The sequence below is a fragment of the Mytilus galloprovincialis genome, chromosome 5, assembly GCF_965363235.1.
Source record: "Mytilus galloprovincialis chromosome 5, xbMytGall1.hap1.1, whole genome shotgun sequence".
Classification (NCBI taxonomy): Eukaryota; Metazoa; Mollusca; class Bivalvia; order Mytilida; family Mytilidae; genus Mytilus; species Mytilus galloprovincialis.
In genome coordinates this window covers 61,500,771-61,644,949 of record NC_134842.1, presented here as the reverse complement: position 1 = coordinate 61,644,949, position 144,179 = coordinate 61,500,771, and the positions used below count along the sequence as shown (strand labels likewise).

Below are 144,179 nucleotides of genomic sequence, written 5' to 3'. Positions count from 1 at the left end.
TTGTTTATTAGAATATGCCTCATCGTAATTGTATTTCAAGACGTGTTCAAGTATAATTACCCGGTCAACATGTAGAGGCATTCAACTTTGCATCCTTTTAATATTTCCAATAATTGTCTGCATATGATATACCACGCTATTGCACGTTTAAATAGACCTTTCATAAAACAGATATATTCATAATTTGTTAATTAAGCTAGCAATAAGCATGAATAGAACATTTTCTAGTTTTCCCATAACTTGAGTCCTAAGGGAAAACTTATCATTAGCTCTTTATTAATAATAGAAGGCATCTGACGAGCGTGTTTCTGTTCTAATTATGTCAGTACCTTCCTCTAGGGCTTTCGTCGTACTGCAGTCAATAAATGTCTGCACTATGGTTCAAGTTATTGTGAAATTTGACACAATAAGCAAAGTTAACATTGTTTCTTGATGAAATTAATCCATTAAAAGTTTTCTTATTGTTTGGGTGTAATGTTTGTAAATTATTATTTCATTGTTGAAACGCTGTCATGTCTAATTTTCTACTTAAGTTGCACAATAAAATTATATTCTTAAATCCTTTTGATGCTTCATACGTTAAGCGGGTGATTAAGTTATATATAGATCCAGACACAAACATAATTTTTTTCTTAAATTTATAACTAAGGTATTCATATTGGTGCAACTGAACTAAGTCGTCAATTTCATTTGATTTTCTAACTAGACGTGCTTCTTGTTTAGTCGTATTCAACTTTCTTTACTCATATTGAATGTTTTTATGGATTGCTTCTGGCCCGGTTGCTTTCTTTGTTCCTACTAATTGATTTCCAGAATTATTCATTTAGACTGACACATTAGAGTAATTTTCATATTTTGTTGTATCAACCCTGAGAAAGTCTCACATTGTAGTCAGATTACTAATGTGCAGTGTTTCTATCTAAAAAAATGATGATGTACATTTACTTAAGGTATTCCACGTGTGCACATGATTTGACTTTGTATGTACTATTAGTTACACAGTGTTGAATTGTCCTCAGGGGCGTAGCTAGGTATTCATTCAACTGTAGGCACAAATCGGCGGGGGGTTTGGGGCCGCTCAAGGCCCCCAGCAGGTCCAGGGCAGAGCCCTGGTAGGGGGTTCAAGGGGGCGAAGCTTCGCCCCCGACGGAAAACGGATTTCAGCGTTTTGGCTGCAAAATTTTATGCACAAAAATATTAAATTTTCTGGTTATTTAATCATAATAATTATAATATACATGATGAAAAGTTCGAAGAATTATGAATGATTTACCATAACATCTGAATGGTGAATTAAATAACGCAGTACAATTGGAAAATCAAATATAAAAAAAAATATTTACAATATGTACTGCCCAGCATAGATCCGCATATCCCTTTAATTAAGCAGTACACCCTGTTTGGTATTTTCAAATCTGTTCCGTTATGATCGATATATACGTTTAACTTAATTGATAGTACATATTGACGATCCTTCATTAAAAAAAAAAATAGGCACGTGCACGTAAACACTGATATATATAATAACACTATCCTTTTAGCTAGAAAGACATCAACCATCAATTTTTTAATTCTAAACCTTCACCCTAGCCACACAAACACATACACACATAGTCGATGCATAATGCATAAGTCTGTTCTGTTCATACTAACATAACAAAATTCATGAAATTCGTATTTCTTTATATCCCGCTCTACTGTAAAATCCATACCTGCTTAGGAATTTGAATAATTGTGGTCATTACACGTAGATCTGAGAGTACTCAAAACTACTGGAAGTTAGTTGATAGATTGAATTTTAAACATCCAGTGTAAAATATTTATGCAACTTAAGAACAAAAAAAAAAACATTGATTATTTACAATAAACACAACAGAGGGCTTAGTCCTGTAATAAGTGTTGTACATGATGAAGGTCTGGAAATTTGAAAATGCCATGCATTGGAAAATTGCGGATAGGAGCAGACACTTTGCTTTTCAGTAGACCAACTACGAACTCCTCAAAGAGTGGAATTCTCTCTACAACTAGACATAAGATTAAATGTCCCCATTCTGACCAGACGTGACAGGGGCGGATGCAGGAATTTTCGAAAGGGGGGTGCTAACCCAGGGCACCCAGGGCAAAGGGGGGGGGGGTGCAAAACATATGTCCCGATACAAATGCATTGATCGGCAAAAATAAAGGGGGGTGCGCACCCCCGGAACCCCCCCCCCCTGGATCCGCCACTGCGTGACTACGTATTTATACATACTGCATAGCCAAACGGACGACCAACATTGGCAAATCGGGTGACGACAAAGTGGAAAGCAAGCTAGTTGAAAACTAACAACTAATTAAATATTCATGTGTCTAAGTTGAGGTTCATTCAAGTTTTTGTTGATAGAATTGAAAAGATCTGAACCAAAGTTCTAGTTTATAGTTTCTATATAAGGTACACACATAAAAAACATTCAATTCTATCCTAATTTCCATTCACTAAGGACGAGAGACTAGTGTACACCTGACTTTCAATAATTAGAGTTGTAACAACTTCACTGGAGTTCATCTACATATAACGTTGTTTATTATTTTTTTTAACTAAAAAAAATAAATATTTGTGAAACAATTATGTGTAGGCACGTGCCTAAAGTGCCTAACGGCAGCTACGCCCCTGGTCCTAATACGAGAATTTTATTGACCCGATAAATTCTGTATTAGGACAATTAAATATTGTGTATCGAATTTATCCTGATTTTGTTACATTACATAATATTATTTTCAAATTCAATATTAGGACAATATCAACAAAATATATGTTACATATTTAATAAAAAACTGTGAAAAATTATTAAAAATATAAGAACTATAAAGCAACTCAATTGTTTTAATAGGTTAATGGTATAAGGGGGATAATCTCAATTGACGTAATAAATAAGGGAGATAATACTAATTGATGTAATAAAAAATTGTACTGAAATTTATTTGGACAATATCAGCCAATCAAATTGCGAGCAGTTACTCTAAATCAGGATAATACAAATTACTGTTTTCAATGTATTCTGATATGCTCCATACATTTTCTCTTGTATTGCTTAAGGTGTCACTCATTGCAACATGATAGGTCATTCCTAACATCCTTACAATAACATATAGGGGTAAATTCAGTAAAAAATTTCCCATTGACTTTAATGCTAATCTATGTATGGAAATAAATTTATGCCTGATTTACCTTTAGAAATTAGAAACTTTCATATATCATTCATGAAAGTACAAATGTAGCCCTATCTTTTGCAACAATTAAAACATAGGGTCATGCGGCATTTTTGGCCATTCACATGGCCTTGTTTACAAACAATGTAGATTTGCACTGAATTCCTATACTGACCCCATTACCTTTCAACCATGTAGGAAAAAAATTAGTACATTCAGCATTTAATTTTTTTTTCAACTCTTGTTTTGATCCATCTACCTAAAAATATGTATTACAAACATTATCTACCAAACAGAAGAGCACACGACTTCAGTTTTGTACAAAAAACTCCTCCCCAAATGGGCGGTCCCTGATGACGTATATTTATTTACCGAATTTACCCCTATACCATAATAACAAATGCAATACATGTAGTTCGCTATGTTGTATGTGCTTAGTAAAAAATCAGAATGATGTGGGTCTTTTTGTATATGAAAATAATCATAATCCTTGTAATTACTTTTTCTACGCTTCATTAACAAAAAACGTTTTATCACAGAAATACAATTATCTTTTTTTCTGAATGATTTATCTAATCAAGAGTTCCGTATGTCGTAGGCGTTTTGCAACTAAGTTTATAGGTTTCATATAATACTATCGGCTTAAAGAACACCGGTGTTTTGTTTTATTCTGCTCTTATCGTGATTTGAACCCATGCATATATTTCATCTTGGCTACTTGTCCTTCTACCGTTAGGTCAAATAAAAAGTAAAACAACAAAAAGACGGAACTCCAAGGAAAATTCACAACGTAAAGTCTTTATAAAATGGTTAATTTAAAGCTCAATCTCATCTAACGAATGGAATACAATTGTCAAATTCTTGACTTGGTAACGGCATAGGAATTGGTCGTTTGAACCTGGTTTTATAGCTAGCTAAACCTCTCAATTGTTTTTGTGGGTCTATTGATATCTTTCATCTCACGTCGTATAACAGTACATGATAAATGAGGCATAAAAGTAGTCTACATTGCAGATCAATTGTTTTGTCTGACTTTAAGTCCTCACGAAAATGTCAAAGAATAATTACAATTCAGTAGTCGAAGAGACCTAGAAACACAGGGTTAAGTAGCGGCCTTAGCAGCAAACATATATCAAGGAAACCAGAAAATTTGATTACCCCAGATCGGGAGTATCTATTCAATTTGAAACATAAACTCCTTATGCACGGACTGTCGACATGATGCTACAAAAATGGACAATTTAACATTGGACAGTTGAATTCAGTTCTTTTATACTTTCAGTAAATGTTGTTCTCAAATATCGATGTAAAGGGTGATCTAAATACATACTATTTAGTCATATCAACATAATGTTTAATAAACATATAAATGCATGAAAACTTTACAATGCACAAATTCGATGCAGTAACATAATATGATCAGTGATCATATTCTACGGCTGGAATTTTGTTAAACAATTTTAGATCTGAAAAAATTGCAGCTACATATTTCTGTTCTTCTCACATCTGTATTTTAACCTATGCATATTTGTCTTTGTATCTATCTCAGGTGGTGTTTGTTTATGTAGCAGTTTCTGTTATTCCGTTGTTTTTCTCTACTTGTTGATGTGTTTCCACGATCTTGGTTTGTGACTCGAAATAGTTTTCGCATAATCGATTCTTGACAATTTGCCAGCAGTATACTAATGTTACCTTCATCTATTGTAAATGTGTTAGATTTCCAAAAAGTTGCATCACAGGGTATAAATTGTATATAATCATTTGTTAGTTTTGTTAGCATGCGTAATTAAAAAAAATATTTCTTATACATGTATATTGTACATTTAATAATAAGGTGTAATACACCTTGACTACAATTAATTTGGTTCATTTTATTTTTTAGCAAACGTTAATTTTGATCATTTGGGAGATTAATATTTTTTTAACAATAGAACGTGATCAAAACACTCAGCTGATTCATTCTAACATAAAAGAATAATGTTCTTACTAAAGGTATTAAATAAAATTGAGAATGGAAATGGGGAATGTGTCAAAGAGACAACAACCCGACCAAATAAAAAACAACAGCAGAGGGTCACCAACAGGTCTTCAATGTAGCGAGAAATTCCCGCACCCGAGGCGTCCTTCAGCTGGCCCCTGAACAAATATATACTAGTCCAGTGATAATGAACGCCATACTAATTTCCAAATTGTACACAAGAAACTAAAATTAAAATAATACAAGACTAACAAAGGCCAGAGGCTCCTGACTTGGGACAGGCGCAAAAATGCGGCGGGGTTAAACATGTTTGTGAGATCTCAACCCTCCCCCTATACCTCTAACCAATGTAGAAAAGTAAACGTATAACAATACGCACATTAAAATTCAGTTCAAGAGAAGTCCGAGTCTGATGTCAGAAGATGAAACCAAAGAAAATAAACAAAATGACAATAATACATAAATAACAACAGACTACAAGCAGTTTACTGACATGCCAGCTCCAGACTTCAATTAAACTGACTGAAAGATTATGATTTCATCATATGAACATCAGGCACAATCCTTCCCGTTAGGGGTTTAGTATCATACCATCATAACATATATGAGAAGAACATAACCCGTGTCATGCCAACAACTGTTTTTAGAATAAGTGTGTTTAGTTCCGATGCAAAGACCTTATCAGTGACTCAATATTAACGCCAAAATATGAAATCTTTAATGACTTGACAACAGTATCGTAATTATATCCATTCTTAATAAGTCTATTCAAAGGTTTTGTAAGTTTCTGAGGTGAATACTGACACCTTTGTGCTTTATAAAGAATATTTCCATAAAAAATTGGATGTGAAATACCTGAACGTATTAGAAGTCTGCATGTTGAACTATATTTACGAATGATGTCTTTATACCGATGATAAAATTTAGTAAATGTTTTGACTAGTTTGTGATATCGAAAACCCTGGTGTAATAATTTTTCAGTAATAGTAATACATAAATTTCTCTCGTTAAAATCTAAAACATTGTTACATACACGAGCGAATCGTACAAGTTGAGACATATAAACACCGTAAGATGGTGACAAGGGAACGTCACCATCTAAAAACGGATAATTAACGATAGGAAATGAAAAATCATCCCTTTTATCATAAATTTTAGTATTCAGCTTTCCATTAGTGATATAGATATCAAGATCGAGAAAAGGGCAGTGGTCATTGTTAGTATTAGCTTTATTTAAAGTAAGTTCAACAGGATAAATTTCATTAATATACATACTGAAGTCGTCATTATTGAGAGCCAAAATATCATCCAAATATCTAAAAGTATTATTAAATTTGTTTATCAGATGTTGTTTCGATGGGTCTTTGCTTATTTTTGTCATAAATTGTAACTCATAACAATACAAAAACAGGTCCACAATAAGTGGTGCACAGTTAGTCCCCATTGGAATTCCGATAATTTGACGATATACGGAATCCCCAAAGCGAACAAAAATGTTATCTAGTAAAAATTCAAGGGCATGTATAGTATCAAAGCATGTCCAATTAACATAGTTTTTTTTGTTTATTGCTACTAAAAAATGACCTAAAAGAGTTTGAACATATATATTCACATTCTGAAGTTTTGAACGCCCATTTAATTAGGTGTGTGAATTTTTTCTTAATGAGAATGTGAGGCAATGTGGTATACAGGGTAGAAAAATCAAAACTTTGAACAGATTCAAAATCACCAATATAAGCATGCAATTTATCAAGTACTTCCAACGAGTTCTTGACACTCCAAAAGTAATTACCATTTTAAAAAAACATAATTATGACAAGCTGAAACTTTTGCACTACACTACAGTCTTCTAGGTCAAGACAGTCAAAAAACACGTGCCACATTGGTATTAAAGCCGAAATCTATTAGAAAAACGTTGGAATAAACTGGGGAAAATAGTAGGACAAGGAAAATACCCATCAAATATGTACGAAGCCCAATAAACTAACAAAGGTCATAAAATTCTCCTAGTTTCTAAAAGCTAATACAAAATCCAGTTTTAACTTATAATTACGTCATGTTTTCACAGAATACAATATTCATCAGGACATCTCCAACGTATTTAGTATGGACACTTCATAGGGAGAACGAAAAAGCATGCCCTTGTGTTGTACATATAAAAGTATGATAGTAAATGACAAACACTGATTTTGCATGGATCATATTAATATTTTTTATATTGGAAAAATTATACACCATCAAATAGTTTTAAATAAAAAATACATTAAAATAAACAAGTGTTCATTGATGATTTTTAAAGATGTTTGATGATAACACATATTAAGAAAGTAGTGTGTCTTCAGTATTCTTAACATTGTACATCTTGTGCCAAGCTGCGCAAATTGTTTGGAAATAGAGTCGTAATGTTGTAGTACATTTATTGGAACTGTCTTGTTTCATATCTAACTAAATGATATAACTTTGAACTTGCATAAAAGCTTGAATCGATTGTTCATTTGACATTATCAATGTTGCTCCTAAAGGAATTCTTAATTGCAAACCTATAAATTTGGTAAAGAAATAATTGAAAACCATATGTGTTTCATACAAAAAATAAAATTTAGATATTAGATTGCAATCAACCGCTATTTATTATAACAAAGGCATTGTGGTTTCACATGTTGTCGTATAATTTTTTATATGCACGTCGTATAGAGTTGACTACTTTGATCTTCCACTAGTTCTTCTGCGTTTTCGTAATAAAATAAATGTATGCATTATAAATAAAGTAAAATACTCATGCTAACAACAAGTACGCTATGACATAGCTATATCTCACGTTTTGAACTTATTCTGGAACAAACATCCATAACAAGTCACATATCTACAAATATGTTAGTCATACAGTGTGATAGGGTAAATATCTACAATTTAAATAACATTAATTAAATCTTGCTAAAAACTACAATGCAGTATTTCCTATTCAACAAATTGATAAATCATTGTTTAAGATACTGCATTATATATAAAGTTTATTCGACCGAATTGTCTAAGTAGTTCATATACAGTATAACTAAAATTGAGAATGGAACTAGGGGATGTGCCAAAGAGACAAGAACCCGATTATAGAACAGACAACAGCAGAATATCACCAATAGGTCAATATGCAGCGAGAAACTCCCGCAACCAGAGGCGTCCTTCAGCTGGCCCCAAACAAATATCTATACTATTACAGTGATAATGGACACCATACTAAACTCCGAATTATACACAAGAAACTAAAATTGAAAATCATACAAGACTTACAAAGGCCAGAGGCTCCTGATTTGGGACAGGCGCAAAAATGTACGTCAACTTCCAGAATGTGGTTTTTTTTATGTAGAAAGCATAATATTTCACTGTCGATACATAGCATTTCTTTCATTTTAGAAAAAAAAATCTAGAATAGATTTCCAAATTATAATATGGGACAGTGTATGATTATTTTGGCAAAGTATGCCCAAAATATCAAAATGGTTGAGTTGCCTCAGTAGTTCATATACAGTATCACTCATAATTCAACACCAAGATTGTAGGATTGAATCCCGCTAGTGGCAGATGCATTCAACTCCGATTGTATTTGGCTGCTATTGCAAGATGTCCTGCAAGGGTCGTTTTTTCTCTCCACGTTATCCGGTTTTCTCAACAAAATAGAAAAATGATTGAACAATGAACGCCACGATATCGACAAGAGTGCGGAATGATGCCTTCAAGATAAACAATTTATCAACCAATAATGTAGTTGCAGTTTATTTTTGCAGCTTGGTATCACCTCACCTGTTTATAATTAGGAATATTTTGTTTTTCCGAAACTTGCTTTATATACGGAAATTAATTGTTAAATAAACTCATCATAGATACCAGGATTAACTTTTACATTAGACGCGCGTTTTGTCTACAAAAGACTCATCAGTGACGCTCGAATCCCAAAAGTTAAAAGGCCAAATAAAGTACGAAGTCGAAGAGCATTGAGAACCAAATGTCCTAAAATACGCCTAAATACACATTAAAGTAAATTCTACTTCTTTATTGTTAATAAAAGATCCCATCATATGTAGACTAAAAAGTAGATATTTTGTCATTTTATGTGTTTACTTTCATTGTTCGAAATTAAAACTTGTGGAGAAGATAAACTTTTAGCGCATAAACAAGAGGAGTATACACAAGACTTCATAATCCTGTCGGTTTGATGCTTAAGTGCCAATTTACAAACAGCGGAAGTAGTCTTGTCTGATATTGATATGATAAGATACTGTACCCAATAAATGTGCTAAAGTACTTCAAAATGCATAGTAATTATTTCCATTTTAGGAAACATGGTTAAAAGTCGTATACGTAAGATTGTTGACTTTGATCTATTTTAATTTTGTCTGACAAAAATTTGAAGAAGAAATATAAAAAAAATTAAAAACCAATCGTTCAGAGAACCATTGATGGTCTTTCCACCAGTTAAGACCTTTTTTTATATGACAATATTAAAATTTGGTTTTAAATGTCAATTTTAGCGTCAAATGACAGCTTATTGAACGCTTATTCCAAAAATATATGGTATATATATAAAAAAAAAATAGAAAAGGGAGATAATTTTTTACTTCCGGTTTAAAAAGTTTACTTCCGGTATTGTTTGATAGTTTACTTGACACTGATTCCAAAAATATATGGATCTATATACTTTTACATTGATTTAGTGCAAAAAATAGCTACTTCCGGTTTACAAAAGGTCACTTCCGGTTGTGCTTTTTAAGGTCATGTTGCTTACAACTTAATGCAAACAGTCCCATGGCTTTCTCATGTGTACATTTAAGGTAAAAGCAAAGGTCAAAATCTAGAACGTTTAATAAGCATATGACCTTGAGCTCAATTTCAAGGTCATAAACCAAGGACCTCAAATAAAAAGACTCTAGTCCTCTACTTTATATTGTTCATGAGTTATATTACCATACGTATGATATTAGATATAAAAAGGGGGAAAACTCGCGTCAAATGTCTACGTACCCTTTCGACTAAAATTTATGTGTTACTACATGTCATAACTAACAATTTTATGAAAATATTTTGTCAATATCTTATATGATTTCTGAAAATAAGAGATCACAAGCCAAAATCAAAATTTTAATCATGACCTTGACCCTTGACCTTGACCTCATTTTCATTTTATTGGACCAAGGACCTCAAAACAAAAGACCCCAGGCCTCTAACACTTATGGTTTTCCAGTTAAAATTGCATATCAGTTATATCAAATATAAAAGGGGAAATAACTCTCATATGGAGTCTCCGGATAGCTTCGGTCAAAATAAATCAAATCATCCTGAGGATATATCGAGCAATTTGGTAAAATAAATTTGTCGGTTTCTTTTACGGTTGCGAATATTAAGCGATCACAAGAAAAACAGTGTTCGTGGAGATAACTCTTACATTGAAAAGATATTGGTTACGCGGTGTCAGTTACAAAAGCGTAATAACTGTTCGATATAATGTACCATATGTCCAAGCGACATCTTGCGAAACAAAAAAACTGCGAAGGAAATGTTATGTTGTTAAAAATCAAGCTTTTTCAAATGTGTTTTTTAGAACGTTCACGAAGACGAAAATTTAAAAAAACATGCTTCGGACTAACGTAAGCAAATCAGACTATTATTATTTTCATTTAGCCATGATGAAGATTTTGACTTATGCTTTTTTTACATTTGTACTCCGTGGTCATGTTTTGGCTTTAATTTTCATTCAGTAGCTGTGAGTTTTCTAAGACATTTTCTGAGGTTTTTCTTTTCAAAGATTCTTTAATTGTGCTAGGTATTGGTATGAAAATTTATTTTTTATTTTAAGTAATTTATACAGTTTGACCCTAACGTGAGCTGTTTTACAACTGTGTCAGGTAAATTGAGGTTGGGTGCTTACAATCATGATGAACTCCCTTATATGTTTTACATACATGCCCTAGCCAGATGCCTTTAATCTCGTGGTTGACGTTAGTTATTTTCTGCCATAACTATTTAAAGTTTGTGTTAAGTTATCCACATAACTATAAACTACAAAATTTTATTAATGAATCATATTGGAACACACGTTATCTACTCCAATTATTTGTGTTCAACCTTTCCCGAAACTAGTAAATTGTGTCTGGTGTACGTGAATAGTAATGAATGAATAGGGATGTTGAAACGGAGACGACGTAGCTTCGTGTAAATAGTAATAACACCGAATACATGTCCATAGCATTTTTGAGAAAAACAATTTCATTACATTCAGAACACTCAAGTACACAGAAACAGTGAAAAGGTAATTGATATTTTGTCACCAATATGTGTTGGAAAATGTCGACGGATTGTCCGCACAATATCAAACTGGAAAATTAATATAAATCGAAGAGATAAAAATTGTGTAGTACAAAAGACCATCCTTATCACCATTCATGATTTTCGAAGTTGTTTTAAGCATATAACTAGTTCATCGCCCTTTATGTTTTAAAATATTTGAAATGTTGACTTTGAAATTATGGGAAAACACATATATGCTCTTCGATCCAAAATTTTATAAGAATTCCAAAAGCTCTAACAAACATCTTTTGAGAGAAAATGAAAACGCACACTAAAACGTTTTCCATTTCAAGAAACCAGTTCACAGAAAGAAAAAAAGTTTATGACACCTACATTCCTCCATGTTTCAATTTACAGAATGTACTGACTGATGACTCCCTTTCATCCTAATTTTTAATTGTATAATTAAAATTTCATATGTAGGTGGTGTATCAATTGACACTAAATATGTTACAGGTATAGAAGAAGAAACATTCAGTTATTGATTGAAGATGGAAAGATAAAAGGCCTAATAATTACATAGTCTATGGTTTAGATTAAGATTTCAATGATTATTTTTAAACTGAAACTTTTTGTATGAAATTATAAATATACGGTTAAGATATTATTGAAAGCAATATATTGATTAGTCATTCCTGATCGAAATTGAACACTGGAACAAACATGACAAATAGTACAGACGTTATAAACAAATCTGAACAACGAAATGCAAAACTTTTTATTAGAATTAAAAATTATACTAAAAATGTCTACATGTATTTGAAATGTATAAATATATATAATTCAAATGATAATCTAGAATATTAAAAAAACCTATGCAGTACAAATGAACTTCTAGGATGTTTTCCAGACGATTTTTAAAACAGGAAATTTGGTCCAATTTTATAATTTGTCACATTAGGTTACACCAACCAAGGTAGGACAAGGGAATACTGAACCCCTACCGAGGCAAACTGTTTTTGTAAGAGCATATCATAGTTTTGATGTACGCAAGGATTTATGAACTTTCATCGCATAATCGCCTATATTGCAATCCCATGTTTATTGTTATCAAATAGTTCGTTTCTATGTATGTTGCATAATCGTTTGTTTTGTTGAACTTCAGTGTTTCCCTTGTTTGTTTTCCTCTTATAGTTGATGTGTTTCCTTCGGTTTTAGTACTTTTGTAATAAAGTAACGAAAATCTGAATTTCTTCTTCCTAATTCTCAGCATATATGTAAGACTCAGATCGACGTCCGGTCTCTAATCGACGTCCGTTCCTCAAATCGACGTCCAAATCTGACGTCACAATAAAATATCATTCCAAGTCGACGACCAATTTTATGTTTATCAAATCGACGTCCATTTTTTGACTTCTCTAATCGACGGCCAATTTGTAGCTTCTCTAATCAACGTCCGTTTTGGACACAGAATACACAATTGACCAGAACCGACAGCAGCTGAAACTTTTAGACCTTTAAACATATTATCGGTGACAAAAAGGATCTATTTAAAAATAAAGTGTTTTTTTAAAGACTAACAATATACTAGACTAAATATGTAAACAGGTTGTGATATCATATTTTTTAATTTCAGAGATTACATGAAAATAAGATGTGTTATGATACGAATGATGCAAACATTTCAAATAAAATCCGAAAAACAAAAATGACAGACAAAATCCATCGAAAACTACTGTACTACAGGCCCATAAAGAATATATCTGGGTTAAATGTGTGTATGAGTATACAATCTAGAACAGTTGTGTAACAGCACAACATAAAAAAATGCCAATTTCTTGCGTATATGTTTCACTCCAGGTTTAAAAATCAAAGTATCTTACAGCGTCCGAATTATAATACAAAAAAAACATTGGCTGTACTTCTTTATTTTGTCTATTGTTGAAGATTACATATTGTCCTATAGATGTCGTTTGGTTTTATTTGTCGTTAGGTTGCTTTCTCTTGACATACACTTAGTATGTGCACGTCATTTATTAACATGAATAGGAATGACACACTACTATGTAGATCGCTTCGATTAACCATGTTAACTTTTTATCAAGATAAACTTTAATATGCATGATACTTATTTCGGGTTGAAAAAATCTATATGGAAAGTAGGTATAAATGTTTGAACCCTACAAAACATGTACATGTATAAGTTTTAACAAATAAGCCCAGGAATTTATTATTTATAGACATTGGACATCGATTAGAGAGGACTACAATCAATCATGCGTAGTTTTGTCAATACATTCCGTCACATTGGACAGCGATAAAGGTATCAAAATATTAGACGTCGATTTGAGAATGTATCGTCAGATTTAGACGTCGATTTGAAAAACGGACGTCAATTAGAGGCCAGACGTCGAACTGAGTCTAACATATATAAAGTGCGAATCCAGTCAGTTCATTTTCACTGTTGTATGCGAGTATGTCCATTGTAGAATAAAGGATCATGGAAAAACTGTATTTGTTTACGTTTTTAAAATACCAAAATAATTGATTAGAAACTAAATTTTAACATATTTTCATTGTGATGTGTCTTTTTAATGTACATAACAGTCTAAAAGTTCAAATATGTGTTATAAAAGCAACATAATATAGAATATCAATTATCAAAAGCGATCCATTTTTACTATAGATGCGATGAATTATCACTGTATGGCATTCTTTTCAAATGTAGAATTTTCGAAGATGCGATGAATTTTTATTGTAGATTAATGTGATAATTAGACTTGCAACACATGAAAAACTATTTGATTACTTTTATATTTATATCTTTTTATAACTCGTATGTGTCTATAAAAACTGGCTGGCCATTTATACGTTTTCCCACAGTATTGACATGTGTGAACTGTATTGGCATGTTCCCCTGCCTTGTTATTCGCTAGACCTTCTGAAGTTGCAAATTCCTGATTACACAAATCACACTGATACTTTTTGTTGTTTTCTTGGTGCATGTTGTTTCAAATCATGTTTGTAAAAAAATGACTTCTCGCATTTTTTCAATTTATAGGGCTTCTTGACATGGCCATCAAAGTGCTGTTTTTATACGACCGCAATTTTTTTTTTCCGGTTCGTATATTGATATGATGTCTTCCGAAGACACATTTGTTTTCCGGACAATAACTTGAATTTAAGTGAATGGATCTTTATAAATTTTAAAGAAGGTTCAATACCACAAAAGCAAGGTTGGAATGCTGGTTCCAACCGTTTACGAAAAGGGGCCTAAAAGAGCATTTTGTAGTTTCAGGATAATTACTTGTGTATAAGAATTTCGATTGATCTGAAATTGTACCACCGAGTTCAATACCACAAGTAGAAGGTTATGATTCATTTTGGGGGTTAGTTGTACTAACATTTTAGGAATGAAGGAACAAAAAGGGACAAAAACAAATCGTGCTTTTTTGGATATTTCTGGCTTTGTACGACAAGGAACAATATCACAAACAGAAGACTGGGAATGGGTTCGGGGGTAATTGCCCCAAACATGCAGAAATGAAGGGCAAAAGATATGACATAAAAAATGTATGTTTAAGTGTATGGATCTCTTTTAAATTGTACTACAAGGTTTGTTACCACAAAGAAAAGACTTGGATTTGGTTTCATGGTTATTGATCCTAGAAGGGATACAAAATGTTAGGGGTGGGTTCTAATTCTTTAAGGGATTCATATCTCTTTTAGTTTTTTTTTTTCAATTTCAAATTTTTGAAAAGTTTCAAGAAGAACCCTTCAGTTGGACATGCGATTTGTAAGATCTTCAACCAACTTTACCTTGTGTCAGAAATCTATTTTTTCGTCTGTTTATTTACCATTCTACATCAGAAATGCATGGCATATACAGTGAAAATGGAATTTTAGGATCCGAACTTTACATACACTGATACTTATTCAAAAGAACATACATGTACAATATAAAGAACATACATGTACAATATATGACTGTTCCCTGTGTAATCAGAAATAAAAATTAAGTTCCTATTTAATGCGAATTAAGAAACTTGTAAGTCTTATAACTCTTGGTGCGTACAGAAGAACTGATCGCTCATTTGTCATGTCCTTAAAAGCGTACGTCTCAATTAACTTGTGATTGGTTCAATGGCAAATTGCGTAACGTAATATTCATTTTAGTCTACTAACAAAGAGATTACTTATAGTCTTTAAGATTCCGGAACGACGAACTCGCACTTGAAATCAATTAGTTATTTTCTAAGTGCAAGTGGAGAAATGATTAGATCCTGTTAAATTGTGATAAAGTGATTACATATTCAAAACAAATTCAATTCGCTCTTTTGTAAGTGGTGGTATGAAAAGTGTTAATGAATTCTGTGATTATAAACAAATGTAGTCAGAGTGCGTTAATGTAAGACAATTCAAGACGTCGGGATCATCTTCAACTGCTTGGGCCTCGGTGGCCGAGTGGCCTACAGGGGCGTAGCTAGGTATTCATTCAACTGTAGGCACAAATCGGCGGGGGGTTTGGGGCCGCTCAAGGCCCCCAGCAGGTCCAGGGCAGAGCCCTGGTAGGGGGTTCAAGGGGGCGAAGCTTCGCCCCCGACGGAAAACGGATTTCAGCGTTTTGGCTGCAAAATTTTATGCACAAAAATATTAAATTTTCTGGTTATTTAATCATAATAATTATAATATACATGATGAAAAGTTCGAAGAATTATGAATGATTTACCATAACATCTGAATGGTGAATTAAATAACGCAGTACAATTGGAAAATCAAATATAAAAAAAAATATTTACAATATGTACTGCCCAGCATAGATCCGCATATCCCTTTAATTAAGCAGTACACCCTGTTTGGTATTTTCAAATCTGTTCCGTTATGATCGATATATACGTTTAACTTAATTGATAGTACATATTGACGATCCTTCATTAAAAAAAAAAATAGGCACGTGCACGTAAACACTGATATATATAATAACACTATCCTTTTAGCTAGAAAGACATCAACCATCAATTTTTTAATTCTAAACCTTCACCCTAGCCACACAAACACATACACACATAGTCGATGCATAATGCATAAGTCTGTTCTGTTCATACTAACATAACAAAATTCATGAAATTCGTATTTCTTTATATCCCGCTCTACTGTAAAATCCATACCTGCTTAGGAATTTGAATAATTGTGGTCATTACACGTAGATCTGAAAGTACTCAAAACTACTGGAAGTTAGTTGATAGATTGAATTTTAAACATCCAGTGTAAAATATTTATGCAACTTAAGAACAAAAAAAAAACATTGATTATTTACAATAAACACAACAGAGGGCTTAGTCCTGTAATAAGTGTTGTACATGATGAAGGTCTGGAAATTTGAAAATGCCATGCATTGGAAAATTGCGGATAGGAGCAGACACTTTGCTTTTCAGTAGACCAACTACGAACTCCTCAAAGAGTGGAATTCTCTCTACAACTAGACATAAGATTAAATGTCCCCATTCTGACCAGACGTGACAGGGGCGGATGCAGGAATTTTCGAAAGGGGGGTGCTAACCCAGGGCACCCAGGGCAAAGGGGGGGGGTGCAAAACATATGTCCCGATACAAATGCATTGATCGGCAAAAATAAAGGGGGGGTGCGCACCCCCGGAACCCCCCCCCCCTGGATCCGCCACTGCGTGACTACGTATTTATACATACTGCATAGCCAAACGGACGACCAACATTGGCAAATCGGGTGACGACAAAGTGGAAAGCAAGCTAGTTGAAAACTAACAACTAATTAAATATTCATGTGTCTAAGTTGAGGTTCATTCAAGTTTTTGTTGATAGAATTGAAAAGATCTGAACCAAAGTTCTAGTTTATAGTTTCTATATAAGGTACACACATAAAAAACATTCAATTCTATCCTAATTTCCATTCACTAAGGACGAGAGACTAGTGTACACCTGACTTTCAATAATTAGAGTTGTAACAACTTCACTGGAGTTCATCTACATATAACGTTGTTTATTATTTTTTTTAACTAAAAAAAATAAATATTTGTGAAACAATTATGTGTAGGCACGTGCCTAAAGTGCCTAACGGCAGCTACGCCCCTGGCCTAAGTAGTTACTACTGTAATCACTAGCCAGTCAACACTGCGGTTGTGAGTTCGAACCCCGCTCGTGTGGGTGCACTCGACTTTAATCTTAATTCACTAGGAATGTCAGTTTTCCTATTGAAGGTCGGTGGTTATCTCCAGGCACTCCGGCGTCCTCAACCAATAAAAACTGACCGCCACGAAATAGCCTAAATGCGGTGCTAAAAAGTGGCGTTAAAACACCAAAAATCAAATCAAATCTTGAACTGGTTCAGAATATCTAAGTTAAGAATCGATATGTGTATTTATTTTGTAATGAAAGTAAGAAGATGTGGTATGAGTGCCAATGGAACAACTCCATCCAAATCACAATGTTTAAAACATAAAAAAAATTATTGACTAAAGTACTGCCTTCAACACGGAGCCTCGGCTCACACTGAAAAGCAAGTTATCAAGCTATCAAGGGTCCAAATATGACTAGTGTAACACAGTTCAAACAGGAAAATCAACCGCTTTAGCTATATAAAAACAAGAAACAGTTATAAAAGGTCATAAAAGGTTCACCATATCATCAAACGACAACCACTGAACACTGAACGGGTTTAAACTAGTCATAATGCGCCATTCCCTTTACAAAGTTTTATTTCATTCAATTTCAAAGTTATATCTTAGCCATAATATCAAGCAAAATGTGTTTGTTTTATCTATGAATTTGTATGATATGAATCTAGATAGTTTTCAATAATACTTCATGCACCCTGTCAATATAATGATTATAATATTTCTAAAATAAAAGTTAAAATATGATATACTCTAATTTAAATCTATCATAATATACACTCAATGTTACTTTATACAATTTTCAAAAATACGTCATGTACCCTGTCAATACAATGTTCATATTATGCCTAAAATAAAAGTCAAACTAATGATATACTCTAATTTCAATCTATTATGATTTACACTCCATCTAACTTTTTTTTTCTAATACTAGTATCAGAACTACTACAACAGAGTATTAAGAATTAGAATATATAGTTTGTTCATCTTAATTTCTTTCTTTTTTTCTTTGCGCTTAATCACGAAAGAACAAAAAATACAAAAAAATACAGTAAGGCGCAAACGCTTAAACTCAATTTTATCTAAACACCTCTGTCGGCCTGTGCGTCTTTCTACTATTAAAGTCGAAGTGATTTAGACATAGAACTGTCATGATCAAGAATACTGTCGACCTTCAACAGAAGGGGGTGTAATGAAGCAACCTTAACAATTTCAATCAGAATAAACATCATTGCTGCAGTGACTGATTCTTGACAAAACTTAAGTTTTATTTTATTGTACTATCGCAAAGTTCATTGATCAAGTTAATTTTAAGCAATGTCACCTTGTGTGTTGTTTCATTGTCTGTTTCCATTTCATCACTCCAGGACCTGATGAAATGTACACGTCTTGTCCGTTTCTATTTGTTAATTTCACTTTTCTTCAGCTTTAAATAAATTAAAATGTCAAGTATAACGATTAGGTTTCACACTTTTGAGAAGTCGTTCTACAGCATTTTAAACCTGCTATTCAATCTGACAATAAAAAAGCATTTGATTATAAATTTGTTTTCACAATGTTTAGAAATCATGCTTTAAAAGCATGTCTGAAGAGTTTTTTCTGTGCAGAGTATTTTTTGTGATAAATTATCAAATTGTGATACACGAATTTGAAAAGATTTGTATTAATATGCAAATAAAACTGAAGTCGGTGCAAATAATATTTATAGTAACAAGTTAATATTAAAGAATGTTCTAGCGGAAATCATCTCTAGACTAGGACATTACTCACATTATTTTACTGAATCAGATATCTTTCGTCCCTCTTTTATAGTACAGATAGCCAAAATTAGATATTTAATACTTTAAAAATATTTTATGGCTAATTTTTGAAAAATATGTGAATTAAAATCAGATTTTGTTACTTAGCATACACCAATGAGACACCAATAACACAACAACAAAATACAAACAAAAAATACCTTAATGTCAACGCTTTTAGAAAAACGTCCATATTATTTGTCAGGCTATCTGAAAGTTTCAGGGGGTAACAATTGATGTTTTGAGGCTGGAATGTTTAAGTTCATTAAACAATTTTATAAGTCAGTATACTATTCAAATCGTTCTGACAGAAATAAATATGAGAACGCTCGCGTGAACTGTTCATGAACTTTTAAATAAACACCAGTAATAGCAACCTTAGCAACGTAATAGTCTTTCTTTCTTGGGATAATTAATACGATATATTTGTAGTTAAAATTTAAGAGACACAATACGTAACGTTTACTTTGTTACAATAGGGTATCGTTGTTTTAATTTCAATTTTGAAACACATTTCGTTTAGATAAATACACTATGTATCTGAATTGCTTTTTTAACTTATTATATTTATTATCATAGTCTTTATACTTTTCAATATAGCATTTAAGTGACTATTTTTTTTATTTTTTTTTTGTTGCAGTACAATGTTTCTGAAGTTCCGTTTGTTATTGGTGGTGTGTGTCTTTTCGGTTTTAGTTTGTGACCTGGATTTGTATTGAGTTAATCGATTTATTACTATTGAACAGCGGTATACTACTGTTGCCTTTATATACCACTTTCTTGCATTGATGAGAAAGGGAAGGCATACATGTTATTAAAATTTGGGTAACACAGTGTTCCTGTTGAAATCACACAAAAGAAATGGAAGTCTTTGTTTATAGAAAAAGGTAAAATAGCAAAATTGGTATATTTGAATGGTTTACATCTGTTTCTATTGGCTTTGAAAGATCAATGCAGATACAAAATTTAAGATTTTTTGCATCTTATATACGTTTTTATACTTAAATTATAGTATGGATCTTTGAGATATCTGTTAACTGTTATAGTGGAGACAAATGTTTACATTAAGCATGAATCTACCCGAAAACAAATCAACATAAAGACTAAAATTGATCTTTTTAACGCATTGATTCACATCGATGCCTCCGGTAATATTTTACCAAGTTACCAAATCTTTAATAGTACATTATATGATTCTTATTAATTGGTAGATACAGTTTTCGTTTGATTACAACTGTCATGTTAGAATCGTAGTGATGCTATGTTGTAAATTTATTAGTTTTTTAGTTGCTAATCTGAGTGCGTGTCACCCCACACTGGCTCCCTTTTTCACGATTGAAACATTCAGTTGGCGTTATGGGGCGATGATTTTGATGTGTTCCCCTGATTTTTATTCAATTTAAACGGTTAATCTGTTCTCCTCATAAATATACAACTAGTTCCTCTCAATTATACATTTTGTTCTCTCAAAACAAAATATAACGTTCCCCCATAACGATACATTTGGTCCAATAATAATGATACATGTTTTCCCCCTACTAACTATGCACTATTATAGCAGCCTTTGCGGTATGGGCTTTGTTCATTGTTGGTGTATAATGGAACCAGGTGACCTGTTGATTTCTATATCATTTTGTCTCTGGTTGAGAGTTGTTTCATTTGCAATCATACCACATCATCTGTTTTCGCCCAATTATAACGATACAATTTACGGTATTCCACTCATGACGATACAATATGCTACCCTACTAAAGATCGATACACTTTGTTCCCCTTATGACCATACAACTTATTCATTTAATAACGACACTCTTTGTTCTCCTCATAAAGGTACATGTTGTTCCTTTTTTAATGATATGATTTTCCCCTTACTGAAGTTTCACTTTGTTCTCATAACGATATAAATGTTTACCCTTAAGCTTCTTGGTGTCATTATAACGAAACATTCTTTGCTCCTAATACAGATAAATTTCGCCTTATAATGAAGCACTAATTTTCCCTCATAACGATACAATGTATTACCATCATAACTATACAACTTGTCTTAATCAGAACGAAACAATGTTTCAACTCACAACGGTACACTTTGTTCCCCTTATAACTATAATATATTGTATAGAATGGACAACAATTCAACACTTAAGTTTATGTATGGTCCTGAAAGTAATGACACACTATGAAACACCAACAACATGAGACAAAGATATTCATAAGAAGCAGTAATATCGTATCTGACTAGAAGGTTTATCTCAAGGGATTTATGTTTCTAATTAAAATATGAACTATTAATTGCTATACGTCAGGTTTATCCTTGGAAAGAACATCAAATCCGTAAATTATATTTCCAGAGAATGGTTTCATTATACATCACAAAAGACTAACAAATCAAGCTTACAAAATCATAATCTTTCTTTCTAGACTACTTTACTTACACTCTAGTTTAATAAGTGTAATTAGATTTACTCGATGATTACTGTAGAGTAACATTCGATCTATATTTTGCTAAGATTTGACATGTACACTGTTTAGATGTAAACACAAAATCTGGAATTTCAGGTTATTTGTTTAAACTTCAAAATTAATATTGCAGAATATGAACGGTATGGGTTTTAAGATATTGGAATTAATATAATCATTGGTTTATCTTGAACTAAAAGTCATGATTCAACAGAGGTTTTTTCGACCAAGCATAGATTTTATTTTGCTATTCTAAAAATAATGTTTGAAATGATTTTTTAAAAATGAAAATATTGGAACATTTATCAAAAGCATGTCAAATACGGTAAATAATGATAATAATACCCAACACGGATCATGGCATAAAAACGGTTTGTTTACTTCTTATTGTTTTGGTAACAAATTTTAGCTTAACTTATACTGTAACGTATGAGTGGCCGTTCGTGTCATTGGCGGTATGAACGTTGGTTTTTACTTTCAACGCGTTGGTTTTTACTTTCAACGCGTTGGTTTTTACTATCAACGCGTTGGTTTTCACTATCAACGCGTTGGTTTTCACTATCAACGCGTTGGTCATCACTTTCAACGCGTTGATTCGTAATTCATACGGTATGAAAAACCAACGCGTTGGTTTCCAATTCCATACCGCAAGTTTTTCATTCCATACCGTAAGTTTTGTACTTTTGTCGGCCAATCGAAATGTTTGTTACAATGTAATTTCTTACTATTCGGACAGCCTCCGGATTTTTCTTGATATTGACGGTAAAGTATAGATATGGCTGAATCGTCCGCAGCCCGTCTGCAAATGTTGATAAACAGGGCACAAAGATTAAAAACAAGAGCAACAAGACCACAAGTTGTCGAAAATCAAGATGACGATGATTTCTTGTCTGGGTAAGGTCCGGTTAAAGATTTTTGATGATCAAAATTTACGTCAAAACAATATTTCTTTTATTTTTATATATACACGTCCCTGTTATTATTTTATTGATGTGGTGTTGTAACATGTATCAAAAGGACTTGTCTAGTTGGTCAGACGAGTTTTAGATAACTATTTCCATACAATATTAAGTGTTTAGTTACAGCTTTTTTACACCTGTCAGTCATGTCAGTGTCATCATCTTGTGTTGTTATGGTATGTTATATACAAGTCAATTATGTCCTAAGTTTATATCCACATTTATTAAATCGAGAAAAGAATTATTGAGGTCTGTTAGACTTGATAATTTGGATTATCATTTTTATGAAGTTCGTTACTAATAATATTGTACTGAACTGAACTGATAATTTGCTATCATTTTAGTTATTTTTGGAAAAATATCTTTCAAACTTAAGCTAATGCAGTTATTTTGCCTACATTCTCATTCCCACACAGGTATTTTGCCAAGGGTCAGTTGCCCGCTTGAAATATAGGGTCATTTTTACAATATTGAATGATATTCCTTATTGGCTAAACAGTTATTCTGCTGGTATCAGGTCCGTTCGCGCCAAATACACTTTCGCACCCTACACGTTCGCACCTCGCACGTTCGCACCCAAGGTCCGTTCGCACTCTACACGTTCGCGCCTAAATTTTAATTCAAATTCCAGTTGAATAATTGGAAAATCATGATTGTTGTTTTAAATTGCTTTGGTGTAAATACTGAATGTATTTAGCTTGGTATGAGTAAAACATTGAAGATTTTAAATGAAAAACACAAAAGATAATTGTTTTTAACAGCTTGGTCCCTTTTATCTGAAACAATAAAATATAGCCATACACTATAATAACCAAAACATGATAAAATTTATTCAACACACACAAAAACAGTCAGAATCTAACTTTATTGAGAAACAAGTCAATGAAACAAAGTTATAGCAATACACTAACCAAAACATGATTTAAAAGAGTTATTCAAAACAAAATAATACGTTGACAAAATCCCAATTTATTTAGAAAGGATTATTATTTTTTAAACAATACAATATCCAAAACATGATTAAGATTTATTCAACACAAAAAAAAATCCTGTCTCACTCTATTTTGAGACAATGACAACAAATATACTCATAACAATACACTTGCCAAAACTTAATTACAAAGTTATTAAACACAAAACCAATTAAAATTGGGCGCGAACATGTAGGGTGCGAACGGACTTTGGGTGCGAACATGTAGGGTGTGAAAGTGAAAGGGGGCGAACATGAGTGGGTGCGAACGTGAATGGGCGCGAACGGACCCGGATTCTATTCTGCTTACGTGCAGTTACCCTCGAGAAAAAGCTGTAATTGTTTATGGTGTTTTACTATAATAGTAAAGTATATAATATTCATATTGACTGATGTTTTAAGTTTTTACCTAGTTAACGTTTAATTGCAATTGTGCTATAAAACTGCTAATTTTTATTTACAAATAGGGTGTATATGGTTTACTTAAAAAAAATATTGATGCACAGGCCTACAAAAGGGTTTATAAATCTGAATTTTAAAAAAGAAATAATATTTTATTCTTGCTTTATACATGTATATTATATTTTGTCAACTGTTATCTTCGGTATTCCAGTATTCTTGTAACAAGGTTCAAGTGATTCGTCTGACCCATTATTAGACAAGCCTCTGCGGTGGCATCTATAGGTTACATATTATGCAGTCATGAGTAGTGTACATTTACAATGTACACATGTAAGAAAGTCATGATTCATTGAATGTAGATACATGAATTTAGATACCAGTTCGTGTCGAACTGTTTCAGAGTTTGTCTGACCGAAATAGAAATTTGATCATTTGTACTATATTTGCAACTAAATCTAAAATTTTCTGTTTGACTGATTGATTTTATGTCAGACAGAGTTTGCAACTAAAATGAAAAAAAAAATAATGAAAAGATTTTACTTTTATTTTATCATAAATGATATTTCAGGTTTCAACACTTTAGAAGGATTCGTGATTCAAGAGCAGGGTCATCTAGGAAAAAGAAAAAAAACTATGTACTCCATCAAAGTGACGTGTTTGGACAGACACAATACCAAACAATTAATCCAACCATTGTGAAAGCAATGAATGGAAAGCTATTAGGTAAATAACTGTGTAATTATAAAAATAAACTTGACACAGTTGACTGTATACAACTTCGAAAGTTTAATGCAATTGTTTGAAAAAAAACAGCAACACATAACATGTAAACTATCGACATATTTGACTGACAATGTAGGGGTTGCTGCCAAATAAATTTTAAGGAAACAACATATCAAAATGCTTACACAACGTTAACTTAATACTAGATTTCACAACTTGATACTGAAAATGCTGTATGGTGATCTATAGTTGTTAATTTCTGTGTCATTTGGTCTCTTGTGGAGAGTTGTCTCATTGGCAATCATACTACCTCTTTTTTTTATAATTAATACAAAATTTCACAAATTAATATTAGATTTTAATGATTTAACATCATTGGTATTCTTTATGATAACCTAACCATAGACTTTAACAAATAAGACATGAAAAAATTTCAATGTCAATGACCCATGATTGGGTTACTGAGGGGTCTTGGTAAAAATATCTCCATGGAAACGGTATTTGGCAAATGCTAAAATAAAAATATGTGAAATGTCATTGACTTATATACCAGAATTTCCCTTAAATAATAGATTAAAAAAGATGGTTATGCAGTTCAAATTTTGTGAGTGATTTTGTTGACACCGTAGGGTCTTCATCAATAAGCAAGGCCAATACTGCATAGTCAGCTATAAAAAGCCCAGAAATGACAAATTTAAACAAGAAAATTAACGGCTTAATTAATGTACAAACAATGAAAGAAAAAAAGAGTAACACAACAACATACGACAACGACTGAAGTACAGCTTGTTTTTTGTATGCAAAATTAAAAAAAGATATACAGTTACTTTCTGAAGGCTTATTATTATCGAAATCACATTGTAAAAATTTAGTTCTAACCAAATAAAAAGTTTATGCCTGCTTTCACAAGATCAATATCTATTTCAGGTTATCGTCCTATTAAGATTGAAAGATCTGCAACAATAACGTGACGGTACCCAAATTGCACCTATTTTGACAGTTTTTTCAACTAAGTTTTTTTATGATCAAGACAAAAATTTCCATTTTGTGTTTATTTTGTAGCCGTATCCTTCTTTATTATAAAGGTACACCAATTTGATTTTCAATCCATAAGGAATCATAGAAAAATTGGTCTGAACTTACCTCCAAACCATCCCAGATTCTGTAATGAGGAGTACCCAAATTGCATCCATGCTTAAATTCGCATGGTCAAAAGTCGAATAACAGAGCTTTTCTTTATTTTTTTCAAATATTTTGAACAATTGGATATTTTTCCATGCTTACTCTTCATTTTTTAAGAAAAGGATACTTGAAACGTATTGTATTTGTTAATTTTAAAAAGATGACGTTTTGATGACGTCGCATGGCGACGTTTCAGTACATTTTGCTTTTTCAGTAAACACTTCATCTGTTGATAAAAATTTTAAACGTTTTGTGTATATCTAAATATTTTTAACTATGTTGAAAGACGTGCATAGTTTCAAATCATAAAAATACCATTTTTTTAGTCTCTAGGAAATCTTGTTAGATTTTCGCTGCTATTTTTGATAAATAGGTGCAATTTGGGTACTCGGTGCAATTTGGGTACCGTTACGTTAAATAGAATTACAGAAAAATTCATGTCCATCTTTAAGTTCTCATGTCCTTACATTCAATTTCAAGAATTCCGTTCCCCTGTTATTTCATTTTATTTTTCAAGTATTAATTTTTGGAATTCTTCGTGTTTACCAGGTAATTCATATTTAATATTTTAAAGCATACTTTTTATGAAAATTACATTTCACGTTTACTTTTTAATTAAGTTTTATTTATTTAGTTTTATTTATTTAAAACGAGCGTTTTTAGTTTATTACATTACGATTAATATAGATGACTTTTAGGTGAAAATATACAGTAAACATTAATTCCTTAAATGTTATTCATTTCATAAATATTTATTATTCCATGCGAAGGTGTATACAAGAGATTTGTGAATTTGAAGCATAATTTTTTTGTAGTAAAGTATAATTCTGTTATTTGCTTATATTTAATATTCAACGAAGTTTAGAGAAATCTTTGTTTGTCGCTTTGGTTTACCTTGACGAATTCTTCGTTTTTACCAGGCAAGCTAAAGTCCAGACAACATAGGCTGAAAGTCAAGTACGACATTATACCTTTGGAACGCAATTGTTTTAACTTTCACGGGTGCAGTTCGTTTCGTAATCTGGTCGTTTCGTAGAAAGACGATTCATTACAAATTAGGTCGTTTCGTAACTAAGACGTTTCGTAACCTTATCCCAATATATAATACTATGAACTGTAGGTTATGGGGAAAATGTTCAATAAATGTTTCTAAAAAACATTTGTTATTGCTTTTACGGAAAAAGTTTTCCACCTAATCAAATTTCGTTGTAGTGGGTACTGCTTGAATGTATGCTCTGACGAGAACACAGACTATCAAGAAATATATTTGGACTTAATATCATGTAGTTTTTGTTAACCATAAACATATATCAAACATGTGTACCTTCCTCGAACATTTTCTGATGTATCATCGTCCATTGTATCCGAAGTGCTAATCCTGCTGCAATAATTCACCATTTCCTAGCTTGAATCGATCTAAAAATATCTCCCGGTCTCCTCTACGTGTATCCATGTAGCAAGTCAATAGGTATCTTCAACAACGGAGAATATTTTCCCCGCCAAACTTAACAATAATCTGGAGTTCGTTCGAACGGTTGATCAGATTTTACTTTGTTACAAAGATGTTGATTGGTAGACATTAGTGGAAAACTTACGGTATCATTGAAAACCAACGCATTGGTTTTTCATACCGTATGAATTACGAACAAACCCGTTGAAAAGGAAGACCAACGCGTTGATAGTGAAAACCAACGCGTTGATAGTGAAAACCAACGCGTTGAAAGTGAAACCAACGCGTTGAAAGTAAAAACCAACGCGTTGAAAGTAAAAACCAACACGTTGATAATAAAAACCAGCGCGTTGATAATAAAAACCAACGCGTTGAAAGTAAAAACCAACGCGTTGAAAGTAAAAACCAACGCGTTGAAAATTCCATACGGTATGTTCATACCGCCAATGACACGAACGGCCACTCATAGTAACGGGTATTACTAAAATGCATATTGGATAAGTAAGTCTTTTTCTCCTTTTCATTGACCAAAACTTAGGAAGATTGTCTTTTCAATTATATCATAATATTGACGCTATTTTCCATCAACAACAAAATATGATTTTTGTTTGGTATCATTGTCACAATAACTATCTACTTCAATACATTTTTTGTTGGCGTATTGATTTGTATGTTTGTTTGGATTAAATAGTCAGTTGTGTTGCATGTCTATGGCACGCCGTTATTATATTTATTCAATTTCGAGATATCTTATTTAGTTTAATAAGATATCTTATAAAGATATCTTAATAACAAAATGAGATATCTTATATATTAATTGAGATATCTGATTTATTAAATAAGATATCTTATATATTAAATAAGATATCTTATTAAAATGTTTATAAAGATATCTTATTAAATATATAAGATATCTTATTTAAAATATAAGATATCTCTATTAATTTATAAGATATCTTATTAACTATATAAGATATCTTTTATATAGTTAATAATAGAGATATCTTATTTACTTAATAAGATATCTCCAGAAGTTAATAAGATATCTCTATTAGTTTATAATATATCTCTATTAATTAATAAGATATCTCTATTAGTTTATAAGATATCTCTATTAATTAATAAGATATCTTATAAAGTATTATTTAAAAGATATCTTTATAAAGAAGTAAGATATCTTATATACTTTATAAGATATCTTATTAATTAATAGAGATTCTTATTAACTTATAGAGATATCTTATTAACTAATAGAGATATCTTATAAACTTTAAGAGATATCTTATTAACTTATAGAGATATCTTATTAACTTATAGAGATATCTTATAAACTAATAGAGATATCTTATAAACTTTTAGAGATATCTTATTAACTTATAGAGATATCTTATTTAATTGGTTATAAAGTATGTATTTAGAGATATCTTATAAACTAATAGAGATATCTTATTTACTTTCAAATTAAATAAGATATCTTATAAAAATTAAAGATATCTTAATACTTAATAAGATATCTTGTTAAATAAATAAGATATCTTCAAATTTGAATAAATATAAAAACGGCGTGCCATACATGTCTGTTATGTATGTTTACAAAGGTTGCTGAATCCCAATAATTGTCACATTAAACTTTTATGTCAGTTGAAAATGTCATCATTCAGGCATTAAAAAGATTTTTTAAATTTTTCATGTACTGATGACTCATGCATTGGTAATGTTGTAAGGTAAAAAGTAAAAACACAAAAATACTGAACTCCGAGGAAAATTCAAAAAGGAAAATCAAAAATCAAAAGGCAAAATCAAAAGTCCAAACACATCAAACGAATGGATAACAACTGTCATATTCCTGACTTGGTACAGGCATTTTCTAATGTAGAAAATGGTGGATTGAAAGGTTTTATTTTATGATTCTCCCCTGTTGTAACAATCACGAAGGGCTGAGGTCAACCGCAGTATTTTTGGTGGCGTCGGTTGTTGTTTTTTTACTTTGTAGACTGTTGCTTGACTTTTGGTCTTTTATCGTTTGTTGTGTTGTTATCTCAGTTTCATTGATATCCGATCACTTATATATTATATCAAATAAATAGATTGTCAAATAAAGATAATTATCCATCGAAATTTTAAAATCAATTGTTTAATATTCACAACAATTGAGTTATAGTCTTTGAATGATAGATCAATACGGGATAGGATGTTGCCAACAGAAGTTTGAAATATCACAAAGACAACAAGAACAAAAGTGGAAAGAAATCGCCTAAATATAAGCATTTTTCAATTCAGGACGTTTCAGATTTTAGTTTGTGTGAATACTATCCATTGCTGTGTCATTTTGGTCTCTTGTGGACAGTTGTCTTATATTCAATCATACCACATCTTCTTTTTTTTTTATATCAAAGTGAAACACTACTTTTTACCTCATGTCGTTTAGTAGCATATCTATTCTTTTTCTATCTGCAGTTACATAAAACCCAATCAATAGCCGTATATCAGACACCACCTAACTAGTGTTTACGATTAATTTCGTTAACAAGTTTTTTAATTATATAATAGTTCTTGAAAAACTGGTCATTATCGTGATATATGGACTGCCCACAGGACAGTGGTATTGACTAAGATAGTGATAATGACTGAGCCAAAATGTCTAACGCGAACTCGAGTAATTGTACGATTTCTATGGCAAAGAGTGAAGACCAGTCGTAGTAATACTGCCATTTATTTTAGTGCAATTTTTCAGTATATATATACTTAATCAAGGTCTCTTTAATTTTATTATTAACGAAAACATATAATAAACAATTCAACAACTGAAATATAATATTAAAAACAGGAACATGTTTTAAAACAGATACATCTCTCTAAACAGAGAAACCACGCCCCATCGGTCATTAACAGATAAACCACGCCCCAACGGTCATTATCAGACGGAAAATACGCCCCTACAGTCATTATCAGACGGAAACCACGCCCCACCGGTCATTATCATGTTAAAGTTCGTTAACGACCGGTTTTCTGGTCCGTTTTGTTCTGCTAATGACCGATTGAATTTATTACTGAAGAATAATGAATGTCATGTGACCCCTTTTTATCCAATAAGAGAATATTATTCTCAACCGATATGAAATAATATTGGTTAGATCTAGGTTATTGAAACAGTTTGTTCGTGAAAGAATACTGTTACAGTAGTGACTATCAATAAAGACGCGATGTATTTGTTAACATAACAAAACGTTATAGATATCATTTATTAATAGTACATTATCATTTTATTCTTTTTTCAGAAATATTTTAAGGACACCTTAACTCGTTAACACTTTGCTGTCATCTGTATGTATTTCAATAATATCAATCACGTATGCAAATTATTGTACACTTCTATCAATAACGTTTTTTACATAAACGAGTAAAAGACATCTTTGTGAGTAATATGTTTGAAATAAAACAAATTCACTTTCAACATGTTCAGAACATATCGCAATTAATATGTCCGCAATATATTTCAGAATTGTTCACCACCAGGCTAGTTCGTTTCTTTGTCTTACGGTTTTAGTGTTTTCTTGATATCTCCTTTACTTTTGCATTCAATAACGTTACAACAATTTAAACCAATTTTTGTATTAAAGGGCCAAAGAATACTGCACTATTTTCACAAAAAAAGTTTCAAGAGTACAATTCATGACATTTCTTTATAACTTACAATTAATCTTAATCGTCAGACTTTTCGCTAGCTCGTATTATGTCTCATCTTTAATGACCAGTTTTAATATTTTAAAATCTACAAACTTCTTGTATTCTCGTTCTAGATACTCGTTCAAATTTTTTTTGTGACAAGACCTACATTAAACAGTTTCTTGTTTAATGATTTACTTGACATTTTTGGGGTTCGTGTTGTTTATTCTTTAGTTTTCTATGTTGTGTCATATGTACTATTGTTTTTCTGTTTGTCTTTTTCATTTTTAGCCATGGCGTTGTCAGTTTGTTTTAGATTTATGAGTTTGTTTGACTTCCCTTTGGTATCTTTCGTCCCTCTTTTATACAATGTTTCTGCAATCAAACCGTTACACGTCTTGTTTATATTTCATATAAATTACATAAAAGTTTACTATAGTGATGGTTGTATTCCAAAAGAGTTATTAATTTAAAAGAATTATTATGTATGTCTGTCGTTCGTAGACTAATCTTGTGGTGATTTTTAATTATTCATTTCAGAGCTGTTCAAATTATTTTGTTTCTCAGGGGATGTAATTCGGCGTTTGCATAAATTTGATGAATCACTTACCTTTGACTTTGTTCAGACTTGGGTAGAGACAAATGAAAATACAGTGATCGAAGTACGTATATCATGTGTTACGTCAAAAAATCTCCTTGCATATTTGCATGATTTTGACAATAGACCGCCTGCTTGACTACAAAAAATAAACATTGTTTTCTGGAAAGGAATATACAGCTGAATGGGTTAAAATTTAATTTTGCGCTTTTCCAGTAGCTTTAACGATGTTAGAAAAAATGACATTTGGCGTTTACCAAGACACAAAGTCCGTATTACCAATTACTAGAGCGATGAAAGGTTAAATTATTTCAATCACAATGTAACACAACGATAGTTTTTTTCCCAACTGGATCAAATATTAAAAAAGTTTCAAAACTTCTACAGTTATATGTATTTATTATTGTATGAAGTTTAATCATGTGTATTTGCGTTTGATCAATGTATATATAGTGGGTAAAGCAAGCAACATGTCAACCAATCTATTCTGAAACTAGGTATATCTGATAAAATATGCTTTTTGAAGATGAAAGCACTAATTAATATTTATAGAATTTTTGTTACATATTGAAGATGTGAAATTCAATGTGAAAAAACATACCAAATAGTCTCATTGCCATAGAAAAAACATTGTAATTGTTCTGTAGTTTTGGTTCCATGTAATGTTTCTAAGTATCAAACTAATGAATATATTATGAAGTGCATCGATATTTATGTCACAAAGTTCCGGTTTCTACCTTATTCTACCTGTCTAGGCGTGTTTTTAGTAGTTGTTAAATATTCTAGAATAATGTTTTTCTTATCAATAGATCTACTATATGTTGTTTATTTTCGATCGTTTCTACTTTGACATAAAAAGAAAAAGAAAAATACTGAACCCGGAGGAAAATCAAAACGTAAAGTTCCTAATCAAATGGCAAAATCAAATTCTCAAACACATCAAACGAATGGATAACCACTGTCATATTCCTGACTTGGTAGAATTATGTAGAAAATGTGAGTTGAACCTGGTTTAAGAGCTAGGTTAACCTCTCACTTGTATTAGATTTTATTTGGTTCAACGTAATTTGTACGATGTTTTGCGTTTGCAGTTAGATTAAAAATAAACCGGACATAGCTATATAATATAGTTAATTGCCTAATTGCTACCTCAGTTTGATATTAATAAGTATTGCAATTTTCATTGATATTAAATGTAATATCAGTATTCATTACGAATATAATCTTAAATCAATCCTAATTATATCTTATTTTTGTGAAAAGTTTAAGTCATTCAAAGGTGACGTACTTTTTGTGTGCTGTTTTAGAATTTCAAATGTGACGTCATTTTTTGTGCCTTTTTACCATTTCATATGTGACGTCACTTTTTTCACTTTTTGCATTGAGGCATTGACTTACTCGGGTGTGTCTATTTTTTGTGTTAGTTTATGTAATGTATCCGGGTTTTTTTTTCTGTAATTAGTTAACACTTCAGTTTTATCATGTATATCTTTTATATAGTCATTTTATAAAATTTACTGTTTGCTAAAGTATAAATTGTTCTAAATAATAATGATGTTCTTATCCCAAGCAGAAAACCCTAGCCGTATTTGGCACAACTTTTTGAACTTTGATCCCCAGTGCTGTACTACTTTGTACTTATTTTGGCTTTCGAACTTTTGTATCTTAGTTCGTTTCTATGTGTGTTACATTTTACTTTTGTGTCGTTGTTCTCCTCTTATATTTAATGCGTTTCCCTCAGTTTTAGTTTGTTACCCCGATTTCGTTTTTTTCCATCGATTTATGAGTTTTGAACAGCGGTATACTACTGTTGCCTTTATGTATGACAGTCGCATCAAATTCTTTATATTGGTAAAGATGCGTGAACAAAACAGACAGATGTAATAGGTAAAAATGTACAAAATACGGGTACAGCAGTCAACATTGTGTTATAATCCCAATCACTATAAACACAAACAAATATGTAACAAAGAGACACAAAAAGGCATATATTTGACAACCTCATACATTGCTTTTTGTTGTTTAATTATTAGGTGTATCAATTACCACTAATTAACTGCCACGTTTGTGTACTTTTCTTTCATGTCTTCCTTGCAATTGTGTTGTGTGGTAATAAAAGTTCTTATCAGAAGTCTCTTGGTTAAGATCACTGCATACAAAAGAGCTTTCAGCGAATTACAGTACAGAAAGACAATATTACAGGCTTTTCTGAAGATTTTGATGAGGCAAATAAATAAATCACCATATATACCAGGAATAAATTTTGTATTTACGCCAGACGCGCGTTTCGTCTACAGAAGACTCACCAGTGACGTTCGAATCCAAAAAAATCAAAAGGCCAAATAAAGTACAAAGTGGAGAGCATTGCGGACCAAAGTTCCTAAAAGTTTTGACAAATACAGCTAAGGTTATCTATTCCTGCGGTAGAATAGTCATAGTGATTCAAAAAATCGTTTTTTTTTTAACGTTTAATTTATAAATATGACCATATCAATGATAACTCAAAGGGTTTTCTTTACCATGATAAAACTAAGCCATTTGATCTCTCATGGAGAGTTGTCACATTGGCAATTATACCACACCTGTTTTTCATAAGCCATTATAGTACATAAAACATATTTAAATCGGGGCATACACAATTTATATCCTTAAAATAAGTATACAGAATACATGTTCCAATTTCGTAACCACGTTTTCGCGAATGTTACCTACTGAATTACACTTATTACATGGTTATTACTTTCATGAGCAACTCGACGGATGAAATATATAGCCACATGTCTAGCAGGATCTGATTACCCTTCCGATTCACCTCCAGTTTTTATATTCGTATTGCTCAGCATTTGGTTTTTTTGTACTACGTTTGTCTCTTGTTTTCTTTCTTTTTTTTTGCATGGTGTTTTTAGTTTATTTTCGCCTCCCTTTTATAAATGTGTTTTCACAAATCAGTATGAGACATCAACTTAAACAACCTAAGCGAATATGAACGTGACATTGTTTTGGGTATCCATCAAGCCACATGCATTTACCATAGACTGTTTATGTACTTTTAGGGTGTTGTATGTGCACTCCATATTTGTTTTTTTTTTTCTTTCAAAAAGTTTAGTCTCGTGCATACCTGATGAAAATAACTTCCGAACCAAATGAATAGAAATCGAATGAGGTCGCTGTTCTGAAGTTTAGGTTGCACATCACAAAGGCAAAAACTCTTTTAGGCAAATTGAACGGTAGTTACGACATAACTATTTAGACCCTCTTGAATTTTTTTTCTTCAAATTTTATATAAATAGAATTAAAAACTTATCTTAAACGTACCGCCTTAAAAGTTATTCTACATATCGTATGTGTTTTGCTCCGAACTCCTTCTTAAATTTTCAGGATTGATTAAACAGTTCTTCTGTTCAAAAAGATTAGGGAATTTAAGAATAACCACTTCTTGCTGCATCATAACAGTTCGGAATTATTCTTTTCCCGTTTACAATCAGGGTTTCGTATTGAGTGGGGTTTTTTTTTTTTGGTGTTTATTCGTTTCATCTTACTTTCAATGGGTTTTTTCGGTCGACTTTCTGTGTTAGCATTCCGTTCAATTTTCCACTTTTCGTTTGTTATTACTTTAACCACGGCATAATGATATTCTATTTTACATTAAAGTCGCTTACAATCATCGTATGCAATACTATATCCAATTTCCATCAAATACTATAATGCTGACATTATGCCACTATAATGCGAGTTGTAAAATTTGTTATTTTGATGTTTTATTTGACATCAAGAAGCCTATGATCGATCTTTGGACATAGAATCTATAATTGGTTTAGGTTGTTATCAATACTGAACCGATAAGCGATTCGGTTTCGCAATGATGCCGAAATTTATAGCCAAAAACCTCTTAAAATGGACGGTGTCATCTGTTATTATGTGTTTGTCACTGACTTAATCTTTTATAGATCTCATGTAGACAGTTTAATTTTCACTTTATGAGTTTGAGGACATTTTCGTAGTATAGTAAATCGGTAATCCGCAATGATTAATTATCTGGTCAATATATCGATAAAAATCCTTACGATGTCATCATCTTTGTGCAAATTAAAGAATATGAAAGATAATTATATCGATGGAACTATAAAAGATAATATTATGTTAGGTCAGTTGTTGATAGTGCTGTGTCGCTATGCCTCTCTTCTTTCAAACATACATCTTTATCCTTATTGTATTGATCACCAATTATAAATCTATCTTTATTTTCGTTTCATTAAAGGGCACTTCGAAAGATGTCAAAATGAAAATTAGGATAGATGAATATATAACGTGTTGTAACCTTTCCTATTCAGAGTATCAATATTTTAATATGATACTGATATCATTAATTTGATGTCGTATGTCATAACTCTAGGTTATGAAGTGAACTTAGTCTTCAATTTTCTCTGCTCCCTGATGTTATAAAACTTTATAGGTATATAGGTGCCACTGTGTACTCCAGTACACCGCATATTGTCAAAGAGATATTTAGATTGAAATATGTAAAGATTATCTGAGTGAGTGGTAAAAAAGCACCAGGATGTCTGAAACGGTTAAATGTTTACAAAATTATCTAACAATGATGTCAATATTGATATGAATTGTAAGTTGTTCTTTTATACATATGGATTGATTTCTTTGTGGAATTTCCATATAGGCATGAAATCGGAGCTTTGGAACTATTTCGGAAATAAAACATTGATAATTAACGTTTCTTTTTTAACTAAAAAATATTATTACTTATCTAACATTCACTTAATATATGTTTTCTTCAGAGTAACTGTTTTTTCTACAATATGTTGTATTAATTTCCCTCACTCGTGGCTGTTTCGAAATATGATAGATTAAAATATGCTTATTAAGGAGGCTCGCGGATATAAAATTAAACATTTATTTTTCATTACAAATTTTATTTATTACCTTTAGTAGTTGTTACTTTATCATATGGTACACAAATCTTTCCAAAAAATCAAATCGTGTTGGTCCCAGGTGACTTTTAAAATGTAGATATCATTGAAAAAGCTCCAAATTATCTCCCTTTGGTGCAAAAATGCCATTTTTGTTTGCATTAAAATTGAAATATATTTTTTTAACTCAGTGGTGACCTATTTTTTTATTGTTGTTTTCGAATAAGCTGTACATAAACTTAATAATTGTAAAATTTTAGTGATTTCTGTAATTTAGTTCTTTTTTTATTTCGATATTACCTTTATTTTTCCTATTAGTTCAACAGAAAAAAAAGGACATCAACAAAAATGTATGCTTCTTTCGATGGCAGATTGTGAGCGTAAATGAACGGTGACCCCATTTTTTTATTTCATTTTTCTATTTAGTGTAAGATAAAGTTCATTTATAGAAAAAGAGAGCAAAACCCTATATTAACTAAAAAAAGTTAAATTGGTTTTTGTAAAATGTCTTTATTTTTCATAGCGAGGATGTTAAAACAAGTAAATATGCCCCAGTAATTGTTTGTGCAATTCCAAAGATCTATATACATACATTTCCAATGTATAAATGTCCATCTATTGTAAGGGATTGGACGCATGACAGTTATATTGTTTACTCAGGGACGTGAAAACTGAATTATTTGACACCATTAACGCATTTGTCATGCCTTGACGTCAACCGAAAGTGTATTTTATTAACAATATTCGTTTCTATCACATCTTAACGCAATTATATAAATTGTTTCCTCTTAAATTTGTGTTACTCTAATATATTGGTGTCGTCTGCAAATATTAAGACAGTCCTACCATCACGTTAATTGTTTTAAACAGTGTGTTTTCCTCTTCCAAACATTACAGATTAGTAATTGCATTTATTCTTTTATTTCGTTTCTATCTGCACAAACGTTAAACACGTTGAAATCATACGTTACCTAAATTGCAAAAAATGTTGAAATCTTAATATGTCGAATTTAAAACATGTTTTAACGGTGAAGTAAATGAGAAATATGCTTGCATTTATTGATTTAGGTAATTGTTAACGAAAGTTCAGACAAAATTATTAAAAAAATATTTAGTCTGTGAAATAAATGGTTATTAATAAACGGTAAAAGCAACTTAACCAATTCGTGTATCGTTCATGTAAATTTATATGAATTTCGTGTAAACTTCATGAACTTATTGATTAAGGTTGCCACTTTAACATTGTAGCAGAATCTTTGAATATTGTTTTCATCGGTGTTAATACTGATAATAAATAAATCAATTAAAACAAAATTGAAGGAAAGGCTGCACCAAGACAGAAATATGATAGTTGTTTTGCCATTTGATAAAGTACTTTCAAATGAGAATTTTCCTTGAAGTCAAGTATTATTGTTACTTTATTTTTAACTATTATTGCTATACAGCTGTGAAAGTTTCCGGCCCTAAACTCAGTCGATACCTATATTTTGGTATAATACAAGATCGTTTTTTTCACTGTTTCTGACGTCTTTACCTAAAATCAACTGTAAGTGTACTAATTGATATTTTTGTCCTTGATTCATGATTTGTTAGTTAAGCCCCAGTCCCACTAGACCACGATCGCACCACGCTCACCGCGATCTAAAATAAATTTAGATCGTGATGAGGTCGCGGTATGAGCGGCATGAAAATGTAAATTTTCGTTGCTTTCACGATGCTACTACGTCCTCTCTACGCTTCTACAAAGATCCCGCTACGATTATACCACGTTCTCACCGCGCTTATTCTGCGACCTCACTACGCTTATCAAGATCTTTCTACGCTCTTCACGTTCTCACTACGACCATACCACGAGTTATCCGATTGCAACACGATCTTACTGCGATTATTACACGTTCTTACCACGATTATACTACGTTCATAGCGCGATCTTACTACGTTCTCAGCAATAACGTCAACATCGTGTTCCATATCAATACAGTTCAATTCCTTCTATTTCTGATTAAATCGTAGATTTCTCGGAAACAATACAGTCATGCCACCAAAATCTACCAGAACACGTGGGCATGGTGGTAGGAGTTGATGTAGAGGCAGAGGGAGCAAAGTAACGAATCCTGATCAAGCAGAGATGTCGGACCGACCAATCCAACCTAGATTACAACCTATTGCTGGTCCATGAAGCTCAATGACGATATTTTAGTGAACGATAGCAGAGATGACATAGATGTATCAATATATATAGGAAGATGTGGTATGAGTGTCAATGAGACAACTCTCCATCCAAGTAACAATTTATAAAAGTAAACCATTATAGGCCACGGTACGGCCTTCAACACGGAGCCTTGGCTCACATCAATCAGCACGTTATAAAGGACCCAAAATATTACTAGTGTTAAACCATTTAAACGGGAAAACCAACGGTCTAATCTATATAAGAACGAGAAGCATGGCTGAACCGTTAGAGCAAATGGATAATTACATTCAAACAAACAAAATCTAGGGAGCATTTTTTATATATTTTATGTGAAAATGACAATGAGAATGATGGTCGTAGTGTGAACGTAGTCAGGTCGTAAGAAGAGCGTGATGAGGGCGGCAAGGGCGTGCTAGAATCGTACTATGGTCGTGAACAGCGTGGTATAGTCGTAGTGGAAGCGTAGTTGGGTCGCAGTGAGAACGTGGATGGTCGTAGTGAGGTCGTGATAACGTCGCTGTGCGATCGTAGCGCAGTCTCTCCGAATAGAATCACGCTTTCGCTACGCTCTCGCTACGATTGTACAGCGACCTTTGCGATCTTACTACGATCTTAGTGCGCTCTCACTACGCTTCTACTACGACCTGATTTCGCCATGACCGCACCACGATTGTTTTGAACATGTTCAAAGTTGGCCACGCTCTTCACGACCTTACTGCGATCTACACGATCGCACTACGATCATCAAAATTTGCATTTTTTTCACAGATCGTAGTGCGATCGTGGCCTAGTGGGACTAGGGTATTATCCGCTTTAAAATAGCGTAAAGAAACTGTGAGTAATGTCTGATTTGTACTTTGTGTCTTTAGGGCTTTTGTAACTTCATTTTTAAGTTTTGTATCGATCTAATGAAAATATACACATAAAAGATGTTTAACGAGACACCAAATGACACAGTAAATAACAACAATAGGCCACCATACGGCCTTCAACAATGAGCAAAGCCATACCCATAGTCAACTATAAAAGGCCCCAATAAACAATTCAAGCGAGAAAACTAACGTCCTGATTTATGTAGAAAAAAAATGAACGAAAAACGAATATATATAACACAGAAAAAAGCGAAAACAACTGAATGATATTGTCTCGACAGGCACATCGTCCAGAATGTTAAACATGGGGTAAAACATGATAGGTGGATCGCAAAATTCCTTTTTATCTGTTTTTATAAGTGTTCCGTTAACCGTTCGAACGACCGAATACTGAATACCAAAAACGCTAACCGGACTTTTTTTTCAATTTTAATAGATTTGATTTAAATTTGTATTGAAAACATTAAATAGTTTTTCTTTAAAAATTGTCTTTAGGTAATTTATTTGATGGATCAATTGTCCAGTATATTGATTGGTATTGTTAATCCAAAAATATATAATTAATTACAACTAGTCTCTCAGCTCGGGGCAAGATCGTAAGGAAACATAATTAGTTTCATGTTTTTTAACAGTAATGTTTATTCAGTAATACGATTAAAATTTATGATTCACTTCATTATTTAATTTTTGATCTTATATTGTGTAGACCTACATCTGAATGTGCAATCTCCGGCGTGCAAGTCTCTGTCATACTTTAAACTAAATGCTAACTCAAAAACTGTAAAAAGCAAACCCACGTGAATGTAATCAATGTTTACTTGATGGTACGAATATAAGGATTATTCAATTTTAATTTAAACACCTCATATTATTTTCGAAGACAACTAGACGAAATGGAAGAATCATCGGTTTCAGACATTTTCAATTCTACAAGACGTTTTTTTTTTATTTTTCATTTTGAAGTTAGTACAAACGCCATAGTTGATACTGTGTATTTGATTATTGAAATTCAAACTTCAACAGGAATCTTCACAGACAAGCCTTATAAAACCAAAGGCCAAACTTCAATTCATCATATTATAAAAACGTAAATGTACGACTTGGATGGAAAGAAGTCACATTGACACTCATACCGCATCTTTTTTTTTATCAATATGTAGGGTACTATTGATAAGGCCTTCAAACATCAACTTAAACTACCTGTTAACCGGTTAATCGGTCGAACGATTATACTAACCGGTAAGGCAGAAGTGTATGATTTGACAACACTAGTTTTTATAGTTCGATCTTGTTTTTGCTTTACCATCACGTATCCTATTGAGAAAAGGGTTGGGCTTCCTAAACTTGTTCAACTCCACAAGGTCGTTATATTTGTCGTCAGGATTGGTTAATATTTGTCATGTTGGAACCTTTTATAGATTACATTGTTGTAAGCCGTACGATGACCTGTAGTTTGTATTGCTGAAGTCATGCAAGTCTCTGGTGAAGAGGGACCATATCATCTTACCTTTATAAGATAAACTACTTGTATATCTGTTGTTCCTAATATATTTAATAAGATTTAACATACTACTATGAATAAATAATGCATGAGAAGTTCTCATCCACCATTTTCTCTGTGTTTTATTTATATTTTTCCCCCACAAAACGAAAAATTATATGCTAAGGTATTTTTGTACTGTAATCACTGTTTTTACATGAACATGATGTGTACCTATTATTAACTAATTAATCAAGCAAGCATATTATTTATGTTTGTTCCTTCAAACCCATTCTTAAATATTGTATACATAAATAATCATTTAAAGGTTATTTCATGTACAGTATAGTTTATAAGTAACCCTAAGGAGATAAACTTTTCGTAAAATATGAATCTATAGAAACCTTATTACAAACTTGGTACTACACCATATTAATTAAAGTGATGTTGTGTATGAGCCTGTTAATCTGTACTTAAACTGTTCACTATTATAGCCTTTTAGACAATGCTAGATAAACTCATTCAAAGTTATCTTTTTACCACTGTTGTAAAAATTTTGAATATTACCTTTTTCGGAAAAAACATTACTTTAGTTTTTATAAATAAAAATACAAGAGTGCACACGCTGAAATGTCTCGCCTTCTATACTAATCATTGATATTATGTTGATAGTCCTAAGTATAAAGCTTAATTTTATTACAACTGTCTCATAAACTTAAAATTAACCAAGATAACTAAACAAAGACCAATGAACCTTGAAAATGAGGTCAAGGTCAGATGAACCATGCCAGGCAGACATGTACAGCTAACAATGCTTCTATACAACATATATAGTTGACCCATTACTTATAGTTTAAGAAAAATAGACCAAACGCAAAAACTTAACACTGCAATGAACTGTGAAAATGAGGTCACCGTCAAATAAAACCTGCGCGACGGACATAAAGATCATAAAATATTTCCATACACCAAATATAGTTGACCTATGGCATACAGTATTAGATAAAAAGACCAAAACTCAAAAACTTAACTTTGACCACTGAACCATGAAAATGAGGTCAAGGTCACATGACATCTGCCCCCTAGACATGTACACCTTACCATCATTCCATACAACAAATATAGTAGACCTATTGCATATAGTATGAGAAAAACAGACCAAAACACCAAAATTTAACTATAACCACTGAACCATGAAAATGAGGTCAAGGTCAGATGACACCTGCCAGTTGGACATGTACAACTTACAGTCCTTCCATACACCGAATATACTAGCCCTCTTGCTTATAGTATCTGAGATATGGACTTGACCACCAAAACTTAACCTTGATCACTGATCCATGAAATGAGGTCAAGGTCAAGTGAAAACTGTCTGACAGACATGAGGACCTTGCAAGGCACGCACATACCAAATATAGTTATCCTATTACTTATAATAAGAGAGAATTCAACATTACAAAAAATTTGAACTTTTTTTTCAAGTGGTCACTGAACCATGAAAATGAGGTCAAGGACATTGGACATGTGACTGATGGAAACTTCGTAACATGAAGCATCTATATACAAAGTATGAAGCATCCAGGTCTTCCACCTTCTGAAATATAAAGCTTTTAAGAAGTGAGCTAACACCGCCGCCGCCGGATCACTATCCCTATGTCGAGCTTTCTGCAACAAAGGTTGCAGGCTCGACAATAAACTAGATATAAGTACTTGTGTACATTTATCAAAACTAATGGTCATACATACATCTGTCGATAGTGTACTTTTACCACAAGGTCGTGTTTTTCTCATACTTTTTATGACATTTTACACATTTTATTTGATATTTCAGTCTGGGAAAACATGATTTATCAATAGTTTGAATTGGCTTTGATCTAGATTTTGAGAGTACTCTTCTATCTGGTTTTCGATTGTTGGGAATGTGTGTGCTTGATGCAGATCTGATTATTGATGCCCTTTCTTATTGATGTTGAGAATTCATTTTTCTGTTTTACTGACACACCACTGTTTCGTATGAGGGATGTTTGAGCGTTCACAGACAATCTGCCAATACCTAAATTTTGGCGTTGCACATGGTCATGTTTTTTCTCTTGACTGTTAATGGCGTCTTTTCAATAATTTTATAGGATGTTAGATGTGTATTGATATTTTAGTCTTGGATACAAAACAAGAATGTGTCCAAAGTACAGGGATGAACCACTCGACTAATATTTTCAGTGGACTGTGAAATTGGGGTCAAATCTTGAATTTAGCATTAAAATTAGAAAATTATCATAAGTAACATGTACATGTGTACTAAGTTTCAAGTTGATTGGACTTCATCAAAAACTACCTTGACCAAAAACTTTAACCTGAAGTGAAACAGGACAAACAGAACCACAGAGCAGAAAACACAATGCCTCATCTACTTTCGTAGGTGGGGAATAAAAATATCCACAAAGTTATTTTAGCACTTAATATGAACCATAGTTTCCGGTAATATGATGTAAATGTTTGATCAGAGTCACACAAATCATACCAATTTTTCTCATGAAGTTTATCATCTTCAGAAAATGTGAAATCAATATCCCAGTATTCAGCACCTTGTGTTAACATGCATTATAATAAGCTTGAATTACTGGATGCACTTAAGAATTTCTACAGGCCATACATACATGGCCTTAGCCATATTTGGTACAACCAGATCAGGGACATCTTATTCCAGTTCTTCAATAAAGCTTTACATAAACATGGACAACAATTTATCCAGTAATTTTGAATGTCATTAAATATAAAACAATTGTATCAAAAGAACTATAACTCATGTTTTAAATCCATCATCTGTCCATATCTAAACTTTGAAATTTTTCAGTATTCATAGATGTTGGCCACTTCTGAATGATACATGATTAAGGCCACAAGTTGAAAAGTGAAACTACAACCAATGTACTCAAATAACACATGAAAGGATACAAAATATAAGGTTATTTAGAAACTGGCCTTACCACAACACTTGATATTCAAAAGAAAAGAGGATGAAAATCAAAATATAAAGTTGTCAGCATATCACTACAACGCATTTTCCATGTATTTCTTTAAATTTCACAATACTAAAACGAGTAATTAAAAAAAGACATATGCATATTGAATTTGTTTTAAATATAAACTTAAATACTGAAATTGAACAGTTAAAATTCTAAATCTCTAGAAATTCATATTCAAAAATGTTCAAAATTTAAAGTAGGTTAACTTTTACCTATTGATACTAATAACAATGCAGTTTGAAGCAAATTGATCCCAGCATATATATCTAATGAGAAAATACAGCATGTGAATATTATCTCCAATCTGATGTTTAAATAACCATAACATTGGAGTGACAAATTGTTAAAAACTTTCTGAAATTTTTCAAAGTTGGCTTATTTTATAACTTGCAACATAATTTTCAAGTTTCAAGTCAACCAATCTGACTTTATTCTAGTGTGAAACATGTGCAAATTTGACTTAAATCTAATTATTGTCCTGTAATTTTGGAAAGAAAAGTGAAGATTTCTTTTCATGGCGTCAAATATTCCAATGTAAATCATGTGACATACCTAAATGTATCAAAGAAAACCAAAAATGTCAAACAGCACATCACAACATCATATGGTCCAAATAGAAAATAAACATAACAATATATAATGCATGATCTACTGCTCACTAATGTGTATACACCCAATCTTGCTTTTGATTGTAAGGAAATACCTTTACATCTACCAGATTATGATAGAAGCAGACAAAAGAAAACAGATAAGCACACAGGGTTAAGCTTGGAAATATCAAAATGTGTACTCAACATAAGGAGGCTTTAATTTGCATTTGCTAATAAGAATTAATGCAATAAGAATTTCTTGGCAAACAGTAGATAAGTGAAAGATCTAATAATGTGTAGATTACACATGTATGAAAATTGCTACAAAACATCAACATTGAAGATCTACTTTTTTTTATCTGCTGTTAGAGAAAAAATGCTATACAAATGTGTTATGGACAGACAGACAGAGAGGATGGTTTAATAAACAAATCCATATGCCCATGACTTTGTTTCGAAAAACTGTTATCGTAATCTATAACAATCTAATTGTGAGGACACTTTCCATTCAAACACATATTTTCACATGAAACAGCACAAACTACTACTTCTACATTTTAGTGAACACTCCTTCAATATAATCAATGGTGGCAATATCATTTTGTATTTCATTAAATGTCCATTCTCCATGACAAAAAAAATGTTACATCTTTCCATTGAATAGCACTATCTTCTTCAAGTTTGTCTTAAAACAAATATTTAATCTGACTCTTCACTTTCTATCAGATCTTTTATACGACTGAATTTGACAGGAGAAACATGTGGAGCAACAGGTTGTGGTTTTCTGTCATGTCTGTTGTATTTACTTCTTGCATTACGTTGACCTATCACTAAAAAGAATAAAATGCAATGTAAATTCAAGGTAACATACAATGCAAAAGCTATAATCAGAAAAAACTAGAGGCTCTCAAGAGCCTGTGTCGCTCACCTTGGTCTATGTGCATATTACATGTATTAAACAATGGACACAGATAAATTCATGACCAAATTGTGTTTTGGTGATCATGATGTGTTTGTAGGCCTTACTTTACTGGACATTCTTCTTGCTACAATTATCTCTATCTATAATGAACTTGGCCCAGTAATTACAGTGGAAAATATATTCTAAAAATTTACAAAAAATTACAAAAATTTATGAAAATTGTTAAAAAATGATAATAAAGGGCAATGACTCCTTAATGGGTCAACTGACCATTTCGGTCATGTTGACTTATTTGTAAATCTTACTTTGCCGAACATTATTGCTATTTACAGTTTATCTCTATCTATAATAATATTCAAGATAATAGCCAACCAGATGCTCCGCAGCTATATACGATCGCAGAGGTTGAACCCTGAACAGTTGGGGCAAGTATTGACACAACATTTAAGCTGGATTCAGCTCTAAATTTGGATTGTGATGAAATAGTTGACACAGCATAGGTTTCTGCTCTAAATCCTTTGGTTTTTGAGTTATAAGCCAAAATCTGCATTTTACCCCTATGTTCTAGTTTTAGTCATGGCGGCCATCTTAGTTGGTTGGCCGGGTCACCGGACACATCTTTTAAACTAGATACCCCAATGATGATTGTGGCCAAGTTTGGTTTAATTTGGCCTAGTAGTTTCAGTGGAGAAGATTTTTGTAAAAGTAAACGACGACGGACACTGGACGCAAAGTGATGGGAAAAGCTCACTTGGCCCCGAGCTAAAAATGAATGGGTCCCTAAAACATTTTTAATTTTAGAACAATCTGTGCAAGCTTGAGAGTTTTTTATTCAATTGATATGCAGGAAGTAATTTTGCGATTCATAAGATTTTATTCCAGCTACACACCCTTAGTGAGTCAACATTTAGCTTTATTCAATTTAACAGATTTGTTCCGAGTAGGGTATTTGGTCTTAAAAACATTTTCATAAAATTGACAAGTTTTTATAAAATGCAGTTTTGGATTCCCATTATCATGATTATGTATATCCACTGTAAAAGTGTGCTTTAAGTAAAGGACAGCATACAAAATTGTTGTCCTGCTAAAGTTTGTAAAGTGCCTGTTATGAATTTTCTTTAGAATTTGAACACATTTATCAGCCCCGCTGTACATGAAGATAACACTCAATAGAGTACAGTAAAAATCAATGAATAATAAGTATAGATTATAGCATGCCCTTTTCCATATTGGCCCTGGTATCATCCTGAGACTCCCATATCAGCCTGAAAGCTTTAGCAAAAGGGCTGATATGGTCAAGGGATGATACCAAGGCCAACATGGAAAAGACATGTTATAATCTATTTATCATATACTTAGACTAAATAACAAATGATTTTTACTGTATGATAATAACATCAAATTTACGTAAATTCCATATTTTTCGAATTGGTGCTTAGCGGGCTGATATGAAAAGTTTATCACATGCTTCGATTGTTATCACATGCCTTTCCGTAACGTTATCGCATGGCATTCCGGTGATACTCGGCATATTCCGGAAAATACACCTTGAACGCAACGTTTTTAATGAAAAACATTACAAAGTAGTGTACAAAACAATTATTTGGATACTGAAAATTATATTGTGTAAAATAATGATAAAAACATATAAACAACAAACAAATTATAAAATAAATACATTTTTTAAAAGTTTCAAACATAATTTAGAAAGTTATACTTTTCCCAAACAGTGTTCATTATGTATATTGTTGATTTTTTTGTCGATTAGTCCATATTAAAATGTTTTCTTCTCTGTTGAGGCATATGGTAGAAATATTTCATATCGAATGTACTAAATTTGGGGTTTGACGTCCTTGAAATTTCACTCTTTAAACTTCTATTTGGGAACCACGTAAAAGGATCAATAAACGAATCTGTTATTTTTCTCCATTGTTGAAGCATATGATAAAAAGATCATAACATGTCATTTTTCATATCGCATGTATTATCAGCCCTCGGTCAATATCAGCCCTTGAGCCATGCGGCTCTTGGGCTGATATTGAACCTAGGGCTGATAAGACATGCGATATGAAAAATGCCATGTAATAATCTGATACTATCACATATTTAAGTTCTGAGGAAAAGAGAAAACAAATTTCAATTATAACAATTTAATGAAACGTTACAGGCAAAAATCTTAAACATTTTATTACAAAAATGCCGTTAAGGATCTAATGATGTCACATCATTTGGAATCAGGGCACAATAACCAATAACCACTTTTTTGTCCCAGGCAATTTTGAGGTAATTACATATGCAACACCCGACTTATTTGTAACAAATATGTGATAAAGTTTAATATTTTTCACACTCTTTGTTATAGTTTATAAAACAAGACTTAGATTTGTATATATTTTTTTCAAATAAGAACACATTTTGACTTGATATGATAAAAAGGAGTTATATGGTATACATCAATGTGACAGTAACCAAACACAACCTAAACACATCTAGAAGTCAACTGTCTACAAAAACAGGTGTTTGTATAATATGTCAAGGTCCTAATAATATAATGTCTAAAAATTATATAGAAATGCTGACATATTGTATAAACACATTTTTTGGACACACTTGAAAATTATCATTGATATGTTCATAATTATAATAACTGTTAACAAAACTTTGAAGTTTTGAAATACTAAGGCTGATGTACCTCAGGAATAGATTACCTTAGCTGTATTTAGCAAAACTTTCAGGATTATATGGTCCTCAATGCTCTTCAACTTCGTACTTTATTTGGCCTTTGTAACATTTTTTTTTTATTTGAGTGTCACTGACAAGTCTTTTGTAGATGAAACATGCATCTGGTGTAACTATAAAATTTCAATCCTGGTATCTATAATGAGTTTATCTATATACAAATTAATATATTGTTTTAGACATATTAACTTTTGTCTATTACTGCCAGTTGATTGCAAGATGCCTTTCATTATTTTTCTTAGGTTCTAGACGTATTCACAGATGAAATACTTGTATGAAATGACAAGTGTGCATTTTTCAAAAATAAATGATAATCACCTTTTTCTTTACCGATAATATTGTCACAATCGAGTTCAGCTGCTTCCTTTCTCAATAAAACCATTGGAACCTGTTCCTTACTTGGTTTACCTACAATGTAAATTTAACCTACTCATATATTTATCTATCATTCATTTTAATGTATGCCTCAAGACCTATCTATTTTGGTCATGTTTAACTTTTATGTAGATCTTGTTTTGCTGAACATTTTTCATTTCTAAGTTTATGCTATTTATTACAGTTTTCAAAATAAAAAGCAAATATTTTTTTAAATGGTAAAATTAATTATTAAAGGGCAATAACTTCTGTAATAAGTCGTCTGATAGTTTGACTTAGATAGACAATAGAGCTCAACATTCTGAAGATTTCTGCTCTGTCAGTACATGTATTTCTTTATATACTGTGGATTCATTATTATTCGTTGGATACCAATTTTGTGGATTTTCGTGGGTACAGGTGAACCACAAGTTCAAATGTCCAACGTATACTAAATTTTGCTTGGGCTTTTATGTAGAATTTGGCAAAACCACTAATTCAAATATCCATGAACATGCAAATTTTGCTCAATCCATGAAAATTAGTACCCACGAAAATAAATGAATCTACAGTATTGTGGTTTTCAAAATAATGGGCAAATCTGGCATTTATTTTGGGCCATGTTGGCAATCTTGTTTGGCAGATAGGTAATTGGACACATTTTTTCAAACTCGATACCCTTAGGATGATTGTGGTCAAGTTTGGTAAAAATTTGCCCTATAGTTTCAGACAGATATTCATCTTTTAGGACAACAATGTCCTTCAAGAATTTGTCATGCAGTTTTGATGTAAACAGACAATGGGTAGATATATATCTAATATAAACAAGATGTGTCAAAGCGACACGAATGGCCCCTTCTCAAAAAGTTGAAAAATCTGCAATTTCAATAACACATGTGGACACAACCATGATGGCAGTCACATATATAAAAAATCAGCTTAAAATATGGATGCTTATAGAAAATAAGTCCATATAACTGTGATTTTCAACAATTTTCAAAGTTGTAAAGCCTAAATTTTGGCAAAAATTATCAGAGTGGAATGAAACTTAATCTTGATCTGTATCTCATCTTGGTTAACTCACATGCGAAAAATATCTGAAAGAGTTTAGAAAAAAAGTCCATATAACTGTGATTTTCAACAATTTATCAAAGTCCAAAGGCCGTAATTTCGGCAAAAATTAGCGGAGCAGAACGAAACTTAAACATGTTAAACTTGATCTGTAACTCATCATGGTTAACTCACATGCCAAAAAATCAGCCCAATATCTGAAGGCGTTTAGAAAAAACTCTGTATAATGTTTTGTGACGGAATTTTGGAATTACAGACAAGGGTAAAACTATACGGCACCGACAACTTCGTTGCGGGGCCATAAAAAGAAGATGTGGTATGGTTGCCCATGAGACAACTGTCCACAAGAGACCAATATAACATATACATTAACAACTATAGGTCACTGTACGGCCTTCAACAATGAGCAAAGCCCATGCCGCATAGTCAGCTATAAAAGGCCCAGATATGACAATGTATAACAATTCAAACAAGAAAACTAAAGGCCTTATTTATATAAAAAATGAACGAAAAACAAATATGTATCACATAAACAAACAACAATCACTGAATTACAGGCTTGACTTGAGACAGGCACATACATAAATAATGTGGCAGGGTTAAACATGTTAGTGGTATCCCAACCCTCCCCCTTACCTTGGACAGTGGTATAACAGTAAAACATCAGAACAACTATAAAAATCATTTGAAAAAGGCTTAACTCATCAGATGGACAAAAATACAATTGGACATGGCCGGGTACTTGTACATCCCGACAACAAAAAGACACTAGAAACAGATCTGAGAGTAATCACAGTTATCTGACAGCTAGTTCAAAGCCACTAACAACTAATAAACAAGAGTGCACACGATGAAATGTCTCGCCTTCTATACTAACCATTGATATTATGTTGATAGTCCTAAGTATAAAGTTAAGCTTTATAACAACTGTCACATAAACTTAACATTAACCAAGATAACTAAACAAAGACCAATGAACCTTGAAAATGAGGTCAAGGTCAGATGAACCATGCCAGGCAGACATGTACAGCTAACAATGCTTCTATACAACATATATAGTTGACCTATTACTTAGTTTAAGAAAAATAGACCAAAACACAAAAACTTAACACTGTGCAATGAACCATGAAAATGAGGTCAAGGTCACATGATATCTGCCCGCTAGACATGTACACCTTACAATCATTCCATACAACAAATATAGTAGACCTATTGCATATAGTATGAGAAAAACAGACCAAAACACAAAAAATTAACTATAACCACTGAACCATGAAAATGAGGTCAAGGTCAGATGACACCTGCCAGTTGGACATGTACACCTTACAGTCCTTCCATACACCGAATATACTAGCCCTATTGCTTATAGTATCTGAGATATGGACTTGACCACCAAAACTTAACCTTGTTCACTGATCCATGAAATGAGGTCGAGGTCAAGTGAAAACTGTCTGACAGACATGAGGACCTTGCAAGGTACGCACATATGAAATATAGTTATCCTATTACTTATAATAAGAGAGAATTCAACATTACAAAACAAGAATGTGTCCATAGTACACGGATGCCCCACTCGCACTATAATTTTCCATGTTCAGTGGACCGTGAAATTGGGGTCAAAACTTTAATTTGGAATTAAAATTAGAAAGATCCTATCATAGGGAACATGTGTATTAAGTTTCAAGTAGTTGTGACTTTATGGTGACTTGAATAAGACCGGTATCACTCAGATTACAATTCTACATTGACAGGTAAGTTTGTATTTAGCCTATGAAATACTTATTTAGCCTTGAGAATTGAAAGGTCAGTTTCCCTTTCATACAATAGAAGTTGATAAATTTGGCTTCATGCCATTTACCTTGTCCAAAATTAAGGTCACTTTATTGTTATTGTGATATTGTTAAAGTACAAAAGAACCCTATATTCTGACCAATACTTAAAACGTTGTGCATCTTGATTTAATTGTTAAAAGTCTGTCAATGTTGAGTTTTAGGGGTTATTTAAGGCCTTTAAATTGCATATTTCTTTACATGGTAGTTTTTTTTTCAGATATAAAAAAAACTATCTGCTTGACTGTTATAGAAATAGACTATGCGTTTACACCAAATCTGACAAATTATTATTTAGTTGCAAAATATTTTAAATGAGACCTGAAATTTTTCTATCTTTACAGCACATTTCAGTCAGTATGTAGCTAATGGTAATATCTTTGGTTAGCTTGCTTGTTAGCTGAACCGTGAAGTCATTGTTAGGTAAGGTAAACTTCCCTCATTTTAAAGTAGCTTAGTCCTACAGAGAGATAGATTTCTTATCTGTTTGGCTACTCTACTATTAAAGGAGGGAAGTTTACCTTACCTAACAATGACTTCACGGTTCAGCTAACAAGCAAGCTAACCAAAGATATTACCATTAGCTACATACTGACTGAAATGTGCTGTAAATGTGCATTGAACAATGTTGAAGGTTAGAATAATCATATAGACTAGAATGAAGAAAACATCTTGGTCCCAAAAAAAACATCATCAACCAGGATATAAAATTCCAAATATCAATTTATCATTGTTTATTATACTAATATCAGTTGAAATCTCAAGCCACTGTTTTTTATGTTAACAAAATGTAGGTCATGTCCCAACAGAAAATCAATAAATATGACATTACAATGTACTCTTAGCACAAACACATAAGGTCACTGTGAAATATACAACTAGGGCAAGAAACTATCAGTTATATCAAACCAGTTTGACCAGATGTTTAGTTTAAAACCAGTTTGACTAGATGTGTCCTATATATTGACAATGTAAATGACATGAGGACCTGCATGGGTTTTTTAATATCTGTATTCTTTAAATTTTGATGGCATTTTCCTTTTAACATGTTTAATAGCCTTAAAAATAACTCTCATTCTGTAAAATGTTTTTATATATAAAATATATATAGTCTTTCTGTTACAAGATTATTTATCAATTATGTACATTGATCATTATATTATCAGTATTGCATTACAGTTACTAAAGTTACCTTTTCAAGTTATTTTGCACATTTATTATTTATACTTTTGTACCGCAGTATTCTCTATATTTTATTTTATTGTTCATTTTCTCTTTTCTCTATTTTTTTGTTGCTATTACATGTATTCTCTATTCTGTAAACCCCATTCTGACCCTCATAGGTAAACTTCTATTGTATGAATGGGATAAACTGACCTTTCAATTCTCAAGGCTAAATAAGTATTTTATAGGTTAAATACAAACTTACCTGTCAAGGTAGAAATGTAATCTGAGTGGAACCGGTCTTATTCAAGTCACCATAATTTCATCAAAACCTACCTTGACCAAAAACTTTAACCTGAACTTTGCACTATCATTTTCTATGTTCAGTGGACCATGAAATTGGGGTCAAAACTATAATTTGGCATTAAAATTAGAAAGATCATATCATGGGGAACATGTGTACTAAGATTCAAGTGGATTGGACTTCAACTTCATCAAAAACTACCTTGACCAAAAACTTTAACCTGAAGTCGGACGAACGAACGGACGAACGAACGGAGGCACAGACCAGAAAACATAATGCCCCTCTACTATCGTAGGTGGGGCATAAAAACTGTACTTTTTTTTCAAGTGGTCACTGAACCATGAAAATGAGGTCAAGGACATTGGACATGTGCTTGACGGAAACTTCGTAACATCAGGCATCTATATACAAAGTATGAAGCATCCAGGTCTTCCACCTTCTAAAATATAAAGCTTTAAAGAAGTTAGCTAACACCGCCACCGCCACCGTAGCCGCCGCCGGATCACTATCCCTATGTCGAGCTTTCTGCAACAAAAGTTGCAGGCTCGACAAAAAATCATGCATCTAAAACTAACCTTTCATTGCAGTTTTCAACATAGTAGACTTAAATACAGCTTTTTCATTTACAGCTTCTACTAGGCCAATTGGATAAAATCGGGAAACCCTCATATATCACATGTATATGGCACTCTGCCTAGTTCTTATAAAGAGCTATACTTAACTTGCATTTTATTCATAGTAAATATATTTATTTCATCTTATCAGGGATCTTTGTCTATACCTTTCATTCCAAGATCTCGGAGGATTGATTTCAGCTTTTCAATTTTCTCTACATTCGTATTTAATCCCCTCAGATGAAATGCTGCATTTTTACCACACTGGGAACACAGACTTTTAAGTGTTTTCACATATTTATTTTCTTGTTCTGGACTTGTTTTATCAGTTGATTTCTATAATGAACAAATAACAAAATTAGAATAAACTCTATCTTATAACAAGAGTGCACACGCTGAAATGTCTTGCCTTCTATACTAATCATTGATATTATGTTGATAGTCCTAAGTATAAAGCTAAGCTTTATTACAACTGTCACATAAACTTAACATTAACCAAGAATTCTAAACAAAGACCAATGAACCTTGAAAAAGAGGTCCAGGTCAGATGAACCATGCCAGGCAGACAGGTACTGCTAACAATGCTTCTATACAACATATATAGTTGACACATTACTTATAGTTTAAGAAAAATAGACCAAAACACAAAAACTTAACACTGTGCAATGAACCGTGAAAATGAGGTCACGGTTAAATAAAACCTGCTCGACTGACATAAAGATCATAAAATATTTCCATACACCAAATATAGTTGACCTATGGCATATAGCATTAGATAAAAAGACCAAAACTCAAAAACTTAACTTTGATCACTGAACCATGAAAATGAGGTCAAGGTCACATGACATCTGCCCGCTAGACATGTACACTTAACAATCATTCCATACAACAAATATAGTAGACCTATTGCATATGGTATGAGAAAAACAGACCAAAACACAAAAATTTAACTATAACCACTGAACCATGAAAATGAGGTCAAGGTCAGATGACACCTGCCAGTTGGACATGTACACCTTACAGTCCTTCCATACACCGAATATACTAGCCCTATTGCTTATAGTATCTGAGATATGGACTTGACCACCAAAACTTAACCTTGTTCACTGATCCATGAAATGAGGTCGAGGTCAAGTGAAAACTGTCTGACAGACACGAGGACCTTGCAAGGTACGCATATATCAAATATAGTTATCCTATTACTTATAATAAGAGAGAATTCAACATTACAAAAAATTTGAACTTTTTTTTCAAGTGGTCACTGAACCATGAAAATGAGGTCAAGGACATTGGACATGTGACTGACGGAAACTTCGTAACATGAAGCATCTATATACAAAGTATGAAGCATCCAGGTCTTCCACCTTCTAAAATATAAAGCTTTTAAGAAGTGAGCTGCCGCCGGATCACTATCCCTATGTCGAGCTTTCTGCAACAAAAGTTGCAGGCTCGACAAAAATTAGATCTTATAGAAGTTAAATCATTTTTTGTGTAAACAGTTGTTTTTATACCCATCATTCTTTGCTCTACGGTGAAAAGTTATCTCATTGAATTAAGATCACATATTCCTACAAATGTTAGTTCAATGCCATCTGATAACAAATTTTGAATATTTCCACAGCCTCCATTAAAATATGGCTTTTGATTATTCTAGATACTTCGTCTAATTTGAACATACATGTATTAAATCCTTACATACAGTATAAATGCTGAAAGAATAAATGAGCAGTATTCCTGGCAATTTTCTCATTTATCTTCATTCTTATGACATTCTTTAACTATCATATACAGATGAATGAATGGATCTTTATCTAAACTCCAGAAGCAAATTAAATGCATTTCAGGACAAGAAGATGTTATTACTTATATTCTTTAGTTTTCTATATTGTGTCGTGTGTACTATTATTTGTCCGTTTGTCCTTTTATCTTTTAGCCATGGCATTGTCAGTTTAATTTCCATCTATGAGTTTGACTGTTCCTCTGGTATCTTTCGTACCTCTCTTAATGTGACTAGAATCCTGCTTTGTACTATACCTAAAGACATACGATTTTTAACATGAATGTTTACAAGGTAACAAGTCTGAAAGAAGATGTCTTGCCCATCCCAGACACAGTATTCCAACTCCAAGCAAATCTGTCTTTAATTTGCTCTTTCTCCTTAATAATGCAAAAGAGCAGCAAATGCCAATTTTCAAGCCTTTGATTTCACCAGGTTGGTATTTTACCCATAACATCCAGAAACATGCTACACAAAGAAGTTTTCAAGGTGCTTTGTAAGGGATCTGATAAATACCTTTTTAAGAATTCTTTGAGAAACAAGAAATCACAAATTGCTGACCCCTTCTGTGGCATGCAAACAGAAAATGTGTAACTTCAACAGAATAAAAAAAAAACTTAAGTTTTACACTTTAAAATAGTTAATTAAAACTTTAAAGGAACAAGCATTCTGAGAGTATTGCATGGCAATACATAGTCCCCTACCAGATAAAAATTCCTCATACTGGAACAAAATGCAAACTTGTTCAACTTGTCATGGTATAAACAAAAAGAAAATATCAAGTCAATATCTTCAAGCATGACTAAAAACAGTGTGGAAAACTGATTATATGAGTGATTTTCCCTAGGACCATAATTCTGAGCAAAAGTATCAGACCTAAACAAATATTTGAACTTGATCTGTAACTTGTCATGATAAAACTATATACTAATTACCAAACAATATCTTCAAGCATGATGGAAAAAAACTGTGGAAAACACTCTTACATTAGATATATGATTAATAGTTCTCTAAAATTAGATATGATGTAATACAATGCATATCTATTTCCAAATTATAATCAAATATAATTGATAGTTCCAAATTTTTGTTATTTCATTTGTCACATACTAATATAGATTTGTAACTTATAAAATGTCGACAACTTTTATCTACACAATGTACATGAATGTAATGTCATGAAATATACACATACCTTAATAAAAATAGATTATTTCCTAATTAATGGATTTCACGTCATACAAAAATTATATATATAGCATTCAGAAAATTAGTTTAAACAAAATAACAAACAAACCTGCATTAACTTCTTCAAACAATTTACCAAAGAATGTTTTTAAAAATGAGTTATCTCCCTTTGAACTGAAATATGACTGACAGAAGGACAGACAGACAGGCGGAGTCAAAACCTAAAGTCCCATTTTGACTTCGTTAACAATTAAACTGAAAAAAGCCAGAAAAAACTATAACTTGACTCTTTATGGAACTTAAGACACCTAATTCCAGAGAGGTAATTTTATATGAATAAGAAATTTGCTAAATCTACCAGCATATTTGAAGGATGAAAAATCCTTAAAAAGTTCTTTACTTTTACTGTAAATGGAGTTTTAAAATCCTTTACTTTAATCTTTTATCAAATATGTTGCTGTAACAAAATGTGTGTTTTTTTTTTAAACTGGCATATATTTACATGATTTATGGGCTGTTCCATTGCACCATACATGGTTTCTTGTTTTTAATAGATTATACCCTTGGTTTTTTCACTTGTCATTTTTTAGCCCTTTAAAGCTTGCTGTTTGGTGTGAGCCAAGGCTCCTTGTTGAAGGCCGTATCTTTGACCTATAATTGTTAACTTTTAATATATTGTGACTTACATGGAGAGTGTCTCATTGGTACTCATACCACAACTTTCTATTATATGATTCCCAGGTAAGGCACTTAAAAAATGTGATAACCTTCAATAGGAGAAATTTTAGAATTTCTTTTACATTTCTATCTAACAAAATAGTCTTGAACTTCCATCCATAACTAATATTTTATAGTGATCTCATTTGGTCTCATGTATATTTTTAACAGGTCAATATAAAAAAGATGTGGTATTATTGCCAATGAGACAACTCTCAACAAGAGACCAAATGACACAGAAATTAATAACTATAGGTCACTGTACAGCCTTCAACAATGAGCAAAGCCCATACCAACATATCAGCTATAAAAAGCCCTAAAATGACAAATGTAAAACGACAAAACAAGGCTTTCTTTATCTGATAATCTCTGACTATTAATAATGTGAACCTTAGATGTTTTCTTCTTTCCTGTACTTTTGACGGGTTTACTTTCCTCTTCTGAACTACTGTCACTATCCCCATCAGAGGTCACCTGTAATGTAAAATGTATTATTTGTATCAAAATCTAAAATGACAATGTTATAAAAGTTTACTCATATAATTCTCAATAAATATTTTCTTATTTTTCTTAATAAGAAATCTGAAATCATTTAATTAGCATTCTTACATAACTCTTCGTTTAATTTAATATCATTATGTCTTTTACCATTTTACAAAACAAGGGAAGTAACTACAAATTTCTATCAAGTGTTTCAAATACACAGATCATTTAAAACACAACAGTTGTCTGGTAGTAACCTCTATAGCCCTCAAGTTTTGCCATATAATTATCCAAGTTCTTTGATTTTAATAGTAACAATCAAAGAACTTCAATAATTATGTTGCTCACCTCCATCATTGACACCAAACTAACATGATAGTGAGAGATTGACATCGATGGTACAAACAGAAAATGGAGACTGTCAAATATTTCGAGTGAAATTTTTCAACAGGTTCTCAACATTCTTCTTTTTTTTCTCAGTATGGCTTGACATATTCTGAACATTTTGAACGGCAAAAGAAAGAAACTGTCAGGAATGTTTCTATACACAATGCAGGCAAAATTTATAGTGTTGAGATAGTGTCAAGACATCTTTTAAACTGTCAAGAATGTGTCAAGGCATATTCAGACATTATAAAGAATATGTCAAGAATATGTCAAGACTGATCTAGAAGAATTTAAGACAGTCATGAATTGGTCAAAACACTTATCAGATGATAAAGAAAGTTTCAAGAAGTTTTAGGCAATGTTTTTTGCTATCCAAAATTCGACCTACCTTATCTAATTTCAAAATAAAAGGCAAAAAAAATAAATAAGAAAATTGTCTAGAATATAGGAAAATATATGCCGTTACTAACTAAACAATAGCGCCTGATGATAATAAGCCTGACCGGTTTCGGTCCTTCAAGGACCTTCTTCAGAGATAAGAAAATTGTCCTTTAAGGGCAATAACTCCTACAACAAATCAACTGTTGATTATTAAAATATTGGCTTATTTATAGATCTTGTGTTTATGATCAATTTTGCTGTTCAAAGTTTCTATTAACTGCAGATTTATTCTTTTCATGGTGTATGAATTTTCATGGATTTCCATCTTTTTTGCAAATGTTAACAGATGATGGACAACAACAACAAAAAAACGCCAGTCCAGCTAAAACATAGTGAGCAATTATTCTAAAACTTTGTCGCAGGGTATACAGGAAATATAGAATTTTGTCTAAACAAGGCAAATACAGAAAATACGAGAAAAATATGAAATGATTGGAGACTGGAATGGCAATTCAAAATCTGAATTAAGGATTGGTGTTTAAAGATTATTTTTTTTGTTAAAATGCAAATAAAATTTTAAAAATTTTGCTTCAATTGATGGTTTCCCCATATTTACAAAATACCTTCTAGGGGTATCATGTATGTTTTAAAGAAACAGCACTATCAAACATGTTTATATAAAGTGGATAAGCTCTCCCTATCATTTAATCTTAACAATATTTTGACATTTAACCTTAGATGTTTTCTTCTTTCCTGTACTTTTGACTGGTTTACTTTCCTCTTCTGAACTACTGTCACTATCCTCATCAGAGGTCACCTGTAATGTAAGAAAAGACATGAAATTCTTTGACAAGAGTGCACACACTGAAATGTCTCGCCTTCTTTACTAATCATTGATATTACATTGATAGTCCTAAGTATAAAGCTTTATTACAACTGTCACATGAACTTAACATTAACCAAGATAACTAAACAAAGACCAATGAACCATGAAAATGAGGTCAAGGTCAGATGAACCATGCCAGGCAGACATGTACAGCTAACATTGCTTCCATACAACAAATATAGTTGACCTATTACTTATAGTTTAAGAAAAATAGACCAAAACACAAAAACTTAACACTGTGCAATGAACCGTCAAATTTGAGGTCACGGTCAAATAAAACCTGCACGACTGACATATAGATCATAAAATATTTTCATACACCAAATATAGTTGACCTATTGCATATAGTATTAAATAAAAAGACCAAAACTAAAAAAAATTAACTTTGACCACTGAACCATGAAAATGAGGTCAAGGTCAGATGACATCTGCCCGCTAGACATGTACACCTTACAATCATTCCATACAACAAATATAGTAGACCTATTGCATAAAGTATGAGATAAACAGACCAAAACACAAAAACTAAACTATAACCACTGAACCATGAAAATGAGGTCAAGGTCAGATGACACCTGCCAGTTGGACATGTACACCTTACAATCCTTCCATACACCGAATATACTAGCCCTATTGCTTATAGTATCAAGGATATGGACTTGACCACCAAAACTTAACCTTGTTCACTGATCCATGAAATGAGGTCCAGGTCAAGTGAAAACTGTCTGACCGGCATGAGGACCTTGCAAGGTACGCACATACCAAATATAGTTATCTTATTACTTATAATGAGAGAGAATTCAACATTACAAAAAATCTGAACTTTTTTTCAAGTGGTCACTGAACCATGAAAATGAGGTCAAGGACATTGGACATGTGACTGACTGAAACTTCGTAACATGAGGCATCTATATACAAAGTCAAAGTATGAAGCATCCAAGTCTTCCACCTTCTAAAATATAAAGCTTTTTAGAAGTTAGCTAACACCGCCGCCGCCGCCGGATCACTATCCCTATGTCGAGCTTTCTGCAACAAAAGTTGCAGGCTCGACAAAAATTAGGAGTTTCAGTATCTCAAGAATTATTCAGAATTTTTTTTATTCAGAAATGATGAATTATTCTCTGAATGAATAAACAGCTGCGCCATGAGCACATGATACGCCCGACGTCTTGTGTGGAAGTTTTATGAAATAATCATAAATAGTTTCTGAGAAAGTTTTAAGCAATAACCATTTATTGTTTTTGAGACACGGCGGGACATGTGAAACCCCCCCCCACCCTGTTCTTTTTTTACAAATATCACTAAAATAAAATTTTGAATCAAACCAAAAAGTATACAGATCTATAGATTAATATAACAAAGAAGTGTGTACAGTTTCAAGCAATAATCATAAATTGTTTTTGAGATATGGTGCGACATGTAAAAAAAAAACTCCCCTTTTTTACAAAATACTCAATAACTCAAGAGTCATCACCAAAAAGTGAACAGATCTTTAGATTAATATAACAAAGAAGTGTGTAAAGTTTTAAGCAATAATCATAAATCGTTTTTGAGATACGGCGCGACATGTAAAAACCCCTCCCCCTTTTTTACAAAATACTCAACAACTCAAAAATGAAATTTTGAATCATCACCAAAAAGTAAACAGATCTTTAGATTAATATAACAAAGAAGTGTGTAAAGTTTTAAGCAATAATCATAAATCGTTTTTGAGATACGGCGCGACATGTAAAAAACCCCTCCCCCTTTTTTACAAAATACTCAATAACTCAAAACTGAAATTTTGAATCATCACCAAAAAGTATACAGATATTAAGATAAATATAACTAAGAAGTGTGTAAAGTTTTAAGCAATAATCAAGAACTGTTTTTGAGATACGGTGCGACATCTGAAAAAAAACACACCCCTGTTTTAGTTACAAAGTGCTGTAACTCAAAAAGTTTAAATCTTATTTTCACCAAAAAGTATACAGATCATTTGACCATCATAAACTATATTAAGTTTCATGAAATTTAGATAAGTCGTTCTCAAGTTACGGTGCGACATGTTTACACGGGACAGACAGACGGACGGACACCGGACATTTGTATACCATAATACGTCCAATTTTGACGGGGGTATAAAAATGATATACATCTGTTCATGAATTGTGCTTTTCCAAAATTAAAATCAAAGCGCTGTAAGCACTGTAGGCAGTTAACCAAAAACCAAGGCAAACATAATTATGAAAACTGTGGCAATGTTGCTTCAATTTTTTTTTTTTAAGATTTAAAAGAACAAACATTAAACGTTCATATATAATTGTACAGTTATGTTCATTTAATGAATTAATCATTAAGGCAAATAATTTTATTTTATCAAGGTTTTCAATAGCAACGTATATATCAAGTATATTTTTTTTCATGGTCATGAGTCTCGAGTCAGCAGTGGTACAAATTTGCAATGATTGCAGTTCTTCTAGTTGATCGTAATTGTTCATATTAGTTGACTGTTAGTATTTCAAGTTGACTTTAGTACGAGCTTGTAAAAGTATGAATGGACTTGCTTCCCTGGAAAGAAAACTGAGTTTGTGTTCTACAGTACAAAAGTTATGAGACACAAATCAGACAAATGTTTACTACTGCAGGGATCAATAGTGAGGTCTGACTGACCTTTCCATAGTAAATGTAAATGACTCCCACCTTCAACCCAAGTCCATGATGTCTAAGTTTGGAATAAAATGACAGGTGTAAGGTCTAGCAAAGTGATATGCATATGTGACGCCTATGAGATTGACCTTGTATGTCATTCAATCTTTTTGAAATGACAAACAGGAATGAATATGGTTTAGGAGTTGGTATCTCAATCTTTTACAAGTTCTCAAAACACACACAAGAGGGTGTGAGTGACCCTAGGGACTACCCCTATGTTTCATTTGATTTTTTATATTGTCCCATACATGAATATATATGGTTTAGGGGTGGGGGACCCCAGTGACTTCCCCTATATTTCATTTGATTTGTTATATTGTCCAATACATGAATATATAATTATATATGGTTGAGGGGTGGGGATCTCATCTGTTTCCAAGTTATCAAACAGGATTGGGTAGGGTGACCCTTAGGACTCTCCCTATATTTCATTTGATTTGTTCTTTTGTCCAATACATGAAAATATATGGTTTAATTTAAGGTTAGGATCTCGACTGTTTCCAAGTTCTCAAACAACAGGAGGGGTGGGGTGACCGCAGGGACTTCCCCTATATTTTATTTGATTTGTTATTTAGTCCCATACATGAGTATATATGGTTACGTGGTGAGGATCTCAACTGTTTCCAAGTTCTCAAACATGAGGGTGCAGTGACCCTAGGGACTCCCCCTATAATTCATTTGATTTGTTATATTATCCAATACATGAATATATATGGTTTATGGAGGGGATCTCAACCGTTTTCAAATTCTCAAACAGGAAGGGGTAGAGTGGCCCCACAAACTCCACCTACATTTCATATGATTTGTTATATGGTCCCATACATGAATATATATGGTTTAGGGGTGGGGATCTCGACCGTTTCCAAGTTCTCAAACAGGAGGGGTGGGATGACCCACAGGGACTCCCCCTATATTTGATTTGATTTATTATATTGTTCCATACATGAATATATATGGTTTAGGGGTGGGGATCTCGACTGTTTCAAAGTTCCCGAACAGGAGTGGTGGGGTGACCCCAGGGACTCCCCCTGTATTTCATTTGATTGGTTATATTGTCCCATACATGAATAAATATGGTTGAGGGGTGAGGATCTCGACTGTTTCCAGGTTCTGAAGCAGGAGGTGGTGGGTGACCCTAGGGAATTCACCTATATTTCATTTGATTAGTTATATAGTCCCATACATGAATGTATATGGTTGAGAGGTGGGGATCTCATCCGTTTCAAAGTTATCAAACAGGAGGGGGTAGAGTGCCCCAAAGGACTCCACATACATATAATTTGCTTACATTCAGGTATCATATAATCTAGTTGCACTATATGCGTAAAATAAGAAACTTCCAGCTATTTTAACTGACCCATCAAAATTGAGAAAAAAAAATACCCATTTAGTAATATGTTTACACTTTAAAAGCATCTAACTTGCTTAACCAACATTTATTACTGATAAAGACAATTTATACTTTCACCAGGACCACATATATTGTTAGATATACTGTTCCCAGCTGTCACAAAGACTCACATTGTATTGGATTTTGACATTAAAATTTGTCAAAAAGTAATTTTGAGTTTCCTATGGATACCTATGGATCTTCAGAACGCTGGCACTGTTGCACCATTATATTCTGCCCTACTTCATCATCATTGTATTTAATTGTACGTTTCTCACATTTTCAGTACAAAATATTTTCTGTTTTTTTCATTCTTTTACATATATCTTTTGGTTTTCAATTCTAGTGTTTATATTTATTTACCATGCAAAGATGTATTTTGTCATCTGTCTGATTTTTTTTAAAGTTCAAAGATTGCCAAAAACCGGAATTACCCATATCCGCTTCCGGAATCGGATCCGATATTAGAATCTTCTTCTCATGTCAGCCATTTTTTTTTCAATGTTGTGTTTGTCAGATACGATTTTTCTCGAATTTATACATTATTTGTCGGCGATTTTCTGTATAAAGCAAGCGGTTGAACAAAATGAACATCGCTGTCATGAATAATAATGCTAAAAACAAGTTTTGAGATCGCTTATTAGGAGACTGGTAAAAAGGTTTGCAAACGGTTATTTTTTATTTCCTCTCAAGTCGTGCATGTCGAGCGTAGCTAGTAACCAAGTCGAAAGTCCGACTGCAAAAGTGGAAGTTCGCAGACCTCGGACAACCGCTAATTGAACCCCTGCCTCCAAATTGAAAAGATACAAAAATTTCGTCTTATAATTCAAAATTGCCGCCAACAGCATGAACAGTGGAACTTATTTTAAGACTACTGACGTAGTTGACTACGTATTGACGACAAACAATATTCCTATGACTTTTGCCATTTGGGAAATCTAAACTACTTGTCTTTAGAAATTTTCGGCGATTAAACATTTCATACATTTGTTCATTGACTGCTTAGCCAAAATCTCAGGGGATAATAAACTACATAAAGATTCCTAATGTGCCCTACTTCCTATGTGCAACTTCAAAACTTTTGGATAAATCAACGATCATTTAAGGTTTTTCTGATCATATTTTTTGTAATCAAGAATTAACAGTATGAAAAAACTGTCCAATTAGTTATGAATAACATAACATCCAGCTAGATAATAACAATGGCACATATTTCAGCATTTATTGGGTAGAACACAAATCTAGGGTGCTCGCATAAGGCAGCTTAACTGCCTAAAAAAAATTAAATAAATACATGCTCTCCTGCATGTTCACGCTAATACCTTTCAATGTTCAGTGAACTGAGAAAACTAGGTCAACATCTTAAATTGGCATAATCTTTTAAAATTTCACTTCTCTGTTTCTGAAAAATATTCTAGGTAGGATGACATATATGCCTACAAACTGCTAAAATGTGAAATATCATATTCAAAATGCACTCATCATGCAGGTATAATACAAAGCAGTGTTCATATTAATACACATATAACATTTATATATTCTCAACCTTTGTTGGTTTAGGCTTCGTTGTACTTTTGACTGGTTTATTTTCCTCTTCTGAACTACTGTTCCCATCCTCATCAGAAACCACCTGTAATGTAGAAAAATCTTTATTTGAGTCTTTAAGGTGGTACCTAACACTACAGGGAGATAACTCTGTAAAATCAGCTAAATGTTTTAATTACGTGGTGTTGTTAACGGAATATTAAGCTTCTCAATGATCAAAATTAGTGTTTGTCAAACTGCTATATAACCAGTGTAATTTTTCTGATAAAAAGGTTGGTTCAAATTTTTTGAAATCTAATTTTTTTTTCAAAGGGTCAAAGTAAAAACTTTCTAAAAAATTTATGAAAATTAAACAAGCCAAATCAATTTTCGTTAATTAAGGTGTTAGGTACCACCTTAACAATAATATTTGGAGCAAAAACATTGATATTCTATATTCAGGTAGGTACCACCTTAACAATAATATTTGGAGCAAAAACATTGATATTCTATATTCAGGAACATTTGATTTGAAAGACACTTTCTTTAATGAAGACAAACAATGGTTGTGTTGATAATAAATGTGGTATGAAATACATTCTCAGTTCTTTATAATTTGGCATGTTTTTTTTACAACTTATATCTTAATCTAAGATCCCCTCAGCTCAGGGTCAGGATGTCTTGACTGATTCTGTGTAAAATAACACATCTAAAACGCACTCAGCATGTCAGTCATCATGGTCATGTAAAAAGCAGGGTACATTTTCATTTTTTATCAACACCTTTTTAGCATGAATCTGTATATAATTTCTCACTGGATGTTTAACAGCTCTATCTTTACATGCATTATGGAAATGATCATAGTTCTGTCCAGTCAGTGTCCTTTTATATCAGAACTTCTCTTTCCAGCAGGTGAGGCCAACCTTAAAAATATGTTTGTTTGCAGTTTTCCGACTGTACCTTCAGACTAGAGGGTCGGTAGGTAGGAAAAATATTTTATTTTATCAGCCAAAAAGTTTAAACAAGCAGTTACACAAACCAAGTTTCTTAAGAAAAAAAAACCAAGAAACACTGAAAACCAACATAATGAATAGGCATTGTCAGATAAAAAAACCTTTTTAACCAAAACTGAAACTTTTACATAGTGTGATTATCCAATTTATCATGACATAAAATATGTTCTTATTATATACTGAAACACTAAAAAACAAGGAATGACTAGAACTGTTTTAAAGAAATATATTCACTGACATATATGCTTCTTGACTAGAATGTTTTCATGAGTAGAGTATTTTCATCAGAAAAAATGTAGACAATGTTTTTTAAAGAGTGTATTTTTAATAAAAAAAAAAATCAGCCATTGAATCTTCCTCAATTGAAAAGAAGGCAACTCAAAAAAGACTGTTTTCATATTTCTAACAATATTTAATTATATGTAATAAGGTTATATTTTGAAAGATATGTTGATGCCAGGCTTAAATGAAAACCAAAGAAAACTTGCTAGTTTGGGGTGAAATCCATAGCACCCCATTAAAGTAAATGGTCTGTACTGAAATGTTTTGACTGCATAAAAAAAATTGGCAGCATAGCTCCTAGGAACCTGTTTTAATTCAATTCACACAGGCCACAAAGTTTCGGTATATTTAATATTGCATAAAGAAAGAGAATAATTGCAATGAGTGGGGCAACTCCCCTTATCCTAAAGGAGCATACTCATTGCAATCCAAGATAGATTTAATATATAGTATATTTATTTTTCAAGCTAATCATTTATTTTCTAAGCTAATCATTTATTTTCTCTACATCTTTGTGTAGTTTGGGTTGATTTGGCATGGTCTCTATCCATTTACATTTCAAATGAGCTCTTTCTCCGTAAAGGCATGATAACATGTATCCATAAATTCATGAAGAAATGGTTTCATCTTTGTCTTCTTTACAACGATTTATAGAAAATAAGACATACTTCAAGCTGCTGTCGAATTGTTTAACCACTGAAATTGGTTTATAACTGAGTCCGGCTCAAAAGATTCTGTACCCGATTTGTTTGAGACAGAAAGTTGTTGAGAAAGATGAGTTATCATGTCAGTTCTTCATCTTCTTTAATGATATCATCATGGACATCATTTTATGTGCCTGAATCTGTATAAACAGTTTACTATTCAACTTGTTTGTTTGTTATTAGTCTTAAAATTGACAGAAGTCGACAGCGTAAAGTACTCCTCCATAACTTCATGGATAACTGTAAACAATTTCCATGTGCTTTATCATTAAACGGTCACATGAACGCTTGACGGGAAGGCGAGAAAAAAACAACTTAAAACGTGTAATTGACCTAGACTTAAACAACCAATTCCAGAAAGGACACGAATTTTCGGATCTCGTCTATAGAAGTATTAAAAATAATTTCTTCAAATTTAAAGCAATAAAATTTTCACAGTCGGGAGGATTTTCAAGGGTCGGTAGGTAAACTGCAAACAAACAATATTTTAATTTAAGCCCGAGCTTAAAATTGTACACAATTCTAATGACTTTATAAATCCCTCAACTTTTCAGAATATAATATTAATCGTGTCATTAGATTTAACGTATTAAGTTAGTTATAAAAATACAGCCAACCTTCAGCTTTGATGATTTGGACTTCATTGTACTTTTGACTGGTTTACTTTCCTCTTCTGAACTACTGTCCCTATCCTCATCAGAAGTCACCTGTAATGTAGAAAAATCTTTATCAAAGTGTGACACTTTAGGCACAAACATTGATATTTTGTATGCAGGAAAATTTCATTTGATTAACATGATTAATACTGTTTGTAAAAATTTATTTTGTTGAGTGGATTATTAAAGTGGTACCTGACAGAAAATATATTCTGAGTGCTGTTATTGGTTACCCATATTGTACCCTCATACGTCTGCATCCCGTCTGTAAGTATTTTGGGGTATGTGGTATATTTTAGTTGTGTCACAAAGCAAGTAGAGCTTACACTATGTACAAGGGGGTATAATTGCATGCTCTGACTTTTAAAAATTTAAGCCATTTTCTTCATAGCCTCTTTTGTCTGAGTGCTGTTATAGAAATTATTAATTTTATATACCTTATTACGTAAATTTTTGTTGGACTATTTTCTAACCTTTTATCGGGTTGTTGTCTCTTTGACAAATTTCCCATTTCTGTTCTAAATTTACTTAATTTATACACAAAAATTGAGAAATTTGTTAAACAGTGTTGTACTGAAATTTAAAAAAAAATGATTTTGTTTGCCTTTTAATCCCTTTTGAAAAGAGTAACTGTCAAAGCATTTTTGTTGGTTTCAAACACTTGACAGTGTGCTTTCCTCCTTTTTGAAGATGTTTTAAATATAGCTTTAAAAGAATTTAAGGATTCTTTGTACTTCTTCAATGCAGATGATTCAGTGTTATTTTTCTAACATTTTTCAGAGCTACAATTCTTTCCCATTGACAGATTTGTTTGTTACTTCAACCTTATCTTAATTATTGCACTCTCTTTTTGAAGAATGAAAGAAAATATCAATGTAGTTTGAAAAGATAGAAAGAAAAATATATAATAAAATCAATCAATAGTTGTCTCCCATAGACCAAGAACTATAAACAAATTAAGAAATGTAATTTCTCCACATCAGTGGCTTCCAAAATAACTTGATGTTTTGTCAATAACATGGTTTATAATTATGTTACTTTGTTTGAATGTGTATTAATGTTCTGAATTAATTAGACTTTAATCATTCTAATCATTCTAATCATTTACTGTGCTTTATTTTGTTATTCATTTGATTATATAGCTAAAATTTTGGGCACCATGATTGGTTAATTAAAATTCATAAGGGTTCCGTGGAACCTAGTGTCTCACCTTCTTCATAAATCTTAATAATTTTTTTTAAAACTTTAACTGCAGACTGTTAGTAATGTTAGGTGGAAGAAAAACTAACCCCATTTCTAAGTTATATACGGAAAAACAGGAAATAAGATTTTAGGAATATTCCTTCTAGATAATAGCTTTAGATCATTAACAAGCTTCTGTGTAAGTTTGGTACAAAGCCAGGATAGTTTAAGATAGTTATTTAAATTTTAAATACTTTAACCACAGAGTGAATGTAATGTTAACTGGCAGAAAAACTAAGTCCATTTAAAGGTAAAATGCGGAAAAACAGAATATTTATTTTACAAAATTTACTTGTGGATACTATCTTATGATTATAAACAAGCTTCAGTCCAAGTTCAATGAAGTTTGGCAGAAATCCAGGACAGTTTAAGAAAGTTATTAAAATTTAAAAAAACTTTAACCAGAGTGAATATTCGTGGACACCGCTGATGAGCACCATGACAATGCTAACGACAGAATATAGGATTGCTATGTCTCGCTTTAGCGATGAAAGTCGCAGGCTCCACAAAAATTATCTTATCTTACAATTGTCCTTTAACATGTTTAATTCTAGATCTGATTGACTAATTTCTAGACCAATGCCAAGCAGGTGCTTGATGTAAACACATTGGCTGAGAGGTAGTAACATAATAAAACTACACAGTTCAGTCAGTGTACATGTAGTTTCATTCAAAACTACCCTTATTCCAGGTAAGCAGAAAATTGTTTACTAATTTGACAACTTTCTACATCCCTTAATTTTTGAGAAATTAAATATATATATGCCTCATGAATCCTGTCATTAGCATTTTTAATATCAAGTATTTGTATGTATATACAATGTATGTATACATTCAAGTTATAAAAACACAGTGTACCTTTGCTGTACTTTTCTCTGGTTTAATTTCTTTGCCTGAACTACTGTCCTCATCAGAAGTCACCTGTAATCAATAAAAGTCAAATCATGTATAAAAGTGTTTAACAATGACATATAAGGCAATATCATAGCTATTTATATATATATTTTATCTGCATTCACGAATATTTAATTTGATAAATCATAAAATAATGACTAAATGTTGTTGAATTTTTGCTTTTTCTAAAGTTTATAATTTATCAGCAGTCACTACTTCAGTATTTGGTTGGTTCATAGAGGAATCAGTGTTTTTATAGAAGTGAGGAGGTATAGTATGATTGCCAATGAGACTACTATCCTAGCCTCAAGAATTCAAATTGAGTGGATGTAAGAAATTTTCAGTAATCGTATGGCCTTCAACAATGAGACCAACTCACATCATATAGTTGACTATAGTGATAAAGGGTCAGACAAGTAAAATATGAGATTATACAAAAAGAAAACCAACAGCATAATTTATAAAAAAAAAACAATTTATTATCATATAAATCCTCATCAGAAATCACCTGTAATGTAGACAATCTTTATTGAGATGTCAACCTAGACAAAAACATAGATATTAAGTATTCATCAAAATTTCCTTTTATTTAAACTTTTATAATTTATAACTTTTATCATCATGATTATCATGATCATGTTTAACATTGTTTATATAAATACCTTGTTAATGCTGGCTAAAGTTAGTTCCTCATCAGATGTTTCCTCATCAAAAACTGAAGTCTTAGACTGATTCTTAGATTTTGGAATGTCAGTGCTTGATTTTCTTTTCTTTGAATCTTTAAAAGAATCTCCTTTTACATTGTTCCTTTTTTCTCTTTTTTCTGCATCACTTGATATGCTTTTAGTTTTCTTATTACCGGTAGAAATATTGATCAACATTTCATCCTCTGAACTTGAAAGTACTTCATTCTTTATTTTGTCTTCATCCTGTGACTCACTCTTAGTTTTCTTATTAGAGATATTAATCAGCATTTCATCCCCTGAACTTGAAAGTCCTTCATTTTTAATTTTTCTTGCATCCCTTGACACGCTATCAGTTTTCTTATGAGCATGATTAGAGATATTAATCAACATTTCATCCTCTGAACTTGAAAGTTCTTCATTCTTTTCTTTATCTTCATCCTGTGACACGCTGTTAGTTTTCTTATTAGAAATATTAATTAACATTTCATCCTCTGAACTTGAATCCACTACAATCTTCTGTCTTTTCTTTTCTTGTTTAATTTTGACCTTTGACGATTCTTTGTTTTTAGAAACAGACTTCTTTTTATTTTGTTTTTTACTGTTGATCAAATTTGTTTTTTCTTTCCTTTTCTCCTGAAAACCATTGTCACTGTTGATATCTTCAGAACATTCACTATCTGAAATCATTTTTCTTTTATTTCCTTTTGTCTTATTCTGTTTTTCATTCCTTTGTTTATGTTTATGTTTAGGTTCCTCTACATTTCCTGTGTCATTCAAATCACTTTCTGACTCACTTTCATATTTTTTTATTGTTTTTCTCTTTTTCTTTTCTTTTAAACCTTTGTCCATGTCCTTCTCGTGTTGTTCAGACTCCGATCCACTATCTATATTAAAACTTTTTCTTTTTCTTGAAGTCCCTTTACTTTTTCCTGTATTTTTGATTTTTATAGGACTTTCTTCGTTATCAGATATTTGTTTTTTATTCATTTTTCTCCTTTTCTCTCTTGTGTCATTATTCTTTCTTTTAAGTTTTTCCATCTTCTCTTCTTCTTGGTCATCATCACTGTCATATGCCCTATCATTTATTACATTCTCATCAGCTTCATCATCAGAATCACTTTCAATGACATTTCTCCTCTTTTTTGACAGGGACTCGTCAGCAAATGGTTTCCAGTCCATTTCATCATCTGAATTGGTTACCATATGGCTAAACTTTTTTCCTCGTGAGGAGTGTAGTTCTGTTTCAGATTTACTACATTCCTCTTTACTTTCTGCATCACTGATTTCTTCTTCTTCCTCGCTACATTCATTAACATCCAAGTTTAGAACAGCATCAAGCACCTGATTAGCACTTAAACGTTTAGTTCCTCCTGGACTAATAGTCACATTTCCTTTTTCACAGCTTTTACTATCAGCAGAATTTTTTATAAGTGGTTTATCATCAATCCTTTTTTGGCTAGACTTGTTACCAGATACAGATTTTTCTATGCTTAAACCTGTTTTCATTTGGGGTGTTTTCTTCAGCAGACTATCATGATTATACTTAATTACTTTAGGTGGAGAACGTATTTTTTGGGAAGATTTCTTTTCTGATTTAAGTATTTTAGATGGAGTTCCTTCATTTTTTGTTTTCTTTGGTGTAATGACTTTACCACATGAAGATGTATTTTGTTCCTCTTTTTCCTGTTTCTTTTCATTTTCTTTGTTATCCAAGTTAACAGATGAATTCAAAGAGGTTCCATCTGAGAAAGAACTACTCTGAAAATATATGAACAAGAGAATCACACGCTGAAATGTCTTGCCTTCTTTACTCATCATTAATATTTACTTGATAGTACTAAATATAAAGCTTTATTACAACTGTCACATAAACTTAACATTAACCAAGAAAACTAAAAATTGACCAATGAACCATGAAAATTAGGTCAAGGTCAGATGAACCATGCCAGGCAGACATGTACAGCTAACAATTCTAACACACAACAAATATAGTTGATATATTGCTTATACACTGTAGTTTAAGAAAAACAGACCAAAACACCAAAAAACTTAACACTGAGCAATGAACCATAAAAATGAGGTCAAGGTCAAATAAAACTTGTGCGACTGACATAGAGATCATTTAATGTTTCCATACACAAAATAATGTTGACCTATTGCATATAGTATTAGAAAAAAAGACCAAAACTCGAAAAATTAACTTTGACCATAGAACCATGAAAATGAGGTCAAGGTCAGATGACATCTGACAGCTAGACATGTACACCTTACAATCAGTCCATACACCAAATATAGTAGACCTATTAATATTGCATACAGTATAAGAAAACAGACAAAAACTCAAAAACTTAACTATAACCACTAAACCATGAAAATGAGTTCAAGGTCAGATGACACCTGACAGTTGGATATGTACACCTTACAATCCTTTCATACACCAAATATACTAGACCTATTGCTTATAGTATCTGAGATATGGACTTGACCACCAGAACTTAACCTTGTTCACTGATCCATGAAATGAGGCCGAGGTCAAGCGAAAACTGTCTGATTGGTATGAGAACCTTGCAAGGTATGCACATACTAAATATAGTTATCCTATTACTTATAATAAGAGAGAACTTAACATTACAAAAAATCTTTTTTTTTCAAGTAGTCACTGAACCATGAAAATGAGGTCAAGGACATTGGACATGTGACTGACGGAAACTTCGTAACATGAGACATCTATATTCAAAGTATGAAGCATCCAGGTCTTCCACTTTCTAAAATATAAAGCTTTTAAGAAGTGAGCTAACACCACTGCCACCAGATCACTATCCCTATGTCAAGCTTTTTGCGACAAAAGTCGCAGGCTTGATCAAAACTATTTGAATCCTTTAAACTTGTACATGTATATGTATCTATAGGAAATATTACTGATTTAGTTAGGGGAGACCTAAAAATATCAATGAAGGATAAAAAAATTATTTCAAATAGTTTGGGGGTGGGGGTCAAAATTGCTGCAAGTTTTGTTAAATTGACATCAATTTTATATATATCCTTATTGGTCAATCAATTTTTCCCAAATAAAGTTAAGAGGGGGGTAGGGGGGATAGTGAAAAAACTATATGAACTTTTGATGTCGTCACTTACAAGTTATCGATTTATTTAAACAAACCTCTATCATATTCAGTTTCAATTCTTACGTGCCTAGAGTAATCATGGTAATATATAGTTTAGACTTGCCATAATGTTTTCTGGTATGTTGCGGCTTACATTTGTACTTGCCCATGCATCTATTTAAAATTATGTCAGTTCAGCAATTTATCTTTCCAATATTAGAAAAATTAGGTTAAAGCTTTTGGTCAACATACATTCAAAGAAGTTGAACATGCAGTTGAAGTCCTATCAACTTCAGAACTTTTCCCTTTAATACTTATTTTTTGCTGGAAAAGGCATTTTAATAATTTTGGCCAATCAGAGAAGTTTTTTTTTTAAATAGTTCTACATTTTATAGCAAATTGCACATTTGAATCATAAGACATTCAGTATAATAAAAAAAAAAAACATACTACTTTTGGATGAAGGTGTTCGGGTGATTTATACACTCAGTGACCATAGTGACAAATATTCACACTCAACTGTGTCTTGGATGATAATTTTTATCCTCATGTGGTAATCTACCCTTAGAGGCTAACACCTTCATCCAAGGGCGATATGTCTAACTACATTTTGAACAAGGAATAAACATAACAATTACTTTATTATGTCACCTGATCGACAATGTCGGGTGACATATTGCTTTTCCTCTGTTTCTTTTTCCCTATTCTTAATATTATTTTTCTTCCACCTACTTTTGTCCGGCAGTTTCTCAGAGCCAATGGAACCAATCTTAATGATAGTTCACTATAACAAGGACCACTGACTTTAGAGTTGCAGTGCAACTTTGGAACTATAAAATGGCTGCCGTTTCCATGGAAACATCAAAATTGCAAATCCATTCAATCTTTCATTATAAGACCCAACTTGATGAAACTTCATGGAAATGTTGCCTGGCATGCCAAGATGTGTTGACCATATTTATAAATTCCAAAATGGCCGCCATTACAAGGGAAACTGGATACACATTTACCATTAGACCCTATGGGAAATTCTTAAAACTAGCAATTACTCACTTATAATTGTACATGTAGGTCAAATCCATTGAAACTTTTATGGTATGTTCCCTCCCATGTACCAATGTGGCATCTGTCATTAAAATTTTAGAATGATCTCTGTTACCTGGTTACCATAGAAACCAGCCAAAATGTTAGAAATTTCAAAAATTTCAAAATGCTCAGAAATTGATAAAACTTTTAAAGAATGTTGACTGTCAAGTCTGCATGAGACTTTTGATGTTGGAATTTCCAAAATTGCCACCGTTGCAATGGAAACTGCAAAAATGTCAAATATTTTCAAAATGCTCCAAACTTAATGAAACTTAATAATATGGTTAACTGGCTTGTTTAGATGAGACTTTTGACTTTGGAATTTTCAAAATGGCTGCCGTTGCCATGGAAACAGCAAAAATGTGAATTGTTTTAAATGCTCTAAAAATTTACAGAAAGATATATATAGAATAACCATACATTGTCTCGAAATATCAATGTTATTTGTACAAGGCTTAGAAACAGGTAGAAAGCGAGGCTGTGCCGAGCATTTCTACCTGTTTCGAGCCGAGTACAAATAACAGATTGATATTTAGAGACAATATATGGTTATTCTTTATATACTGCAACTCTTACAACTGTTCAAAATGGAGTATTTAGGGTAAAAACCGTCATTCTTCAATTGTGAGCGGACAACGTATAATTGCCGCGAACCTGTATGTTTTATTGGCGTCATAAATAAAACTCTATGGAAACACATTGTCAACGTCACAAACAAGCTGATGTACGGTCAGTGACTGTATATCACATATAAATATACGGTCAAAGCAATTTGACTGCTCAAATAGCACAGCTGCAGTATATATAGCCGTGCATATATATATCATGCATTCACTGTTAAATTTTTTTGAAATGGCTCCCGCTTAGTGTCAATGGGGGTAAGGGTGACATCCGCTATTGCTTGCAATGGCAAATCTAGTTAATTTTCTGATTTAAAAATTTCACTGTTTACCTTGTTAAGTTCATCCAAGTATTGGTATACAAGTTTGTTGATGGTCAGTTTTTCTGTACTTTCCAGTTTCCTCCCAACATGCTGACTATAGGCATCTCTCACCTGACGCTTTGTCAACACACTGTTAATATAAATAATGCTTTCATTTGGAAATCAAAATTGTAATCTGGCCTGGCCTACTCACTTGAATCAATCAGGCAATATGCAAATATTTTACTAAACATGTTATAGAACGAGTACAAACATGACAAAGAAACAGCATGCCCAATATGTCCAATTCTAAACTAATATTTACTTACAGCACCTCATGCAACCTCATTCTGGAATACAATTATTGGCAGGCCCACGGATACAGGAAAGAAGCCTGAATTAGGCCAAAAAATATAATGTATTACATGTGTTTCTGCTAACCCTACTTCATGACCTTACTTCATTTTGAGTGCCTACCCTAACCATGCTAACACTTTTTATGCCATTTTTTAAGCACTGTTAAAGTTGGACTGATTCCCTAATAGTAACCAGCTTAAAAATGTTTGTAAAATAAAATGAAATTGCCTACTTACATGTACATTTTTGTACATGTACCTACCCTATTTTTTTTAACGCATTAGCGGAAACACGTATGTAAAAAAGATGTGGTATGATTGCCAATGAGACAACTGTCCTCAAAAGACCAAAATGACACAGACATTGGGGTCAAAACTCTAATTTGGCATTATAATTAGAAAGATCATACATGTATAGATAATAGGGAAAATAATCATGATAATTGTGTACTAAATTTCAAGTTGATTTGGACTTCAGCTTTATTAATCACCACCTTGACCAAAAACTTCCAACCTAAAGAGGGACAGACTAAAAACATATATAATGCCCCTACATGTAGGTGGGGCATAAAAATTATTTAGAGAAGCAGGTACATGCAGGTACATTTAATTAGTTCATAATACAATACAATACAAATATGTTTATTATTGTGACATACAAAAAAAATGTAGTGTATAACAAAATATGTTAATTAAATCCTGATAGACCTACAGTACCATTAAAAAAGGACCAGCTCTCCCAAACCCTACACCAAGGAAAATGTCGGAGTCACTCCGAAAAATCCGATATTCCTCCCAAAATGTTGGGAGGAATTTAGGAGTAATCTCTCCCAAAATCGTGTAAATGTTTATTGTGATAGCGACCTCACTCCCTACACTGAGGAATGAATTGCCCTTATCCTACTTTGATCTCTACCGGCACACCACTGATAGGATAATTGGATTACTTGACAGGTAAAGATTGATTTAATAGAAAATTGTATCTCCGGTCTACTGTACCAGTCTAAGTGTCAAACAGTTGTATAATTTTAATTGTCTTTTTATACTGGTTAAGTTTAATTTTTGTGGTAATAATAAGTTAAAATATTTTCGTATTTCTTGCTTGCCAATCTAAAAATATCTAAATACCTAAATGTACTTGTTTTTACATTATACATTATTGGCAGGAAAAAAAAGGATTATAAAAAATAGTGGGAAATTCAGTGTCTTCCCTAGAAAATTCTTCATGCATGGTGGGTCTAAGATGAATTTGCAATGCGATGCATGGCGTTGTTTTGTAGAATTGTTTTTATTACACTTATGAAATGAATTGTGCATGTCAGTTTAAAAACTTCACATAAATCTGCAATACAGTCAGGAACAATACTTAACATTTTCTCTCAAGGCCAGCCTGGATCCAAAAGTTTTTTCAAGGGCCCTGTAGAATTTTTTTAGGCTCTACCAGGTTTGTTTTTACTACAGGCACATACATATTAATAGTCTTGAATGTTCTTTATATAAAAGCCAAAAATATATGTTTGAAATACCTTATACATGTAGCTTGTTTCTGATTATGATGGAAATAATAAAGGAATTAAATAAACATGAGTTTTTCAGAATTAAAATCCATTTAACCATGTATTTTCAGACTGGTGAACTTTATATATATTTGTAATATTATTGAAAAAAAAACCCAAAAAAACAGCCCTCCTTTCCATACCCCTAGATGTAAATTATTTTAATAAAAAAAAGTATTATCAGTTTCACCCCAAGAAATTATTAATTTTTCATGAATAAATCTTAGCAGTTAATCAAAATGATTTCCAAAATGAAATTCCTACTGTCTATAAATAACAATGAAAATCAGAAATGTAACTGTTTCCTGTTATAAGGGGTTTCCCGAATTTTCCCGCCAAAAAGCACATGGCTTTCAACAATTGTAAACAAAGCATTCAATTTGTGATCATGGATTACAGTTTTAATTAATTTAATTTGGATATAGATATTCAACTTAAGGTACAGTCAAGCAATGTTTTTATTTTCTTCTGGATTAAAACTAGTTTGAAAGATCAGTTTCAAAAATAAAAACATCAAAACAAAAACGATCTGAATTGTGAATATTCAGTGACCCATAAATTTTTTGAACTCTGCTACGGAGGTCAAAGTTACATCATGTTTCAACCCAATGATGTGTATTCTCTGTTACAACTAATCAACTGCGTTTGATATAAATATTTCGATGTCAGACTTATGATTTCAAAACGTAAAATTTATACTGCAAAAGGTTTACTTTTTATTTTTTCACGGAAGGATATTTGGAAGCTGTATCAGGCTATAATATTTATCATTAAAACAATTTGAACTCCCGATTTCTATTATGCAATCGAAGTCTTCAATGTTGTTCTATCTAATCAACGTGGTTGTAAAATCAGAGCGTTGCATCTAATTACGATCAATTATCAGTCCAGTGAGTTTGAAACACCTGTAGAGTTTTGTCAATTGTCACTTCATATTATAAGATAATAAAATTTCACACATGTGGGATGCATAGCGGGTATGATAAATGCATGGCGGCCGAAATTTTATGCGTAGCGGTACCGCCATGCATGAATAGCCTAGGGAAAACACTGAAATTTGAAAAAACGCAATATTTTTTTCAAAATTAAGGTTTTTATTTGAAAATTATGTGTCTCAAAGTTTTGTATATGCAAGTAAAAAGGAAAATTTATTCACCATTCGTTAGCATTGGTTATTCATTAGAATTATGTAAGTCTACAGCATTTTCTTTTTACGATTATCTAATTGCTTGAATGAATAAAAGATTTAAAAGCATAATGTTGTTGTTAATTCTTTGAATTGCATTAAACATGTTAAATTTCTATAAATAATAAAAACTGTACTTAATTTTGACCTTGATGTCTTCACCATTAAATTATTATATTATTTATGAAATGGACATAGTTGTGTAAAATTTTCCATTTTCCTCCAAGTTAAGCATCATTTGATAGATAAACCTGATAAAATGTATGTTTTTTTCTTCAAGAGAATACTTTCAGCTATATCAAAATTAGGTTTTAATAATGCATTTCATTAAATATGAATACAATGTCTTGTCCGTAGACAAAATATATAAATTGTATTGCTAAGTTTGATTGTTTATTGTAAGAATATGCACAAGTTATTTTAATGTTCTATACACAAAAAGAAAGGTTTTTTTTGGAAGTTTGTTATTTATAGATAATTTTAAATACAGTTTTTTTTTATCAGATAAGATTAATGATCAAAGAAAGCTACTGTTGTTTGAAATAACTGTGAGGCCTAAAAAAAAAAGATATGTGTTTCCGGTAACATCATTTTGAAAAATAGGGTCGGTAGGTCGGAATTCTTTTTTTTTTTTTTTTTTTTTTTTTTTTTTTTGACATCGTAAATGAAATCCGGAAAATTATCATGTTTTTTCAAGTCCGGATCCGTAATTAGTTTCAAAAACCGGAAGTGTGCCATGTGCAATGTTTTTGAAGCACCTGCTGTGCAAATTTCTTGGATTTTAACCTATTTGGAATACCTTTTGACATTAATAAAATGTTTTACTGGCTTTCTATGCAAGAGGAAGCAAGAGAGAAAAAATATTATGTCATCTATCAGAAGCCTGTGTCAAAAACAGGGTCGGTTGATAAATTTTTTTTTTTTTTTTTTGGAAGATCCAATAAAAAAAGTTAGGGTCGGGGCTAAAAAACAGGGTCGGTCGGGTTACCGGAAACACGGATCTTTTTTTTCTCGGCCTGAGTTAAACATGTTCTTGTCATTTTTTTTTTTCAATTAAAATGTTTGATATTCAATAATTCTAAACATATTTTGTTGTCTTTGTCATTGACCAAAAATCGGACACTGGTGACCCATGTCTTGAAGCCAACCATTAAAGAAAATTATACAGTTTTTAAACACCATTTATTTAATAAAAATATTAAATATTTCTTCCAAAAACTGCATGTAATTATATAAATGCTTCCAGTGTTAGCCTAACGATGGCAATTTTTCATAATTTAAACCATTTTTTAACCAAAATATCAAAAGAGTTTTTCCCTGAGATGATACTTATTTTTGACTTCATGTGAAACACAAAATGCACATCTGATTGTGGCTAGGCCGTCATGCAATCTATGAAAAACATTCATTATCCTGGCCTGGGTAGGGAACTCCCCTTTTTAAAATGGTTCGATCCGCCTCTTAAACACTCATGCAATCTATTCAAAACATTGAAAGTAAATAGACAATGACTGAGGGACCATTTTTTATAACATAGTAGGCTACACTGACATAAGAATCCTTGAATTTATGATGTGTAATGTTCGGATATTTAATCAAATGAAAATTATAATTGTTGATATACTCTATACTATCTTATAATACCTCAAATCAGATGAACTTATGATACTTTTTACAAATTTCTTTAGATTTGTTTGCATTATGACTGTTTTGGTTTTTTGGCGCGTTTTTTTTAATACAACTTCCGGTTCACACGACGGGACTAATAACCATACATAATGTCATATGAAACAACACACTAAAATGTACGTATTACTAAATCGAATACATGTCGTGAAGGGGGTCTCATTGGGGGGTTCCGATCCCGGATCCCGCTTACTGTTTTGTCAGATTCCCGTATCCCGCTTACACTATGTACGTAAGCAATTCTCAATTTTTTGTCATTTCCCGGGTCCCGCAAGACCTCATTTACCTTTTTCACGCCACAATAATTTGGACTTTCACGTGTCACGCTAACAAAAATCGGCAATCCCGCGAGATATTCAGCTTAATTTGTACAAGTCTCAGTTTTATACTCCTTTTTTTTAGCTTGCAATATGGACGAAACTTGTTTTGGTTTTCACCGGATAAACATGAGAAAATCTGTTTTTCACTGATCTTTCTCTAGTGGTTCTTTTTTAACTGCCGCGAGAAATGAGTCTTGAGACTTCCTTCTAACATTGTTACTTTATTATACCAAACATGGTAAAACCCAACGAATTTTAAAAACTGAAAAATGTGTTTGTTAAAGGTACATGAAAAGCTACAGTAAACCTGGGACTATTATACTAACTATATTATACTCTGTATAGTATAATAGTCCCAGAGTAAACATGATCTTCCATATGCTTATTTTGAAAATTCAAAAGAGTCTTTAAACAAATATAAACAGTAAACAATTTTGTAGCCTTGATTTTAGTAATGACAACGCATGTGATCGGGTAGAAATATAATTGGCGCCAATATAATTTGTTGAGAACGCAGCAATATTTTAATGTTTCAAATGGAACACTATCGATTTTAGTGTTAAAAGCCATTTACTAGAATAAGTATTATTTATATATAATTTGTAGGATCCTTTAGTTGATCTGTAAGAATAACATTTTCATGCCTTATATATCATGTACTGTAGTACGACGCTAGATTAAACAGAAAACTGACGCGGAAAGGTAACACCCGTCCACCGAAAGCTTTCATTTTTAGGGATCCAAGAACTCTTTTTAATAAATTTGTAGTTGTTCTCGTCTTCTGAGATTTCTGAGTCCCTATCCGAGCTTATTATAAATATCAAAAAAAGCTTTCAGAAAGCGGAGTCAATTCCGAGGAGTGAACTTTTGGAATACAAAGTTAAAAATAAAAATAAAAGGACTCCATGTGTTCTTACTTACCACCCATCTCTCAAAAACAGCTTTGGTGTCATTCGTGAGCATTGGAAATCAGTTGAAAAGAATTCCAAACTATCCAAGATTTTTCCCGAGCCTCCAATGATAGCTTTTAGGCAACCTAGTAGTCTGCGGAACCTGCTGGTGCGGGCTGAAGTGTCTGATAATAGAAGTACTTCTGGAGAATGTCGTTCGTGTGAAGAAAAACGCTGCAAATGCTGCCTACAGATGCAGCATTCATCAACATTTCACAGTAAGGCAACCGAAAACAACTATAAGATATTTTGCAATGTTACCTGCAAAAGTATGAATGTTATTTACATACTAGAATGTTCGGTTTGTGGCCTCCAATATGTTGGTGAGTCAAAGCAGCCTTTCCACAAACGCCTCAATGGCCATAGGAGTGATATCTCTAAGAAGCCACTTCTCCCAGTTTCTCAGCACTTCAGACAGTCGGGTCACAAACCTGATGACTTTAACCGCATGCAAATTCTAGTGATTGAACAGAACATTCACTGGAGTGATGCCCAGCGACAGGTTCGGGAAAGCTTTTGGATAAAGGAACTTAATGTACATCATCCAAACGGCATCAATAAGAAATACTAACAGTTTTGTTTTTCACTCATTTTTATTGTTAATATACACAGTCACGTATATTGAATTAAAGTGTTTTGTTTATATTATGATATTCAGGATTTTGGATTAAAATCAATCGACCAAAACTTACCTGTATTATTACTGATCTATTTTTACACCTTATACATTATGTATCAGTATATCATAAGTGAGTCCCGCGAGATTTGACCAATACATTCAGTTTGGCCGCTGCTATCAAGCGTGACAGCACGGACTTTAACAGCTCTTGAGTAGAGCGTGGTTGTAGTGTCTAAAGTAAAGAAGTTTCTTACTGTGGAAGTAAGTTTTTTAAATCTAGTTAAATGTAGTTAATGCTTTCAATGTAATTTGTTGATAACAGCTAGTAGTTGTGGTTTAATGCTGTTTTTATAATTAATGTACTAAAATGGAGTTTGCGTCTGCATTGGTTGCAACGCGTATTGAGAACTGTCCTGTATGTCGGGAAGTGTTACAAGTATGATTTAAAGCTTTAAGTGGCGTTTGCATAGGTTGCAGCGTTCAATGAAGATATTGTCAGAGATTTTTGTTAAATATATCTAGGGAGAAGAAGGCTCCGAATTTTGCGTTATTGTCGAGGTATTGGAAATAATAACTTTGAAGGAGAATGTTTTTGGTTTAGTTCATTCTAGGAGTTTAAGAGCACATTTATTTTTTGAATGTTCATACGTTAATTTAGAAAAAGATATTTGTATCTTCAATTTATGACGAAGACAGTCCGCATTGAACGATTTTTAATGGCGGATTTGTAATGAGGTTACTAAATTTATTTTTATTAATTTCAGCTATGGCTCAGGTATTGAAGCCAAATTGCTCCCTGGCGGGTAAAAGTTTAATCCCGATCATTTTGAGGGTAAAAAACGCAGATGCAGAAGCGGTTTTAGAGCTGTCAAGACTGAAAAAAGATGAACCTTTAGAGAGTTTAACAAAAGTCGAATTAATTGCTCAGTTTGAGAAGCTGACAGGTAATTTATAATTTATTATAACGTTTTCTTAAGACTTTCAGAGAACCTTGTATTCAAAGTTAATATGGCTTTAATTTTTTGCTTTTGATAATTTAATTAGCTTCATTTGACCGATAATGCTCTTTTGAACAAACATTTTTGTTAGAAATGTAGATCTGTAGCTGGTGCGATAAATTTAGCCTTTGGTTTTTTATGTTAATTCTTGTTGTTTAGTGTCATCAAAAGTTATGATTTTATTGACGGTAACTTGGCAAGTTACCTCCGAGATTTTCGCTTTTCACGGTTCGTGATTTTTTACACATTATACATGAAATTGCATCTGTTCCGTTTGATTGATTAGTGCCTTATTTAATTCCAGGTGAATCCGTTAAAGATGTATTAATTGTTCTGTGTGGGAAGGATGACAATATTAATATAGAGAATGTGAGACTTCTAGTGCATGAAAGCATATTGTTAGCCAATTCTGTTGGTGCTAGAGGTCAGAAGTTAAGTACTAGTAATCCCAGTACAGATACACCAGCGGCGAAAGGTATGAATGTTTCTTTTTACCTTTTTTCTTTGGATAAGTTTGCTTGTCCGTCTGTTCTAATTTAGCCCTTTTTAAATGCTTATCGAAGATTATCTCTCCTTATTTGTAACTTGATGTTTATGGACCTTTATGTAGGCTTTTGTTTATTTAAGTGAGATATTATTCACGGCAACATTTCATTCACGGCAACACATATCGTTCACGGCAACAGATCTAGTCTTGTTTTGTTGCATTTTCAAGAAATCTGGATTTCTTTGCTAAGGACACTTAATTTTTTACAGAAAACAAGACTTGATAATTTTATATAGTTTTTCGTTATTTCGTTTTACACTTAATTTTGTTTTAATGTTGGCACTACTTTCATGGTTTCCTACATTTACAGCTTACGAATGTTATTTAGAGCAAGACATTATCCTGTATTTGTATTGCTAGTATGTTTTGATATTCTTGATTTTCCTTTTGATATATATTTAAAAACTGTTGCAAGGAAGTTTAGTTATTTTTCGTTTTGTTTGTTGTAGGAAGTGATGGCAAAGCGGCGTAGGGAGACCCATCCACAACAAACCAGCAGCTGCAAGCAATGAGACAAGACCTGGATGAGTTGAAGAAAAATTCAAAGGTTTTACAGGTAGATGAAGCACTATCTTACGTTAGAACTTTGGCAGCAAGACCAAAACTCACAACACCGGGAGTATTACTTGCGGCCATCGAAATGTTGGTTGATGCAGCTAACAAAGCGAATCATAAGGACTGTTCTTTATTTTCAAAATCTTTTTCAATGTGTAAAAAATACGAAGATAATGTTGATTTTTGTGGGCTCGTCTTAAAGTTATTTGGTTCCCAGGAGGACAAGAAGATTTCCTCCTTAATTTCAGACTGGGCAAAATCTAAAAAATACGAGGAACCATCAGGTTCTAAGGAGAGGCAGGATATATTAGATGCTCCACCTACTTCAGCTCCTGCATTTCCTTTTCCTGGATATGGATATCAGAATCCAGGTTTTGGTTTCCCGTATCCTAATTTTTATCCAGGGCCAAACTATAATTCAGGTGGTTTTAGGCCTCCAAGAATGCAAGGAGGGTGTCAAACGGTGTATGTTATTTTTGCAAGGAGTCGGGACATTTTATTGCAAATTGTCCAAAGATGAAAAAAGACAATTAATTAATATGTATTTTGTATATTTTTTAATTTTAATCTTTTAGATGCCTTTCCCTTTCCCAGGAGCTTCGATCTCCAGTGAAAATTTTTTCACGCGGGCAAGGGTTGAGTGTCTCTCTCCTTTATTTTATTTTATAAATCTCAAGCAATTTTTCAGAGTTGAAAAGATTTTCTTTTTGTTAATTTCAGAATATCAGGGATCATGAACCTTTGGCTAAGAAAGAAAAGTTTGAGCCAGAAATTCCAGATTGGGAGTTAAAATCGGGTTTCGATCCACTTAGCGTTAAATTAAGAAAGCAAAGTGACATACATTTTACTTTTAGTAAAATATAAAGGAGAGATCACCCAACCCTCTGATTGCTTACCAAGTGCTGAAGAGGTTGTAAATGGTAGCGACTATGATTTTGAGGATCTGTCTTTTTTAGATCCTAATTTTTTCAAAGCAGGAAATTTAATGTATTGTTCAGAACAATGGGAGAAAATAGGTTGTCCTGGTGAAATTTTGGACTGGATTAAACAGGGGGTAGATATTAGGCCCATGTTTAAACATTTTAAGGGAAATTTTAGGGGTCGTTGTTACGATTCAAGTCTTCCCAAACCTGCTTATTTTCACAATTCTGCTAGTTGCAAAGGATTTGAGAAATTTTTGTGTGACACTTTATTAGAAAGAATAGCCAATGGATCATTAACTGTAATTGGCAGAGTTGGGGAATGTGATCGGCCGTTACTTGTTTTACCTATCACTATTGAGCCATCAAAACCACGCATGTGCCATGATGAAAGATACTTGAATTTATGGATTAAGGATTTCCCTTTTTCGTTAGATACTCTTAAAGAGGTTCCTAGAATTATGTGTTCCCCCCTTTTTGTTTAATTTTTCCCGTTTTGAAGTTTTGTGCTCAGATTGGGGTTAAGAGTTGTACATTTGTGGTTCCTGAGTTGTTTCCAAGACCAGTGTGGTGGCCTTTTTTCTGGGAACATGTGTCAGTATGGAATGTTTTAGCTGAACGAAATGAACACAAAGCCCTGTTGTACCCATCTACTAAAGGGTTTAAGTTTTAAGTTGGACACTAATGGTTTACCATGGCGTTTAATTGTCGCACGACTTCGTTTTTAGTTTCACCTTTTTGTAGAATGGTGTACCACGAGTTTGGCTGCCAGCAGAACAGTGTTTAGTGTGTGGTTATGCAAATGATGTTGGGTATCAATTTTGCCAGTCATGTGGACAAAACCCCGTTTTGATTGAAAGTTCGGAAAGAATCACGAGTAATTGTTCAGTGGAAAGGCGTTTGAGATATTTAGACAGTTTAGTTGGAAGCACTAGTTATAATAAGAAAAAACTTTCGCTGGAAAAAGAGTTTGAGAATCTTTTATTTGGAGGTGAACCTGTTAAGTGTTTAAAAACCGCTTCCCCTTTAGATGTAAGGCGATTTATGGTCATGAAGGATTCAAGGGGGAAAACGCAAGTACATGACTTAACATGTGAATTTCTTGGTAAGTTGGGTATTCATTCATGTCAGTGTCCGTTAAGGTTAGCAGCGGGAACTGTTCAGTCTATGCTAGGACAATTAAAAGCTATATTTGAATCTAATGGTCGGGGTTCTGAGTGGAATGAAATAACTAAAATTGGTAATCCTGTGTGTAGTCCAGAGGTAGACAAATATTTGCATGCTATTCAATTTGAGCAGTCAAAATCCCATGTTGTACAAAAACAGGCAAAACCTATGTTTTTAGACAAACTCCGATCAATTATTGTTCATATTGATGATTTGTTGTTGGATCCTGTTTTGAAATCCTCTGAAAGATTCATATTCCTTAGAGATCAAGCTTTCTTCAAAGTTCAATACTTTTCAGGGGACAGAGCGAATGACTTGGGCTTGTGTATTTCACAAGAGGTTAAATTATTACCAAATGGTGACTGTTTTCTATTTTCACACACAGTAGGCAAAACACTTGGAAAAGGGAAAGTGAATGAATTTTCCATCTTAAGATTTGATGATACTTTAATTTGTTCAGTTAAAGCACTGGAAAGGTATGTTGAAGGTGCCAGGGCACTTGGAGTTGATTTACGGTTTGGTTATTTATTCCGTACTTTGAGTAAAAATCGAAAAGATGTTACTGACAATCCTGTATCTTCGAATGCTATGTATGATCGCTTGAGGAAATATTTAAAGAAACTCGATATTTACGACGGTGAGACCCCTCATGGAATTCGTGGAGCTTGTGCTATTACTTTAGCTTTGTCAGGGGGGTCTACAAGTGACGTCATGCAGCATATAGGTTGGTCTTCTTCGTCCTCTTACCAAAGATGGGGTTTCTGAATCTAATATTTGTAGATCTATATTCGAGTCGTATTGTGAGGTCAATAAACTTTCCAGTGCTTTTCAGTGACAATTTGAAGTGTTTAGAGTAAAAGTTTGTTACTTTTGATGCTTGTTATGGCACCCTCAACGGAGTTGGGGTGACGTATTGTTATTCTACGTTTCTTTTTTTTTTCTTATTATTATTATGTCACCCTGACGGAGGTCGGGTGACATATTGTTATTGTACGATTCTTTTTTTTTTTCTTTATTATTCCACACTTTTTTGTCCAGACTATTTCTCGGAATTGCATGGACCAATGATGATGGAAGTGTACCATAATGTTAACCCCCATGTGCAGATGTGCAATCGGGGGTTGGCATTTCCAAGATGGCTGTCGTTGTCATGGAAACAGAAATAATGTGAAAAATCGGAAAGTGTTCCAAAATGAATAAAACTTTGTGGAAATGTTACTTGGCATGCGAAGACTTGAAATCCATCTTTGGAATTTCCAAAATGGCGGCCGTTGCCATAGAAACAGTACAAACATCCAAATTTTCAAAATGCTTTTAAATTTTCGGAGAATTCGCAAAATGATGTATTGTAAAGTGAATTAAGTTAATTCAATGTTAAAAGTTTCGAAATGACTGCCACTTAGTGGCAATTGGCGGACCAGGGTGACATCCGCTATTGCTTGCAATGGCAATTCTAGTTTTTATTATTTTTCTTCCACACATTTTGTCCAGGAGATTTCTCGAAATCCAAAGGACCAAAGTTGATGGAACTCTATTATATTGAGGACCCTTAGGTGAAGAGTTGCAGGCACCATGGAATGGTTCAAGAAGGCTTCCGTTTCCATGGAAACTGCAAAAATGTGAAAAATTTTCAAAATTCTAAATTCTTCATTATAAGACCCAAGTGGATGAAACTTTGTGGAAGTGTTACCTGACATGCCTAGATGTGCATGCAATATCAAGAGGTTAAAAAATGGCCGCCATTGTCATGGAAACAGGGCAAACGTTTAACATTGACCGTATGGGAAAACACATAAAAGCTACATTTTCTTGAAGAATATAGCATCAATCCCAATGAAACTTTACAGATATGTAACATGGCATGTACCAATGTTGCACCTGTCTTTGGAATTTTGGAAATGGTAACTGTTACCATGGAAACAGCAAAAATTTCAAAAATTTCAAAATGCTCCAAACGAGATGAAATTTTACAACTATGTTGATAAACATTTGTTAATACGCTCTTTGACTTTGGAATTTTCAAAATGGCTGCCGCTCACCTGGCAATAGGGGAAGGGTGCCATCCGTTATTGTTAGCAATTACAAATCTAGTTTAATTATTTTTTGTATTTTTAGGGAATTATGTACTACTACTTTTATGTATATTGACTATGACTAACTTGTATTTTGAGGGATATTATGTATTTCTATAAGTATGAAGGTATGTAAAAATAGAAAATTTTTTAAATTGGATTTGCCTCTATTTTTCGAGGGATATTATGTATTACTATTTTGTACATGTATGTTAAAATTTAATTTTGTGAAGACGTACTGTATTGAATACACTTTTCTTTAATAAATATTACTTTTCATAATCTGTTTAACGTAATTTGTTTTGAAAACAAGTTTATTAAGTTTAGAGGGAGACTTGTGGTTTCTGTTCTATTTAGATATGCGAATTGCTTACATCAACAACATTTGATCTTGGCTGGTTTGTTGTCTCATTGGTAATTAAACAACATCTGATTTTACATGGATAAAAATGGACACATGTCATTCTCTACACATTCTTTTTATTTCATACATGTAGTGGATGTATTGAATATTCAAGAGTATTTCCCTGATTATGGGAAATAAGGGATAAAGGGCAAAGACACCAAACATTTCTTAGTCACCCGATGTAATACATAAAAACCATCTAGAGCTCATGCACCACTTGATCGTTCTTGACGTATGCAAAAACTACTGCATAACAGATAGTTCGCTCTGGGTGTCTACAAACATAAGAGCAGTTCAACTGAAAATATTAACACTTTAATTTAAGTCATAGGTTGCATACGTTTGTTAAAATTCATGATATGGAGAATGCACGTGAAAGTCTCAGAAACAACACAAGAAGTACACGGAATAGTTAGCAGTTGGCATAATTTGCTTTTACCAGTTTTCTGCATGGGATGTATTCATTTGAAATTTCTTAACTTTTTGATGTTTGCTTGGATGGCGATATTTCAAGTTTTGTCATGGACTCAAAACTCCCATTTGTTTAAGAATTTTGACTTCTTCATTTATACAAGACAATTTTTAAGTTTTGGGTGAGTATTGGGAATGTTAAAGGTTAGAATTGGGAATTATAAGTGTGTTGTCGTTATACTAGCTTATAGTATTGAGGTCTGCTGTGTAACCCAATTTTCACCCAATACTCCTATAAATTTGGTCATATCGAGTAAGGGCTCACCTATGATATTACTATATCATAAGTGAGTCCCGCGAGATTTGACCAATACATTCAGTTTGGCCGCTGCTATCAGAGCAAAGCGGGACTTGCACATGCTCTGCATGATGTCGATACAAAGGTGGACTTGCACATGCTCTGTGCATGCTGTCGATACAAAGGTGGACTTGCACACACTCTGTGCATGATGTCGATACAAAGGTGGATTTGCACATGCTCTGTGTATAATGGTGGTGCCGTACAGATGGAATGAACGTGTGACGTCGGTACAAAACTTAAAAAAACAAAAACAAAAACAAAAACAAAAAAAAACGAAAAAAAAAAACAACACGAAAGTACATGTATCTCGATATGGCTAAGTTCAAACCCAATTTTCACCCAATACTCATATAAATTTGGTCATATCGAGCAAGGGCTCACCTATGATATTACTATAGTTAAAACTTGTGACACTTGAAGAAGGCCATTTGTTGAGCCGAAATATTTGTCAACACGATTTAATAACAACATTTTCGTATAATAACATCTTATATCAGTACCGTTGTGCAAATCTTTAGACTGATGTATATATATAAACAAGTCTAAATTGAAAACTACGTTCAAACCTATGATCGTTGGATAAAAACCGCAATTTTTATACGTGTGCATGTAAAACAAATTTCGTTGTAACTTGTAGAAGTGTCTAAATACAGCACAAACAACATTTTCCAAAAGACCCAAAAAGTGAAAAAGTATATTTTAACAAAACGCATGTGACTAACAGGTCGAACAACTGATGTTCATAAACCCTGCTGACTGCCATTGGCGATTGCCAAATAAATTGATCACATGCAAGATGTAACAAAATGGATCCTAATATTAATTTAATATTAAACAGAAAACAATAAACTTGCGGCAAAGATGTTATACCACAAACATGAGGTGCAAAAAAATTGTACACCATATCCGGATTTCGACAACAAATGTCTCTTCAGTGATGTTAGGGATCGAAACGGTATTTGGAAGGCCATACAAGTTACCTCAATTTAGGATAGACTTGAATTTGAAGAGTCAAAATAGGATGAACGGATCATATAAACCGGAGGGAAAATATGATACAAGCCAAAATATATATATATCTGACAAGAAATGCATTTCACAAAATGACTACTAGGATCTCTATTATTCAGATGATTTACAATTTAGAATGAAAAAAAAAATCACTGATAGATTTGTATGCAAATGAATATACTTATATCAGACTAAATGGATGTGGTATGAATCAATCGAGTAAACCAACGACTGATTCATGACAAACTATTAAGGAATAGACATTGAACCAAAATATGAACATTCGAAAAAATTTTAAGTTCAACTGAATCTGTGAACTGAATAATGTATTAAATTTGAACCAAACCAATGTCTCATCCTTTGCTTGGTGGTATATCAATTTGATGTTTCTCTGTACTTATACATCCCGTTGTGTAATTGTTCTATGATAGTTATTGTATTCTTGTCTTTTATTTTTGCTGATATGATTTGTCTAATATACCTTTTGTGTTTTTTGTAACATAAGACGTGGATCTGTCCTAGCTTATACATCCCTTCATTGTCTCATTGGTAAATGTTTGTTTACATATATTTGTTTGTTTTTATAGTGATTAAGATGATAACACAATGTTGACTGCTGTTCCCCCATTTTTGACATTTTACCAATTATGTCTGTTTGCTTTGTTCACACAACGTTGTCAATTAAATGAAATTTTATGCGACTGTCATACAAGTGAGAGCTTTAGCTAGTTATAACACCAGGTTTATAATAATAGTCCATCATTTTCTATGTTAGAAAATGTCTGTACCTAGTCAGGAATATGACAGTTGTTGTCCACTCGTTTGATATTTTTTATCATTTGATTTTGCCAGTTTGATTGGGAACTTTTCGTTTGGCATTTTGCTCGGTGTTCTGTATTTTTGTGATTTTACTTTTTGTTTTCACATGTAACAGCCATCGTGTTACGCCTTTAATTTATGGTGATAAGATACAGTGACTGATTTAATGAGTCATTTTATTATCACGGCAATATCGGATTTGAACTTGACTGTTATCAAACGCAAAGAATAGACCAATTCGTTAACCATCAGGCAGGCAACTAATATTTACCAAAACTTGACTGATTCGGAAAATTTTAAACTGCAACGGGTTTTTAAGGAAAAAAAGGATGGATAAAATGTTTACCGTTGAAAGAATATAACACGGAAGAATAAAAAATTACCAACCTTACAACATGATCAAAACAAATCCCTTGAACAAAGCTTGGGGTTGTCTCAGACCCTAGATGGGTATGTAAATTCCGATGCACACATGACAGCCTTCGTGTTGCCCATAAAAAGTACATGTCTTTTAAACACATTTTATTTGTCACTACATATAACAAGCAGGATCAGACACCAGTTAGATAGTCCTCTCCTAAATATAATAAGTTTTAATATATAAAAATAAAAAGACATGAAACAACAAAATTAGATGATTATAGATTTGTACAATACTATAGAAAAAAGAAAGTACAAACACGGAAACAAGTTTCTCTCGTGATATCACAATGATGGCGTCCGATCAACATTCGAAGAGATGACTTCAGCTTCACCACATAATCAATTTGGTTCAAGAATAATAGCTTCCATTTGGCAAAGCTGAACTCGTCCCTTCGAAAAGTTGACGAACGCCAACACGAGCTGTTTGACCGTGATGGGATGTCTGTTTCACAGATGACGACGGATATGTTACAGTTTTTTTTATCATATTTTTCATATGTTAATATAAAAAAAAAAAAAATGGTATGATTGCCAATCAGACAACTTTTCATAAGAGACAAAATTACACAGAAGTTAACAACTATAGGTTACCGTACGGCCTTCGACAATGATCAAAGCCCATATCATATAGTCCGCTATAAAAAAGTTCCGAAATGACATAATAATGCAACAATTGAAACGAGAAAACTAAAGGCCTAATTTATGTACACAAAACAATGAATGAAAAACTAATATGTAACACAGCAACAAACGACAACCACCAAATTTAAGGACTTGGAACAGGCACATATATGCAGAATGTGTCAGCGTTAAACATGGTAGCATTGAAACAACAAAAGGAAACATCAGGAGAAGTCATCGTTGGTCTCATGGTCTCGTGTTTCACCTCGAGTGCGGGAGGTCATGGATTCGAACCCCGACCGAGTCATAAGAACAAAGACTTGAAAATTGATATTTGCTACTTCTTTCATAAGAACGTGGCATTAAGGAGTAACAGCAAATACTGGTCGGCTCTAAGACAGAATAATGAGTCCGTGTCGACCCAGTGGTTGTAACTATTATCCATATGGTATATATACACAATGACAACTAATTCGGGATACCGACATACAAAAACACTTAATGTAGAAAGAACAAACAAGCTGGTTAATCTTCATATTTTCCTTAAATTTCCACAAGATTTTAAAAGTTTCAGTGTACATGAATGTGAAACGAATTCCTATTACAAAACCTGTGAATAGAAAATGCTTTGCATCTGGAAAATTATGATTTTAATACTATTATGAGGATATCATTTGCAGTTTATATATATTGTATTTCAGCAATATCATTTATTATAAAATTTTACACACAATTTGTTTTCTTCAAAATAAAAATACAATCAAATTTTAGTATATATTGCTCCCTCTTTGATTCAAGAGACAACTTAAATCAATTAATTGAGTAAAGCTTAATGAATAACAAGCATAGTCAAAACAGTTCAAAGATGAATGTAGTTGTGACACAACAGTTATCATAAAATTCAATAAAAATGTTTAACTGTATCATTCGGTCAACATTTACAAATTCGTAGAATGTGGTCGTATCTTTATTGTCACTGCCTTCAATGCAGCAAGGTCCTGCCATTCTCTCCAGTAGATGCAATCAGTTCCGCTACTTTCGGTTGGCTTATAAAGTCCGTTTGGATTGACGCGTGCGCAGTCTCGGAACCACCATGCTCCCTTTCTGGTGCTGTCGGCGCAGTTTGATGAACTAAAATCATTGTCTTTATCCTTAGTTGTAAAAGGAAAACCATCCAGGCTGTAGATACCAACCATGGAGTCACCTGCAATTGATGACACAGTATTATACTTATTTATATACATTTGTTTCCTGACTAACCAAACAGGGTAAACAACATAACGGACATAACGGAATGTTTATTTTTAATTTGGTTCCATATGCGCGAGTTTGCAAAAAAAATCATATCTTAAATTGACAAAGAACTTCCTTTCCTTTTTTTGGCATGCATTTCTCATTTATTATTCTACATACTAATACTAGTTAGTTGATTAACTGTGGGTAATTGATTTAAATTGCCGTAATGCCAATCAACCTTGCAATGGTATTGTACAGTTTTTAATGTCCTGCAAACATTTATCAGGCTAAAAATATAATATATAAATATACGTAGGTTTGGTCATGGTGATATTAATACTAAATGCGTTTTAAAATCCGAAAGGTTCCTTATTTTCACAGCTGCATACCTTGAAGCTCCTCGGTCTTGAAATGCACATAGCTACTTATCATTAAAGGCTGTTCCCGAGCATCTATATAGAGAGGCATTTTTTTTTAAACTTAAAATAGATTAACAGATGTGTTGATTTTATCAACTTATATTGTGTATTTAAATTTACTATTAAAAACGTTCAACACCCATTTTTTATAACCCATCATATCCAGAACATGCATAAAATCCAGTAAAAGAGAGAAAATTTGGTGAAAAAAAAGTAACCTCGGACGTCAATGCAGAAAACAATGCTCCTACAGGTCACCCACCGTTTTTTGGTGAAGTGAACTTTAGTTTTCAATCATGTGTTTTGTGTACTGTTTTTTTGTATTTTTTTTAATTGTGCGTTGTCATTTCATTTCGACATATGCATTTGAATTTCCTTTTGGTAACCTTTGCCTCTGTTCTACAACAGGAGACTGAAACATCCAATTTTAAATAGAATCTCTATCAAAATTCATTCAAGTTCAAGTCTAAGAGATTGAAACCTATCGGGAAAAGGATCAAAATATCGTCCTCTATCTATAATAAATTGAAAACAGTGTCGTTGGTCTTTAAAAATCCCTTATATCCAATAGTTACGATTTGTGTTTGTGATAGGATGAGCACTGATGAGTCTTATGTAGACGAAACGCGCGTCTGGCGTACTAAATTAAAATACTGGTACCTTTGATAACTAATTAAGCTGTTCTTTTTCTGCAATTGACAACATCTATAAGCAGAATCGGCCAAGGAATAACCAAGTTTCAATACAATTGATGTGCTTAAAGGCATAAAACAATAACTCGTGAAAGTTTACCGGTACCCTTGTTAAAACTTTTCATTCATTTGATAGTAATCTTGTGTTGACGGCAGTATGGGTTTAACACTTTTCATCTTTAAATATTTAAAAAATGTTTTAGGCAGAAACAATTCTTTCCTTCGTTTGTTAACTGAAATAACAGACAAAACTTCGTAAACACAAGTTTTATCTGGATTTTTTTTTAATCCCAGAAAAAGGAAACACAATAATCCGGAATAATTTGGATAAATTATTTGTGGACCAACAAAAAAGAGCAAAACTCCAGAAAAGACACTAACTCTCTATAAAAGAAACGATAGCAAAAGCATATTTAGACTCTAAGTCGAAAAGAAACTGACAATGCAAATCATGAGAAACGAGAACAGTTTACTTTACAAAACACAACATAGCAAACTAAAGACAACATAAGTCCTACAAAAACAGGATTGATTTCAGGTGCTCTGGTAAAGTAAGCAAATCTGTCTCTACATGTGTCACTCGTCGTGTTGTTCATGTAACTATAAACCAATAATTCTAATTCGTTCATTTTTAAGGAAATGAAAACGGGATGGTGATTATAACAAATACAACCTATTCGACGTCACCTGGTAAATAGATATTTTATAATGGTAAACAATTTGGTGATGGCGTCCGAAATTGTATTTTTAAAGAAATGATTTCTTATTCACCACTTGGAACTCTTGGTTGTATAGTTTACTTGTAAACAGCAATCGCTCTACTAATGAAATCTCTTGAATATCATATCAACTGGACGATATATATTCCATATGCAGGCGCTTTCGGAATTTTGATCAGTTGAAAAGGCAAGTTTACAATTTGGAAACTAGATTTGAGGGAGACTTAAATGTATTTGTTGTGTCCTTTAATTGAAGTTAGATGGATTCAATATAGTTTCCATTCTTTGAATAATATAAAGAAATTAGAACGTAAGTCTAAAGGAAAATGTTGGCTTATTTTCATTTCTCTTTAGAAGCTCATGCATAAAGCCAGCCTCATGTGATTACAGGAACAAGTTGGAAGGATTAGGAGCTCATTTGGTACCCAAGTGAGTGCCAGTTATACAAATACTTATGTTGTCAGTCAAGAAATCAACCACCTTAATAATGTGAGATTCAGAAAAAGGCTTTTTGAATTTTATAGAGTTTTCCCTTCTTAAGAAAAGATAAGGGCATCTACGTTGTCCATTCTTGTCAATAAACTTTGAGCACATAATTTACATGCAAAAAATAATAAAGCAGTCAATATAATTTATTATTACTTTGATATCTCGTAATATAAACTCAGAATCCGAAGACTAAATCTTGTAAAAAAAAAACCGAAAAAAAAACCTACGGCGAGACAAACACCAGTCTATAGAACACTACAGAAATAACTAAAGATGATTTTTCAATTTCAGTTTTCAATGGCGAGGGACAAATCATAACTTTATAACAGATAAAGTATTGATATAGTTTAGGGTCGAGGTTAAAATTAATTACCAGCAGTGCCACTGTATCCACCAATGGATAGTATATATCTAGATGCCTCATTTCCTATTCTAAAGGTTGAGTACTCAGCATATGTTGTATCGCCATCAAAATCCTCCAGATCGAATCTCAGCAGGTAATCATTTGAAGACGATATAACGTGAAGGTTGTCGTTTCCTTGATGAATACACAACAATAACAATATAAACATAAAATTCCAATTTAAATCTCTATATTGTACGAAACACATATGTCTTCATTACGAGACAGAAATTTTAAAACAAAGAGTCAAAATTTAGGAAAAGTTCTCATTTTCACATTTTCATGTTTCCAGTGTTTAAATTTCAACCTAAGAAATTGGATATTAAAGGGCTTTTGATGCAGTTTCATGTGAATTGTCATTGAGTTGTAAAAAATAACAACATAAGTCACCATGCTCGTATTCAAGAACTTGAGGGCTAACATTTTTCTTATAAAAAGTTAAGAAATGTTATACGAGTTTTGAGGAAGTATTCTCATCATAAATTAATAAGATTGGATTCATTTTGAAGCCGTAATTAATGAGGATAAGGGGGAAATAAATACACAGAAGAATAATTAGTACATTAGCCAAAGTTGAAGCTCAAATTACGATTTTTTAAACGTTGAAATGCTATGAATGGAGCGGTTTTTAAAATGTGGTTTTTCTCATTTTTTCTAATGTAGTTGCCTTTTGTCATGCTTTCGTAAAGACGCAAATGAGAAGAATGTATTTCACCGTGCTGTATTCGAAGATAGATAGAAATAAATCCCCAAATTAAGTCCCCCTTTTGGTAACCCTCACCATTAGCGAGAAAAAGCATGACGTCACTGCCTAACAATTTCGACATTTTCTTATTTTCCCTGTTAGGTTATGTCCTCAGTTTTCTGTTGTATAAATATATTGGTTATTTCGAGCTACCTTAAAATAATAATACTATATTCGGAAATGCAGGAAATATATCCTGCATGAATTTATAAAATGTTCAATGAGGAAATCTACTGATTTTTAAGTGAAGTGTGGTTGTTTTTATACAAAAGAATAACAATAATTAAAACTGCATACTCCTTCGATATGAGATTCTAAAGTTCATTGACACAAATTCGATTGTGTCTTTTGTTTTCTTGTTAATAACATTCTCTGTTCAGCTATTTTCTATGTGCTGTGAGACGAACATTTCAGGAAATTGATTCCAAATCAAAATTATATCTTACTGACATGAATGATAATAGAAATGATAATGGCATGCAATCTATTAACTACAATTGGATGAGTCGTTATGAAATTTCTGTAATAGTGTCACTGATACATATATATTTTTATATATGGGGATAGGTGTCTGGATAAGAAACCTCGAAGGCCGGAGTACAACTCACTTACACCCAATGCCTACCCCTTATATTTGATAACATTACATATTAAATGAAACAGAACGAATAGCATTTTTATTCACAATATCAACCAATGATTAATAAAAAAAAAAAATTGTTTTTATAAATGTAACTCGATTGGTAGTCTTACTTTGACGATTTTCATTCAAACTTTGACAAGTGGGTATAGTTTACAATTGTCAATGTTGCCGTTTTGTATATTCTCGTTAAATCCATGTGCTAACATGGAGCAGCAGGTCAAGGTAAGACACATCGAGGATTCGTATTATTGGGTATCTCAGCTGGTGGACATTTTGTCCCTGAGGCGTTAATCCGCTCAGTTGCTAAACATAATACGGACTCGGACGCCAGTATAAAAAGACCCGAAACGACGTCACCATGGACATGGTGTCGTCTGATACGGCAGGTGTACCTTCATCAACAGACATTACAAATATCCAAAATTGACTCATTTAGATCATCATACTACTGACAATAACAGTTCGCATTATTCAAAAAAATATACCACAGGACTAACAATCCCCATCTAGCAACGTCTCTCCGTAGACAAAAAGAGGACTGCTGGATTCGACAATTGGGAACTGTGACACCATATGGTTGCAATGACAAAATCGATGGTATTGGTATTCTACCTAGTCCTTCCTGTAGTTCGGTGTATTAGAAATATTTTCAACTCTATTCCTCGACGTAGACGCAGTCATGGTCATCGTCATTATACATCACCTACTCTGCATGATGTCTCTATTAATGACTTGCTGCCATTTATACAACAACCGTTAGGTATTCATTACATCCGCAAGAAACTTTATTCATTACCCCTTTCAAAACTTCATTCTCTGTTCAATTTATGTTTGAAAACGACTGTTACAAACCCTCATTAGAACCAATACAAACTTACAAATCTTTTCTTAAACTTCTTCAACAAAGGTCTCGATGACGTCAAGTTGGGAAATATTCTTCATCATTAATTAGTTCAATAAAAAATATTTCCTTATTTTAAAGATCAGTCTGTGCCAATCATATCTTATACATATACCAAATCAATTGCAACTAATTTTTTTTTATTACAAACACGTTTTGGATGATCTCAGAATTGATGATTTCAAGTCTCAACCTCTTGATTGCACCTGTGCTACCCAATTCACATATAATCTAGATGGTCACCTTATTACCGGTGACATCAACATTATCCATAACACATCTCTGCGAAATGTGTTATCCAAAGGTCCGAAATATCGTGAGCCTAAATCCATCAATTGGAAATACAATCTCAAAATGAATTACTGGTGAATTCAGTCGAGGATTATGTCAGTCGTATTTACTCTTTCTGAATGGATTATGGCTGTGAGGTCTTTGATACAAATCAGAATTAAGAAACTGAATGGGTCTATCAATACCCATACAACGTCAATCATTAAAGACTGTAAAGTTGCAAAACAATTGTCCTACTTCCATGACAAATATGTTGTTGTCCCCGCAGATAAAGCCTCAATTAACATCGTTTTTGTGAGTAAATCTCAATACATAAACTGCTTGATAAATGAATTAGGTACTGATATTCTAGTATTGACAATTCACTTGGAAACTCCACATATACCCTCACGTACGGGGCGCTGAATGGGACTCTTGTGGTTTTGTACAAAATTCAATTATGTCATAACAAAATCATTTTTGTCTTACAAAACTATGTGATACAGACTTGTTTTATGAGAACTTCAATTTTGTGATGACAAAATTCATTTTTGTAGACAAAATACATTTTTTGTAGACAAAATTCATTTTTTGTAGACAAAATTCATTTTTTGTAGACAAAATTCATTTTTGTAGACAACATTCATTTTTGTCATGACAAAAGTCAATTTTGTCAAAAAGGTATGCAAATATAAACTTATTTGCATACAAAATTGACTTTTGTTACCTGATATGAAAAACACAAAAGTCAATTGTGTGAGACAAAATTGTCTTTTGTGAGACAAAACTCAACTTTGTGAGACAAAATGTCGCCCAATTTTCAAATTAAGTAACTAAAGTAAAGTCTGTGTTACAAAAATGAATTTTGTCATGACAAAAGTAACTTTTGTCCACTGAAAGATAATTTTGTATGACAAAATTTTAAATTTGTATTATGCTACAAATTTTGTTAAACTGAACTCATTTTTGTTGAACAAAACTCACTTTTGTCCGTACAAAATTGAATTTCGTGTACAAAACCACAAGAGTCCCATTCGGCGCCCCGTATCACGACATCAAAGAGGAAATCCTGGATAATCATAGGTCTGTTCTATGTTCCTTTGAAATTTCAACCAAAGATGAAGAACTGTATCTTCCATAACTGTATTGCATACCTTAACTACATAAGTGTCCTTACAAACAACAGTATATTGCTGGGTTTTCCACGTGCTCCACGAAACCTCTTTCTAAATTATTAACATCTTTTTATGATAAGCAATCAAAGCCGCGATACAAAGTTATTATGAAACTGCCTATTCCTGAGGTGGTGTCAATCAGATGTGGATACTCAAAAATTCCAACGTTCTTTTAGATTACATACAATCTAAGACTCTTTCATCTTGCAATAGTATTAACACATTTGTCTTTTCTACACTTTACACAAGTATTCTCCATTCCAAACTAAAAGACAAATTGCTTTGTTTCATAAAACAGAATGACCAACGTAGATACAAGTATCTTGTCGTAGGGAGGGATAAATCCTATTTTGAAAAGAATCACTTTCAGGGGTTGAAACCCACTTTTTAATGATTATTGCTTTTGAAATGGGATATGGCTGGACCCCCCTTTCTGTCCTGGGTTGGCACCCCTTTCAAAATGGTTGAATCCACCTCTGGGTTTCATCAGTAGGCTTCAGCAATCTAAACATTAATATTGTTTTATGATTAAGACTTAGTCCGAATGAAAACTGTATGTTTTTAATGTATAATCCAAATGAAAATTCTTTATATGTTAGTTCTTAAAGACATTGCCATATGTGATTAACGTCAAGCAGAGGAATTTTTACATGATTTTTTTTATAGAAATAGGTGATAAATGTTTTTTTCGCTATTGAAATTTCCTGATACATAACTTTTTTTAATATGTTTCGACACAGCTTGTAGTGAACGCTTTTGGTAATCTCTCATGTTCGTGCTATTAAAAACAATTTAACAGAAGATGTGTGAATCAATAGCACTCGATGAATTTAAGAAATATAAAAACTAAAATAGCAAAAATACCGATCTTCAAGGTTTTACTAAAGATCATTCAAGCCTTTTTAATACTGATAAAACACACCATGTCACGCTGAAAGCGACGTTTTCTTGTGGATTTTTAATCCAACGTCGCGTCAGGAGTTAACACTTTTGAAAATGTTAAAAGGAATGGTGCCATATTCCTGCTTTACCCACAGCTAAGATTAAATGAAACTGTTGGGAGCAGATTTTTTTATGCAAATAAAAGAAATGAAAAAAGGTGTTAGTAACAGAAAAATATCATTAATTGTAAAAATAAATAAAATTAGCTAGTTCTATAAATAGAGGCGTTAGATACAAAATAACGTGACATATGGGGGAAAAGGGAACGGATTGTAAATACAACAATTGAAACATATCCGTCGTAATCTGTCAAACAGATATTCCATAACGATTAACCAACTCGTTATGGCGTCCATAAAATTTACGAAGTGGTGATTTAAACTTTACCACTTTGTTCCTTCCGACGGTTAGCCGTTGTCAACACCACTATATTGCTATTTTTTGTTTTTGCAATCCGGATAAGATTCCCGCAACTTGACGACTGAAGTCTATTTTGATTATACTTTTTTATAACAAATTAATTGCAATCTTAGGTCGAAAAAGCATTAAAATGATATCAAAGTCCTAAAAATCTATTGGATTTTTTTTTTTTTTTTCATGGAAGAGTACTTAATACATGCTTGGTTTCTATCATACTTTATATCTTTTCAAGCAAGTCGACCGAGTGAATTTAGATGACTGATCAGTATTACAGGGAATAGACCTTCGTTATGCTTTTTCATATTATATATCATACTTTTGCCCAAAACTGACGTGGAGTATCGACCCGTGTGTCCATTCCTTTTAAATATACATTTACAGATTTACGACACAATTGTCTTCATAAGAACATGCCTTTAACCAGTCAGGAATATGAAAAATGTTTGAGAGTTTGATTTTGCCATTTGATTAAGGACTTTCCGTTTTAAATTTTCCTCGGAGTTCGGTATTTTTGTGATTTAACTTTTTCTTTGTTCAAACTCACCTATCCAGTATTCCCTGTTGAGATCACCAAATCCTGCCTTGTAATTTGCCCATCCAACATTAAAGTCTGTGCTTCCATCAAGTCGTCGTTGAACAACCTAGCACACATATATTGGCATTAATAAAAGTTGTCCATTATAGTGCCTTACAAGATTTTGTGAGGTAGTCAAAATTGATAGTAAAACGATCTGATTGAATTTGATGCCAAAGGCAGATCGGACATTTTTTGATTTTTGTTTGTTTAGGATTAATTGTAATTATAATATTATAATGATCTTGAAAAATGTTTTTTTAATGAAAATATATCGAGATGCATTTCTTACCTTTCATGCCTTTAGTTTCATTGATAGAAAATAGTATAGACTCGTCCAGTGTCAGTTTGATGTTCACTTAAGTTACTGTACACATGTATACATGTTCTGATTTAATCAATGCCTTTGTATGAAAAAACTAAAGAGTTTGAAGGTAAACTAATAGTAACTTAATTCAATCAAATTTCAAAAGATTCAATAACAATGACTTCATCTTTATAACATTATAATAAGTAACAGGGGTAAACTGGGTAGGGAGAAAATGACAGATATTTCAAATTTTGTTTTGCAATAACCATGATAACGAAGAAGAATTTGTCAACCCAAGGTTTTGCTATTATTCTAAAATCATGTCGCTCTGTATTGGTATAGTTTTTCGAAACTTATTTGCGGCAATAAATGTTTGGCCGTCAAAAGTCGACATAATTATTGACTTTATACAGAAAATACGACATTTAAACCATTCGATGTTTCACAAATAATACATGGATACAAAGTCAAATCATTTCTTAAAACACTGCAAAAAATCATGCTGATTGGTATAATGGTATTGCCATAAAATGGCAGAATGCGTTGAAATAAACCGTACTACAGAAAAAATATAATTCTCTCACATAACATTATCACGCACTATAGAGCCGTGTTTTTTTCAAGCCGGTTTCTGTTTTATTTAGAGCATTCGAAATCACCCACGTTATAGTCGAGGTTTCAACTCAGTCGATCATGGTCATTCTTTGCTATATTAAATGTGATTTGGAAGCAAACCTATTTTCTGTTTTTGAATTTAATTTCAGTTTGAACATAGAATAATAAGTGTGAGAGAGAGAGAGAGAGAGAGAGAGAGAGAGAGAGAGAGAGAGAGAGAGAGAGAGAGAGAGAGAGAGAGAAATCTGAAATCATATATATTTGCTGCAAGTCATTTAAAGCCCTCTTCTCTTAAATTAGAAAGGTAAATAGGCTAAATATACTTTCTGGATATGTGATATGATTGAAGCTGTTAATTGTCTCATTGATAATATCTATGTACGTTTCGGCAACAAAATATGTCGACATATTGTAGTTACTTCTATGAAAACTTATTGCGCCCCTTTGATAGCAGACTTGCATGTTTTTGTACTGTTGTGAAAAACAGTTTATGATCAAACTCAGTAAATACCAGTCTGAATTGCAAAATAACTTGCCTTGATGATATTTTTCCGTAAAACAATCATGAATTTTCTAAATAAATTGCCGAAATTTACACAAAGGAACTTACTATTAATAATATAATTCAGGAGCCTGTAATTCATTGATTGTCGTTTATTACTTTGTTACATATTTGTTTTTCTTTAAAAAAAAAATGTACATTAATACGGCCGTTAGTTTTATCGTTTGAATGGTGTTACATATGTGATTTCAGGGCCTTATATAGCTGACTATACGGTATGGGCCTTGTGCATTGTTGAAGGCCGTACGGTGAGCTATAGCTGTTAATTTTGGTCTCTTGGATTTTTAGATACCAGAAAAGGAGTCTGATTTGTATTTTTAACGTCTAATAAATTCATCAAAATCATTAATATTAAAGATGCAAAATAAGTTTACTGTGTCAGCGGATATCTGATGGATTATAAGGTAGAAAGCAGTAAATTATAAAATATTTAGATCATGAATCAGCTGGAGTAGACTTTTCATTGACACTTATGCCATCGTTTCAAGGAAAAAGCAGCACTGCACATTCAACTACAATATATTCATATGTCACCATACAGTCTTTGGTAATAGAAAGGTCTTTAAATCGCAATGAGTCTTTATAAAAAATGTGTTGAAATATATAATTTCTTATCTAGAAATATCTCATTTTTTCTTTTTTTTTTTTTTTTTTTTAACTTTAACGAGTGGTTAAACAAAAGATTCATACAAAAGTAAAATCTCAAAAATACCGAACTCCGAGACTTCAATTTACAAGATATATAATGTATATTACGAGAACACAAAATCAAATCTGCTATTATAATATCTACAAAATTGAGAAAAAATGTATTCAAGTCGCATGTTTAGCCCTTTTTGTGCTTCTTTGAATTTTTTTTTTTTTTATTAAGATTGTTGACTGCTGTACCCCTAATTTTTACCCATTATGTCTGTTTGTTTTGTTCACGCATCGTTTTCAATATAATGGAATTTGATTCGACTGTCGCATAAGTGAGAGGTTAGCACTATAAAACCATGTTCAACCCACCATTTTCTACATAAGAAAATGTCTGTACCAAGTCAGGAATATGTGAGTTGCTACATGTATCCATTCGTTTGCTGTGTTTGTGCTATTGTTTTTTCCCCCATTTAATTGGGGACTTTCCGTTTTGAATTTTCCTCGGAGTTCGGTACTTTTGTGATTTTACTTTTTATGATCCACGGCTATCACTGTTACATGTATTTGCATTTTTGCAAATCGACTATTTATTCCACACTTGACTCTCTGTGTAATGCATGGCCTACTACCAGGATTTTATACGATTCTATTAACGGAATTGATATAAAAAAGGAGAGATCTGATATCATTGTCAAGGAACCTCCAAATAAGGATGATGTAAGCAACTATTGGTCACCGAACGGCTTCAAAAATGAGCAAAACCAATATTAAATGATACGCTATAAAAGGCCGGACATGACAAAACGTGTAACAAAAAACGAAAAAACAAACAGACTGATTTAAGACAACCAATAAACGAAAACCAAATATTACAAACAGCACCAACGACAGCCACTGAAAGTAAGGATGTTGGCTTGAAGCAGGCAAATGTAGATTGTAGCTAGCCAGGTTAAACTCGAAACTTAAGCTTCACGAAATTACTTAACCAATAAATTGGAAGAAATCGCTAAAATTCGTTGCGAAAGAACAGTCATGTAGCAAATTTAAACGAAAGAGACTTCTTTGTTTAGGAAAGAGATCTCACTAACGTACATCGACTCACTATTTATTCCGTCTACCATTGTATGTTGGAATAATAAATCTGAATATATCATAAATGAAACTCAAATATTGCTGTGCAAAATGTCCGAAATACTTTAATTAATTTTTGTAGACGTATTTGGCATTCTTATCAAACACATATCTTCTGTTATTGAATAATTAAAAATGAAACAGCAACTTTGAATGTTTCACGCAGCTAAAAAAAACAACATTTTATTCATCAACATATTTTTTTTTGACGTAATAAGAAAGTAATTAAGTTTTATGCCTTTATGTAATTCTTTTGACGCATTTTTGTAATTATTTAGTTCTACAGTTATATTCAGACGTTCCTTGTTATAATGCCTTGAAACATTTGTTTCATACAGAACATATATGTGACCAGCCACGACATATCCAGGCTTATGGAGATAGAACGTCATTGTGAGAAAATCGCCGTTAACTATATGTGACTAGACATTTCCAGGCTTAGGAGGGTACATTGTCTAAAATTTGATTTTTGTATATTTATCTAGAATATTCCGCAACAAAACTCTCTGTCATGTTATTATGACATATTTGTTGTAATATCAATGAAACGAGTCATTTAGAATACCGGTATGAAAATGAGACTGTTCTATGACAACTTTTATTTATTGAAGCCACTAATTTATAAAACACAAAATTATTGTATTTATTGGCTTTTAGTGATGTTCAATAGCGTATTTGAATAAAATTGCAAAGATTTAAATTTACTACAATGCAACTTGAAACAATTCTTAGCTCTATTTTAGAACATGTAATTTAAACTTGTTGAAATGAAGTTAGTTTGAAATTTGTCAAAGTAAGCTTTATGAATTCCTTTTTTTTAATTTAGATTTATTATGCCTGTCTCTAAACATAGTATGCGACGCGTAACAGTTTATAAGTAGGTGTTCTCATATATTAATTTGATACGGTGCATTTATTATGGATATTTCAGACGTCATTATGAAAAAAAAACTTTAGAGCAGAGCATTATTTGTTTGTTTGTAGCTCTATTTTAGAACATTTAATTTAAACTTGTTGAAATGAAGTTAGTTTAAAATTTATCAAAGTAATTCCTTTCTTTAATTTAGATTTATCATGCATGTATCTATAACATAGTAAGCGACGCGTAACAGTTTATAAGCATTTGATACGGTGCATTTATTATGGATATATTTCAGACTTCATTTATGAAAGGAAATCTATAAAGCAGAAATTTGATTTTTTTTTTGTATCAATTTAAAATGTAGATTCAAATATTTTTCACTTCAAACGATAAAGTAAAACTTCTTCAAAACTTATATATGATGTATAGTTCGGCGTCCGCAAAAAAGAAGCCAACGAAAGTGTTTATCTCTTCTTTACGTATTTCATTGAATCTCGATATTTATAATGTTTATAATTTTTCTAACAATGACGTTCTACCTCCATAAGCCTGCAAATGTCATGGCGGGTCACATATGTAATCACCTATTGTATTATATAAAACAATTTTTTTCAGTCATTTTGATATCATTGGTAGTGCCACATAATAGAAAATAAGCTAAGTATTTCAGTTTATTTTGAGGTTTTCAATATTTTTTGATACACATTACATTTATATAGGGAATTTTAAAATAAGTTCCATTGTAGTGCACTTGTGTTGTCCATTTTGTGGCATTACATCATTTATTAATTCCTCCAAACAAATTAATATGATGACTGTTGTCAGTAAGATTTTTTGGATTATTGCATTATCGTCTTCTCTATGCCTTATCTACATGTTCTAGCATATTAGTATTGAATGTGAAAGAGCCTTCAAATAATAAATATAAATAACGAATGGAAATTAATTTTTTTTTCAAATAATGGTTAAATTTTGAAATTGTTAGAGAAAATATGGCGGAGCAAAATTGAAAATTAATGCGAGAAAGCAGCAAGCAAAGGATTAGAAAGGACCATATCAAGTACGCAGTTGAATATTAAAAGGCGTTTTAAAGTCTAGATCAGACATTTAAGAAAATCAAGCTCCAAACTTACCGTCCATCCATGGCAGTCAGATTCCATCTCACAATATACGTTCATTTCTAATCCATAGACAGGATAGATTATATATACTCCGTTGGTACTTCCAACTGGCAATTCACTGCAGTCTTTTGGTAAAGTTGGAAGTGATACTTGTAAAGTAAAAATAAGATAAATCAAAGCCAAATTATTTATTCTATTGCTTATCATATGCTGATGATTTACTTCTACTATCTGAAAGCAAAGAAGGTCTTCAATCCTGTTTAAATTCTCTAAAAACATACTGTGACAGATGGAAGCTGAGTTCTATTTTTATTAAATAAAACAAAATTATGATCTTCAGCAAAGGTAGAAAAGATTTCAAATTTTTTTTAGTTTGTTGAGAAAGATAAATATCTGGGTACTAGTATTATCATTTACCTTCATGGAAATTTTAAACATGCCGCAGAACACTTAATATACAAACAAAGCTTAAAAGCACCTTTTTCTCTGCATTGTAAGACGTGTATTCAATACGGTAGATCTTAAACTAAAATTAAAACTATTCGATATTCTTGTAAGACCCATAAGTACTGATGGATTTGAAATATGTATTAAGGATTACAATAATATTGATAAATTACCTTTTGAAAAAAAGAATCATAATTAATTCTGTAAAAATATTGTAGGAGTTCACAAGAGAAGTTCAAATATGTTAGTGAAGTGTAAATTAGGAAGACAACCTCCTTTGAATCATATACTAATCTTAGCCCTTATATATTATGATCGACTTAAACAGATTTCATTTGACTGATTGCTTAGTGAAATATATACCGGCAAATTTTTAAAAGTTGTTATAATAGACACAATATTACATGTGATAAAAAGTTGTTTTTCTTTAAAAAAACAAAAACAAAAAACAAATCAAAGATACCGGGCTATTTCTAAATGACGTTCCCTCTTCTAGTCTTCTGGTCTTTCACACTGTGTGTCATTTCAGCTGATAATTAAATGATGAAAAATCGTAAATACGAAATATCTTATGTTGTGTATATTATTTGATTTCAAAGACTCTCCTTTTTATTTAGAGTGGATCTCACTGTGTTAAGGGGTAATATCGTGATCTCATTAATATATGCAAATGTTTATGTTCATAGAGAGGTGATATTTTACAAATTAATGTAATATATCTTTCAACATGTTCAAATTGTAATCTTGGATTTTAAAAATGATTCTAATTATCGTCCAATTTACATAATGTTATTTTTGTATGGTGTTTGTCACTGGAGAAAAACAAATAGTATTGAAATATGTCGAGTTAAGTCTAGATGGACTGAAATAACATACCGAACACAAATTCTGTATGAATAGGTATTTTTTTTAATTTTCGAGCTAGTTCATTATGAATTTAATTAGTTCTTTTAATATTTTAAGGGGATTTGAATATTATGTGAAGTTAATATATTTGTGAATAATCAGTAATTCAAAAGATTGTATTAAAACCTATATGGCTTTAATTTTTTATTAAACATACAAAAATAACAGATATTAAAGGGACACTAGCTACGAGATACATAACAAAAATCAAATTCTGATTTGGTTTCTGATTTATGAAAGTGAAAAGTAAAATCACAAAAATACTGACCTCCGAGGAAAATTCAAAACGGAAAGTCCATAATTAAATGGCAAAATCAAAAGCACATCAAACAACTGTATTATTCCTGACTTGATACAGGCAAAGTGAAATAGTAAAATAATAATTCGCATTTAGCAGCTAGTATGGATCAATTGTGTCAAAATAAGCCAAGAAACATCGATGATGAATTATTAACTTGCAAGTGAATTGCAAGCGAATAATTCGACCTCATTGAATCCGTAATCATGTGAACTTCAACTTAACCCCTTAGCTAAAAATTGATTACACATGATTGATGCGTGCTCGGTTATCAAAAGAAGAAAAAATCAACAATGGAAGTGAAACACAGGTAAATCATTTGATTGATTGATTCGATCCACAATTTTTTTTTTATTCTTATACACGTCAAATCTTAAATTATCTTTTAACCTATAACATGAAATAAAACCGACATAGAAAAAACCATTTGCACATGGTCCATATATCTTTTTATATCTATGAGTATGTTTTTGTTTATATCGTGTTATGTGACCGTCGGTAGTTTTTGGTGTTTTCTCCATAGTTAATTGTATTGCGTCTAGACTAACGACACAAGCAATTCTAATATATATTATTTAATATAGGCACTGTTAACTGTTTATTTAAGACTTATTATAATTTGGTTATTTGTTTTAGTATGTTAGAATTTGAGTCAAATCGGTGAATATGATTTCGACAGTTAGTGCACCTTTAAGGACCATATTTATATTACAGATGTATACCATAGTATTGAAGATAATATATAGAGAATAATACATGGCAAAATCCGTATCATATGTCGTATCATCCCGAGACACCAATATCAGCCCAAGAGCCTTTAGGCCCAAGGGATGATATTGGTCGAGGGTGATACGGCATGTGATACGGATTTTGCCATGTTTTATACGCTTTATCATATATTTCAACAGGAGAGTATTATATTATATGAACTGTTTTCTTATCCATAGCACTAGGTTACCTTCAGTTCTACTTTTGTCTTGTTTCAAGCCTAAAAAGAACTTCTCAATTACTTATCCGAAGCACCTGGGTTTACATTACAATTTGTGTGCTGTTGTTTTAAAAATATTTTGTTTATTATTGTATTTTTTGTGTGTTTTGTATTTTTTATAATTGCATTTAGTGTGCCAAAAAATATGAAAACTTGACGTTCGTGACGTCACATACCAAACAATGACTTCCTTCAATAAATTACATCACTCTCGAATGACCGTTCTATTGGACCTATTTTGAGGAAAATTTTTCTTACGCTTACATGAATAAAAACTGACTTCATGTTAAAAAAAAAAAAAAAAAAAAAAAGTAGGGATGTGATAAAGGGTATGCGATAAAGGGTGCGCATAAACATTGCGCGATATGGATTAAACAGCAGGCTATTTATCACATATGTAAAACTACTGTATTTACTACTAAACATATGATAAATATAGGTATGCTTTCATCAATCACGTTCATGTATGCATATGAAGAAAGCGCAATTGTAAACTATTAAAATAGAGGTTCACATAGCAAATACATTTTAATGGACATTTAAAAAAAAATGTTAACGCTATATGTAAAAGTGATGTCTAATGTTTATAAATATATTTTTGTTAGTTATTCGAAGAGACCTTTCGGTCTGGTTAAAATTCCCTATTTGATAAGAATATTGTTATGGTTCAAATTTCATTAGATCCACTCAAGTCATACCTGTTTTAACGAAAACAAGTTGATACTGTCATGTGATTTCTTGGCTGTTAAATAGTGGTTATTTGATTATCTTGTTAAAAAAACGATCACATGACTTTATTGACAAAAATTTGTGACTGTGTGATTGATTGGACATCCCCATGGGGGGGCCCATTAACTTCTTTGTAAAAGTTACCCTCTATCAAGGGCATAATGATGAGAAACGCAACCTCTAGAACATTGTATCAAATTAAAGATGTCAAGTTCATATATAAGGAGGCGCTACTAAAATGTTGCTACATATAAATGGACATCTCACAATTAGGAAACTGAGTTCAAAACTTTGGCGTAAAGTTTTATTCTGAACCGACAATCCTTGTAAAGCTTTATATGCAGACTTAAATGTATCCGAGCTGGCGTTTACACGGGTGTCATTCGGTTTATCGAGAGAAATGATCGTGAAAGAATATCTAACGGCGGTCAAGTATTGAGAGACGATCGTGAAAGTTCTGGTAACGGATCGTGAAAGACATTTAATGTACATTCTAGTTCAGAATTTTTGAAAAAATCGCTTAATTTTCAAAACGCGGAACAAATCCGAACAAAGAAATATTTCTGTCAAAATGGTTTAACTTCCTCAACATAACTGTGAAATAAGATAGAGAAAATATGCAGTACTTTATGAAAAAACACAAAAGGCGCAATGTATGTTTATGAAATTAATTACAAATAACACGCTTTTTGTACCTATAATGGTCATATTTCAGTTTATCGTGATATATTTGAAATTTAATCTTTGGTGTATCTGATAGTACAGTAAAATTAAGGTATGGTCTTCTCTTAAAAGCATTAATTTGTATATGAAAACCTTGAATTTGTTGAATATCCATCAAACTTGATCGTGAAAGTTCAGGCAACGCATTATTTTGATCGTGAAAGATAATGCGTGACCAGACTTATTACTAGTTTACCATTTGATAAACCTGCAACTGGTGGAAGCCTGTGACTATTTTGATAAGGATGAACATTAAAGCTAATTTTTTTTATTCAACACTTTACCTCGAAAGTTAAAAAAAAAACAACTAAAAACGTCTCTAAATAAGTTTGAAAGATTAAGGTCTGAGAATTGGTCAAGTGCAATTCAGGCAGACCGACACTATTTAGCCAATAATATGGATATGCAACATTTAAACCAAAATGATATCTATCAAACAAAAAATTACAGCAAAACAGTATCTTTCATGAGTAATTTGAGATTGAACGATAACAACATTTTGTGCAACAGTACTTTCTTAAGTTCTGTATATGCAACGCAGATGTGGATTGATTTAACTATATACTGCAGACTATAGAATACCAGAGGGCAATTCTGTAATGTCTCGTCTGCTTTACTTATGATAGTTAATTTTTGGAACGTCTATAATATCAAGGGTTTTACTAGAAGTGTCAAATGCGCTTAATGTGCTTAATATATTTGTGTTCATCTGACGAGTTAAGCCTTTTCAATTGATTTTTATAGTTCGTTCTTATGTTGTACTGTTATACCACGGTCTCAGGTTAGGGAGAGGGTTGGGATCCCGCTAACATGTCTAACCCCGCCACATTATTTATGTATGTGCCTGTCCAAAGTCAGGAGCCTGTAATTCAGTGGTTGTCGTTTGTTTATGTGTTACATATTTGTTTTTCGTTCATTTCTTTTATACAAATAAGGCCGTTAGTTTTCTCGTTTGAATTGTGTTACATTGTCATATCGGGACCTTTTATAGCTGACTATGCGGTATGGGCTTTGCTCATCGTTGAAGGCCGTACGGTGACCTATAGTTGTTAATGTCTGTGTCATTTTGGTCTCTTTGGCAATCATACCACATCTTCTTTTTTTTAAATCACGATTGTCAATGGTTCATAAAAGGAGTGCAAGGTCAGATGAACCATGACGTACAGATCTCTACAAACATACTGTAGACCAAATAAATGTGTTCCGATCCTTACAGTGCCTTAGAAACTGACAAATGTGAAAGTTATGCTTGGCCAATTAATTCGAAACATAAGGTCAAAAGTATATGAACCCTGACCGACAGCCAGACATAGACATCTTACTATCATTCAATATATCAAATACAATTGACGTCATCATGTTCATATATGAAACATGCAGACAGACATGTACACCATACACGAAATACCATGGCCCTATAGCATACAGGTATATATCCAAAAGGCTAGACAACATAAAACGAGCATTGCCGAATGATGCATGATAATGAGTTCGATGTTATTTGAAACCTTGCAGAAGTCGAAAATGTACACCTCACAATCATAACAACAGTTATCCTAAAGCTTAACGAATCCGCGGTACGAACTTGACCACACAAATGAATCTTCATCCATGAAATAAGGCAAATTCGGGGTCAGGTGAATCCTGTCTGACGGACATGTAGTTTATAGGATCCAATATACAAAATGTGGGTATCCTATAACTCGTGATAAGTGAGTACTTCACAGGACAATAAAAAGCTTCATCCTACAATCATCCAACTATTTTACATTTCATTTTCTGAAAATATTAATACTTTGAAAAGCTTAAGCCTATTGAGGATGTTGACCTATATAGCTTTTCTCAATACCAATAACAAATATTAATTATGATATAATTGAAGAATAATTTGAACGTCTTCGTAGCATCAGATCTTTCACGATCCTTTTCACGATCTTCAAAAATGCGGTACGTGATCTTTCACGATCCGAAAAATCATTTTTTGTGTAAATAGTTTTTTATTTACCAAGTTTCAGATTATGTTTATACAAAATAACCATGAGAACCATTTGATTAATTCAAATAGAATGCCCTTATTCGTATTAAAGTAGTTTTTCTAGTCGAATTTGTGAAAAAATCATGTTTGTTTACATATTTTATGCCAGTGAAATGTCGAGAAGCAATCTGCCTTTTGTTGTTTTGTAATAACTATGTACTTTTAAAACCGGATATTCTCACATACTGATCATAATGTTGAACCATTTTGACAGACAGTTTTATTTTGTCGTAAATTTGTCTGTGTAATTAATCAAATTAGAATATGTATTGACCTTTCATATGTCTTCTCGATTAAATATCTTTCACGATCCGTTACCAGAAATTTCACGATCGTCTCTCAATACTTGACCGCCGTTAGATATTCTTTCACGATCATTTCTCTCGATAAACCGAATGACACCCGTGGTTTAATCCAAGTTCAATAGAATGGATTCGTTCAACATTTGAATCATTTGTCAACGTTAAGATAGAGGATAATGATAGCTTCTTTTTGTTTTTCCTGTGAAGCTCATGTACGACGGTTGTCTCGCATGAAAAACGTCAAGAAGATGAGCATAGTTGGTTTTAGCAAATATGCCGATAACACCGATCAAATATAAAGAAATATACAAGCGGAACACTTAATAGCATAAGTCTACTTAACTGTTTAAAATGCTCAGTCTTTAGTTTTCTATGTTGTGGGTTGTGTGGTGTTGTTTTTCTTTTGGTCTTTTACCTTATTTTACTATTCCGTTCAAAGTTTATTTTCGACTAATGAGTTTGAATGTCCCTTTGGTAACTTTCGCCTCAATTCTTAACAGTTGGAATCATCGGTTATTTATATATAAAATACATCAAAAGAAGAGAAACTATACATGTTTTTACATGATATGTTTCATTACTATTTACAAGTCGATTTTCATTTCGCCGACAATCAACTTATAATTTACGAATATCTTCCAAAGCCAAAAACAATTTTAAAGAAGTTTTTTATGAAAACTGGATCTTTAATATGTAACAGTTTGCTACTTTGAAGTTCCCCATAAGACACATGATCAAAACGACGGCCTCTGCAAACAGTACTATGTACGAGATAACAGGAAATAGATTCAACCAGCATCCACAGTTTGATGCCAAATTTGAGGCTTTTTGACGGTATATAGTGTGTCATTACAGAGCGTGCACGTGGTCCAACTAACTGGTAAATCAATCGATAGTTTCTTTCAGGTGTATACAGGTATTTAGATCGCATTTTCAACGAATCAAGAATCGGCTTAAACTTTGCCGATGGGTTAAAGAAAGATCGTTTCTGCCTGAAACTTTACATTTTGTAATACCGTGCTGTATATACTTCAATATATATAATAAGAAATCAATCAATAGTTGAGTTAATCGATAAGTTCGCGAAAAATATCTTAGACATTCAGAGGAAATAATTCTGCTAGCCGCATCATATTTTTCAATAGTCTGTTAACATTACGGTTTGTTAATTTTATGTTCATGAAATTAAAAACATTTTGCCAAGATTTTTTAGAACTTTTTGGTAATGTTTTTTGTTTGTGTTTTTTATTCTACTTGGAGCGAGATTCGTGGGTATCCATAGATAGTACATATCTAATGTTTTGAAATATAAAGAGAGTTTCTCACTTTTCCAATAAGCAATGATAAGAGAAATGAAATAGAAACGCAAAATTGTTTTGAAATTTAGATAAATGAATTGTTTATTCAAAAAGGAATATGAAATTTCTGAGATGTTTATGGGTATTACATTATTTTCGTCAGTAAACAAAAATTTGACGGCAACGATTCTTAATTCTGTTCAGTCGCAAACAAAAAGTAGCAACACACAAGCATCATCATACACTAACAGTTTTCATTCACGATACGCGCACACTAACACACTGGCACACTCTTCAATAATGCCTTTGGTTATAGTTACTATAATAGTTTCTCTAGACTTTTCACTCCTTTTCTTCTAACAGTTTTTTTGAACATCGGGAAATTGGGCTTATATTCTTTTGAGTGGGGATTGGTTATAGGGGAGGTGAAATAATCATTAGATACTATTTTAGGAAATTTACATGCAGACGGAAAGTGTTTATGTTAAATTTATACTTTTATCTACAGATATATTTAGGATAATCAAAGCCATTAGCCAACTCAGTTACCTCCACGTTAAAGTATGAAAATAATATATACTCTATCAATAACAGTTTTATTGTCAGTTTCATGAAAACAGAACTACTAGAATAGCGAACAGTTTTACTTGTTTGTTTCAAGAACTATATCTTCTTCGTAAGATTAGTTGTAAACAACCCTTTCGCAAATGAATTTGGGGTCTTCAGCAATTTTTCTAAGCGGAAAAATACGGAAACAAGGAGTTGCAATATTTTCCATATTTGCCGTATTATGCAAAATTCCATTTGAAGTCTTTAATTCTTAATCAACTTTCATATTCGTGCATTTTTTCGTAGTTTTCCTATTTCACAATGTAAATGGTATTTGGTGAAAATGTCAATTTTGCAATACACAGACAAAGCTTATAGAAGAACTTGTAAAATTTTAATGCCGGTCAGATATTTTTTTTAAACTATCAATAAACATTTCAATTTACAAAAAAACAACAACATTTGTTTTATAAATCATATCAGTGTAATTATGTTTAGTCTTGAAATTGTATTTTACATGAAACGAGTGTATTGCACTAACAAGGTAATAAAAGTTATTGAACTTATGTACAGTATGCATACATGTTTATACTGAAAAAAAATCATGTATGCACATTAATTACGAATCTATAACGTATTACCGACAAATGATATTTCGTTCAGTGCTTGTTGATTGTTGATTGGAAGTTTATAAACTTTCGATTGTTTTTGTTATGCCGAAGTTTACTGGATTGTGGCATTGATTAAAATTAAACATAGCACGTGTAGCATATGAAAAATAAATGAATTGACAGTCATGATATTTTTTTATTTTTTTCATTTTCCATGTGTTAATTCAAACTCTTTTCCTTTTAGCATATTGTTAAATGATGAGATGTATATATAATTTATTCCTTCAAAATCTTGTATTACTATTTGTACGTTTGTTTACATTCGTTCGTCACGGGTTTCTCCTTGCACTTGCAATGTGCGTAGACCACGGTTCTAACTAAGAGGTAGTTCGCTATATACACTCGTTTTTACAATTTTGGCCCGATAATCCCTACTTTTCTTTTCATGATTTTATTACATGCATATATTGTAAAGATAATAATTTGATAAAAGAACGCGTATCAAGATTTCGATTGTATGAAGAATTTTCTAACACGTTTAACAGTAAAACTTATGTATTCAAGTCTATAAGAAATAATATATATATATATATTTTAATTTGAAGTTTCATATATGGCTACAATTGTCAAGATTTTGCAGTATTCGAACGTTTTGTTTGTTTCAGCGCGGGTACCTGTTGTTGTTGTGAAAGTGACGTAATAGACGTCAACGTATACAAAATCATTGAAAACCGTTAAATTATTTTAATTAATTAAACTGTCGTAGTTATCAAACCAACTTATTTTCAACATTTTCAAAAGACATAAAGCCCTATTTGTTCAGAAAATATGAAAAATATTTTTACCAATTAAGGGCCAAAATATTGGCCTTGTGGCATTTTTCAGATGTTGCTGAGGCCAATAAATTGGCCCTATGGCACAGAACTCGTTAAACATAATATAAGTTATATGGTTCGCTACTGACCACCTACGGATCCATAGAGGGTTAGTAAAATCCATAGGGGGTGAGGCCGGAGGCCGAATCCCCTATGGATTTTATTCACCCTCTATGGATCCGTAGGGGTCAGTAGTTAACCTAGTTAACCGTATAACGAATTTATCGCACGCTGTACTTTTTCTGCTGCGTTTGTTGAAAAATAAACAATGAAACACAACAACATCAATAGATGACGTCACCATTAACGCGTCATGAACCCCCTACGGTCTCATAGGAGGTCACCACGTGACGTTTTTAAACCAATCACAACGTGATAATTTACCCGCGGTGCGATAAATAATGGTATGTCATTGCTAAAGACTATATCAGCGATTCTTGGAATTTTTTATTTAACACAATGGGAACTTTTACCATAAGATATGTAGAGTTAATAATTTTATCGTTCGATAACAATTCTCGTTATCTAATGCAAAAAGTAATATTACAAAATCGTTTATTGTTATGTTGAAATTAGATCAACTTGAGTTGATATATAACGATACTCTTATTCATACTCGATATAAACCTATAAATATTAAATATTGTATTTGATGACATGTAAATATAATAATTTATATACTTGGTTGATTGACACTTATTCCTTCAGGACCGTCATGATGAATAACTATGAGGTTTATTAAATTTGAAGATAAGTTGTATAACACTTGGATTATTTTATTAAATCAATTATGTCCAATTCGATCCATTATTGTATTACTAAGTAATATTACATGTGTCGGAAGGACATGAATGGTCCCGTTCGCTTAAAACGTTTGAAGCCATTTTTAAGAGAGAGCACATTTTCAGTCCAGAGTCTGTAATGGCGGCAAAAAGAAGTGAAGCGGTTCTTAACGTTAACTCGATTTGTAGCTCATTAAAATTGACTAACATATTCAAATGCAGTCGAATATGTGAAGGCGTTGAGAAAAGAAAGTCCATATAACTGTTCGTTGCGGAATGCCAGGGCGACGGAATGCCGAAAATACGAGTAAAGAGTAATGATAACACTGTGTGGTCCCGGCCTCAGTCGGCAGGACCATAAAAATATATAAACGTGTAATGGTTTATAATATAATGTAATTTAGGGATTTTCTTTTTGTTTTGTTTTTGTTTTTCGTTTATTGTTTCAGTTTGTATCAAGATTTTGGTCTTCTCGTCATAACTACTCTCGTCATAACTACTACACATCTTTTGTAAAGACCATGAATTCTATTAGATATAGTAACCTTCATCATTAAACACAAATTACAAGAGAGGTAAAATATTCTTTAAAAAAAACAGTAACCAAACGACAAAAAAAAGGATGTAGATGACAACGCCCTAAAACTATCTGTTTATTCAAAATAGCAATCATTTAAAGGTTATTATATTCCAGGAATTTACAACATTAAGTGTTTAAATTTTAAATATTACCAATTGAATTTTGGAAGAAACGTGTGCTATGATATTAATCTCGTGACTTATGTCAGGAAACCTCTGGTGAATGGTATTTCAGGATCTTGTAATATTTTTGTTCTAATTAATGGTATCGATACAATATAGAACATACAATTTCTCCAATATACCAAGGTTTATAAGTTTATAATCGTGTACGCCAGTCGTACTTTACATTTACAAAAGATGCATCACTGTCGCTGAAATCAAACACGGTTTGAAATTAAATTAACAGTGAACGCGAATGTGAGATACATATTTTTTTTTTTAATCAAGTACAGCCAATATTTTGGACAATTAAAATAGATAAACAATATAAAATGTGCTTCAGAACAATACACAATTTAATAGCTCATTGTAGCTCATGATACTTTTTGTTGTGTATATAGTTGCTAGCTTTAAATAAATTTACTTACTTACTAGCTTACTTGCTTATTTACTTACATTATTTATTTATTTACTTAACAACTTTTATAATCCCTCTTACCATTCATTGTTCTTTTTCTAATGAATGTCCTCACCACCGATAATTCCTTGGTTGGATAGCAACACGAATCTAAATAACATATTCCGGATGTTCGATCGTAACTTGCAGTGCAGCAAGATCCTTCAATCGTACACAAACTTGCACAGCCTACAACTGAAGACACATATTCGAACCGAAATGTTGTTATGCTTATTACAAAACTAGAGTTTCCAATAACGCTGAAAGACTGTTTATCAAAATTGGACAACGCACAAACATGTAAGTATCTGAGCATTATAAAATGGAACAGTTTTAGTGCCATGACGTTTTTGAACATCATTAAATTGCTTTTGTGATTTTCAAAATATATATGCAATCGCGTGAACCAATCAGCTGGAGGACTTGAACAATCGATTTGTTGGTAATTAAATTTACACGGCTTAGAGAGGAACAAATGAATGATACAAATATTCATTGTTGATCTATTGGGCTCTCAATCAGCGAGTTTATTTTGAAAACAATATTGTGTCAGTGGGTGTTGGTTGGGCAAGTGTCGTGTATGAGGTAAACCATTGTAATTTGTTAATCAGATTATTTTTCTTTTTTTCAGGCAATAAATTTCCAATAAATCAGTAATTCAACTGATGCATTTAACAAGATCATAATTCTTCACATTGTTAACCTGTTAACGTCTAGGTATTGTGCTAGTCGTCGATTTAGCAGATTACCGATATATACTGAGATGTAAATATAATCAAGCTAAACAAGAGCATGCAACTGATTAGTACGTAGCTTACGTTCAGATAAAGCGCAAACTGTTAATTACAGTATATACCCTACGACACTTAGTAAAAAAACTCAACATTTCCAACATAGTAAATTAAGGCTTTCTTTACCACCAACAATCATTATAAATAGTTTATAGAATTTACCGACAAATTGCTGCCATGTTCCCCCTGGTTTTATGTTATTACCTTCAGGTAAAATTTCTGATTGAAATATCAGTTGTCAATCATCTACACTATTTTTTATTTGAGCGGTGACAGAACGTAATGATGGCCTATTGAAGTACATTGTATCGTAAATATTGGTATGGGGGGGGATTATTAGTATCTTACGAACCACACGATTTATCGATCTGGCCGATATAGACTTGTCAGTTTACTTTTCCAAATAAATAACCTATAAATTGCGGAGTTCTTGGGGTTACATACAGATCTCAGAAAATGAACTGAAATACTTTTTGTATGAATTGCTTGAAAGTTTTTGACTCACGATTTTCTTTGGTATAATGAACATGTTTCTGAGGTCCTATTTTTCCGTTTCGGGTAATGTTTCGTGAGATACATGCAGTATTACTAAGTCTTGTGCTGATAACACCGGCCTTACCGTTGTTGTGTGATGTTATTTATGCCTTATCTAAGAAAATATTGTTAAATAACTACATGCCGTCCGGACTGCGACGTCGACTGCATGAGTCATTACCTCACGTATGTACGCCTAAGCGATCTACTCGACATTAAATCACCTGTGGTGGCATAGATGAATTAATTATGATCACTAAACAGAATCACATTTCAAACTACAAATTCCGTTCGAGCAGATATTACTTAATTATATGTTTGTGATGCATGGTTACCATGGTTACTGTTTCAAAATTCTAACGGGTTTCTGTTTCATTTTCTAAATCAAATATTTTCATGATTATAGTTTTGCATTTTAAAATCATTGATTTGTTGCTATAATTAATAGTCTTCAGGCTTTTTATTTTTACTATATGCCGAACGCACATTTTAAGTGGTATTTGAGTTCCAGCTTGCTAGATTAATTACTTAAATTTCACACTTTTAAGTTCAATTTTAGCATAGGCTAAGCTCTCATTTATTAGTTATAGCTTGTAGTGCTAGAGCTTTTTTGTATGATATTTACATGTTATATTCGTTCCTTTGCTTATTTAACTCATTTAAGTCGTCCACTAAGAATTGACGAGTGAAAGGTTAAGTGCTGTAGGGTCAGGTTTGGTCCGCCATTTTCTACATTTGAGGGTGCCTATGCCGGATTGGGAATGTGACAGTTGTTGTCCATTCGTTTGATGTGTTTTGTCATTTGAATTTGCCATGTGATTAGGGACTTTCCTATTGAACTTTCCTCGGAGTTCAGTATTTTTGTGAATTGACTTTTTTTCATTTGTGTGATAAGGAGTACCTAAATTGCAAGCATGCTTAAAAATCCTTAACTGATGTTTTGATCTACTCCTTCAGATTTTGAAAACTATTTGATAATAGGCAATACTTGTTACCCTTTATAAAATAAATTTTACTTTTACTTGGTGAGGGGGTGGGTAGGAACTGTTATATTCAATACTATATTTCCTACGTCAGATTCCCCTTTGTGTATATGAAACGGCATTCAATAAGGGGAACCAAGGAGGTTTTATGAGATAAACATGGGAATTTAACTATTATATGGCTAAAAGCGTTGATTTTTCATCTTTTTCGCTGCTTTTTGTGACCATGTCTTCTATGTATCTCCATCTTGCCTTGCGTATATATCTGTTTTTGTGCTTCGTGATTAATTTGTTTCATGATCTGTCTTTCTCCAATCTAATTAAAATATTGATCTCTGATTACGTTATACTACTCATATGTAGTATAACGTAATCAGAGATCAATATTTTAATTAGATTGGTCTTTCTCGTTAATGGGTCGACGTATATCTGTGGTAATCTATGCGCAAAAATTTTAGTGGGCACTGTTTTCTGTAAACTTTTTCTTCTTGATCTGTCTTCAGTTGTTTTACTGGTACTAGAAGAGTTCCCATATGACTTCAGCGATAGCATTTTCCTTAAGGTGGTACCACACACCTTGAGTGACTAAAATTGGTTTGTCTTGTTCGATTTTTATTACATTTTGACAAAATATTTGCTTTGACTCTTTGACAAAAGTATAAAATTTTAAAAACTTTAATCACACAATTTATCGGAAAATATAGCAGTAAGAATTTGATTCCACCAGTCACAGCCAGATAAGTTGATACCTCCTGCTGTTACTATGAATATTTTTTTCAGACTGGTAACTCTGTCAGCACTTTTTGTGCTAACTTGAATTATCATTGATATTGTTATATTTATATTTTACAAAATTTTGATTTTTTTGAAATAATAAGGCTTTTCTACCTCAGGCATAGATTACCTTAGCTGTATTTAGCAACCCTTTCAGGAATTTTGGATCTCAATGCTCTTCAACTTTGTACTTTATTTGGCATAATTTTTTTGGATTCGAGCGTCACTGATGAGTCTTTTGTAGACGAAACGCGCGTCTGGCGTATATACAAAATTTAGTCCTGGTATCTATGATGAGTTTATCTATACTGCGTTCAAAATGTCTATATCCTCCCGTGTTAGATGTTTTAGGATTGTAATTATATTATTAGCTAGCTTTTTTATTATGTGGTGTCAGTTTACACTATACTATTTTCCAATCAAGCTGTAATTCAGATATGGAGGTTATGATCGGAAATTGTCCCGCAATGCAATAAGGAAGCCTCGTCCATTCAAAGTTCGGTCGCATCTAAAGATGTGATATGGAAGATTTGGAGTAGTGAAGACCAGTATTAAACAAAAAAGAAGAATAATTTCGAAACCTGCACATAAAGCAGTCTTAGTCAATAGCCGAATGATTGACATGTTCTTTATGTTGCATTTGTTTTCTAACGACTGACAATAGGCATGATACCACTGATTACATGTGTGACAGACTATCTCTACATGTCATTCCAATTAACAGGTTGGTCACATGTCTCATATAGGTATACGGCGGTGTTTGAGGTTGAGCCACTGATGATTCATAACAAAAAGATCTAAACATTTGAGGAATTTGGCATGAGTGTTGTCATGTTTTACTTGCATGTCCAGTGCATAGAATTCAAAAATTCTTTATTGTGTTTTGAATCAGTTTTGACAAGACGCGAATATTGTTTTCAATTGACATCAAACATATTGAAATGTAATGAAGAGTAAAATCACTGTGCAATATATTTAAAGCAGTTATACTACCATTAACCCACCTTAACACCTAACTAAACTTCTATTTGAGGAGAGTTCTATTCTGAAAAAGCTGCCATTTTGCTTTTTGTTTACATTAGCGATCGGATTTTCAACATCTGTAAAGAAGGAATTCTGTGCAGATTGGAAATCTATTTTGTCCTGTCCTTACAATGTGGAGTTAACAACGTTATCCTTTTGGAGATGATATAAGTTAATTATATCAAGGAAAAAACGACTTTTGAAGAGGAAAAATTGGAGCAAAAAATGACATTTCTGAAATCAGCACTGGTGTTCACTCTGTGCAGAAACTTGTTTTTCTGTTAAATTACCATATGTATATAAGGAAGTTTGATTCAAAATTTTGTTGGTTTTATAGAATAATACTGGTTTTTTTTTCAACTGTAACTGTACTGTTTTTCCACCTTGCCATTGAACTATTCACATCACTTATCGTCCATTGTAAACTTTAAAAGATATTCGTCTCTGAAACTATCAAACGTGCAGTGAATGATTCTAAGTGTATCTTGCATAAAGTGTGTTTTTTTTTTTTTAATTCCAGTCATTAAACAAACATTGTCATCGTAAAGGCATATATGGGATAAAAGGCTTTAATAGTCTATCTTGTAAACCAGGACATCAAAATTTAGATTTTTTTTTAATCTTATGTATTTATATACTGTTTTGCTATTGAACATGTTGGAATTGCATCATTAAAAAAAACTGCATATAGACATTAATAATTGAAAAAAAATGTAAAATCATATTTTATAGGACTAGTTTTATAAGACAAAAATTTTAAGATAAATACAACAAAAAACCGAATTCACTACAGGCTTGTTGTCTACGTAAAATGAAAACTGCCGTTGGAGAGTTCGTAAACACAGACAGTGTGAATAAAGGTGTACATAAGGTATTGCAGGTTGACGACAGCAAACTACTGCTACTAATTATATAAGCAACAACAAAAAACTGCAAAAAAATCATAAAAGTGGAACAATGACGTTTATGGTTACAGGTTACAAGAACGCAATAATTTGTTAATATAAGTGCCATTATGTGTTAGATGGCACTCAGTATAGAATGTTGCATGGCTTATGGATTGAAATTACTTATCAACTTAGGTTTAAATAATACCGAAAATTAAATTCCCACCTTACAAAGTATAGAAAATAGTTATCAAAGGTACCAGGTTTATAATTTTAATACGCCAGACGCGCGTTTGCTTCCATAAGACTCATCAATGACGCTCAGATCAAAATAGTTATAAAGCAAAACAAGTACAAAGTTGAAGAGCATTGAGGACCCAAAATTCCAAAAAAGTTGTGCCAAATACAGCTAAGGTAATCTATTCCTGGGATAAGAAAATCCCTAGTTTTACGAAAAATTTAAAGTTTTGTAAACAGAACTAAAAATGACCATATAATTGATATTCATGTCAACACCGAAGTGTTGACTTCTAGGATGGTGATACCCTCGAGGACGAAACGTCCACCAGCAGTGGCATCGACCCAGAGTGTTAATAGTTATCAAAGGTACCAGAAATCCCTTCCATTTCTGCACGTTTGAGCGATTAAAAATACACCTTTTCATTAAGCAAAACACATAGAAAGTGTTTTTCAACTTCATTTTAGGTCAATTTATGTCGCATGACTTTGTTTATATTTTTTTTGGTTGTTATGCAACAATGGCATTTCAAGTAACAGGAACTGCTCCCTTTTTTTCAAGTTTGTGTAGTCTTTTAGAAATAAAATACGGAACACTAATGTCCCAGTATCGTATGGAAAACGCATTACGAATAATTGCTCTCTTGTAACTTACTATTATCCTTTAATTCCTGAATCTGGGACCGTTAAATATTGACATCAGATAGTCTATATATATAGAGAGAGAGACTCTCTGGTTAGTCCAAATAATGAAGACGACTTAACGCCAAAAATGTTTTTTAAAGACTTTGACAGAGAATTTTCCTCCAAATTTTAAGTTCCAATTTTGACAAGAAATCAATCTCCACTGACGGCTATAAATGTATGGAAAACAAAAATTCTTATCTTTTGTGTGCTTGCTGGTGCAAAAAAAGTAAAATCATAAAAATACTCCGAGGAAAATTCAAAACAGAAGGTCCCTAATCAAATTGCAACATTAAAAGCTAGCTCATACACATCAAACGAACGGATAACAACTGTCATATTCCTGACTTGGTACAGGCATTTTCTTGTGTAGGAAATAATGATCAAACCTGGTTTTATAGCTGGCTTAACCTCTCACTTGTATGACAGTCGCATAAAAGTCTATTATATTGACAACAATGTGTGAACAAAACAAACAGACATACACAATAGGTAACAAATGACAAAATAGGGATACAGCAGTCAACATTGTGTTATTATCTTAGTCACTACAAAACAAACTATATTTAATAAGGAAGTCCAAAAGGCATATAGACAAAGCACGTTAGCAAAAATTAAGGACAAAATACAAAAAAAATAATATAGCACAACAACGAAATGACGGGATGGTTAAGTACAGAGCCACGTCATATGTAACAAAGAAACACAAAAAGGCATATATAGACAAATCACATAAGCAAAAATGAAAAACAATAATAGAAAACTTTTACAATAGAACAATTACAACACTATGACATACGGGATGTACAAGTACAGAGCCAAATAACGTCAATACCCAGACTCTGTAAGTACCGATTATCAGGTTATCTACATGTTGATATCGTAAAATATCAGCTGCGAGACATAATATAAAGCTTTTTGTCAGTGAGCGTAGCGAACGAGATCAAAAAGCCTTCATATAATGTCAAGCAGCTGATATTTTACAATATCAATATGCAGATAATCTGATAATCGATTTATCGGGTTATATTTGCGTGTTTCGGAAGTGTTTTCTTTGCTTCACCAGCACACAAAAGATGACTTGATAAGTTCGGGTCAAAGTTATTAACGTCGGTTCAAACATTATGACGTCGCTGATATGTCCGGGTCAAAGTTATTAAGGCCGGGTCAACGTATTTGACGTCACAAAGACATGATACGGAATAATATTAAGAGCTGAACAGAGTGATATAGACAGTAGGACGACCGATAAGTCAAGACATTCGTGAAGTTGATACAAAATATTTATCAACAAGGTATTGGTTCCTTCCGATGAACTTTTTTAGAAAAAGGACGAGAAGTTCTTTGACAAAGTAAAACCCCTGGTTCATCAACTTTCTGCTCAGACACTGGTGACGTTTTACAAAGTTTAAGTAGGAGCTGCAAGCTCTCGAATACCGAATAAGTTAGGAAATGTATCCCATATGCAAACGACATTTTAAATGCAGTAAAAAGCATTGATTTTTTTTTAAATTGTCAATTTAGTATCTTATATATATTGATAAACATTTGAAATGTGTTTTTTTACGTATAGTAACCCCCCCCCCCCCCCCCAAAAAAAAAATCATGATAGCATTATATATATATATATAGTAGACGTATCAAAATGAGTCCTTAGAGAAGACCTGGAAAGAAACTAAAAAATTCTTCTTCAACACACTCTCATCATTAGTCGAAAAAAAAATAAGTTCAGCAATAAATTTTCCATAATTGTCTTCAGATTTCAAGCTCAAGAAGACAATGCCATATGTACCCTTCACATTGTCAAGAATTAGTCCGGTCGGTAATGCGTATGCGTCACTGGCCATAGATTTTATCTTTGAATTCGGTATATACAAGTCAACGTGAAATATATTTCAATTGACGATTGAAACATTTCCTTATAAAATATTGGTTTGACCTTGTTTCCATTATGTTCTTCAATATTTTAGCAAACAGGTAGTATTTTTATTTATTTTTTTCGGATTTTTCTTTCTTGATACCAATTTAACTTTAGTAACAGTCATTGTTATATATACTTACATGGTAAAAAGTAATTGATAACCAATAAGGGCACATCTTTAAAAAAAATATTTTAAAATACTAAATCAAAGAACATTTATTTTACCTTGTTGTCATTTAAAAGTAGAAAGATAGCAGAATCTTTTGATATAAGTTTCAACATTTAAAAACATATTACTTTTGATGTCATCCTCATGCAAACATGAACATTTTACCAATATTAAATGAAGAAATTCACGATTAGTGTAAAATGAATGATACACATGAGAACTAAGATGTCATGCAGCTCTATATATATCATTATCACAAAATAGATTTGTCGTATTTAACTTTAGTAATTTCTTAATGTTTTAACTGGTATATTTTTATGAATTTTATTGTACACGTTATCTGCGTTACAACTTTAAAAATCATATACACATGCATAAATATGATAAAAAGGTGATTTGAAAAGTAAAATGATTAAAAATGATAAAAAAAAGTATGGTGCACTATAATATTCAAATTTAAAAAAAACCAAAACACATTAAAATACATTGTAGTCAATGTGTTTAAAATTTATTTACATAAACATTTTATTTGTATTAGCAGCTTACTATACAAATCCTTGATTTGTCTTATTCAAAATTAGGCAATTATAGTCATGATAATCTCTATGATAAGATCACACATAAAACCAATAAACAGTCTATGGAAGAAGCGTATCGATAAAAACTTTTCTTATATCACATAGCGATATTGTCTAATATCAATTGTAAATATGCAGGCATTCCATGCGGAAAATGTTGTTTTCGGCAACGAAAAATTAAGAAAATATTTACTTTAAATTTTATTGTTCAAATATAAACAACAATTGAGTCTAAAGATACATTCAGAAGTTAGTAAGAAGCTAAAGTTTATGTCCGTGTAAAATTTGAAGTTCTGTGTTTTTCTTATATATACATAAATAAACAATGCGATACTTTTAAAATATCATAGCGGTGTTTTTGTTATATCAATATTAGTACCGATTAGTATTAATATTAGACTGTTGTACCCATATTTTGACAATTTTACCTATTATGTCTGTTTTGTTCACGCATCGTTTTAAATATGACAGAATTTGACGAGACTGTCATACACGTGAGAGGTTAAGCGCTATAAAACCAGGTTCAATCCACCATTTTCAAAACTTGAAAATGCCAGTACTGAGTCAGAAATATGACAGTTGTTATCTATTCGTTTGGTGTGCTTTATCATTTGATTTTCTTATTTAATAAGGGACTTTCTGTTTTGAATTTTCCTCGGAGTTCAGTATTTTTGTGATTTTACTTCTTAGTATAGTATTGTATGTAAATAAGCAGTTTTAAGACCATTGTTTAAATTCAAATTGATTTGGGTCAAATCTTACAAACTTCTCAATTAGTGTTGGAAGCAAAACTAATCAAATAAGGGTTTAATAAACAATGCCGTAATCAAATAGCTAAGTATCAAAATGATTGTTCACATATATAACATTTAGCAAATTTCATAATGAACGCACCGAAATAATATATATCCGATATGCTCGCAACGCACGCATGGAAGACTTTCATTGGATAACAATGAAAATAACTTGTGACAAAGATAAATCATACTGTTCTCGTACTGATTGATTTGACAAAATCTGACAGGTACTTTTGAATCTCCTTTTTTTTTACAAATTAGACCGTTGGCTTTCCTGTTTGAATGGTTTAACACTAGCAATGTTCTTGTTCCTATATAGCGTGGTGTTCGCTGTGAGCCAATGCTCCGTGTTTAAGGACCTACTTTGGTCTATATTATAATGGTTTACTTTAAACAAATTATTACTTTGATGGAAAGTTGTCTCATTTGAACTCATGCACCATCTTCTTATATCTATAAATCTTTAAAATTTCCCCTTATAAATAACTGCTTTTCAGTCCTCCAACTGAACGATCTAAATTTATCAATATAGAAAAGATATATACACATTTCTAACGTCAACAGACATTTACATCTTTTTTAGTTGTGTTCTAAACATTTTTTTTAGTACTCATTGAAGAAATGAATTTATAAAAAGCGATACGGATTGTTATTTTGCACAAAGAAAAGTTCGCGTATTTATACGGTCGGTTACTAGCCAAAAACGAAAGTCAAATCTCTGTGGCAACAATACATCGGAATACCCTCACGGTCATAGCGATGTAAAAGAGCGTCCACGCGGCGAGCTGAATATGTTCATAGACATATCGATTTACCAACGGGAAAAGTCTTTGATATACAAAAAGAACTGGTTTCCTTCTCAATATCTTTTTCTATGTTAATAATAAATACATTTTCTGTTTGACAAGATTTTTGATTTTCATTGTATCTGAAGTTGTCCAATTAATAGTCTGAGGCTACTCAGTTGATATCTTCAAAGTTCGGGACATCAGCATTTGTACATTTTAGTTTGTTTGGATTATTGATTTTACCATTTGACTATTTATTGTAATTTGGAGCTGTATTGTTTTGGATTGTTAAATGAATGTTTCTTTTAAGTAATGATATTTTTTTACTATTTCGATATTACCAAGGTGGATAGGCTATAGCAGTGTGGCCAGTATATTATAATCTAATAGGTCGGTAGACGTATGTGCAACCGCATTTAAATTCCGCCATTGCATCATCACTTCAAATAGAATTATAAAAAATAAGATGTGGTATGATTGCCAATGAGACAACTGTCCACAAGAGACCAAAATAACACAGACATTAACAACTATAGGTCACCGAAAGGCCTTCAACAATAAGCAAAGCCCATACCGCATAGTCAGCTATAAAAGGCCCCCATAAGACAATGTAAAACAATTCAAACGAGAAAACTAACGGCCTTATTTATATCAAAAAATGAACGAAAAACAATATGTAACACATAAACAAACGAATTACAGGCTCCTGACTTCGGACAGGCACATACATAAATAATGTGGCGGGGTTAAACATGTTAGTTAGTCGGTTAAACCATGTGATTGAAAACAATAGACTGAACAGATTATTAACACTTTCAACTATCAATAAGCGTTAATTTTGTTACAGTTACGAAATTTTAGTGATATTGACCCTAAAACATTAAACCGGTCATGATCTAAGTTTGTGAATTATGTTTGCAGTTTTCTTGACATGCATTGTGACGTGTCATCGTATTCATTTTATATTAGAAAACTATAGCAGTTATATTAGAAAAGTATCGCATTCATAAATTTTTGATATTAAAAAATCATCGCTATGATATAAGACAAATATCGCATTGATATTTTAAAATATAGCAGTATCTTTGACTTATGGGTGATTTTGCCTTAGCAAACAATCGAATTCATCTCAATTGCATTCCACTGAATTTACTACATGATATTTATAGAATGTGTACATCTACAAATGATAAATCATGCATTTTTGTTTCATTTATTCAACAATTCAATTTTCTCGTTTAAATACATTTTGCTTGTTATTACATAAAATAATTCATGGAAATTACACACCATACGTATGTCGTGTTAAATGTCACCCTGTTTTAAGAAACGAGTCATTACTTTATACCGAGAAATCTGCCTTTCTTCGTACAAATGCTAACATTCGTCTGAAATTTCCCACAATGCAACTCGTTGATATAAGACAATATCGCTCGTTCATATAAGAAAAGTTTTTATCGAATCGCTTCTTCCATAGACTGATAAAGTTAAGATTGGTTAAATAAAAAGATGCAAAAGAGAACTGTAGGCACATGAACAAGACGATAGATGGTCGAACACTAAGCTCCTTTATATGTCATGATCTATAGAAGTAGTTGAAAACGTATTGTTCCATCTTCTCTTGTATCCCACTACCCTTTTGAGTAGATTTTGCGTACTAGTATTCACAACTTAAGTTCATAGGCTTACGCGTTATTAAAAGTGGAAAATTGTATTGCACTTTTATGGTTATAGGACTTGAAAAACTTTGGTTTGCGTTCAAGTCAGAAAAAACGAAAATATAGCCTACCGTCCTCTGGTTCCTTCGTTAACATATAGTATTGGATTGGGTAAAAAAAATTGTCGCAGAAAAAAACACTTATTTCCTTAAATGCAACTTATGTTTATGTGCGAATAATATGACCGAATAATAAGACTGAGTATTGCCATCTATAGACGTTGTTTGGTTATTTCTGTCTTTGGGTTGCTGTCTTATTGCCGGTTAACATCATCTTTTATCATAACTCAAAACACATTTGTGTTATGCTTGTGACGTGACTACTTTGATGAATGTTGCTCGCGTAGACGATTGCCGATTTATTGAATGAGCAAAAGAATGGACAGCTATAACTATTTAACTGGCAAACTTATATATCAAAGACTTAATTGCGAAAAGAAAAAAAAGGTCCAAAACCGATCATCAAATTTTACAAGCGAAATGTTTTAAAGTGGTATTAACAAACACACATATATGTTAACCCATCTCCATCATTCCTCGAAAAAAAGAATGATAATAAAAAATCTAATTAAAAAAATTAATATAAAATTTAAAACAAAAGATACGTTGTAAATTTTATCAAAACTTAAATAAGTTCTGTTATGATATTGTAATTATTATGTTTATTTATGTTGGCCTAATTTGTGTTGTATGGCCTGATAGTTGTTTACCAAATAATCTTATAACTGTGCAGTTTAGGAATCACTGGAACAATCACAGAATGATTGGAACTTTCTAGAATGATCCTTATAAAAGATGCGTAATTTAAACTTCTACGTTATTCCAGAAACTTCCGTTGTAACTTTCCAGGATTTTCCACAATGTTCCATTATAGAATGTTCTAGAATTTTCCATGACAACACTATATATACAGACACTAAAGTTAAACTCTCATAATTAAACTTGGACATAGACATTGATAGACATTAGTATTCACAGCATTTGGATTGACACTTTTATTCTACAAACAACATCATACTGGATTGTGACATTAGTAGTGAACGTAATATTCAAATTGGATTCCGAAAGATTTCCGGATACAATTTAAAGGCGATTTCTGGCCGTAACAGAAATTGGGGGCTCGTCCGGGAGCTTAAAAATATTTTATTCAAAATTTGTTTAGTATTTGTATTATAACTAGCCAACAAAATTCTACAAAATGGCATTTGATGCTGGTAAATTTTTGAAAACGCCAGACCTGGAGAGTTTTGATAATTTAAAGAAAGAGGAATTAGTGTTGCTTGCTAAACAACTGAAATTAGTTTTTAAAGTATCTATGAGAAAACAAGTTATAAAAAATTTGGTTATAGACAAATTAGTTGAATCAGAAATTTTAGGTGAAGAGGCTCTTGATCTTAAGGTCGAAAACGTTGACGCCTTTAAATTAAAACAGCTTGAATTAGAACATGAACTCAAAGTAAAAGAATTGGAAATGAAGGAGACAGAGAAAATAAAAGAACTTGAAATGAAGGAAAGGTTGGAAATGGATAAAAAAGAAAAAGAAGATAAATTTAAATTAAAAGAACTTGAATTAAAATTAAAAGAACTTGAAATGAGGGAAAGGCTGGAGATGGAAAAAATGAAAATTGAAATTGGCAAAGAGGAAAATAACACTAACGTCCAGTCGAAATCAGATTATTTTGATGCAGCAAAAAATATACGTTTGGTTCCGAAATTTTGTGAAAAAAACAGTTGATAAATATTTTCCACAGTTTGAGAAAATTGCAAATAATTTGAAATGGCCGAAACCATATTGGACTACGATGCTGCAAAGTGTTTTTGAGGGTAAGGCCGCTGAAATTTATTCCGCACTTCCATCAGAAAAAAGTTCTGATTATGATATGGTAAAACAGGAAGTTTTGAAAGCTTATGAACTAGTACCAGAAGCATATAGACAGAAATTTAGATCTTATAAAAAGTTTGATTCACAAACATATGTGGAATTTGCTCGGGAAAAAGAAGATCTATTTGATAAATGGCTTACGTCAAAGAAAACAGATAACAATTTTGATAACCTAAGACAATTGATGTTATTAGAAGAGTTCAAACAATGTGTTCATTTAGACTTAAAAACACATTTAGACGACAAAACTGTTGAGTCAATACATGATGCAGCTGTTATTTCAGATAATTATACTCTTTCACATAAAAGAAGTTTCAAGGGTCAAAATGTTAATACTTCCAGTGGAAATTACAAAAATCAAAGCACTGAGCATACTGATAGTAAGCCTGTTTCACAGAATAAAAGTCAGTCCAGTTATAATATGTCTAGTCCAAAATTTGATACTTTTGAGAAGAAGTCACTGACTTGTGCTTATTGTAAGAAGATTGGTCACTTGATGGCTGATTGTTTTAGACTCCAGAAGAAGAATGAACGAGATAATAAGCCGAAGTCCAGTGCTTGTACGACACCTTATATTACCAGTACGTTGGAATGTCCTGCGAGTCAGGCTTTTAAGTCCAGTTTTTGTGATTACATGGAGGAATATAAACCCTTTATGTCTGATGGGTTTATTTCTATTGTTGATGATACCACTCTTCAGCCTATTAAGATTTTACGGGACACTGGAGCTTCTCAGTCTTTATTGTTAGAAGGTGTGTTGCCTTTGTCCGAGAAGACTTCTGTTGGTGCCTCCGTTTTGTTACAAGGTGTAGAGTTGGGTTGTATAGATGTTCCTCTCCATCGTATTTATCTGAAGTCAGATTTGATAACTGGACCAGTTATTGTAGGTGTTCGTCCTAATCTCCCTGTAGAGGGTGTTACATTATTGCTAGGAAATGATCTAGCTAGGAACAAAGTGGTTGCTGAACCAATTGTTACCAGTGAACCAGTGGTGGATGTTAAATCACCTGAAGATGATGCTGAATTGTATCCAGCTTGTGTTGTTACTAGGGCGATGGCTAGAAAACAACAAGATGAGAATTTGCAAGAAGACCAGTTTGATTACATGGACCTTTCTGACACTTTTATAGCTGATATTGAAGATCCTGGTAACTCAGAAAAGGCTATTATAAAACCACCTAGTGTTCACAAAAATGTTATTATGCCATGGCCAGATGTGAACAGCCATTCATTAGACCGAAATAATTTACTCGAAGAACAACATAAAGACCCTGAGGTTCTTCAGCTCAGCCAGAGGGCTCAACCACAGGAGGAAGCAGACAAAGTGGCCGAATGCTATTACCATCAGGACAGTATTTTAATGAGGAAGTGGAGGCCTCCTGATGCTACCCCAGAGGAGGAATGGAGAGTGCTATACCAAGTGGTGGTGCCTAAAGTTTATAGACAAGAAATTATTGGTCTTGCCCATGACACCCCCTTGGCTGGACACTTAGGTATAAGGAAGACTTGCCTTAAGATCTTGCAGCATTTTTACTGGCCTAAACTTAGAAATGATGTTGCAGAATACTGCAAATCATGTCATATATGCCAGGTTGTTGGTAAACCTAACCAGAAAATACCACCAGCACCACTTCTGCCTATTCCAGCCTTTGACGAACCTTTCAGCAGAGTTCTAATTGACTGTGTTGGACCTTTACCAAAGACCAAGACTGGAAATGCATATTTATTGACAATCATGTGTACATCTACCCGCTTTCCTGAAGCTATTCCGCTCAGAAATATCAAGACACCTACTATCGTCAAAGCTTTGATCAAATTTTTCACATTAGTAGGACTTCCTAAGTCTATACAGTCCGACCAGGGATCAAATTTCATGTCAGGTTTATTTCAGCAAGTCGTATACCAGTTAGGGATTGCTCAGTACAGATCAAGTGCTTATCATCCAGAATCTCAAGGTGCCTTAGAACGTTTTCATCAAACATTGAAGAACATGATTAGAACTTTTTGTCTTCAATTTGACAGAGACTGGGATGATGGAGTTCACTTTCTACTTTTTGCGGTTCGAGAGGCTGTTCAAGAATCCCTTGGATTTAGTCCCTTTGAGTTGGTATTTGGTCATACTGTAAGGGGACCGTTAAAATTGATTAAGGAAAAGTGGCTTACTGAACATACTGACTTGAATCTTTTAGACTATGTATCTAGATTTAAAGAAAAATTGTATACTGCTTGTCAAATTGCTCAGAAAAACTTAAAAAATGTACAGAACAAGATGAAAATATGGTATGATAAAGATGCCAGGGACAGAGTTTTTGAGCCTGGTGATAGCGTACTTGTATTTCTGCCTGTCCCTGGACATCCTTTACAGGCTAAATATTGTGGTCCTTATACAATAGAGAGTAAAATTAATGATTTGAATTATATTGTAAAAACTCCAGGTCGGCGCAAACAAAATAGAGTGTGTCATATTAATATGTTAAAACCATATTTTGAGCGTACTAATGTTCTATGTGATAGTAAACCAGTTGCCGCTTTAGGCATGGTTAAATTTGAGAACAATCATGACAAACCAGATGTAATTGAACCAATTTTTAGTTGTAAAACTATGGAAGAGACAGTTAGATTGAAAAATTCAGAAATTTTGTCAAATTTAGATTCAAAACTTGCACATCTGTCTTTTGATCGTAGAGAAGAAATAAAAACTTTGGTATTTTCTTATAAAAATCTTTTTCCAGATGTGCCAAACAAAACCACTGCTGTTTGTCATGATGTTGATGTCGGAGATGCTTGTCCAATTAAGCAACATCCTTACAGGCTCAATCCACTCAAACTTGAAGTTATGAGAAAAGAAATTAAATATATGCTTGACAATGATATTATTGAGCCGAGTAACAGTGAATGGAGCTCTCCTTGTCTCCTGGTGCCAAAACCAGATAAAACTTTTCGTTTCGTGACTGATTTCAGAAAAGTAAATTCAGTCTCAAAATCTGATTCCTATCCGATTCCAAGGATAGACGATTGTATTGACAATATTGGTCAAGCAAAATTTGTGAGCAAATTTGATTTATTGAAAGGTTATTGGCAAGTTCCATTGACACAGAGAGCTCGTGAAATATCAGCTTTTGTTACACCAGATGGCTTATTTCAATATACTGTAATGCCATTTGGCATGAAAAGTGCTCCAGCTACATTTCAAAGAATGATCAATAATGTTATAAAAGATTTAGACTGTTGTTATGCTTATATTGATGATCTTATTGTATGTAGTGATAGCTGGGAACAGCATTTAACACATTTGTATGATACTTTTGATAGATTGTCATATTCAAATTTGACTGTTAATCTTGGTAAAAGTGAATTTTGTCAGGCCACTGTTGATTATTTAGGGCATACAGTTGGCCAAGGTCAAGTAAAACCTATTATGGCTAAAGTGGAAGCTATTTCCAAATTTCCACCTCCTACAAATAGAAAACAACTTATGAGATATTTAGGCATGATAGGATTTTACAGGAAATTCTGTTCAAATTTTGCTACTGTTGTTCAACCATTGACTCATCTTTTACGAAAAGATTCTAAATTTATCTGGAGTGAAAATTGTCAAAAAGCTTTTGAAAATAGCAAATCACTCTTAATTAACAGTCCAGTTCTGATTACTCCAGACTTTGAAAAACAATTTAAACTTGCCGTTGATGCAAGCGATGTAGGAATAGGAGCTGTTTTATATCAAGAGACAGATGATAATGTTGAAAAACCTATATCATATTTTTCTAAGAAATTAGATAAACATCAGAAAAATTATTCAACTATTGAAAAAGAGTGTTTTGCAATGTTGTCAGCACTTCAACATTTTGATGTATATTTGAATCCCACTGTATATCCTATTCTTGTTTATACTGATCATAATCCTCTCACCTTCATGCATAAAATGAGAAATAAGAATCAGAGGTTGACTAGGTGGAGTTTATTGTTACAGGAATATGATGTAATTGTAAAACATATTAAGGGTAAAGATAATGTAATAGCTGATGCTTTATCTAGAGCTTATTAAATCACTTTGCATATATTATGTATTTTTGTTCATATTATTCATGATAAGTTTTTGTTACACTAAAACTTCTTTTAAGGGGGGAGGTGTTATGATATTGTAATTATTATGTTTATTTATGTTGGCCTAATTTGTGTTGTATGGCCTGATAGTTGTTTACCAAATAATCTTATAACTGTGCAGTTTAGGAATCACTGGAACAATCACAGAATGATTGGAACTTTCTAGAATGATCCTTATAAAAGATGCGTAATTTAAACTTCTACGTTATTCCAGAAACTTCCGTTGTAACTTTCCAGGATTTTCCACAATGTTCCATTATAGAATGTTCTAGAATTTTCCATGACAACACTATATATACAGACACTAAAGTTAAACTCTCATAATTAAACTTGGACATAGACATTGATAGACATTAGTATTCACAGCATTTGGATTGACACTTTTATTCTACAAACAACATCATACTGGATTGTGACATTAGTAGTGAACGTAATATTCAAATTGGATTCCGAAAGATTTCCGGATACAATTTAAAGGCGATTTCTGGCCGTAACAGTTCATAAGAACGGGTTTTACGAACATATTTAGAAAACTATATCCAAAACGTTTACAGAGTCGGTTCTTGATATATTATCAATTTCCATGATATAATCAGAAAATTTGTTGTGTGTGTTTATAACATGAATTTAAGATGCAAATTGTAGGTAAGCGACAAAAAGTACAACGTGCTAATTGCCAGACCTCGATATTTAACCACACACGCTGGGTGGGATTGATAACAATATATGCTAGAGTTATCAGTCCTTGAAATAAATTTATTGACAAGATTGGATTACCTCCCTTAAACCGGACTAATTCTTGGCAATGATTTACCAACCAACTGTTGAGTGGTTCTTTATATCAATTAAAGACATTTTTTTTTGTTAAGTATTAAAGTTAATATATTAAGATCCATTTTGTTACATCTTGTGATCAATTTTATATGGCAATCGCCAATGGCAGTCAGCAGGGTTAAAGAACATCAGTTGTTCGACCTATTACATGTAGTCAAATGCGTTTTGTTTAAATATACTTTTTCACTTTTTTGGTCTTTTGGAATGTTGTTTGTGCTGTATTTAGACCCTTCTACACCGGAATTTGTTTTACATGCACACGTATAAAAAGTGCGGTTTTTATCCAACGCAATCATAGGTTTGAACGTAGTTTTCAATTTAGACTTGTTTTTATATATATATATAAATATACGAGTCTAAAAGATTGTGTAACAATACCGATAAATAGATGGAAAACAAAACACTAAAAAGTGTTGAATATCATCGCACAAAGATGGAAAAACTGAACAGATGATATAAATTATACAATAATTGCATATATTTCGGCTCAACAAATGGCCTTCCTCAGTGTTAAAAGTTTTAACAATACTGATACATAATGTATAAGGTGTACAAATAGATCAGTAATAATACAGGTAAGTTTTGGTCGATTGATTTTAATCCAAAATCCTGAATATCATAATATAAACATTAGACTGTAAATTTAATTATTTCTTTCTATTGATTCCATCTGGATGGAGGACACCCAGTTCTTTTATCCAAAACTTCTCCCGATTCTCTTTAGACTCAAATAATTTTTCCTGTTTACATGTGTAGTATTGTCAATTTTGATGATCCAATATCTATTAAGTTTACTGGTTGGTAGATTCTTATAGACTCTATAAGTACGTCTGAGTCAGTGACAACTCTACAACAGATGTATCCATCGGAACGCCATCTGATGGTGATACATGGCTGTGTACATAATGTATACACAACTCGTCTAAACATCAACCCAACAATGTTAGATCTGTAAATTTGCTTTCGCAAATTTTTTGTTCTTCCCTCGCCGGGATTCGAACCCATGATACTGAGATATCATGACACCAAATCGCCTGCACTGTAGCCGTCCCGCTAGACCACACGACCACCTTGGCTTCACATAAATAAAGCTTTCGGTGGCCGTGTGTTACCTTTCCTCGTCAGTTTTAATCTAGCGGCGTACTAATGTACATGATATATAAGGCATGGAGATGTTATAGTTACAGATCAGCTCAATTATCTATAGTAAAGGATCCTACAAATTAATGCAAGATACAGTCACAGAAAATAATTATATTTATAAGTACGTCTGAGTCAGTGACAACTCTACAACAGATTTATCCATTGGATCACCAGCAATGATGGTGATACATGGCTGTGTACATTATGTATATACAACTCGTCTAAACATCAACCCAACAATGTTAGATCTGTAAATTTGCTTTCGCAAATTTTTTGTTCTTCCCTCGCCGGGATTCGAACCCATGATACTAAGATATCATGACACCAAATCGCCTGCACTGTAGCCGTCCCGCTAGACCACATGACCACCTGGCCTTCACATAATATATATATATACATCCTTTTGGTCAGTGCATATTTATTTGTTTACCACTAAACTGAGACTAACATGTCCTAACATATGACTACTGTGTTATAGTAGTCTAGACACTGAATCAGACTCAGGGACAATCGGATACTTTTGGAATCTTTTACCAACTACAGTTGTACATACACAGACAGTCGACTCGTTATTCAAATGGAAAACTGGAAAACTTTAAGAAGAAGATACTATCTGACACTATACATGTCTCAGACAAGATCAATCATTATAAAATTTAAAATAACAATAAGTTATATATTTAACAGACATTTACTAATTAAAGGATTCATAATAATGCTACAAAAATTGGTAGAAGAACGAGTTGGAAAACGGTATATGCGTTAGATTACGAGTTTGCAAAATTGCCCCATTTCCCCCCACTTTCTACATGTTCTACCAACTCTGGCCTGGTTTACCAACTTGCTCAACTTATTCAAAGGATAAAATAGTAAAATCCTGTTGAATTTAGTCCTGAGAAATCACCCCACTTATAAAAGATTCCTGTCAACTTTACTCGCGTTGGGAACAGTATATCTAGGCAGTGGCTATTTTGCCGGCACCGGCAAAATAGCTGGCTCTGATTAAAATATCTTAATCCAATCCGTCAAATAGCCTATATCTATAGAAATGGCTATTTGACCGGCACTAGTAATATAGTGAATTTGTTGCTGGTGCTGGAATATTTGACTATTATTTCAAAAGCAATATTTTGATTTTTTTTAAGCTACGTGATTAGCTTTGTTATATTGTATAATATGTTATCAAAGTTATGATGCAATGATATTTTTAACTTTTATTTTTTTTAGGCCAACAAAAAAAATTTAATATGTATGTTTCCAATTACATCTTTGAAAAAATAGGGTAGGTAGGTAGGATATTTTTTTATTTTACCTTTTTCTTTTACATTGATTTTATGGGAGGGACATATTCTGACTTTAACAACCACTTGCTTATTGAAAAATGAGAGAAAAACTTCAGGGTAGGATATTTTTTCGAAAATAGGGAGGGCAGAAATTAGGAAACACACATCTTTTTCATTTGTCCTTATAACACACAGTTAAAAAATCTGAGATTTTATTCTTATGCATACAAGTAGCATTAGACTGTCACTTAAAAATGATGTTAGAAATACACTTGTACTTCATTACAACTACATGTTTAGATATATAATTTCGTTGCAACAAATGGATGCTCAATATTTGTTTTTCTTCTTTTTATTTCTTGTTATACATTATAACAGGGTCTTTCTATACTTAGTATAGAAATAGAAATTCCCTGATTATAAGTAGTTATTTATACTTGACTGATAAATATTTTTTAAACGATTATATGTGTCTCAATTGATGTAAATTTACTAGCTGTTTACTTATTTAACTTCTGGTACATCAGTAATTATTTGAATCTTTTATGTTGACAGTACACATTTTCATAGTACTACTTGTACTTTTCAAAAGTAAATATTAAATTTCACTTTTCACAAGGAACCTACAAATTAACAAATTCACTATATTGCTGGTGCCGGCAAAATAGCCATTTCTATAGAAATAGCCTATTTAACCTCAGATTGAATGTCTTTGAGAAATAAAAAAGTTATTAACATTTTCAGATTTGGTCCTGTCGTTGTCAATTTGGTCAGGTTACGTTTTCAAAAGCTTTAACTTATATATCTGTGTACATCTTCCTATATCTATTTAATGATGAAATCTTATATTTCAAAGGAGTAGGTACAGTAAGACCCTTTTTGGCCCCAAAATATAGCAGTTTTACCAAATTGTTAAAATGTAACCTGACTTTTAGTTATTTATTGGACAAATGTTGGAGACTAGAATGCTTCTGCTCCATAAATATGGGCTTTTTTTGACAATACCATGCACAAATATCGGGTACTAGCATCATTAAATCATGCTAAATTACCGAAATCCTTACACATGTTACAATTTTAGCATTTAAGTTAAAGACTGTTTCCGTCTTAAATGAAGGTGTCCGCATTTGTGTTCATTCTTAATATTGAAATGTAAGTTGTATTTGATGATGATACATAACATATAAAGGTTGAGGATGAACACAGATGCGACCACTTTCATTTTTGACAAAAAACATCTGAAAAGTGACATTTTTTGGCATATTTGATAGATTTCACCGTTTTCATATTTCAGCTTGAATCGGACTAAATGACTAAATCAGTTAAAATCTTTCACATAAACTATTTGAATCAAAAATTAACTGAAATAGACACTTAAGTGTTTAAAAAGTTTCCAAAATCTTTTGTCAGATGAACCTGAAATTTGAGACCAAAATCGACTCTTACTGGCCGGACCTACACCTTTGAGCCAAAGGATAAATCCTTTAAATTGAGAAATAAAAAAAGTTATTTGGATTTTTCATTTTTGTCCAGTCATTCATCCTATCTTTTAGTGATAAATACATTTCTGCCAACTCACCACACTTAATTATAAAATATAGTAAAATACCTTATGAATTTAGTTGTCGTCTAGAAAAAAATAGCTAGAATTATTCGTATTGAATTAAGGCCTACCAACTCGCCCCACTTATTATTGATGTGTTATTTTATTTATTTGTGCTAAATGATTGGTACAGGAATATGAGCTCTGCAGTTCGATGGGAAGGCAAGTTATCCATGTTATCTACTTCGTTTGCTGAACTCCAAGGCGTCCGTGAAGGCAGCGTATGGTCTCTATCTGTCTACAAACTCTTCGTTAATCCGCTAATAAAAAAGATAGAAAGTGACAGTTTGGGTTTCAAGATTGGAAATGTGTTTGTGGGTACTTCAATGTGTGCAGACGATCTGCTACTTATCTCTTCAAAACCTGATGAACTCCAGACTATGATTAGCTATATTGCCCATTTTGCAAAGACAGAAGAACATGAAGAATATAATATAAGTAAGGAAAAAACTAAAGTTATGATATGAAACTCATCTTTAAATTGCAACCTTTGGAATCAAATGGAAAAGTTCCACATTGGCTCAGAAGCATTAGAAACTGCAGAAAATTATAAACATATAGGAATTGATAGAGACTCTCGTGAAGTAGAGGCAACAAGAACAATTATTGGAAATCGTCTAAAAACCGCAAGACAGACATCATACGCATTTATGGGCTCAGGACTGCATGGTTTAAATGGACTTAACCCAGAGGTGTCATGTAAACTATGGTCAACATATGTGGTTCCACGTTTGTTATTTGGACTTGAAATTGTAAATCTTAGTCCTAAAGATATTTCCCGCTTAGATATATTTTGTAATAACTTTCTGAAACAAATTCAAAATCTACCCGCTAGAGCCTCCAACGCTGGAGCTTATCTACTTTTAGGTCAATTACCTATAATTGCACTTCTACATTAAAAGATTCTGATAACGTTTGGTACCATAGCTAGAAGTGACTCTGTCGAAAATGATCTTGCTAAGCGTCAACTGTCTACAAAAGGAAAAAACTCAAAAAGCTGGTTTATTAGGGCTGACAAGATTTTGAAACAATATAACTTGCCGTGTACCTCTGTCAGAGGTTTTACTTAAACCAGAGACAAAATACAAGTGGAAAATGAAAGTATAAAAGTGTGTTGATGGCTTTTAGTCCGAAAAACTGTTTACTGAAGCTAAATCAAAATCGTCATTACGGTACTTAAATATCAAAAACTGTAAAATTGGTGTTGTTAATTCTATATGGAAGAGTGCTGGTTCCGCAGAACAAATGTGTATACGAAAGCCTGTTATAAAAAGCCTATATCAAAATTTTCAAATGGTCAAAAAAACTTCAATTTGTCCGCTGTGTGAGGAAGGAACTGAAAGTTTAGAACATTTTCTTGTCGTATGCTCTGCCTTAACAAGTATTAGAGACATCTTTATCTCAAAACTTTATACAGTTGTTGTACCAAAGATTGGGACCGCTCACAGGCACTTGTCTCAAAATTTTTTTTCCTATATACCTTAATATAATATAGGAAATTTTTTGTTGTTGAGACAAGTGCCTGTGGGACCGCTGCATGGACTGACATATGCGTTAACAACTCGAAAATGATAAAAATTAATCTTGGACTGTGGTCTTTTTGATTGGTACTATGTGTTAGACATGTTAGAGAAAAATGACATAAATTTGGTGGAATCAATCACTAGAAGCTTGTGTTACTCGCTCCATGAAAAGCGTAGTGCGCTCCTTGAAAGTAAATAAACATTTAAAAGTTGTAAGGTTTACCAAACTCATAGGCTGTAAATAGATAAAAATTGCTTAAAGATGTATAGTGACTGGAAACAGATGTAAATATAAAGTAACAAAATTTTACTGGATGAACTCCAGGTTCTCCTGATAGAGGAGGGATTTACAGAAGGTAACAGGTTACACATATTTGTTTTATTGTCATAATAGCAAGACAGTTGGATAGATTATACATTTGAACTACCTTTTATACGTG

The 144,179-nt window shown here is 32.5% G+C and overlaps 3 protein-coding genes across 6 annotated transcripts; 1 reads left to right on the top strand and 2 right to left on the bottom strand.

Moving 5' to 3' along the window:
• Positions 1–43,992: 43,992 nt before the first annotated feature.
• LOC143076199 (uncharacterized) lies at positions 43,993–80,738 on the bottom strand. 3 transcript variants are annotated; one of them, XM_076251893.1, is made up of 11 exons: positions 80,634–80,738; positions 75,922–76,042; positions 70,756–72,537; positions 70,058–70,120; positions 67,919–68,008; positions 65,325–65,408; positions 59,545–59,628; positions 57,951–58,034; positions 54,046–54,214; positions 48,861–48,950; positions 43,993–45,711 (listed from the first exon to the last, which is right to left on the bottom strand). In XM_076251893.1, the coding sequence occupies exons 1-11, from the start codon at positions 80,687–80,689 to the stop codon at positions 45,581–45,583; spliced, it is 2,754 nt and encodes a 917-aa protein (XP_076108008.1). In that variant the 5' UTR covers positions 80,690–80,738; the 3' UTR covers positions 43,993–45,580. The 3 variants fall into 3 exon arrangements, with proteins under 3 accessions (XP_076108008.1, XP_076108009.1, XP_076108010.1); XM_076251894.1 differs by lacking the exon at positions 57,951–58,034; XM_076251895.1 differs by lacking the exons at positions 65,325–65,408; positions 67,919–68,008.
• A 1,954-nt stretch (positions 80,739–82,692) lies between these two features.
• Positions 82,693–87,648, top strand: LOC143076198 (uncharacterized). Of its 2 annotated transcripts, XM_076251892.1 has the most exons (4): positions 82,693–82,825; positions 83,329–83,508; positions 83,867–84,037; positions 84,559–87,648. In XM_076251892.1, exons 2-4 carry the CDS (start codon positions 83,331–83,333, stop codon positions 84,579–84,581), a joined length of 372 nt encoding a protein of 123 aa, XP_076108007.1. In that variant the 5' UTR covers positions 82,693–82,825; positions 83,329–83,330; the 3' UTR covers positions 84,582–87,648. The 2 variants fall into 2 exon arrangements, 1 of the variants encoding a protein (XP_076108007.1); XR_012978561.1 differs by lacking the exon at positions 83,329–83,508 and having other exon boundaries at positions 82,711–82,825.
• Positions 87,649–93,568: 5,920 nt separating this feature from the next.
• On the bottom strand, positions 93,569–107,926 carry LOC143074629 (fibrinogen-like protein 1). The gene is made up of 4 exons (XM_076249994.1): positions 107,756–107,926; positions 102,474–102,570; positions 96,804–96,968; positions 93,569–94,079 (listed from the first exon to the last, which is right to left on the bottom strand). Exons 1-4 carry the CDS (start codon positions 107,798–107,800, stop codon positions 93,814–93,816), a joined length of 573 nt encoding a protein of 190 aa, XP_076106109.1. The 5' UTR covers positions 107,801–107,926; the 3' UTR covers positions 93,569–93,813.
• Between the last annotated feature and the right edge of the window lie 36,253 nt (positions 107,927–144,179).

Excerpts from the sequence above, each read along its gene's own strand:
- LOC143076199 (XM_076251893.1), bottom strand. The coding sequence starts at position 80,689 with ATGCAAACAAATCTAAAGAAATTTGTAAAAAGTATCATAAGTTCATCT. Across the intron at positions 65,409-67,918 it reads CCAAATCATCAAAGCTGAAG|GTGGTTTCTGATGAGGATGG; the intron begins GTTGGCTGTATT and ends TCTACATTACAG. Across the intron at positions 48,951-54,045 it reads CCGAGATCTTGGAATGAAAG|GTAAACCAAGTAAGGAACAG; the intron begins GTATAGACAAAG and ends TTTACATTGTAG.
- LOC143074629 (XM_076249994.1), bottom strand. The coding sequence starts at position 107,800 with ATGAACGTATATTGTGAGATGGAATCTGACTGCCATGGATGGACG. Across the intron at positions 102,571-107,755 it reads CTGACTGCCATGGATGGACG|GTTGTTCAACGACGACTTGA; the intron begins GTAAGTTTGGAG and ends TATGTGTGCTAG. Across the intron at positions 96,969-102,473 it reads CAACAGGGAATACTGGATAG|GAAACGACAACCTTCACGTT; the intron begins GTGAGTTTGAAC and ends GTATTCATCAAG.
- LOC143076198 (XM_076251892.1), top strand. The coding sequence starts at position 83,331 with ATGGCTCAGGTATTGAAGCCAAATTGCTCCCTGGCGGGTAAAAGTTTA. Across the intron at positions 83,509-83,866 it reads TCAGTTTGAGAAGCTGACAG|GTGAATCCGTTAAAGATGTA; the intron begins GTAATTTATAAT and ends ATTTAATTCCAG. Across the intron at positions 84,038-84,558 it reads AGATACACCAGCGGCGAAAG|GAAGTGATGGCAAAGCGGCG; the intron begins GTATGAATGTTT and ends TGTTTGTTGTAG.